General features: G+C 52.3%; 2 protein-coding genes across 2 annotated transcripts in view; one reads left to right on the top strand and one right to left on the bottom strand.

The window, feature by feature from the left end:
* Positions 1-1,728: 1,728 nt before the first annotated feature.
* ADAMTS10 (ADAM metallopeptidase with thrombospondin type 1 motif 10) lies at positions 1,729-98,164 on the bottom strand. Its single transcript, XM_075071357.1, has 25 exons — positions 98,126-98,164; positions 91,919-92,048; positions 79,501-79,865; positions 71,589-71,748; positions 66,586-66,803; positions 64,701-64,784; positions 63,990-64,135; positions 59,613-59,656; positions 57,981-58,086; positions 53,675-53,821; positions 49,577-49,718; positions 43,353-43,460; positions 40,691-40,836; positions 40,461-40,524; positions 38,348-38,450; positions 23,733-23,866; positions 22,057-22,180; positions 21,496-21,576; positions 18,719-18,882; positions 18,136-18,262; positions 17,103-17,232; positions 8,513-8,717; positions 5,204-5,380; positions 3,446-3,602; positions 1,729-2,745 (listed from the first exon to the last, which is right to left on the bottom strand). The coding sequence occupies exons 1-25, from the start codon at positions 98,162-98,164 to the stop codon at positions 2,636-2,638; spliced, it is 3,411 nt and encodes a 1,136-aa protein (XP_074927458.1). The 3' UTR covers positions 1,729-2,635.
* A 21,079-nt stretch (positions 98,165-119,243) lies between these two features.
* Positions 119,244-122,885, top strand: part of ZAP70 (zeta chain of T cell receptor associated protein kinase 70) — a 44,118-nt gene continuing 40,476 nt past the window's right edge. Inside the window, exon 1 of the mRNA XM_032772850.2 lies at positions 119,244-119,397. The gene's annotated coding sequence lies outside the window, so the exon portion shown is untranslated. The remainder of the gene's footprint in view (positions 119,398-122,885) is intronic.

The following is a 122,885-nucleotide window of genomic DNA, read 5'->3' as shown; positions in this document are numbered from 1 at the left end:
AGGGGTCCTGACTGTGCCTGCAAGCTCTGCTGTAACCTGCGTTCCTGTTGTCCAATAAACCTGTTTTACTGGCTGGATAAAAGTCACTGTGGGGTCCCAGGAAGAGGGGTGCAGGGCTGGAACCCCGAGACTCCGTAACACCAGGTAAAACACTCCCTACCTGCCACTCACCGTGGTGTCCTGGCCCATCCTTCAGGGTCGTGGCAGATGTGTATGGTGCAGGGATAGGAGTCGTCTGCTCCAGAGATGGGTGAGAAGCTCCTATGGGCTGAGGCCTTGAGACAATCCTGCGAGGAGCAGCCGGCTGGGGTCCAATGACAAGGCAGGAGGGGAAGGGAAGAATGGGCGAGTCACGTGGCAGAATGAAGGAGGCAAAGCAGGCGTAAATGCAACATGTCCTGCCCACAGTCCCCCCAGGCTTAGCAATCATCCATCCTCCTCTGCACCTCTAGGGATCCAGAGCTTGCCTTGTCCCAGGCCGCTCCAGAGACCACGGGGAGGAATTTTTTCAGTCTACTTCTCTACCGTGACAGTAAACGCTTTTAAATCCTCTCTTGCCTGGGAGTTATGGGGGAACCCCACCAATGCTGGTTGGGTCAGGGAGGACAGGGATGGCAAAGGTGCACAGTCCTATGTCAATCCAAAACACGTCCTGCTCCCCAAGTTTGGAGGGGGATGGGGGTGAGTTTGCAGGGTGGGAGAGGGCGGCCTGGAATGGGCCACTGGGACGCAGCTGAGCGCCCGGCCCAAGGCCCCAGGCCATCCAGGCAGGTGCGGGGCCAGCTGAGCAATGACACTCGGACCAGAAGCTGCCCGGGATGGTAGCTACTCCTTTATTATAGATCATGCCATTATTTTGCGCCTTCTTCTCACAGTTAGTATTTTAAACAATTTTTTGTTATAATGTATTTATATAAAATCGTGAAAACAACCCCCCCACCCTCAGAGTAAGTGTTGAAATGGAACATTCCACCAGGAAGGAAGACAATTAATACCCACGCACCAGCCTATTAGGAGCCACCCAGCACCTGAGACGCTGTGATTGGCTGGTGAGTGGATGACGATGCTGTAGCAGATATATTAATAGAGACACTGGGGCAAGGGAGGAGAGAGATGTTCATCGTTCCTGCATCGTTCCTGCAAATGGAACAGATCCCCTGGGCTTGGGCCTTGTGTTGCTTCATTATGATGCAGAAAAATGTGATTTAAAAAAAAAATCCATGTTCTTTTCACACTGGAAACTCAGGTCCTGTCTAGCCCTGTTTTTCCTGGAAGACTCTATGGAGAGCTGGGGAAAATCATAGGACGATGACACCCCCATTAGCATGGCAGCAGAATCTGACTGAGCGTGATGTGGAGGAATGTCAAGTGTGCTCTTCTTTTGCGGGTGCACCACAGAGGGGTTGGAGAAGTGGATTGGGAGTGCTCGTAGTCCTAACTGAACCTTGACAGGAGAAAGCTCTGCTTCTCGCTGCAAAGGCACCATGCTGCAAGAGGCAGTAGGGTGCAGTAGGCGGGACCTTGGCCTGGGATTCAGGAGATCCAGGTTCAATTCCTGACTCTGTTGGGTGACCTTGGGCAAATCACTTCCTCCTTTTTTTCCACTTCCAACCTTTCTCTGTCTTGTCTATTTAGATTGGAAACTCGTCTGTCTCTTATGTATACATACAGCACCTGGCACCACAAGGCCCTGACTTCAGCTGGAGCTTCTAGGTACACCCCTAAAAGGCTTCAGAAAACAAATGTTTTTAACCCACCTTCCCCTCCCAATTCACCCGGTGTCACTTCCTTGGGGACAATCAGTATCTGACCGGCTCTCCAGTCAGCCACAGAGCCTTCCAGGGGAGACAAGGCTTGAATGAACCAAACAATCCTGCCCCTCCCACCCCAGGAGCCTTGCCTCATCCATCACAAAGAAGCCCAAAGGCACAAGCCAAGGTTTGTCCTTGGCAGGTTGATGCACCACACAGCTAAAATCCTTCTCCTCTTCTTGCTCTCTCTGGGCTCCTGTTGGCGCAGGGCAGGACGGACTGCTCCATTTGCTCAATCCCCATCCCCTGCCTGAGGCCTGCTTCCCAGCGCCATGGGGCATGCTCGGTTTCCCGGAGGCAGACAGCGATGCCCTTCAGGAGACTGGGCATGGAGCAAGACGAGGGCAGGACCAGAGCATGCTGACTGGCTGTCGAGAACCGCCCTGCCCTCCTCAGTGTGGCGGGCAGGGCTGTTGGCACCCTCTGGAGGCTGTTGGCTGGTGCCCGCAGGACCCAGCTGTGCTACTAAATAAATAACAAATGTCAGAATTTCAAGTAATGTCCTTGTTGCCACGCTGTCTCCAGCTCTGCCCTCTCCCGGCACGGTGACCAGCTCTGTTGTGGCCGCAGAGATCTCCCCGCTCCTCCGGTGCATTGTGCTGCCTGTCTCCGGAGTGGCACATGCGTTGGCAGTGATTTAACTGGCGTTCTTGTGGGGTTGGGGTGGAGGGGTGTCGCCGGCTCCCTCCAGAAGCACGACCAGTGTTTGGGTTGAATCCTTTGGAGATTCCCGGGGGTCGGGAGTGGAGGGGAACGGCACGGCTCGGCTGCCCTCCGGCTTTGCTTTCGCCTTCCAGTTTTCCTACAGGGGTCGCCTTGCTCCTTTAATGCCCCTGGCACGTTTTACAGCACATCTGTCGGAAGTAGGTCCGGCTGCAGAACTTGAACTTCAACACCAAGGGGCAGTAGGCGACCTTGTTCACATCCTTGCACTCTGAAGGGAGCCCAGAGGGAAAAGGGTTAGAGACCCCACTACGAACAGAGGGGGAGCCTAGTCTACATAGGTAGGGTAGAGAGCAGTCCCTGCCCCCCCCCCCGAGCTGAACTGCCCCAAACTCCTGGAAAGTTTTGTTGCTCAGGGCCCAGGCTCCAGGGACTGGCTGACAAGTAGCAAGTGGGGTGAACCCCACACAAGGGCAATGAACCGAGCTCGGGATGGTGAATCTTATACGGAGATCAAGGCCTTTCCTCCCAGGGGTCCCCCAGTGTTTGGCAGGCTCAGCCGGACAAAGTGTACATGCAGGAGCCACTTCACCCTCCACCCACTAGGGCGACATGTTCAGCGCCGACCCAGAGGGGCGAGCGCCCCTTACTGAGACCCCACCCCACACCCTGCAGAACAGACAGTGCCCACATGCCCCATCCAGGGGGCCTGGTTCAGCGCCGACCCAGAGAGGCGAGCGCCCGTTACTGAGACCCCACCCCACGCCCTGGAGCACAGACAGCGCCCCCATGCCCCATCCAAAGGGCCTGGTTCAGCGCTGACCCAGAGGGGCGAGCTCCCCTTACTGAGACCCCACTGCACCATGCAGGGATCCTGGGGTCAGCACGGACCCAGAGGGGAGATTTTGACCCCGGCTGTTAGCCATGGACAGGATTTAGATCTGAAGCTCTCTCTCCTGTATCTGCGATACCTTCGGGGCTCTCAGTAGGTCCTGATTTGCACCTAGCTTCACACTGCTGCATGCCCGCAGGCTTCAGGTTCTCCCCGCAGTCGCTGGACGGCTGCCCAGTGTGGGTCAAGCACTGGACGGAGCGCCTCTGCTGCCCAAGACCACACTGCGCGGAGCACTGGGGATGGGGGACAGTGCAGAGTCAGAGCTCCCCTGCAGTTCCTCTTTAACAATGCCCTACTAATGGGGAAGGGGCTGGCCTGGCTTCTCCCAGGGCTGTAGCCTGGCCAGTGTGTTTCACCCAACCCTTGATGGCTGCAGATTGCTGCTTCCAGCTGGCTACAGGGACTCCAGTGCACGGAGCTGACCACTGCAGGCCATCTGCCTGTATAGGCCTGATCCAAGCCCACTAGCCCTCCCCCTGCGCACCCCTAAATAGCTTCTATGTTGGAGAGTCCAACCCTCCACCCCCACCCTGCCCTGCACTACAGAGCCTAGTTCTCGGTACGTTTGCTAATTCAGCCGCCCACCCCCCATCAGTAACTGGGGCACTGCCTAGGCCGTGGAGGCAGAGACAGCCTGCCTGTGCCTGAGTGGAGGGAAGATCCACCAGCCGAGTTCCCCGGCTGGACATCCCTTACTGGTTGCTAGCAGAGGAGTTCGAATGCTGGACTTCTGGGCTCTTGGGGAAGGGGCTGGGATGCTAAGGGGGTGGGCACACCAGCCGTGCCCAGGTAAATAAGGATCCCCTTTGGGAAGGAAAGAGGAGCAGACCTAAGGGTACCTCCCCTTTATCTGCCCGGATCCCACCTGGCTATGGCTTGGGGCCTCCTCATCCCACTTCTCCCCATTGCAGGGAAGAAGCTGGTGCTGAAACTTCAGGGCTGAGTGGGAAGAAGGTGTCCAGCTGACTCCAGGAGGGGGCCTAGTGTCTGGGACACCCAGCCTGAACGTTCCACCAACCCTGGGGAAGGGGGGGCAGAGACAGGGAGCCCCAAAAGTGGCAAAGGAGTAGCTCCGAGCTCGCAAAGGGAGGCATTTCATTTGCCCAGCGGGCTAGACAGCACAGGGACCCCAGTGACCGGGCAAGAGACAAGGCTTGAGCAGCTGTGCAGGGCAGAGAGTGGAGCCCAGCAGAGAGGAGTCCAGGCAGTAAACCCATGGAGCAGGGACTCCAGCCAGGGCTAGGCAAGAGTAGCCCAGCCGGTCAGGAGCCAACATCCACCGCTGCGCTGACGACCACTGGAAGCAGAGCACTGCCCGGCACGCAGCCCGGTGTCTGTCTGTGGACTCTGAGGGCACGTCTACATGGCACAGCTGTGGCTAGCTCGGGTTGTGGGGCTGTTTAATTGCTGTGCAGATGTTGGGCTCGGGCTGCAGCCTGGGCTCTGGGACCCCACGAGGGGGGTGGGTCTCAGCCTGGACGCCTGCATCTCTTCACTGCTATTTCAAGCCCCGCAGCCAGAAGTTATTTATTGCAGTGTAGACGTGTCCTAGGAGCCAGATGGGGCCGTATGGATACAGGGGAGGGCAGACCTTGCTCTAAGGCTGACAGGGGCCTGCGGGCAAAGGGACTGGGGCAGGGCTGTTTGCTGCAGTCAGTCAGTGTCTGGCTGGCGGCTTTGGTACTTCAGCTTTTCCACCCGTGCTGCATTATTCAATTCCCTCTGGTGCAGCACCCCCTGTTGGTCCCACCTGAGAGATCTCCTGGCTTCCCCACCCCAAGGCTATCAAGTGGGCCGGGAATTCCTGGGACTCTGGCAGGAGATCATTCAGTACCTCTCCCCATTCGCCAGTCACCCACCGCGGGGGCGGGCAGCGTCGCAGGTTGCATCTCATGCTGATCGGGGGCTTGGTATTCTCTGGGCACTGCAAGGTCGGCAGGGTCGTGCTGTGGTCGCCGCTTTTGCAAAGCACGATGCGGTGGCGGAAACCAGGCCCACAACTCGGGGTGCACTGCAAGGGGCAGGCTCAGATTTAGGGTGCACAGGGAAGAAAGATACACTGATCTCAGGGCACATGGAGAAGAATCTCCCTGTTCCCTCTCCGCCCAAGGGCGTACAAGGTAAAGGTCTGAGCAACAGCAGGCCCCCCCGCCCGTGTCCTTTGACACCCACGCATTTCAGCCTGCCAATGCCCAAGTGAAAAAGGCTCCATGTCACAAAGATAATACTGAGTCCTGCCACGAGTGCAGGGGACTGGACTAGATGACCTCTCGAGGTCTCTTCCACTTCTAGGATTCTAAGATCCCAACTCGGGAAGGCCAATATGGGTCATGCAGGTAACTTCCAATGGTTGTGGGATCCCCTCCCTTAGCACAGCTGAGTTTGTGAGCTCAAGGTACTCCCACCCTGCTCAGTACGTCCTATCGGGCACAGCCCAGGCTCACGCATGATGTTACACAGAGCAGGTGGGGTCCTCAGCTACTGGAACGCAATGTAGTTCCAACTGACTTCTGTGCAACTCCGACAATCCACAGCTCAAGATCTGACCCCGTCATTCCATTTGGCCCCTCTCCCATGAATAGCAGCCTGCTGTCTCTGATCGCTTCTCCGCAGGAAATTCCACCTTTAATTCCCTCCTGATCTCTCCAGTAACTTCAGAGAAAGCCAATGGAAACTGATGATTACCCTTGGCTAGTTTAAATACTGCAGTCAGATCTCTCCAACCTAAATTATCTCAGTTTGGCCGGAGGTGCTCTGCCCTGAGCACCTCCACTGAGAACGGCAGCAACGTGGCCTAGAGGTTAGAGCAGTGGAGGAGTGGGATCAGGAGACTTGGCCTCTACTCCCCATCTGTCAGATGGGGATAATGATGCCTGGCGAAAGCACTTCGAGATCTCTGCAGAAAGGAGCTGTGTGTAAGGAGCCAGATCCTCAGCTGCTGTGGACGGGTGCAGCGCCACTGAAGTCAATGGAGCTACACCGATTTACACCCATTGAGCATCTGGCCCAGTAACTGTCAAGTATTAGCATCTTGGTGTCCTCTCCAAAGGCAGCAGCCTGACAACAGCTGAGCGGCTGCTGTGCGGAGGCCAATGCCCGTCACGCGGGCTAGTAGAGCCTCACCGTTTCCTTGCGATCCCTCATCCATCTGTGCCCCAGGGGTGTCGCTTGTCTATTCAAAATGGAAGCTCTCTGGGGCAGGGACTGGCCTTTCACTGTTTGTATGGCACCCAGCTCATTGTTGTCCTGGGCTGTGACTGGGGCTACTAGGAGCTCCAGTAAAACAAAAATAAAATAATGAATAATGACGCCTTCTTTAAATTTGGTGCCACACGGGGCCTTGCTTCGAAGGGGGCGAGGAGCTCTTCGAGCGGAGTTTCTAAAGGGATAGCTCAATGCCTTTGGATTCTCCCTTCGAGACAAGCCACTAAGCCAGCGAACTTTCTCCCTCCTCGCTGCTTCAGCACTCAGAGCTGAGACTCCGAACTCATTTCACTTGGGGTCATAACAGGTGAGGGACGTCCTGGCCCTCCGTGCTCTCTTAGCTCTCATATGTCTGTGGTAACATTACCTTGACATGTCAGCTAATGAGCCCCAGGCTTGGCCCTCCCAGCTCGGAGGATGTCATAACTTAGAACTGGAAAAGGTCCCGAGAAGGACAACCCAAATGATTCAGGGGCTGGAACAGCTTCCGTATGAGGAGAGATTAGTAAGACTGGGACTGTTCAGCTTGGAAAAGAGACGACTAAGGGGGGATAGGACCGAGGGCTATAAAATCATGCCTGGGGTGGAGAAAGTGAATAAGGAAGGAGTAACTAACACTTTCTCATAACTAAGGCTGCGAGTTTGTCACGGAGGTCATGGATTCTGTGACCTCCATGACTTCTGCAGCAGCAGCAGCAGCTGGGTGTGTGGGAGGGGCTCAGAGCTAGGGGCAGGGGGTTGGCTGGTGCGGGGAGGGCATTTACCTTCGGGCAAGGGGCTCCCTGGCCCCCACCAGCATGGCCTTGCAGCTCCTCCTTGGCGGAGGGGCCAAGGGCTGCACGAGCTGCCTCCACCCGCAGGTCCCGCTCCTCAGCTCCTATTGATTGTGGTTCCCAGCCAATGGGAGTGGTACAGATGGCACTTTTTTGCGGGAGCAGCGCGCGGAGCCCCCTGGCCCTTCCACTGCCTACAAGCTGCAGGGACATGCGGACTGGGTGAGGAGCCCCTGCCCGCCCCGCCAACCTTCCCCCTCCCAGCATCAGTGGGGGTCCCAGGCTGCGTGCCACTGTGCCCCCCCCAGCACCAGCAGGATCCTGGGCTACCTCCCCCAGCACCCATGGTGCCACCGGACCACTCCCCCAGAGCACCCACAACCTCCACCCAAATTTAAGTTAGGGGTATATAGTAAAAGTCATGGACAAGTCACGGGCTGTGAATTTTTGTTTACTGCCTGCGACCTGTCCATGACTTTTACAAAAAATACCCATGACTAAAACATCGCCTTACTCATAATACAAGAACCAGGGGTCCCCCAATGAAATGAATAGGCAGCAGGTTTAAAACAAACAGAAGGAAATATTTCTTCACACAGCCCACCATCAACCTGTGGAGCTTGTTGCCAGGAATGTTTTGAAGGCCAACATTATTATGGGGTCCAAAAAAGAACAAGGTAAGTCCATCAATGGCTCTTAGCCAAGCTGGTCCGGGAGGTAACCCCATGCTGTGTGTGTCCCAAGCACTGACTGTCAGAAGCTGGGAATGAGTGACAGGGGATGGATCACTTGGTGATTCCGTGTTATGTTCATTCCCTCTGCAGCACCTGGCACTGGCTGCTTATGGAACATAGGATACTGGGCGAGACGGACCATGGATCTGACCCAGTCTGGCCGTTTTGACATGCTTAGGACCTAATGCAGCCCAGGTGCTCAGCGTGGGGCAGACACTGAAATCACCCAGGTTCCCACCAGTGGCAAAGCCTCATTAGGTCCCACCTAGTCCATCACCTTGGTCAGTGCAGGACTGTGCCCTGCATGGGGCAGAACCACTCCCCCAGAGGCCCTGGAGAGTGTTGACCTGCCCTAATGAATGGAGCACAGCAGGGCCCAAGCTGAAAGGACCCAATGGATTTCGAGAGCCTGTGCGAACAAGGGGCCCTTACCTCTGACCAGTCCAGGGCAGTCCATTCTGGGGGGCACATTTGGTTATTGCAGGGCTCGTGCATCTTGGGCCGGGGTTGGGCACAGGAGCCATCGTCCAGGATTTTCTCCTCGGTGGCAGTGACCTTCCTCCGGCAGACGACGCTGCGGGTGCGGACGCCCTCGTTGCAGCTTCGGCTGCATTCGGACCAGTTCCCAATCACCCAGCTGGGGAAAGACAAGCGCTGGCAGCTAGGAGCGAGGCTTGACCGTGGGCAGCCATTGTCTGAGCCCGGCACTAGGAGCCCACAGCCCCGAGCTACATCTGCACAGCCCGTGCAGTGAGCCTCCGAGCCCAGGGTGAGAGACTTGGCTAGCAGGGCTCTGAAAACAGCTGAGTAGCCAGTGCTTTGAGGCTCTGGCTCGGGCTGGAGCTCGGGTCCAGAAGCTACAGAGCTATTTATACAAGTCCTGTAGCCTGAGGCTCTTGGCCCTCCCCGGGCTGAGAGGCTGCCTCCCACAGGCTGTGTGCACATACTCCGCTTCCCCCCAGCCTCACACAGACTGGCTCTGCACCGGTCATTTAATCTCTGCATGTCTCCATTTCCCCACGTAGAGCGGGGACAGTGACACCCACTTTCGAGGCTGCGTCTGTGCATGTTTCTAAAGGAGATGCACAGAGCAATGGTGCTAATATTGCAGGGAGAGGGGCACATTGTGGGGGGAGAGGGGGCACAGTGACTCTAGAGAAATGCTGCTTTACAGATGAACCTTCTGGCCAGCAAAGCTACACACTCGGTGAGCCCATCCCCCGCACTAGTCTGGTGGCTAAGGGCCCCAGATAGGGACTGGGGTTCTAGTCCTGGTTCTGCCACGGATCTTGGACAAGTCACTGCTTGTAGTCGAGCGTGACCGGGGCTCAACTCTCCTTCAGGGAGGGGAGGGGAGCCACGCCGGCTCACCATGCTCCGGCCTTCCGGTTGGGTGAAGCAAGCAAGGCCACACACAGTCTGAGCTCAGGCCCTTTAGCAGGGCTGAGCAGTAGACCAGAGTAATATAGTTGGCGCCAGGCCTTACAGGGCGGGCAACACACAGTCTTGAGCTCAGGCGCGTCAGCAGGGGCTGAGCAGGTAGCAACCCACTGTAGGTGTCTCCTTAGCAAAGAAGGGGGGAGTCTGCACCCTTAAAGGGGTGGGCAAGGAGAACGCAGGCCTCCACTCATTTTTTTTTTTTTGGCTGCGCTCCAGCCCCGGCCTAGGCAGCCGTCAACGCCGCTGAACTGGTCAGTGGGGGATCCTGACCGAAACACACTGACATGGGCTTCAGGCGAGTCTGCAGCCAGACAGGAGTTGGCTGCCGGGCCACTCCAACCCCCCTCCCTGGGACCTGCCCTTCCGCCGGCGTCGCCCGGGGTTCCACACCATGGGGTTCTAGCAGGCTGTGGTGGAAGCCGTCCACTCCTCAGGTACCACGGGGTCGCGGCGTCGGCCAGTCTCCGGGTACGGGGTCCGGCGGTCGTCCGGTCTCAGTCCTCCGGTAGCCGGGTCGGCGGTTCCGGTCCGTCCAGTCCTCATGGGTACCGGGTCGGCGTCCGGTCCGGTCCAGTCCTCAGGGTAACCGGGGTTGGCGTCCGGTCCAGTCTCAAGTATCGGGTTCGGGTGGTCCGGTCCGGTCAGTCCTCAGGTAACCGGGGTACGGGCGGTCCGGTCCAGTCCTCAGAGTACCGGGTTGTCCGGGCGGTCCGGTCCAGTCCTCCGTACCGGGTCGGGCGGTCCGGTCCGACTCCTCCGGGTACCGGTTCGGGCGGTCGTCGGTCCACTCTCCGGGTACGCGGGTTCGGGGGTCCGGTACAGTCCTCAGGGTACCGGTCCGGCGCGGTCCGGTCCGGTCCACTCCTCCGGGTACCGGGGTTAGGCGTCCGGTCTGGTCCACTCCTCTGGTACCGGGTTCGGGCGGTCCGGTCCTATCCTCAGGTACCGTGTCCGGGCGGTCCGGTCCGTCCACTCCTCCGGGTACCTGGGTCGGTGTCCGGTCCGTCCTCAGGGTACCTGTGTCCGGGCGGTCCGTCCGGTCCACTCTCCGGTAGCGGGTTAGGCGGCCGGTCCGGTCCACTCCTCCGGGTACCCCCGGGGTCCGGGCGGTCCGGTCGGTCCAGTCCTCCGGGTACCGGGTCCGGGCGGTCGGTCCGTCCAGTCCGCCGGTACCGGGTCCGGGCGGTCCGTCGTCCTCCGGGTACCCAGGGTCGGGCGGTCCGGTCCACTCCCACAGGCCGAGCGTCAAGAGGGCCGCCGCGGCTGCTCTGGGCCACTGGCCCAGGGAGGTCAGGCCAGTACCCCGACCGGGTAAGCCGGGCCCAGCGGGAGCTCACGCCTCAGCGTCTGCCTTCTCTGGCAGCCTCCTCCTAACTGAGGGCTGGGGCCGGGCTTTTATACTTCCTGTCCTGCCCCTTGACTTCCGGGGGGCGGGGATAGGCGGCCGGGCCTCCGCCTGGGGCTGCAGATTTTCTGGCCTATTCCCTTCAGGAGCGTGGGGGAGGGGGCCCCTCGCTACATTCCCCCCCCCCCCCAAAGCTGACCGCGGTCCATCGGGGTCAAGCCCCTCCATCTCCGCAAGGCGGGACAAGAAGTCAGCGTTAAGATGCTCCTTACTGGCCCGGTGGCGGACGGTAAAGGCATATTGCTGTAACGCTAAATACCACCTCGTGAGCCGCATATTGGTGTTTTTCATCTGGGCCAACCAGCGGAGCGCGGAGTGGTCTGTAACCAAGATGAAGGTTCCCCCCCCAGGAGGTAATATCGGAGGGCATCACAAGCCCACTTCACAGCCAGGGCTTCCTTCTCAATCACGGCGTAGTGCCGTTCCCGTGGAAACAGCTTCCGGCTCAGGTAGACAACGGGGTGCTCTTCGCCCTCCACCTCCTGAGACAGGACGGCGCCTAATCCTACCTCGGAGGCGTCGGTCTGTAGGATGAACCCTCGGTTGAAGTCCGGACTGTATAGGATGGGTTCCCGGCAGAGGCGATCTTTGAGGGTCTGGAAGGCTTGGTCACACGCAGGGGTCCATTCTATCCGTCGTGGGCTGTCTTTAGTGAGGAGGTCCGTTAGGGGGGCTGCAATGGAGGCAAAGCTCGGGATGAACCTCCGGTAATAACCTGCCAACCCAAGGAAGCGGCGTACCTGTCGTTTCGTGGTGGGGGGCGGGCAGGTGGCTAGGGCCTGGACCTTCCCCACGAGCGTCCGCACCCGTCCCCCGCCGATCGTGTAGCCGAGGTAGGTGGTCTCTTGCCAGCCGATCCGGCACTTCTTCGGGTTGGCGGTTAGTCCAGCATCCCGCAGGGTCCGCAGGACCGTGGCCACCCGTTCCAGGTGGTCGTCCCAGGACCTGCTGTAAATAACCACGTCGTCAAGGTACGCGGCAGCGTACTCACGGTGCGGGCGAAGGAGATGGTCCATAAGTCTCTGGAACATCGCCGGGGCCCCATGGAGGCCGAAGGGCATCTGGGTGAAGTGATAGAGGCCTGAGGGTGCAGCAAACGTGGTTTTTTCCCCCGGGAGGCAGGGTCAAGCGGGATTTGCCAATAGCCCTTGCTGAGATCAAGGGTGGTGAGGAAGCGGGCCTCGCCCAGGTGGTCCAGCAGCTCGTCCACCCGCAGCATCGGGTACGCATCAAACTTTGACACGGAGTTGACACGCCGAAAGTTGATGCAAAAGCGCTGGGTACCATCAGGCTTGGGGACCAAAACCACGGGGCTACGCCACTCACTCTGTGATCGCTCGATGACGCCCAGTTCTAACATCGCCCGTACCTCCTCCTCTATGACATGTTGCATCCGATGGGGTAGGGGCCTGGTCGCCTCCTGGATCACCACCCCCGGTTCTGTCTGGATGGTATGATGTTCAAGGGTCGTGCAGCCTGGCTGGGCAGTGAAGGTCTTGCGGAATGCCTGCAGGAGACAGGCCGTTTGCTTCCTCTGCTCCTCGCTTAGGGCCTCCGAGCTGCGGCGCTGTGGGATCGTCAGGCAGACCGGCTCGGGGTCCAGTTCAGGTTCGGGGGGGGGGTCAATCAAGAGCCCCTCTCGCTCCTGCCAAGGTTTCAGGAGGTTAACGTGGTACTTCTGGTTTCTTTTGGCGGTCGGGCTGGTTGACCTCGTAAGTGACCGGGGCGACTTTCCAAATCACCTCATAGGGCCCTTGCCAGCGGGCCAGCAGCTTGGACTCCATAGAGGGCAAGAGCAACAGCACCCGGTCCCCGGGTTGGAACTTGCGGGCCTGCGCCCGCCGGTTATACGTCTGGGCTTGGGCCTTCTGGGCCGCTTTCAAGTTCTCGCGGGCGAGCGCCCCTAGTTTGGCTGAGCTGATCTTGCAGCTGGAACACATACTGCAGAACGCCCTGCGTGGGGAAGGCATCTGTTCCCAGGTTTCCCGCATGAGGTCCAGGAGGCCCCTCGGGCGACGGCCATATAACAGCTCGAAGGGTGAGAACTTGGTGGAGGCCTGGGGCACTTCACAGATGGCCAAGAGCAGGGGTGGAATTAACTGGTCCCAGCGGCGCAGGTCCTCGGGGTTGAATTTGCACATCATATCCTTCAGAGTCCGGTTAAACCGCTCCACAAGGCCATCGGTCTGCGGATGGTAAACCGAGGTACGTAACTGCTTGATCCCGAGTAACGTGCAGACCTGCCGTAGTAGCCGGGAGGTGAAGTTAATCCCCTGGTCAGTGAGTAACTCCCGGGGTAGGCCGACTTGGGCGAAGACCTTGATTAATTCGTCAGCGATGGCCCTGGCGGTAATGCTCCGGAGCGGAATGGCCTCGGGAGGGAAGCGGGTCGCATAGTCCACCATGACCAGAATGTAGCGGAACCTGGCCTGGCTTCTCGGGAGGGGTCCCACTAAGTCCATGGCCACCCGTTCAAATGGAGTTTCCATAATGGGCATTGGGATCAAGGGGGCTGGGGCCGTCCGGGTGGGCGCCGCCCGCTGGCACTCGGGACAGGAGGCGCAGTATTTCCGCACCTCGTGGTGCACCCCGGGCCAGAAGAAGCGAGACAAAATTCGGGCAAGGGTCTTCTCCTGACCTAAATGTCCGGCTGCGGGGACATCGTGAGCCAGCCTCATAACTGCCCTCCGATGGCAATGCGGTACTACCAGTTGTGTCCGGACCTCTCCCGTGCGGGTATCTCGGTCCATGCGGTAGAGACGATCTTGCTGCAACTCAAAGCGGGGCCAGGTCTGCATACAGCCGGGATCGATCGGGGCCCTGTTGACTGCGGCCAGCTGGTCGTACATCTGGTTCAAGGTGGGGGTCCTTCCTTTGATCTCGGCAGAAATCCGTGGTCGCCCTAGGCCTTTCGGTATCCCCGGTTGGTGTTCATCCACTGCATCGGCCTGGCAGTCCGGCTTCGCCCCGTCAGACCCTTCTTGTGGCGTCTTCCACAGCGCGGTCACCCTCGCAGGCGGGAATAATCTCTGGGTCCTTCTGCGAGTGGGACCGCAGAACGTACACGAATTCAGGCCAGTCCCGCCCCAAGATCACTGGGTAGGCGAGCCGCGGGGCCAGGCCGACCACAAGAGTCCGCGTGACCCCAGCTACTGACAGGGAGACTCGAGTGCTGGCATACGGTCGTACGTCCCCATGGATGCACTGCAGGTGGATCGTCCCAAGCCGCGGGCCTTCAGCCACGCCGAAGCTTTGGTGGACCAACGTCTGCCCGCAGCCGGAATCAACCAGGCGCGCGTCTGGCAGTCATTGACGACTACAGGCATGGTGGCCTTGGGCGGCTGCGGGGGTCGGGCCTGATCTTCTCTGGCACAGACCTGCCCGAAGTCGCACTCCATGGCCAGGCAGTCTCGTTGGAGGTGTCCACGTTTGCCGCAGGAGAAGCAGGGACCGATCTCAGGCCGCCCGGGCCGGGCCGATCCATTTCGTTGATTCGCGGGCGGGCTCCGGGATGGACGTTCTGCTTGGGCTTCGGGACGGACAAGGCTTCGATGGGTCGGGCCCTCAGGCCGCCGCAGGTGGAGCTCCTGTCCCCGGGGGCGGTTCGAGCTTCATCGCGGCCGTTCCCCCTCCTTTCCGAGTGGGGCCGCTCGGACCCGGTGGATGGGTTCGTGGCGTTGGCCCGACTGAGGTCTCGGCCGCCAGGAAGTTTTCCATGAGGGTGACAGCGGCCGCCACCATCGGGGACCGGTGCTGGAGGACCCAGGCTCTTCCTCGGGAACGGAGGAGGATGTGGAGAAACTGCTCCAAGACAATCTGCTCCAGGAGTTCCTCCGGGCTTCGTCGTCGTCGGGTTGGAGCCACCGCTTGCACAAGTCCCGCGCCGTAAGTTAGGCCCCTGAACTGCTGGTGGAAGTCTCTGGGTGATGTCTAGCGCCTCCAGAATCGCCGCTTTTACTTTTGGGATAGTCCCTGGCATCCTCGGTGGAGAGGCCTTGGTATGCGGCCTGTGCCGTCCCCGTCAGATACGGGGCGAACAGGGTGGCCCACTGATCCGGGGTCCACCCGCTCGAAGGTCACCAGGAACACTTCCAGGTCGTCATGGGAGCCCATTTTGGTCAGCCGGACCGGCAGAGGAGGTCGCGGGGTCCCATCCAGCCCCCCCGACTGGGGATCGGGGCCGTGGGGAGTGTGCCTTCTAGTTTGCTGTAGACACTGCCGCTGAAACTCCTGAGTCCGGGTTGTCAGGTCCTGCACCAGCTGCTGCTGCTGAGCCCCCAGCTGTTCAAGCAGCTGTTTCTGCTGCAGTAGTCGGGCAGCCTCTTGGCGTTGCTGCTGCTGCAGCTGGGCCGCCTGTTGTCGTTCCTGGATCTCCATCAGGGCCGTGAGGAACTTGGTTAGGTCCATTTCACCAGGGGGAGAGCGGTCCCCCCGCGCCCTTTCTTGCAGGGTTGAGGGCTCGTGCCCACATCCTGGGCAGGGAGTCCCCACTTCTGGTACCACGTGTAGTCGAGCGTGACCGGGGCTCAACCCTCCTTCAGGGAGGGGAGGGGAGCCACGCCGGCTCACCATGCTCCGGCCTTCCGGTTGGGTGAAGCAAGCAAGGCCACACACAGTCTGAGCTCAGGCCCTTTAGCAGGGCTGAGCAGGTAAGGCCACAGTATATAGTTGAGCCCAGGCCCTTAGGCAGGGCGGGGGCAACACACAGTCTGAGCTCAGGCGCTTCAGCAGGGGCTGAGCAGGTAAGGCAACCACTGTAGGTGGTCTCCTTAGGCAAAGGAAGGGGGGAGTCTGCCACCCTTAAAGGGGTGGCAGGGGGAACGCAGGCCCTCCCACTCCACTGCGCTCCAGCCCGGGGCCCTAGCAGCAGTCAACGCCGCTGACGGTCAGTGGGGGATCCTGACCGAAACACACTGACATGGGCTCAGGCGAGTCTGCAGCCAGACGGAGTCGGCTGCCCCCGGGCCACTTCCAACCTCCCCCTCCCTGGGTACCTGCCCTTCGCCGGCGTCGTCCGGGGGTTCCCAAACCATGGGTTCCTCAGCAGGCTCGGCGGTGGGAAGTCCAGTCCACTCCTCCAGGTACCGGGGTCGGGCGTCCGGTCCAGTCCTCCGGGTACCGGGGTCGGGCGGTCCGGTCCGGTCCAGTCCTCAGGGGTACCGGTCCCGGGTGGTCCCGGTCCACTCCTCCGGGGGTACGGGTTCGGGCGGTCCGGTCCAGTCCTCAGTGGTATCGGGGTTCGGGTGTCCGGTCCGGTCCGGTCCAGTCCTCAGGTTACCGGGGTTCGGGTCCTCAGAGTACGGGGTCCGGGCGGTCCGGTCCAGTCCTCCACAGGCCGAGCGTCAGAGGGCTCCGCCAGCTGCTCTGGGTACTGGCCCCAGGGGAGGTCAGGCCAGTACCCATCCGGATACCAGGCGCGGGTAAGCCAGGCCCAGCGGGAGCTCGGGCCTCAGCGTCTGCCTTCTCTGGCAGCCTCCTCCTAACTGAGGGCTGGGGCGGCTTTTATACTTCCTGTCCCGCCCCTTGACTTCCTGGGGGCGGGGACAGGCGGAGGGGGCCTGGAACTTCCAGTACCGCCCCTTGACTTCCGGGGGGCGGGGATAGGCGGCTGGGCCTCCGCCCGGGGCCGCAGATTTTCTGGCCTATTCCCTTCAGGAGCGTGGGGGAGGGGGGCCCCCTCACTACACTGCTGCGTTTGTGCCTCAGTTTCCACCTCTGTAAAATGGGAACAATGCTATTGTCCTCCTTTGTGAAGCACTTTGAGGTGAAAAGCACTGGATCTTCTTGTTAGTGACAGAGCGGAAAGATAACATAATACCACACCCTTGCCATCCTCTGACACCTTTCCTCTGGGGAGCCCAGTGGTGCCTTGCTGAGTATGATGATCACCTCCAGAGGTTGGATGTGACTCCACTCAGGTGCCTGTGGCCATATCTGGAACAGATCAGCCTTTCTCCCAGAGGGAAGAAAGACGGGAACTGACTCAGGGTAAGAAAAGAAGATGAGGGAACCTGCTTTGCTGATTCAGGGAGAGAGCAGGCACCAAATCCATTCTCCACCTCAATCCAGCCCTGCTTCTCCATCTAAGAACCCCACCAGTAGTTCCCCAGCCCAGCCGCCCCATGCCCTGTGACCTCCAACAGCAGACACCCTTCCCAGACCGGTGACTGCACTCACGCGGGCGGACATGGCTCAGTGTTGCATGGCCTCTGCTTCTCAGGTAATTTAGTTTCAGGGCTACAGAAATGGTTGAAGACTGTGGAGCTGTCGGCCTGTTTCTTGCATATGACGGACTGGATTTGGCTGCCTGCGGGGGAGGTGGAGGAAGGGAAAGAGAAGAGAGAAATAGCTCTATCCTGGTGCCAGAGTCTAGAACCGCTCAGCCCGCTCCCCGCTGGCTAGTCAGCAGGCGCAATGCACCGCCCAGCTGCTCACTCGGCATCTACAGGAGGGCACAATCACTAGCCAAGGACGCCCCTAAGTTTCTATTTAAAGCCAAGTTTTCCATCATCTCTGCAATCTACAACACCTGACAGGTTGGGCTGAAAACTGGCTGGTCAGGGCCCAGGGCAAAGTTTGAAGAGAAAATGTGAGGGCATTTGATCAAGGGGTTCCTGCACCCAGAAAAATAAACTGGTTTTGAAAGTTTTGCATCTCTTTTTTTGAGCAGGATTAGGGAAAAGCAGTGGGGAGGAGTGGGGGTGCTGTCCTGCACTCCCCTTGCAGAAGACTGCTGCCCCATGCAAAACCAAGGCCCCTAACAACAGGTTCTGCTGACATCCCACAGAAACCACAGCTTCAGCTCCCACCAGAATGAGCCCAAAGGATTCTGGGAAATCTCTGTCTGAGGAGGACCAGTTCACAGATGCAGAGATTTAAAGGCCAGAGGGGACCATTAGACCAACTTCCTGCCTAACACACGCCATTGAATTTCAGGGGTATAATTTCAACCCAGTGACCTTTATCAGCCACTCTTGGGGTCCAGCCAAAGAACAGCATCCAGGATAGGTGACAAGACCTGTTATCCATGCAGCTTTGTTGACTGACACCGACTTGCAAGCAGTTGAGTGTGAGGTCCTGGTCTGAGAGCCCCATTAGACCAACACGGCTCCCAAAGCAAGTCCCTGTGCTTGGCGTCTTGTGCCTGGAAGTCAAGGGAGTTGCAGACACTACACCACTACCTCTGCCAAAGTACAGTTAAACCTCTTACCTCCGGCACAGATAGCTGAGCATTTGGTCCATGGGGTGTAGTGCCAGGAGTACTGGGTCAAGGAGCCTCGGGTGATGGGTGCGTTGAACTTGTACTGAATCTCCTGCAGCTCTGCCCGCACGAGAACCTGTGGAGAAAGGGGCTGTCAGTGCATTGGGGCCAACGAGCCATCAGAGCCGAGCATGACCATGGGCCCATCTTGTAGTGTGTCTCAGGACCCTCATCAGGCTCTCCAAGCTCTTCAAGGCCTGTTGGGCTTCCCTTGCCTTCCCAGCTCTGAAACCACTGGGAGTCGATAGCCATCAACTCTGGCCCGGCACAGCAGGGCAGCAGAGCAGTGATCAGGAGGGACCACGGAGCCAGAGCAGCCAAAGCCCGATTTCTTTCCAAAGTCTGGCTCTGTGGTGTAATGGTCCCTCTGCTCCGGAGTGGAGATCTGAGAAGAATTTGGCCCTATGGTGTCCCTGTATCCCTGATTAGCACTAACTCTGATGCGTGTGTCCGGAGGGAGGGATAATCGATTGGAAAGGGTTAGCCATGGCCAGGCAGGCAGGCCAGGGGGACAGAAAGGGCTGTTACCAACCATGACAATGAGAGTGGCATTGGTAGGTCCTAAGGCCTCCAGCGATTCGGGGTCATCTTGAGATCTCCTGTAGTGGAACGTCGTCCCGGCGACGTCAAAGTGCCTGGGTGGGTCGATGGAGAGCTTCCCGTTGATGAAATACTCGTCGTTCTCCCCTTTCAGTGCTGGAAGGGCAGGCAAGGAGAGGGTCCTCATTGCGGAGGGGACTGCCGGCTATTTCCCAGTGTGCACTGCCTCCCCCCACCGAGTTAACGGACAAAGCTCGGAGGCTATCGATTCTCTTTGAAAGCAACTCTGTACACGGGCCCCCGGCTCCCTGAGCAGCTCTTCCATGGGAATCATGGGATATGGCTTCTAATACACCCCTCATCATAGTATCTGGGCACTGGGATTTCCTCCACCCCCCCCGTGACACCTTAACGATGCTTAGCCTGCCATCCAGTGCTCTTCAATCACTGTCACAAGGTGGGGAAGTACCATCGTCCCCATTTTACAGATCAAGAAACTGAGGCACATGCAAATTAAGTGACTTGGTCAAGGCCAGGGGCAGAGCTGAGAACAGCCCCCCAGTCTCTGAATTCACAGTCTATGCCTGAGCCATTGGGCCCCACTAAAGATGCCATGGTGGGACAGGGCTTACCAGCCATCCTGGTGGCACTGGGGATGGTAACCAGGGCAATAGCCTAGAACATGCCAGTTCGTACGCACTGCTGGGACTACACTCGAGGTCTCTCAGGCCCGAAATACAGCTTCTAGAGCAGAGGTGGGCAAACTACGGCCTGCGGGACCCTCCTGCCCGGCCCCCGAGGTCCTAGCCTGGAAGGCTCACGCCTGGCCCCTGCCCCACTATTCCCCCTCCCCTGCAGCCTCAGCGCACCCCACTGCTGGCGCAATGCTCTGGGCGGTGGGGCTGCGAGCTCCTGGGGCAGCGAGGTTGCAGAGCCCGCCCTGACCCAGTCTCTGTGCTGCACGGTGTCGGCGTGGCCTGGCTCCCTGCCAGGCAGCACGGTAAAGGAACGGAGCGAGGGGGTTGGATAGAGGGCAGGGGACTTCAGGATGGTGTCACAGAGTGGGGGTGTGGATAGGGGTCCGGGTGGTCGGAGGATGGGGAACGGGGAGTTGAATGGGGGCAGGGGTCCTGGGGGGCAGTCAGGAAGCGAGGTGGCTTGGATTGGGGCAGCAGGGTGGCAGCCAGGGTGGGAGCAGGGGTGGGTGGGTGGGGCAGGCAGTCCTGGGATGGGTCATCAGAGGGCGAGAAGCAGGGAGGGGTAGGGGGCAGGGGCCGGGCCACGCCTGGCTGTTTGAGGAGGCACAGCCTCCCCTAACTGGCCCTTCATACAATTTCCGAAACCTGATGCGTCCCTCAGGCCAAAAAGTTTGCCCGCCCCTGTTCTAGGGCCTGTGCTAAAGGAATGGCAAGTGAGCAGCTGGCTGTTGTAGTCGCAGAGATGGTCACTAGAGGGAGAAACCATCTCTCTCTCTCACACACACACACAGCCTGTGTGTTACACTAAGGCCCACGGTTAAATTTTCCGTGGTTGCACACTCGTTGTTGTTAACATGCTCTTTCCCACGATGCTTTGGGGCAGGGTGGATGGTCCTGCACTGGTGAGAAATGCAGGGGAGACTCGTTCCCCTCCAGGCTAGAAATCTCACGAGCACAGCCCGGACAAGCAGGCAGTACAGGGGACTCTGCGGTCCAGTGCTGGCCGCAGGGGGAGATGCCGGCTGTTACTCCAGGGACAGAGGCAAGTTTGGGTGGTGCCTTTCCACAAGTATGATGGGCTCACAAGTGTCCCAGCCAGGCAGGCCCCATTAGAGGAGGACGTAAAATCCCAGCCTGCCCCTTAGCCAGGATCATTCCCCGGTGACGTGGATGCACCAGCAACTCGTTTCTGATGGACTGGAAAGACAAGGGGAGCCCTGCTCTGTCCGACAGCAGGGCAGGCTTTGATCCAGGATGCTGGTCCCCTGGAAGCAGCACCAGGGAGCTGGCCAGACGGGTCCCTTACCCGGTCTGGCACCAGCGCAGGCCCTGTTAGCAAATGCTGTTCTCCCAGAACTGCAGGGAAACCCCAGCTTAAGGGAGCTCCCTCCCAGGGGACCTCAGTGCAGGCTCTGGAATCTGCCATGGCTCAAGCTCCCATGGCAGAGCTGCAGGTGACCTGCCAGGTGATGTTTACATTCCCCTCCCTTCCTCTCCCCTCGCTGTAATGGCTGCCGATCGTGTGAGAAAAGCAACGAGGCAGTGTCTGGCTGGAAAGCCAAGCGAGACAGTTGATTTTGAACCCCCAGCCGAACATGCTGGCTCTGAGGGAAGTGCCAAGGAGCCAGGGCCAGCGCCGGGGCATGGAGGTTGTGTCGGGTTACGTTGCTGAACAGCGGCGGAGCTGCAGCGAGATGGGGGCATCTACGCCACACCCAAACACCCCACTGGCCCCGAAACAGCTTCCTCATTGTGCCCTGTAAACCTCGCTAGGCACCACGGCTTTGCCCGCCAATGCCACCTCTGGGGAATGGGACAAACTTTTCTCAGTGGTTAGCTACCGAGTGTCGAGAATACTTCCCCCTACTGCCCCTCAGGCTGGCACCTGAAACCCTCCCAGCATCACACCCCAAGGGAAGATCTGCCAGGCAGGTCTTGCCCACCCAGCACCCACAGAGAGAGGCGCCTTGGCACTGAACGGGCATGTAACTGAGATTTCACTGGTGGTCCATTGTGACTCTCCCTGTCCCCCAGCATCACCCCTGGGCTGCAGACCCTGCTGTCTTCTCACCCAGGTAGTTGAGAGAGAAATTCAGCTCCCGGATATCAATGTGCACAGAGCCCTTGGGGATCCAGATCACCTCCTTGTAACCTGGAAGACAAGCCCAGGGCGTGGGGTTAGCAGGGAAACCTAGCCAGGCTGGGATCAGAGAGACTGCAGGGGGCAGCCTGGGGAGGTGGGGGGGAGGTGAGACCACCTGAGCCCAGCGCAACTTGTGGGGAGGAGGAATCCTGAACCCCACCAAGGGAAATCAAGTCAAAGACCCCAGTATAGCCCAGAGGCATATCCAACCCCCAGTGCAGGGAGCCCATGGGCATATCCAACCCCCACCTCAGGGACCCCACAGGTGTATCTGATGATCCCTCCCATCCCGGGGAGCCCATGGGTGTACCCAACATCCCCCACCCTGGGGAGCCCACAGGCGTACCCGACCCCCGCCACCCCACCCAAGGGAGCCCATGGGTGTACCCGACCCCCCCATCTCCTGAGATAAAGGCACCGAACCAGAAGGAAATGAGCGGCAGGTAAATCAAGCCTCGCCGTGTCCCAACTGGGCCGGATGCTCCTTACCCCCCTCGGGCAGGGACTGGTTGAAAATGCCTTCGATGGTCTCGCAGGTACTCCCGTCTCCCCCACACATGCGGCACTTGTCCTCCTTCAAGTCTGAGCCAAGGATGCGGTCACAGCCCACGTGCTGGAGGGAAAGAGCAGGGGGGATTATCTGCTTGCAGGGGACACTGGCCTCCAACTGACCAGACCTCCAGACGGCCATTCTGGTATCACATGTGTGGGGGTTCAAACTTTCCCTTTGCCTCCATTTTACTCCTGCCCCCTACCCCTCACAGCCGTGGGGGCTCAGCACGCCTCCCCTGTCTTTCTGCCACCCCTGGGGGCTGGTAAGAGAAAGGGGTGTGAGCATGGGGCCCAAGGACGAAATCCGCCTTTCCCCATCCGCGCCCAAGCGCCCAGGGTGAAGGGCTGAGTGTGTGTGTGGGGGGATACCCTGATGGAATCCACCTTCCCTCCCGGGGGGAGGATTCAGCGTGTCCTCTCCACAACCTGCGTGAAGGCTCCTGGCACGTGGAGCTTCGGGAGCTCCTTCTCCAGGCCAGGCCATTTGGGAACGAGGGGTGCCCCCCTTCCTCCTACACAGCCCTGCCACAGGCCTCGTGCTGGCCCTCCACGGCTGGCTGGATTCACCATCCCCAAAGGAAATGCCCCAGATCTCTATGGTCCTGCAATGGCTACTGCCAGCCCCAGGCTAGCGATGGGGCTACTCCAAGGCTCAGGTGGAGGAGCCCCTGTCATGTTCCGGTATTGGCCTGGCTATCTGGAGGGCTTGGGTCTGCAACACCTGGCTGGAAATCTCACAAGAAGAGGCTCCATGGTCCTTCCTGCCTCCAGCAAGGCTTGGCCCTTCGCCCTTGCTAGGTCCTGAACCTCCCACTGCGGGCGCAGGGTCAGGTCAGCATGTCTCCGGGCCCTGATGCTGAACCCTCATCGACTGGAGGCAGAACATGCAGCTGCCCCGAGGGAGGATGAGGAAGAGGGAGAAGGCGACGTTTTCAAAGGGAGGAAGGAGGAGATGCCATGTGCTTATAATTAGCAGCCCCTGTGTGATGGGCTGATTCCTGACAGGCTTCCACCGTGCTCTGGGGTCCTTCACAGCACAGGTCCCGGCAGCTGGAAGGGACAGGCTGGGCCTCTCTCCAACTTCCCAGAGATTCCTGCTCACGTAGCAATGCCCCCTCAGATCCGGGAGGGACTCTCAGGCCCCTTCAGGTCCTTCAGACCTTCCCCAGAGCTCTTGAAGGCTTTGCTCGTCTTCTCAGGGCAGTGTGCAGTGCTACTGATGTTGGGGAGGCCTCAGGCTCTGAGTCTCTCCCACGGTAATGCTAAGCACTCATAGTGCCCTCCCGGGTAGGGTACCTCAAGGCTATTGCCCGCACTCTGCAGATGGGGAAACCAAGGCACGAGAGGTGGGCTGACTTGCTCTAGGTCACAAAGAGTCAGCAGAAGAGCTGGGACCTCGACCTCATGCTGAGTCCATGAGACCCCGGGCAAGTGGGAGAATAGCTGGCTGTGCTCTTTCACTGCTCTGCTGTGAGGAGGCAGCTGCTCTCCCCACCCACAGCCAAAGCACATGAGAGGGGTCTGCAGAGTGCAGGAGAGGGGCTGAGTACCTACAGGGGAGCTCTCGCCTAATCCCAGCTCCCCCTCCAGCACCCACTGACCTCGGCACGTACCTTGCACTCCCCATTGACACAGATGTCATTGGAGTCCTGCCGGCAGGGTGTCCCGTCCACCACGGCCGCTGCCCGCTCCGTGTAGAAGTTGAAGCCCTCGGCCAGGCAGTTGAGAGAACAGGATTTCACGCCCCCTGCAAGAGAAAAGGAGGCAGTTCCACCTGCTCCAACACAGCGACAGCCAGAGGAGCGATGGCGAGGGCCCTACCAAATTCATGGTCAGTTTCGGTCAATATCATGGCTGTAGGGTTTTAAAAAATGGTAAATTCATGATTTCAGCTATTTAAATCTGAAAGGTCAGTGTTGTAACTGCAGGGGTCCTGACTCAAAAAGGAGTTGGGGGGGGAGGACTGCAAGGTTATTGTAGGGGGGTTGCGGTACTGCTCCCCTTATTTCTGCACTGCTGCTGGCTGGGTGCCACCTTCAGAGCTGGGCACCCGGCAAACAACCGCCGTTCTCTGGCTGCCCAGCTCTGAAGGCAGCACACAAGTAAGGGTGGCAATACCGCAACCTCCCTAAATAACCTTGTCACTCCCTGCAACTCCCTTTTGGGTCAGGACCCCCAATTTGCGAAGTGCTGGTCTCCCCTGGGAAATCCGTATAGCGTAGGGTAAAAGCACACAGTGGACCAGATTTCATGGTGGGAGACCAGATTTTCACGGTCCGTGACGCGTTTTTCATGGTGGTGAATTTGGTGAGGGCCCTAGTGATGGAGCTTCTCCCCCAGCCATCTTCCTCACGCCCTCCAGTCTGTGCCTGGCCTAGGCTGCTCCGAGGGGTCAGAAGGCCCTACTGCCAGGCAGCAGGTTCAGAGAAGCGTCACAGCTGCTCACTAACTACCCTGTGGGGCTTGAGGACAGAGCCAGCCCCCTGAGGGCACCGTCTCCAGCTCGCCTTCTGGGAACAGCCACTCCGACCCATGCAGCCCTCCGGCCTGACAGGGTCTTCTTCCTCCGGGCTTGTCCCGCACTGAGCCCCAGCTCCCAGGGAGCCAGGGCTCACCCCTCCTCCTTTCAGAGTGCACACCTCTGTGACATACCCACTGGGGAGCTCCAAGAGCACCCCCGCTGCATTGCTGTTTGTGTTACGGAAGTGCCCTGAGACCCCAGATCCCATTGCGCCAGGTGCTGTACAGGTGCTCAGCGAGAGACAGCCTCTGCCCCAAGAAGCCTGTAAGCTAAATAGACCAGTCAAAGGGTGGGAGGTGCAGAGACTTACCCCCCACAGCCAGTCATAGGCAGAGCCAGGAATAGCCCCCAGCTAAACCCCCGGCCACTGGACCAACCTGCCTACTCACAGGTGGGTCTGATGTACACCTCGGGGCTCAGAGGTGCTACCCCCCACCACACCCCACTGTAGGTCAAGCGCCAGAGAAAGGTGCGGGCGGAGGGAGAGGTCCGGGTTCAAGACGCAGCCTTTCAGCCTGCTGAGAGCTTGGTGCGGGAGTAAATTCCTGATTTGCCCACGCCACCTGCAGGCATCTCAGCACAGACTCACCCCGGAGCTGGGTTAGCTCCACCTCTGGCCAGCACAGGCCAGAGCTGAGCTGGAGGGCTGAATTCACATCCTGTGACCCCTGCCTGCCAGATTTCACCTCCCTAGGTTAGGCGGGCCTGAAACCTTCACAGGATGGGAGCCATGGAGCCAGGGGAGAAGATGGAAGGGGAGATGGAGGGGGAGGTCAAAGGCAGAGCAGAGAGAAGGGGTGATGCTAACCATTTTAGTTCTCTAATGCTGACCCCCTGACCTGCTCCCCACCCCTGGAGGAGGCTGCACAGTCATGAGACCACCACCCACTTCCATCCTCTTCAGCTACAGGCGCAGAAGGCAGGGCAAGGATATTGGGCCATTCGCAATGGGGGAAAAGCATCTTGAATGTGTTGCTTAGAAGGGAGGAGAGAGGGAATCCCAGGGGAAGCGAATCCCACACTGCGGGGAGGGGATCCCTTCCTAGCTCACTCCCTTCAGGCCCCAGGGTGGAGGTCTTTAACTGCCCCTGGGGCATGAGCCCAGCCAGCCATGAGTGTGAAGTTCCTGGAGCAGCCCTCGTCTGTAGGACAGGGGGCAGGGAAGGTGGGGGTAGTTAAGAAGAACAAGACGGGGTAGGGGAAAGAGCAAAGCAAAGGGAAACAGTGCAAGGCAGGTAAGCTTGACATTCATCCCCATGGTGAACCATCAGCATTTCTGAGCCCAACCTACCTCTCATGGAAGTCACTGGCAAAACTCCTATGGACCAGCAGAGGGAGCAGGACTGGGCCTGAAACAGATACTATATCGTGTGTCATCTGACAAGATCTCAACCTTCAGGGGTCGGCTGACCATCTGCAGGTGACTGGAAGGTTGTACGCTGTCTCCTACCAACTGGTGCATTATGATTTCTCCTGCACCTTCTTCTGCAGCATTGGGACTAAGCAGGGCCGCGGCAGGAGAGCTGAGAGATTTTCCATGGGATTCAATTTTGGAAGAAATTGTGGCAGAAGAACTTTCATCCAGAGAACAAATTCTGAGCCAAGTGGCAAGGTTAGACCAGATGAACTGGCAGAACTCAGGACTGGCTGGACCAGTGGCCTCACTCCTCTGGTAGGGCACGGAGCCAGGACTACAGGAGTGATCTGAAACAGCTTAGCAGGAAGTGGGAGATCAGTGAGAAGGATGAGCAAGTCCGATCTGTTTTGGAAGAAGGCTGCATATGGGACTAGACTAATGGCAGAAGCAGATTCCTAGTGTTCGGGGACGAAAAGAAGAGGCGCATAATGGCTAGAAAACAATTTTCCTCTCCCCTCCCCCGACTGGACCTATGCTTGAAGCGTTCACTCAGTATTGTAGTATCCTAAGGGAGGTCAGCAACATGGAGGAGACTCGGGCAGAGAGGCATCCCCTGGGGCTGGGACCCTGGCAGCTTCCTCGTGGTACCAGTGATGCTCCTGAGCTGTTTGCTGGAGCTCTGAACCACCCAGCTTAGTGAGAACCTCAGCAACTGAAATCTGCAAGTCGTTATTGAACATCAAAGGGGCAGATGGAGGGAAGAGGCGGCCCAGCTGCGTCTGGGAGCCTGCAAGTTCAGTGAAAGCAGATGGAGGGGGAAGGAAGAGGGAAGTCAGACTGGGGGACGTTAGAGGGGAGTTCAGCTAGCTCCAGGCAAAGCAGTTGAGAATGACGACTGGGCTAGGCACTTGGTGAAGGGGGTTGCATTATCCCTGATTCTCTGAGAGCCAAGGACTATCACCTACCGAAACTCTTTTGCTTTGATCTCCCCTCTACCCTTGAAAGATGTTGAAAAATGCTGGACTGACAGTACAACAGTCAAATCACAGGCCAGGGACAGCATGGGCAGGAGCCATACATGCTTCTCCTTCCTGCTCACCACAATGTGTCTCGACGCTGGCTTGGGGGATCCTTTTGAAAGGAGAGAGACTCCATGGCCCATTGAATCCTCAGCTTCCTGCCTGAACTCACCAAGAGTCACACCGACCCCCATCCACTGGGCACTCCACTGAGGTCACCAACTCATTTCATGGAGGCCACCAAGCAGCCGTCAGCTGGGCAAGGCCTTTAGGTGGCTACACCCCTTGGGTGGATTTAAACTTGTGACTTGAAGGTCAGAAGCTCAATGTCCCACCCTCTAGCCCTTGAGACAGCTGGGCCTCTGCTGCTAGTTTAATTCTCTTGGTCACAACATCCCAAAGCTCCTGTGTCCGAGAGTTCCTTCCCCGAGAGACATCAGTGTCCAAGACAAGTTTGCATCCTGTTACTCGACATATTTTAGTGTCAGCAGGTGGTGGCTTCCCACGAGGACAGGGACTAGTGATTTGGGCTAATTCAAGGGCTCAGTGGCTGCCCAGACCGGACATGGCCTCAGGAGCACCTTTGACTGGCTTTTACTGAATTTATTTGATACCCTTGTTTGTCTTACTCTTCTCACTTCCAAACAAAACCACCCCAACCCTTGCAGATTCTCCTCTGCCGGAACCTCATTCTCCTTCCATTCCCAAAGCCTCCCACCAGTTCTGCCTCGGGACGGCTTCTTTACAATGAGGTGTCCCATGCTGCCTGCCCTATCAAGGGGAGGAGAAGTCACTGATCTGCGGAACGATGTTGTATCTCGAATAATATATCCAGATCCTGGGCTTTTCCGCCTGCCGCTGCTGTGTCTGGAGCTCACCTGTCATTGAACTGCACAGTGATACTGAGGGGCTCTTCTGAATTGTCACCTATCAGTTTGTCCAAGCAGGTTAATTGTCCCTGGAGCTCTCTAGGTTAAATCCTGTCTGCCATCTTGCTTCAGAGCTGGTTATTTTCAGAGGTGTCACTCCTGTCCCCCACAGCATCACCTCCTAGTGACAGACACAAAAGCAACCCTGCCTGTGGATGCTTCAGCCCCAGACAGAGCCACTCGCTTTCCTGTTGTATCCACATCTTGAAGGGAACCTCTCATTTCTTCCATCATTTGAGCATGAGACTGAATATGCAACAAGGTGGGACCGAGAACCAGCCAAAGACTCAGCGGTCTCATTTCAGGACTTGCAAATGTTTCTTTAAACTGCTCCACACACGCAACCCCCTTCCTCCCCTGTGTCAGTCTCCCCTGCAGGAGAAGTGAGACCAAATGTAGAACCCTCCCTCTCCCCCTGTAAAACAGCTAAATCATGACACAGCCTTGCTTCCTCCCCCTTCCCTGTCTCCTTCTCCATTTCAGCAGCTGTGGGATCCTCTCGCTCTTTCCTATAATACTCTCCTATTGCTGCTGTCCTATGTTCAGCCTACGGCAGCAACCGGCCCAAAGCGTAACCATCACAGGCTCACAAAAGCAGCCAACACGGAAAATGGGAGTGAAAAACATTCTATGCTAAAGACGGAAAAAAGGGATCAGGGATTGGTGGCATGATGGCCAAATTCCTTCCTTTGCCCCTGCTTTGTTGCAACACCTACAGGAATGGTGCAGGGTGTAAGAACTCGGGCGAGAGGGAGGGAAAAACTGGCAGGTATGAATCCTGCTCTGGGGGAGGCTCTGGCTTTCCTCCTTGGCTTCTCCATATTACAGCCCAGGAGGATGTTGTTTTTTTTCTTTTGCTTAAATCCCTCAGAATTCAACCTTCTTTCCAAGTGAAATCAGCAAATAGAGAAAGCGAGCGAGCGAGACCTCCAGCTGAGGCCAGAACAGTCTGGCTCCTAGCAGGTCAATCTGGGGTAAAGTCTCTTTAGGCTAACTTGCCGATGGAACACCAACATCCTGTGTCATGTCTTGGCGGTGGCTATGTGCACAGGGATGCCAGCCAGCAGGCAGGCAATCTGGCTGAACAGGCTAGTCCACTCAGGTGACTATGAAATCCCAGGCCTCCCAGCCTTGTGCTAAATGTCCATGGCTTATTTACTTTTTCTGATGAGAAAGTAAAACTGGAAACCATTTGTTTTGATCTACTGTGTCATAACCGGTTAGGCAAATTAACAACCCATTTGCCCAGCTCAATGGGCAAGATGCCCCAGTAGAAGGGAGCAAGCCGACTTGGGACACTGCATGGGAGAGAAGGGGAGATCTGCTCACCGGGGTGAATTCTCCAGGATAAAATGGAACAGAAGATCCTACAGTGGTTGTCTCTGCCCTTTCCCTGGCTGCTTGTACCAGCCACCTCCTATGGTTATACGCAAATACCAAGCAGCTGGTGTCAAGTTGTGCCACATCCCAAGAAGTTTGTCTTGTAGATAAGGACAGCGGACAAGGAGTCAAGACAAGGGCAAGTCACTGCCTATATGTGTCTCCCCTCCTGCCCTTGGCCTGTCCTGTCTGTTTAGATGATGAGCTCCCTGAGGCAGGGGCTGTCTCCCACTCTGTGTCTGGGCAGCTCCTGGCACATGGGGCCCTGATTTCTTTGGAAGCCACTGATACACGCAGAACAACATTTCACCATGGGACCATGATGCCTCCCCATGGCTATGATGCATCCCCTTTTTATGCCTCACGCCCTGGTTCCCTATGGCTTGGGCTCCAGTGTGGAGGGGTCACCACCCTTACAAACCGACAGGCTGGAATGAAGTTGCGTGGTTGGAGGGGGCTGGGAGAGAGGAGCAGAGCTGCTTTGCTGAGAGGAAGCACATCTCGGGTACCTCCCGCAGCCCGCTCCCTGCCAAAGCCCAGGATGGCCCAGGGTCTGAGAAATCTCTCTGTGAGCAGATGATGGTTTATTGGCAACTTCCCCTGGCCAGCTGTTTGGTGGGGGATTTGAGAAAGGCTTGAAGCTGGGAGAGCTTTTCTTTAAAACAAAAAAAAAATGGATTTTAAGTGAAATGGAGAGAGAAACTACCTCCTTCTCCCACATGGTTTTCTGCCTCACTCACTCAGGGCCTCATCCAGAGCCTACTGAGGTCCCTGGGAGTTTTTCCGCTGACTCCAATGGATCAGCCCCTATGCATGCTGCTCAGTGAAGGCTTCCCAAGCTGTATTTGTCCAAGGAAGCTCATGACAAACAGGCTGCGCTCCTGCAAATCAGTGGCAGCACTGGCCAGTAGCCCTGCGCAGCCTCCAAGAGAACTAAACAAACAGGTCATGAAGCAAAGCCACTTGGCTCCTTTCTAAGCCAGAAAACAGGGAGCTCGTTGCAGCCTTCTTGCTATTGGCATTAGCCACGTGCATCCTGATGGTACCCCTTCACACATGGTCCCTCCTAGGCCACTCTGCCCCAGCCTGGGCCATGGAGCACGAAGACTTGTCCCTGCTCTCTCAATGCCCGTTTATAGTATTGCAACTCCGGTTTTGGTTCATGCAGTACAGACACGAGGCAGAAGAGCTAGCCGTGCAGCAGGGCACAAACAAGCCACCGCTAAAAGGGGAATGGCTCTGCAGCTGGGACCCAATTCGGATCTCCCCGGCAGTGGTGTAAACCCTATTGGCGGAGTTACTCTGGATTGATGGATCTGGTTCTGGTGGTGGTTTATGTATTTGGTTCCTCAGTGGATGGAAGATTTAAAGAAAAGAAAACGTACAAGCTGTTGTGCAAATGAACTAGTCCCCGATGGCTAGCTTGTGGGCTGCTGCCAAGCTACACGCTGCTGTGATCATGTAAACAGCGGGGCCAAGCCATGATTGTATTTGGCTGGGAAACGACTGAGCGCAGCAAGAAGAGGTGCCAGTTAGGAAATAGGTGGCAATGGCCCAGCATGGCTCTAGGGGGTGCGGTGCTGCTCTGTAGATACCATCATCCAGATGAGAGGTGAAATGGAAGTTCACAGTATGTGAGGAGCCTTAATCTTGGTGTCCTGGCCAAACTCCAACTTGAGTTATGGCAATGGGCCAAATTTTCCCGTTTCTGACATGCCAGGCCATTCCACTGCAGCGAACTCTGCATTCGCTTACACCAGCTGAACCAGTGACGGGGTCCCTGAGGGCAGAGTTTAGCCTTCAGAGTCCAATGGGATCGCAAGGACAGGCAGTGCTAGGTCTGCCCCATTCCGTTTAACCGATTCCCACCCACTGCCTCCCTGAGCTCCTGTGACACTCCTCACTTCCTGTCTCAATGCTGAAGAGTGCTGGCTCACTCCACCCCCGCCTTTCTGTGGGGGATCAAAGGGTCTCGGTCCATCCCTGACACACCTCACAGGCTCTCTCAGTCTTTGCAAAGGGTTTGGAGATCCTCCGAGGACAATGCAAATGAATGAAATAACAGCGATACTAACAATCAATGGGGCGTAGCCGGGTGGAACAAAGCAGCTGGATTGCATGGGGCCTATTAGCCCTTTGCCATCTCTGTCTTCTGTGTTTTGTCCCGACCTGCCTGACTCTTGCTGGCGGCTGGACCAGGCTTTCACCATTACACTTCAGAGAGGCGGGTTTCCCCACCCTGTGTGTAAAAGCAGGTGCTGTCTGGGGATGTGGGCAGGGGAACCCACGCTGCTGCAACTTGTTGCTGCTGCTCTCCGAGGTTTCCGATGCTGTGGTTTCTCTTTCCCTTGGCACAGGATGCTGTGGAATAGGGGTGTTGGCTTAGCAGGGCTCCCAGGCCATTCAGTAAGGAATGGAGGAGGGAGTTCTGCCCCAGTGTGTGTGCGGGGGGTAGGGGTGTGTGGCCCAGTTCCAGATTCTTAAAGTCCATTTTTTTGGGGGGGCCTTTGTGAACATGCTTAATGGGAGAACAGCCAGGGACCAAATCTGTGACCCCAGAGGCCTCGCTGGCAGCTTGCTGGGAACCTAACTGGCTTGTGAATTTCAGAGAGACATATTTCTAAACAGCAAAATTGAAACCCAGTTCTGAATTCTCCACTTGATTGAGGGGGTTTGGATCTGGCTCGTCTTAACTAAAGGCACTTCACTGTGTTACCTGGGATATTTGCTTGCACTTGCATCTTTCTGGCTAGATCAGTCGAAAAACTTCCTAACGGTCAGAGTGGTTAAGCACTGGAATAAATTGCCAGGGTAGGTTGTAGAATCTCTGTCACTGGGGATTTTTAAGAGCAGGTTAGACAAACACCTGCCAGGGATGGTCTAGATAATAATTAGTCCTGCCTTGAGTGCAGGGCACTGGACTAGACGACCTCTCAAGGTCCCTTCCAGTTCTGTGATTCTAGGAAATGGCTCGTGTGCTGCATTCACCAGCAAGGAAGTTTTGCTGATGATCGGCTTTCTCCTAACTGCAGGGACAGGGGCTGGTCATACTGTAGGATCCCGTGAAGCTCCTTTAAGGATCGGGGCACATTCTGGGCTTCCCCTATGTGGGAGCTGAGGGCCAGATTTTCATAAGCATTCAATGTCTGGCAGCTCCCCTTCTTCTCAATGGAAGGGGGAGGAAGGGGGAATTGTTCTCAGTGGTCAGTGCTGGGTGACGGGCTCTTTTGAAAACCTGGCCCTGGCGCTGACTCCAGCTGTAGTGACCAGGCCCCGAGAAAAGCAGCATTACTATGTCTTGGAGAAGTAACACCACTGCTGAGCGGCACGACCATGTCACATGGCCTGCGCTGGCCTGAGAAGCCACTGACTTCAGGATTCATCGAGAGCCTTGCAAAGTGGTCCTGCTCTGAATGGTGACTCTAGAAAATGGCACAGAGGCATCAGGCTCCATGTTAAGATTGCTCAGTTTATGAGAATGACTGGGGGGGAGGGTCGCCTTTCTGTGCAGTGTGGTTCACCTGCTGGGATCATCTGGGTGTATCTCATCTAATCAGTTCCTTGCCATTTCAAAGGCATTGGGCACGGATGGCACTTTGATCTCTCCTGCTCTCTACCTGTGGCACAGACTCCAGCCACGTGAGGACTGAAATAGTTTAGTGCAGTGGTCCCCAATCTTTTCGCCTGGCGGGAGCCAGACGAAGGACCGTGGTGGCGATGGAGCACCCGCCAAAATGCCACCGAATTTCTGTGGCATTTTGGCGGTGATGCCTCTCGATGATGTCACTTGCCGCCAACAAGTGACGTCATCGAGAGGCGTCGCTGACAAATTTCTGCGGTGTTTCAGCGGTGATGCCTCTTGATGACATCGCTTGTTGGCGGCAAGTGACGTCATCGAGTGGTGTTGCCGCTGAATTTCTGTGGCATTTCAGCGGCGACACCTCTCGATGACATCACTTGCCACCGACAAGTGATGTCATCGAGAGGTGTTGCCACCAGAACGCTGCAGAAATTCGGTGGCATTTTGGCAGATGCTCCACCACGGGCCAGGACGCGGGCGCATTTAGATGCCCCTGCGGGCGCCATGGCGCCCGCGGGCACCACGTTGGGGACTCCTGGTTTAGTGTTTAACTAAGGCCTTTGGGTTTAATATTTGGGTGAAAATTAATGGCTTGTGTTATACAGGAGATCAGATCTCATGGGCCCTTCTGGCCGTCAACTCTATGGATATGGGTTAATTGTTGTTTTGGGTTTTTTTACCTACCAACACTACCAATTCAACCTGGGCTCTGAGATTCAAGTGGGACCTTTCCCTTCTCATGCATCCTGGCTAGAAATAAAGATCCACTAGCTTGAATCTGCCTTCTTTTATTATTCCTATTTATTAATTTAGAGAGAGTGCTAGGCCTTTCCAAACCTAGAGATACAGCTCCTGTGCTAAAGGACACACAAACCTCAAAGCCAAAGATAGATGAAAGAGGCCAGGGGATGCAACATACAAAAAAAGGGCCTGGTTCCGCTCCTTCCTGCAGCAGCGTAAACCAGTAGTAGTTCCACTGAAGTGAACAGGGTTACACAGGTGTAAAAGTGTATAAATGAGAGAAGAATCAGGCCCAACATGATCACGAGGACGGCAGATCTTTTGCTACCCTATTGTCTTCAAATTTGGCCCTCTCTTACTTCATTGTGATTGCATGGGGTTAAGTGAGATCAGAATTTGGCCCCACGTCGCGAATGGAGGTAACCACTTGTGTTGGCCATGCTGAGCCAGGAGAGAATCCAGCTCACTCTTCCCAAGCTGGGTTGGCTCTGCAGGATGAATAGGGCTGAAAGCTTATCTGCGTTGAGCTGTCATGGCTCTGAATACACCCCAGGGGTGGGTTTGCTGGGTAAGAAAGGCCACTTTCCCAACCTCCTTTCTCGGGGCAGAACCATGCTGGTTTGCTGGCTTTCCAGCGAATGTTAGTGCTGTTATTCTGCACCAGCTCATAGGCAGCTGGGAAACCAAAGAGACTGATGGGACACAAGCTCCTGAGCAACAAAGGATCATGGGTAAATAGTGTGAAAATTCCAAATTTTGAAAACTAGGCTGATCCACACAACATTCATCAGAAACACCAAGATGTGTGTTCTTTGGCTTTGTCCAAAGTCAATAAGAAAGAACAGCCATGGGTGCCTGCATTTATCCACAATGCTTTGCTGCAGAGGACGTGTTTTGTTCCCGCTGCTCACCCGTCCCCACTACCTCCCCCAGAAGGAATTAAAGTGCATAATAGCTTATGATGAGCAATCTCTCCTGTTTTCAGCAGACCCTGGTTCCCCACCCCGACCCCATGAGCTGCTCCCCGCTCCCTTGGCTCTGACGTTCGCCAAGAGCAAAATGAATAACTAAGCGAATAAAACAAAATAAACAAACAATTAAAGCCACATTCCAAGAGGTATCTGCTGACTGTTAAACTTGGACAGGCTGAGCTCAGTGCTTCTCGCTGGGTCTGTGTATCCTGCACTCCCAGGGTCTAGGCTCCAGGATCGTTATAAATCACCACAAGGAAAACATGCCGTACCGGCCCCAGGCAAAACCCAACCTCAACTTGCCAGTGACCCGGCAGCTGGCACCAGGCCTTCAGCCGACTGCTCCTATCTTCCCCGGAAACTGGCTCCCTCCCCCAGCTGAGCCATGGGGATGCTCTGTGCCTTTAAACCTTGCTAATAAAGACAGCTCTTGGGCCTGCTGGGTTGGCCCTAGGTGGGATCTTGCCCAGCACAGGGCCTCCCTTCCTGTCCCACACAATGGCAGCCATGCTGGTGAAAAGGTGGCATCCCGGTGCAATAACACGCAGGACATCTTGATGACCCTTGCTGTGGGAGCCAGCCCAGATCTGAGAGATGAAACTGGTTAACTCGGACAGGAGCCTTTCTGAGGGGGCTAGTGAAAGGGGGAATAAGCAGCCAGAGGCACTTGGAGCTGACTTTTCAGGTGCTGGGTACCAGATTTCCCCGCAGGGTGAGGCAGCAGCTGCCAGAGGCTCTGTCCCAAGATGGCACCAGCTGAAGGAGCAGAGAGCACTATGAGAACTCAGGAAAGACTCCAGGACGGACCAGAGTATGTCCCATGGGTGGACTGAAGCCTGGGAGAGAGAAGAAGGGGACTGAATCCCTCTCTGCCCAGCAGCCAGACAGGAGGAGTGGCTGAACCACACTCCAGGCCAGGTGGATGGGAGATAAGGAGAGAAGAACATCATCCCTGATGGATCCTTGGAAGCTCTGAGGGAACTGGTGCCACCTCTGAAGCATTAGCAGATCAAAGGGTTTTGCGGTATGGGGTTTTGCTGCAACATGTGGTTAGGGGAGAAAATATCAGATGCAAATGGGATGGCCTGAGACAACCTCTCCCTCCTCCAAACAGACACGTAGCAGGTTCCCCTCTGGGGTAGTACTATTGTCTTCAGCAGACTTGCTCCCACGCCTCCCAAAGGACACCCAGCAGCACTCGCTCTGAGCTACCCTGATCCTCGGGGATTTGACTGGCAGAGCCACCTCAGACCAGCCACTGATATTCCCGTGCACAAAACAGCTGTGATAGCCTGGCTAGCGCCACTGTCCCCATTGACCTCTGGGGCCTTCATATGGGGCCCAGTTAGCCTTTGCCTCTCAGTCCTCGGTTCCCCTTTCTTGCACTTTGGTGGTCAGGAGTCTCCTCTAAGAATACTGACAACAGTCACCATTCAACATGCTCTCTGCCATTGCAGACTAGACAGCGTTATCACAGTGTGCACAGTACTCCTTAGCTATTCCCGAGGGAGATGGAATACCTGGCTAAAAGCTAGCCAGTAGCTGGGACACTAGGTTAGGATTTGGGGTACCTAGGTCCTATTCCCACTTCTGCTGGTGTGACCAGAGGCAAATCATTTCCCTTCTGCGTGCCTGGCTTTCCCCATCTGTGGAACAGACCCAATGATACTGACTTGTCTTTGCAAAGAGCTTTCAAGTTTGTGCATGAACAGGGTGCATATGAGCTAAGTACTCTTATTAATTATCAAGGCCAAAAGCAAAACCAGGATGTTTTCAAAGAGAGACAACTCTGCAGTGCTTTGCAGACGTTAACTTATGATGTCTCCTGTCCTGCTCAGAGGAAGATGAGTTTTATCATCTTATTTTTCATACAGGGAAACTGAGGCAAGGAGCAGGGAAGCGCCTTACTCAAAGTCATAGAGAAAATCCGGCTCAGAGAGGTGGACTGGAAGGCAGGAGGGGGGACGGACAACTCAGTGGTTTGAGCCTTAGCCTGCTAAACCCAGGGTTGCAAGTTCAAGCCTTGAGGGGGCCATTTAGGGATCCAGGGCAAAAATCTGTCTGGGGGTTGGCCCTGCTTTGAGCAGAGGGTTGGACTAGATAACCTCCTGAGGTCCCTTCTCACCCTGAGAATCTGTGAAGTGCAACCAGCCAATGGTGCCCTGCACCAAGCCCCATAGTCAGACACCAGGCCATGTCTATCTCTCAGCGAGGACTGAGCAAGAGGTCCAGGCAAGTATTTCAACTGCATTTTCCACATGGAATCCCTCAGGGTCATTGTCTGACTTATTGCTTTGCCATTTTATTACATTTTTATTGATCCATCCCCTGCAGCCTCAGCACATCTGTTCCTGGTGCAGGGTCCCCCCGGGGAGGTAAGCTTATTTACACAGCTGCAAAGGAGTTCCCCAGTCAAGTTCATTAAGTACATGAAGGAGACGCACTGTTCTTTCTCATTATGAAAAGATTTCTGCCCCACAGATCTTCCTCTCCCACCTTCCCGTTAGCCATTCACTTCTACAAGACCTGTTAGAACTGCCCAAAGAGAAGAGGGGGCCCTGCTAGCAACTAGCTAGTTCAGAGGATAGACACCGCTCTCTTCCCCAATTGACTGGGCACAGACTAAAATGCCAGGTGCTGAAACGTGAAATCTGTGTGTGGGAGTGAGGCTAGGGACATTATGGGTAGAGCTGAGGAAAAAATTTTCAGCAAATAAACTATTTGCTGAAAATTATAGCTTCAGGTCAACTGAAACTGTTCACGAATTTCGGTCAAATAGTTTAGGCCAGAAAAAAAACAAGGGGTGGGTGGGTGCGTGGAATTCTGATGAAGTCAAAACATTTCAATATTTTTCAAAAGAAAATGGTTCAACTTTTCATTTTGAAACAACATCTCGTTTAGAAATGAAGTGAAATTTATCTTAAAATCTCCCGGGAGAGTAAAACACACCCATAAATGGAATATTTTGTTTTTTCATTCAAGCCAAAACAAAAAATTGTCTGGTTTTACATTCTGACAAAAAACGCTGAAAAACTGTCATTTCGTCTGACTCAGAAATACTCCCCCCCCATAATTTTTTGGTTCGGCCACCAAACAAACAAAAAACAATTATTCATCTAGCCTAATTATGGGAGGATTTCACTTTTCCTCAATGCCATCAAGTGTTGGCCAATGCCAAAGGCTGGGTAGTGAACTAAATTGAGCAGTGGTTTCAGTCACTAAGCAATTCCTGTTTTTGTTTCTGGTCTTCTTGTTTATACCACTCAGAGATTAAAGAACAATCAGATCCAAAGAAATAAACTAAACAGCTCCTCTCCTATTGGATTTTAGACTGCATAGCTAGGAATTTAAAAAGCAGCTGCATAGAGTAATGGTGAACAAGAGCAGGAGAACTGCTGGGTGGCGTCATCACGCCAGCAGTCAGCTGCCGGAGGAGAACAAGACTTCAATCAGTGAAGTGTGTTTCTATTTGTCACGCAAGAGTCCCTCTAAATGTGGATGCAGACAGCTTCTCAAAAGGGACTGGGGTGCCACAGGAATGGGGGACCTATGGAAAGACAGATTTGATGAAATTTGCCAATCTGCAGATTTGACGAATCTGCACATTTGATGAATTTGCTCCTGTTAATAAGACTCTGCTCCAATTCTGGCTGCCAGAGTCACTGAGGCCCAGAGATGCTCTGGTGAAGCAGCGAGAGGAACAGTGCCGGACAAGTCCTGTGCCACTCACCTCCTCGGTACGTCTTCCAGGTGTAGTATTTCCCTCGGAAGGGGATGTTGTCGAACTCGGCGCACTGCAGCTCTCGGAAGTCATGGGAACCTGGAGGGCAGTCCTGCGGGCACAGATTCAAGTGAGATTAGTGGCTTCCCTAGAGCCTAGCAGAGAGCCAGGGTGACCATGCATAAGCCCTACAAGGAGAAACTGCCGTATCAGAGTAGAGCCATGGTCCTTTTACATGGGCATCTTGCTTCCAACAATGGCCAACGATCGGCACGTCAAGGGGAAAGCCAACAACCCCTGCCAGTGATGTCCCTGACCAACTGTAGCATTGGAGGGGCATCTTCTTTCTAAACCTAAGCACAGCATGAAGGCCAATGGCAACTGCCATTGGATCCCAACCTGTGTGTCTGCAGATGAGACTCATGCGTGCAAGCATCCCATTCATTTGTGAATCAAGTCAGGGGCCTGATACATCGCCAACTGAAGGCAATTGGAAGGCTCTCAACGACCAATGCAGGGGTTCTCAAACTGGGGGCCGCGGCCCCTTGGCATTGCAAGGTTATTAGGTATTATGAAGGCAGCGCTGTAGCCAGCAGCAGTGCAGAAGTAAGGGTGGCAGTGGAGCGCTAAGTCTGCTGTGAAAAGTGATATCGGCAAAGTTTCTTCATGTCCCCAGTATTAAACAATAACCATTAAAAAAAAACCCTTTAATGCTTAAAACAATTCAATAAAAATATGTTTTAGTCTTAATTTAAAAGTGGTGAGAAAAGGTTCATTCATTAAAAATAGGGTAATGAACGTAGCATTTAAATAATGTTAAATATGAAAATGTGTTTTTAATTTATAAGGGGGGGTCACACTCAGAGGCTTGCTTTGTGAAAGGGGTCACCAATATAAAAGGTTAGAGAACCACTGGACTAATGCCATTAACGTCACTAGCAGCCTGCAAATGAATATAAAAGTCACAAAGGTTGGAGATACAGGCTGGGAGCTGAGACCTGGCAGCAATGAAATCCCAGAATCATAGATGTTAGGGAGGGTAAAGGCTGTAGCCAGTGGCTCTCAACCTTTCCAGACAGGAGCCTGATTTGTCTTGGGTACCCTCAAGTTTCACCTCACTTTAAAACGACTTGCTCACACAATCACAAGGGTCACAGCACACTATTGCTGAAAAAATGCTGACTTTCTCATCTCTACCCTAGAATTATAAAATAAATCAATTGGAATATAAATATTGTACTTACATTTCAGTGGATAGTATATAGAGTAGTACAAATAAGACATTGTCTGTATGAAATTTTGGTTTGTACTGGCTTCGCTTTTAATGTAGCCTGTTGTAAACTAAGCAAGTATCTAGATGAGTTGATGTACTGCCTGGAAGAGCTCTGCCTACCCCCAGGGGTACCGGTACCCCTCGTTGAAAACCACTGTTCTAGGCCATTCAGCCACTGTCTTTGGGACAGATGCAGGATTGCCCTCTACCAGACGCCTTCTAGTCTAGCTTTAGGTTAACTTTCCATTTGCCTCTTATGAGGATTTCACCCCTTGCCTTGGGACACTGCTTCACTGTTTAATAGAAGCTTTGGGGCACAAACTTTTTGTTAAGTTTGTCTTCAGCCCCTAGAACAGTAGGGCCGTGATCCCTGACCAGGGCTTGCCACTGCTATTGCAACAAAGTCATCAGCATTATCTCAGAGTCAGAGAGTTCTCCTCAAATTCTCCTTTGTTAATTTCACCCCCCCCCCTCCCGGTTCCTTGTTCTTGACTCCAAGGACCCCACAAATAGCTCCTTTCCCATCCTGCAGGTATGTGTAAGCTGGTGCTGTGACATCTCATCAATTAGCCACGTCACTCTTTCAAGCTTCGGTCGCAACTGAATCCCTCTGATCGTTTCGTGGCTCTTTTCTGCACTGGCCCCGGCTTGTCACTGTATTTCTGGTTCTGTGGATGCCAGCCCGGCACCCAGCACTCCCAGAGCCATGCAGAGGGGAATGACCATCTCCCTGCTTTGTGATGGAACCCTTCCCCCGATTGCTTTGGTCTGGGTTGTTGCTGTCTCCCGCTGCAGATCTACATCAACCTCACAGTCCACCATCCCCCTAGGAGGCCTTTTGCTACTTACATCAGTGTTACACGACCGGTAGCGTTTCCGCTCGCCCAGGCAGTACTTCCCTCCAATGGTCGGCCTTCCAACAGAGAACAAAAGGGGAGAGAGAGGGCTAAGTGGGATGGATCACGCTGCTTGGGCACATGGCTGCTACGTTCCCCACCAGTGGTGGCCGGGTGGGGCAGCAAGCCAGGGTACTCCCCGAGGCGAAGGGTTGCATTCGGCGGTGCGAGCAGTTCACCTACCGTGGGCTGTCGCAGTGGCGGATGGATGACGATACGCCTCCCCCGCACGTCCTGCTGCACTCCCCCCAGGAGGACCAGGCTCCCCAGGCGCCGTCCACTCCCTCTGGCCGCGTACCAAAGGGCACGCACTCCCTCTTGTAGCACCACTGGGGAAAAACAGAGTGTTAGCGTCCAAGAGCACACGACCCCCTCACAGGCAGCTCCCTGCCCTGCGTCAGCCCAGGGGATGGCCAGGATGGAGCAAGGCGAGACCCATTTCGAGACACTAAGCACGGGGCCCAGTCCGGCTTGTGGAGGTGCAGGGATGGGTTAGACAGGGAGGTCTCTGAGGTGCATTTTAGGGGGTGGCAGGGTGGGCTCTGGAATTTTGTCAGTTCTTTGGAAAGGGAAGAGAGGCTCTATTTCTGCTATTTACAGAGCATGGAGGTGGGGAGGGCAAAAGTGCAAGTATTGGGGCCCAGACTGACCCTCCTGCCATGATCCACTGCTGTTTGTGAGCCTTTGGATTGGCAGCCCCAGGCTGCATCCAGCCTCTGAGGCAGACAGTGGCCATGTATCTGTTCCCCATGCCCAGGGCTAGCTGACCTGTTCATCTCAGCACTCGCATATTCTGACTAGCAGCAGCGTAGGAAGGAAAGAAACCTGCCCAGCCATAAGAGGGCAAAGACAATATCAGTGCCAACACCCCAGAGTCATGCCCTTCTTTTCTCTGAATCATGTCTCCCACCCTGGCTCTTCCGCGGTCTGCCCATAGAGGTGCCAAGGAGCAGCATGGGTAGCACGGCCTGGACCCTGGGGCCAATCCTGAGCAGCAGCAGCTCTTGGTACCAGACACCCCACAGGAATGGATTCCCAGAGAGTAACTACGACAGTCCATTGGAAAATAACCACAGAGAGTCGAATCTGGATTACCCAGAAATCTCAGGGCTGGTAAATCAAGAGAGTAGGCAGGAGAAGTCTTTATGCACCACTTAGAACACAACCACAGCTCTTTCCCCTTCAGCCTAATCTCTGATAGCCAAAACACCTTTGCTGCTTCCTACACCTTGATCCTTATTCCCCACCAGCCCAAAGGGGAAAAGCCAGTGCAGACCCGAAGGCGCAGATCTAGTAAGGTGTTCAAGGTTGGGGGTTGGCCCAGCAAGCAAACCAGAGAGGGAGATATCCAAACTCTGGATTACCAGGAACTTTAGCTAACAGGGGTTCTGAAAAAGCAACATTCACTTGAAGCTTATCAGCCAAAGACCCTCAAAACACTTCATAAACATTAATACATTAAGCCTCACATTCCATCTTGTGAGGTTGATTGGTACCATCATCCCCATAATACAGATGGAGAAGCTGAGGCATACAGAGGTGAAGTGACTTGCCCAGGGATATATAGTCAGTCCAGGTCAGAGCTGGAAATAGAACCCAGGAGTTCTGGGTGCTCTAACTCCTAGACACATTGCCTCTCTTTAGAAAGCTGCCAATCACTGGTAGAAAAGGGTAAAAAAAAGAAGAAATTAATAGAAAAAAAATCATGGGTAGAAAATTTTCTCATGGTATGTGGCGACCCTGACCAGCATGGATGCACAGCTTCTAGATGCTGTTTAATACATTTCAATCTGATTTACAGCTGAGCTGAGCGGACTGTTCGCAAAGAACAACACGCTTGTCAATTTCTGCCTCTTTTTCTGCCTGAAACTCTCAAACCTATTAATGATTTGAAATAATTCTTGAATTTATTTGCAATAAATTCCCCTGTATTGGAAAAACTCATGTCCATTTCATTGTGAATGTTCAGGGCCTGATTCTCCATCATGTAGAGCGTGTAAAGGGCACATTAGTCATTAACAGCCAGCTTTAGTCACCCACGTCACCCTGGCTGCATGAGGTCCGCAGCAATGGAGAACCAGGCCTTCAGTAGTCAAGCTGTGAAATTCACGCTGGGTTGGCTAGTCACATGGTGTTGAGTCTCTTCCCTGATTGGGTGGCATGTAGCTAACCAACCCAATGTGACTGACGACCGTCAATTTCACAGACTGATGTTAGCACTCAGCGAATAGGCTTAAACGTCTCCTCCCTTGAATATCCGCAGTGGAAATTCTGAGCGAACACGAAGGGGGTGTGGATGCTGCCAAATCACAACTCACTTTCCAAATAAATAGTCATAGCAAAAAACGCAACCAAAACTGTCCACGCTTCAGCTGATCAGAAAAAGTGAAGGGTTAATAACTCCAAGTTTTATCTAGCCCTTTTCATCCATAGATTTCAACGTGATTCACAAGCCATTATCCTTGCTTTACAGAAGGGAAAACTGAGACATAGATAAGTGACTTGCCTGAGGCCACCCAGCAAGCCAGAGGTGGCAACAGAACCAGCGTCTCCTGAGTCTACCCATTACACCACAGGGCCTACCTGCAGCTGGATTTTGGGGCCTCATGGCGGGGGTATAGAGTCTCTCACTTAAGCATAAAATGAATTGAAATTCAGTGATGCTTCTTGGTAGATTCCAGCCTTAATCTCCCGGTCTACTCGCTCCACACTAGGATGCAAGAGGCAGGAGTGGGCACACAGTGCTTTCAAATCACTCACCAATGCAACAGTAATCATGCTAATCATCAGAAAATTGCTTCGACCACACATTGTCAACTCACGCTGGTGTCCTGGGTTTCCTTACCCCCTTTTCAATGGTATTGGTTTGGCATATGGTCCCCTCAGCAGCTGGTATGCTGTTGGTAATGCAGCGGTTGCTTTTGCTTAGACACCATAACTCACTGCAGACTTCCTGGAAAGAGATGTGGTTGGTGATGGGGGAGGGGGGAAGGGAGGAGGAGGAAGAAAAAAGAAACAAACAAAGCCAAGATTAGGAATCACTTGTGCTAGCAGCAGCTAGGATTGCAGTAGCAGCACTTTGGTGTCTTTGAGAAGCTCCAGCTGGTCTGGGACATTCTAGTAATGGAAACATTTTCAGCTGGGAAAATAAAAAAATGGGATCATATCTGGAGAGGCGCTTAGCCCTTGTAATGCATACTGAGTTCAGCCCCTCTTGGGGTCTGGCCCGAGGATGCTTTTGGTTCTTTGGACACCACTCGTCCATTCAGAGACATGGAAGCAGAGTTTTCAAAGATGGACACCTGCGTTGGAAGCACCAAAGTGGCACTAAGGCAACGAACTGTGTCCCCTGCACATCTGAACTCCATTTTTAACAGAGGATGCCTCGCAGAAAAAGTGTCTCCCAGGATTACCCGGTGCGTCCGATTCTAACCCAGTGTGTCCAGCCCTTCCCCTTCTCCCAGCCCTTCCCTTCTGGGGTGATGCTCGCAGGAATGTCTCCTTCTGTGGGTCTCAGTTATGAACACGAGGGAACAGATCCTGGCTCCTCCTGTCAGCCTCTTGGTGCCAGGTGGATGGAGATCTGTGTTTACAGGGCAACTGGGAATCCCCAAGAGGGTCAAGCTGGTTTCAATGGTTTATGCCACTTTTCTCCTGGCTCCCCCAAACACCACAGGAAGTGCATTGGAGGGGGAGGGTCACAGCACTGCCACTGTCCCCAGATGGTGTAACGGTCCTTAAGGGACTGTTCCAGATGGAAGAATTTAGATCTGCCTTTAGGAGGCTCTCAGTTATGCCAGGTGCTGAACTGGAGTCAGGACTGGAGGAGAGGGAGGCTGGCTTAGAGTCTCCTCCTCTCTCATCAGGTCCTGCCCTGAGTGCATCTCGGCCCTAAAATTCCACTCCTCCTTCGAAGCAGCTCTTTATCCAAGTTCCAGATTCTCAAGCCCAGTCCCACCAGGACCCCTCATGGGCTCCAGGCGAGCAAAGCTCCCCTCGGCTGGGTCTTTTCTCCCATCAGTCCATTTAAAACCCACCCAAAAGTCAGTTCCATCACAGAGACTGTGCAAATCCGTCACAGCTGCTCAATTGGAAAACGCAGAAGCCTCGGAACCTGCTCTGGCCCCCAATCTTCTAAATCCAGACTTCAGCACCTGCAAACCACAACGCAGCACCTGAGGAGGGTGGCTGAGTTGATTGCCGGATCTCTGTGGTGGCCACATAGTTATTAGAACAAGCCTATTTGAACTTTTCAGCATTACACAGAAAATGACTCCCTGGGAAGAGGGGGGAGTTAATCTAGGTTTGTGGGTATTAAAAAGAAAATGGTACTGTAGCTTGGTTTTTTATTATAGTAGAAACATGGCCTGAGATGTGAGAACAGGAGCTACCCTCAGCAGGGTAGGGATATCCGATATGCTAATGGCGAATAAAGGCTTTACGGCGTGGATTGCAAGACCTCTTAAAACACTGCCACCTACCAGCTGAGTTCTTTGCTCTAGCCACTACACGGCATGAACAGAGCGGCAGACCCGCTTAGCAGTGTCCCAGAGTACAGGAAGGGGAAGGGGAAAGCAGCACTTGCTGTGGCAGCATAGACTTGCTTTGGTGAGTCTCGCAGTCGCCAAGATAACCAGCTGCTGGAAGGAGGTTGGCAGCAGAGGAGTGAAGGCCACTGGCTGATACAGAGGGAGGATCAAATGGGATTCAGGATTTAGGGAAGGCTGCGGCTGGGGCTCCCCCAGAGATGCAGGGACAATGGGATTCAGAATCTAGTGCCATATGCACCAGAGTCAGGGTCTCTTCGGAGACCCGGGGCTTACAGTATTGAGGACCCAGTGGCACGTACATCACGCTCTCAGGCAGGCCTGGCTGCGATCCGAGCAGGAGAGTGGAGGCCTTAGCTCTATTCAGCCAAAGCAAGCTATAGCTCTTCAGCAGCACAGGCCCAGTGCTTAGGATTGATGAAACTTCCAGGAATGTGTCCGACCAAAGTTGGCAACTCTACAGGTGCTGCTGGTAGAGAACGAGACAAAACCCTCCCAATCTCTGGTCTCCCCCTCATTCCCAAAGCGGCAAGAGCTGACGGTGCCACGCTCACGCAGGCCGCCAGCCTGCAGTCAGGTGACAGGCCATTAATCACGCCTTCCTATCTTATCTGAGCGCTTCAGTAGGAAATCCTTTGGCAGCACTCGGAACAGGAGCCGACACCCCATGATGATAAATGAACTGGTTCAGCAAGTGGGTGCCGAAGGTGGCAGGATGTGAACCCGACATTGTGGTGCTGCTCCCACTGTTACTGGCGTTACCATACAAGGGGACTAAGGATAAAGAAATACCATAGTATCCTGCAGTAATGACCCAACACTCTACACAGGCTGGGCATCTCAAAGGGCTGTAAAGGAGTTTGGCACCCAATTCCTACTGAGGTGCAATGGGATGCAGGCAGGTACCTAACTCCCTTAGGCAAATCCCAGCCAATAACATAACTACTGCCCCTAATTAGAGGAAGGAGAAATCATCTCCACTTATTGATATGTGTCTACCACTCTTCATGCCTGTTCGCCCTGCAGAGCCAATACAGGGATAGGAGAGGGAGTCTGCTTCTTCTTGTGCATCAACCAAATTGCTTGATGAGCTTCTACCAGGCACATCTGGGCATCCCATTGAAGGGCAGAGGCTCCACAGGCATCACTGGATATGTCTACACTGCACCCTAAGCCCAGGTTGACTCCAGTTTGATCCCAAGGCCCCCTTCGGTCCCCACACCAATCAGTCTAACTTGGGTCACCCAGCACTTAAAGACCTAGCTCCTAGGACCCTGCTAGGGAAGTGGATCAGAGCCTGCGTTCCACTGTGACTTGGGTCCAAGCCCTGTCATTTTGCAATGTGGACACAGGCTGAGCCACAAACCTGAGTTAAGTGGTCTATGTGATGCAGCATGGACAGGTTAGCACAGCTGGGACACCCAGGTTTACAATGCAGTGTAGACAGACAACAGAAGGCAGAACTGGAAGACAATCTTTCTGTAAAAAAAACAGAGGAGTCCTTGTGGCACCTTAGAGACTAACAAATTTGTCTGGGCTAGAACCCACTTCATTAGATGCATGAAGTAAAAAATACAGGAGCGGGTATAAATACATGAAAGGATGGGGGTGCTTTACCAAGTGTTAGGTCAGTCAAACGAGATAAATCAATTAACAGCAGGATACCAAGGGAGGAAAAATAACTTTTGAAGCGGCCCATTACAGACAGTTGACAAGAAGGTGATGAAATGGGTTCCAACCCAACCAAAGCTTATGCCCAAATAAATTTGTTAGTCTCTAAGGTGCCAAAGGACTCCTCATTTTTTTTTTGCTGATACAGACTAAGACAGCTACCATTGAAATCTTTCTGTAGCACCTTGCTTTCTACACGATGCCCGTCACTATTGCAACTGAGCTCCCAGTGGGGCTGCAAAGGTGTCATGTGAGGACACGAGTTTCCTTGCTGGTGATGAGGATCCAGAAGGAAAGAACTCAGCTGCTCTCAGATCTCAGGCTTCAGGACTGGCAAGGAGAACAGAAATCTTTTCACACCTGAACGGGGCACATTGGATCTAGACTCACAGAGAGATAAATAAACATGGGTCCGATGGACACAATTTGCTATGCCCAAATAAATTTGTTAGTCGCTAAGGTGCCACAAGGACTTCTCATTTTTTTTTTACCATTTCTACAGGCACTGTTCCAAGCAGAACGCAACCTGAATTCATTAAGGTGAAGAAGAATGTGGAAGTCCTTGGGCATCTGTAGTCTTTGGGTCAATTACTCTAGAATACTGCAGGTGTTTGTTTTTCTTTTTTCACTCAGGAAGCATCGACATAAGCTAAAAAGGAGCTGGGAAATGGGCATGTGAACTTGGAAAGCTTCCATTCCACATTTGCAAGTACAGTAACAATCAGCAAAGCCTCCCTGCTAGTATCAACCCTTGTTCATGGATTCATTTTAAGGTCAGAAGAGGCCGTTAGATTATCTAGTTTGCTCTCCTGTACAACACAGATCATAACATTTCAACCAACCTCAATAATTCATTGAACTCAGTCACTTGTGTTTGACTAAAGCAGAATCTACAGAAAAGCCTCCTGTCTTGCCTTGAAAGCATCAGGATGTGGAGAATCAACCACCTCCCTTGGTAGTTTCTTCCAATGGATAATCACCCTGACTGTTAGCAAGGTGGGCCTTATTTCTAGTTTGAATCTGGCTTTAGGTTCCAGTCATCAGATTTTTGTTCTGCCTTTCTCTGCTAGATTACAGACCCCAGTGAGATCTGATAGATGAGTCCGAGCTGATAGATAATCATCTGTTTTAATCCTGCCAGTCCCACAAAGCCAACACGGCTGCAGGAGGGTGAGCAGGATTCTCCTCTGTCTTGAGCACCAGGTCAAATGACCAGTTAAGTTCTGATTTCAGAATCGTTTCGGTTGCTGATGAGGCTAGAAGCAGAGAGAAACCAGCGTGGCCATCGGATCCCCACAATGAGCTGGTGGTGGCTGCCAATGAAAAAGAATCTGACTTTGCCTTGTAAGCAGAGTGAATTGCCATGGGAGCTGCAGATGGATGCAGAGATGCCATCGTTAGAGAATCGCTCTCTGGGTCATAATTGCAGTAAGTGAAATGCATCCAAGGGGCTCTCTGTGCATTTCTAGAGCAGGTGATAGGCCAGACTCTGATCTTAGTTACACAAGTGTAAATCCAGAGTCACTCCATTGGCTTCTGTGGATTTCCTCTGGATTTACACTGGTGTAACTGAAATCAAGATCTGGTCTTACTCTCTTTTCTTCCCAGCTGTTTTTCTTTTCTACCTCTAGTTTGGCTCCCCCTTCAGACCCACCAGTGGTGAGCAGAGCTGGTAATTTTACTTTAGCCTCTGGAGTTCACTCCTTGTTTCTCCTTGGCCTCCCCAACTCCAACAGATCCATCGTGCGGCGCCCTCTGAGACCTGCAAACCGCTCCTCCATTAATCGGTGCGGAGGCCTGAATCCCAGTCCACACCCCCAGGCTGAAAGGCAACACCAAGCCCATCTTTTCTCCTTCCTCTTGGGATGGTCTGAATCTTTTACTTTTCATGCTGGAAGTGAGTCAGTTTTGAATCCCTCCACCTTCTTCCCCATCTAGGGTGAGGCCTGCTTCCCCCCAACTAGCTCACTGGTGATGGCATTAACAGGAGCAGCTTGCACTTGGCCAGATACATCCCTTCCAGCCTGATAGCAAAGCTACGGAGGCACCTTCTTGCTAGGTTCAGCCTCCTACCCAGGTGGATCCTCTGTGCGCTCTTTGGGAAGCTGGGCCTTTCACATACCACAATGAACTCTTTGGTGCACAGGCCTTCCAGCTGAAGTTCCAGTCAGACATATTACGGGTGGGGAATGGATCAGTTATGTCAGGCAGCACTTCAGGGACAGGCCTAGTGGTTGATACAGTTCACCTCCAGAGAAGTCTGGCTTTCCACAGCAGACATTCCCTGGCTTCAGAATCTTCCCCCTGAGTTGATTGGCTGAGTGTGAAGGAGGTGGAGGGGCATTCTGGGGAAAGGCAATGGCTGGTTTAATGTCCCAAAGTTCTTTCACTGTTGGGATTGTCTCATCTGAGAGAGACTGACCCTCTGTGAAGTGTATCTGTCCGTATCCCCAGGAAAGAATTCCCATGGGAGGGGTTTCTCCTCCTAATTGCGCATGTGTGCGAGGGATTTCTCCAGCCAGCTCCCAAAGACAAAAATTACCAGTGTAAACAAACCCCGGCCATCACCCACCAACTATGGTGCTGCCTAGGCAGCAGATGACTCAGGCGAGTGGTTTGCTTCCGCCAGAGCTGAGCGGATGGAAACTGAGCTCAGCTGAGCTTGCCCTTCGCAGATCTGACCTGGCCCCTTCTGCCCTTTCACAGCAAAGCTAACAAGGAAAGCGCTTTTGTTTCACGCAAGCCAGTAAAGACTTGTGGGAAGTGGAAGAACTGCCCTGATGGCCCAAGCCCTTCGTGGCCCAGCCCTCCACCCCCTCAGAACCGATAGTAAAGCAGGAAGGCTCTCTACCCCGTATTTACACTGGCGAGATTTAACTCCGTACTGGAAGCGGCACTGCTCGTCCGCGTCGTAGGCCTGCCCAGGAGCCACCGTTGGGTAGATGAAGTCTTGTTTGGGAGGAGCGTTGTTCAAGCACAGTCCCATGCCTGAGCTGGAGAAGAAACAGAGAAACACAGATGGAAAACCTGTGCAGACAAATGGGGTTATAACCAGCCAGCTGAGAACGAGTGATGGGCAAACGGCTACCGGCTTGGAGGTGAGCCTGGGTTACCTCTCCAAATAGCTAGAATCTGCACAAATGGGATGGAAACCTCAGTGGGACAGGCTTTGTTGAGGTCTCTCAGCACCTCCACCTCCAGACAGAGCCAGGAAGTGCAGAGGCTGCTGGGAAAATGACATGAAACAGGAGGACAAATGAACCAAACTCTTCTGAACCCCATAAACGGCTCCATCTGAGTTTTCGGCAAGGACCCAAATACTACCGTGATGGCGGCAGTGAAGATACCAGAGACACAAGGATCTAGAGCGTTGGACTGGTTCTCCTGCTACTCAGATTGGACTTGGGATCAACCTGCAAAGTCTGGATCTGAGTTTCAAGTTTTCCTTGAACTCTAGAGCTGTAGGGTGCTGGGGTTTCAGGTCTACCCATTGTGAAGTCTGGACTGACAAACTCTGGGCCCCCAGGCAGCAGGAAGAGGATAAGAGAAGGGAAGGGAGTGGGAAGGTTAGTCCTGTGACCAAAACACAAGGCCAGGGCTCAGGAGAACTGGATTCTGTCCCGAGCGACTTGCTGGCTGACCTTGGAGAAGTCACTTAGGGCAAGGTTTTCAAACATGTTGGCCTAAACTTAGGCAGCTGAATCCATGTTTGGGCCCCTGAGTGTCTGAAGATGCTGAACACACCTGGCGTCTATGGGCTGTGGCCGGGTTTGAGTGTGCTCAGCTCTTCTGGTAGGCCGCTTTCATTTAGGCACCAAAATATGGACTAAGTTTAGGCACTCGAGTTTGCAAGCGTCGGCTTTAATCTCTCTGGAGGGATTTTCAAAGGTATCAAGGGGAGTGAGGCACCCAACTCCCTGTGACTTTCAGTGGGTGCCTAACTCCCATAGGCCCCTTTGAAAAGTCAGCCCTCTACCTGTAGGCTGGAGATAATTATGCTGACCTACCTTACAGGGGCAATTTTGGGACTTACTTAATGTTGATAAAGTGCTCTGAGATCCACCCTCTGTAAGGGGACAGGACTTAGGCTCTGATTCAGCAAAGCACGTATGCATGTCCTTAATTTTCAGCATATAAGTGTGGTTCTGTGGACTGCTGGGTTTGAAGCACTGACTTATGGGCTGTGTGTCTTGTTGCCCACCCCTCTAAGCTACCCACTCAGATAGCTGGCCTCTTGGGTATCAGAGCCGATGGAGAATGCATGGCTGGAAGGAGCAGGTCTGAGCGCAGAGCTTCTGCGCTTCTAGTGCCCAGCATCACGTGCCTGGAGTTAGCTGGAGCTCCTCACGCAGAAGGAGCCGCATGGCACAAAAATGCTACAATTAACAATGGCTGGAACACTCCTGCTTTTCCCAGCTTGCCATGTGTGTGTCAGGCCGTCGTGGGGACGCCCAAGTTTTGCAAGAACTTTGCCTTTCCCTCCCGCACCACGGTTCCTCCTTGCTGCCATGTTCTTTTCTGAAATCAAGTCTCCAGTCATCACTCCCATGGCCTCTGTGGCACAAGAGGACTGTGCAGGTCCATGCATCTGACTGGGGTGGATGGAAGGGATGGCGAAGGGGGCTAAAGTCAACTCTCCATCCCCCGCCAACCAGCTGAGACCCTCCAGGGCTCTGTGCCAACAACAGAAACCTCTTTGGTGAGGCCACACTTCTCCAGCACTATGGAGGGAATGCTCTTTGCAATGTTGTGTGTGCGGAGATCAAGGGTCTAAGAGGGAAGGAGTTCGCTGCAGCCAAAGACGAGCTGCCTGAACTGGAATTTCATGGTAAAGCCTCATGTCCCAGCCAAGGGGAGGAAAACTCACGCCCTCGGGGTCCCATTGGCAAGATCTGTGTTTGTTACAGTCTTTAAAAATTGCAACTGGAGGAGTCTTTTTTTTATGCCTTACTCTAGAGGGCTCTGATGCTTGGACCATTCTAAGACTGGACCAGTGGCTGATGACCCCAGTACACTGTTTGCGCCTATCCAGCTTCAGTTTAAAGTCGGCATCATCTTTCTAGCAGAGACCGGAGTCCACATCACACCAACAACCCCCCATCACAACTGGTGCTAACCAGCACCTCCTTGATAGCAGGGGCGGCTCTAGACACTTTGCCGCCCCAAGCACGGAGGGTCCGCTGGTCCCACGGCTTTGGGGGACCTTCCGCAAGTGTGCCTGTGGGTGGTCCGCTGAAGCCGCGGGACCAGCAGACCCTCCACAGACACGCCTGCAGGAGGACTACCAAAGCCGCAGGACCAGCAGACCCTCCACAGGCAAGCCGCCGAAGGCACCCTGCCTGCCGCCCTAGCGGCGACCGGCAGAGTGCCCTCAGTGGCTTGCCACCCCAGGCATGCGCTTGGAGAGCTGGTGCCAGGAGCTGCCCCTGCTTGATAGGAAAGCTGAGGACTGCATGGCCACAGAAACAGAGCCTTCTTGTCCCTGGGAGTCCTGCTTGAGCAGAACTGCAGTGCATTGCTAGGACGGGGTACGATTTTCAAAAGCACATCAGAGGCATAGGAGCACATGTCCCATCAATATTCAATGGGACTCGGGAGAAAAGTTCAAAATCACTGAAGGAATTTTGGTGCACAAATCTTGGTGACAGTAACTAAGACTTGTGCACCTAAATCCCAAAAGGTGCTTTTGAAAATCTCTCCCTTGGCTCCTAAGTTGCTTAGCTCGGGGAGGGCAAACTACAGCCTGCGGGCCGGATCCAGTCCATCAGGGCTTTCATTCCAGCCTGCGGGATTGCCAACCTCGTGGTGCAGGGGGCTAAGGCAGGCTCCCTGCCTGCCCTGGCCCTGCGCTGCTCCTGGAAGCAGCCGGCACCACGTCCCTGTAGCCCCTAGGGAAGGAGGGAGCAGAGGGATCCGTGCATGGTCCTTACCTGCAGGCACTGTCCCCCGCAGCTCCCATTGGCCGGGAAGGGGGAACCGCAGCCAATGGGAGCTTCAGGAGTGGTACCCACAGGTTAGGGCAGTGCACAGCAGAGCCGCCTGCCCCACATCACCCCCAGGAGCCACTGCCGGACATGCTGACCACTTCCGGGAGCGGCATGGGGCCAGGGCAGGCAGGGAGCCTGCCTTAACCCCACTGCAAGCCACTGCCGCCTTGGAGCCACTTGAGGTAAGTGGTGCTGGGCAGGAACGCATCCCCCTGAACCCTTCCTGCATCCCACACCCCAATCCCCTGCGCTGAGACCCCTCCTGCACCCCAACCCCCTGCCCTGAGCCCCCAATCCCCTTGCCCTGAGCCCCTTCCTGCACCCCACACTCCCTCCCACATCCCAAACCCCTGCCTTGAGCCCCCTCCTGCACCCCACCCCCCTGCACCATCCCTACATTCCTGGCCCTGCATACAATTTCCCCACCCAGCTGTGGCCCTCAGGCCAAAGAGTTTGCCCACCCCTGCCTTAGCTACTTCTGAAAATCCCCATCCACAGCGTATGGGGGAAGCTGGTTGCGCTGTTGCCCATGCTGTGCGGATAAAGAGAGGAGCGGCATCTCCCCGGCACCTTTCCTCAACACACAACCCCTCTCTGCACTTCCCAGCTCAACCAAAATCCTTTGAAAGGTCTCAAAAAGCTGGTGGCTCGTTTAATTCCTGCTAGTTGTGGGGCTCTATGGAAAGGTCTGGATGCTGCAGGGCCAGCTAAGTCAGGAGTGTTAGTGGCATTAGCAGAGGATACTGCAAACCACAGACAAATGTACAGAGAGAAGGGGAAATGCCTTGTTGGCTGGGAAAGGGCTGAATATTGGTAGCCAGGGAATAGAATGCAACTGGGGCAGGGGCATGTGGGGTAATTTATGAGAATGGGCAGGGGAAGCCAAGGGAACTGCTGTCAGAGGCTGGAGAAATCTCTGCGCTTGGGAGAAAAGGGTGGGTGGGGCTGGCCAGGTTTCTTACTCCAGGAAGCTGGTGATATAATCCCGGCTGCAGGTCGACCATACGAAGGGGTTGGTCTTCATGGTGATGTGAGCAGCCATGAGCTTGGCCGTTTCCTGCCCGCGGGAGCCACAGCTGTTGCCGACTCCATCATGGTTCATGCCGAACCTGGAAAAGGTCACAACGACAACGACAAAGACGCGAGCTGCGGTTATGAACGGCTGATGTCCCTCCAGCGTTTCTGGGCACAGAGCCACAGGAAGCCGGATGATGCCGAGGTGGCCAGGCTCCTCGGCTGGGGGAAGCCAGTAAGGGATGCTGGGCCAACGGAAGATGCCCTGGAAGGTGGAGACTTTAGAGTGCAACCGGTCAGCTTTTCCTGCCCCTCCTGGGTATGCCCTCTTCTCTGGGCCTCCCACCACTTCCAGTTTCTGATCCCTCCCTCAGGCGGGGGACTAGGAGTGGGAAAGCATGGAAGAACAGCGAGGATCTGACCACTTGGCTGAGTGGGGAGACGGGGTTGGTGGCAGAGAAGATTTGGGGGGTTGTAGGGAGCTGTGTTCTGGCATTCACTGGGAGGTAGAGGAACATCACTTGGTCAAAGATCAGGGGAGTGGGGATGGAGGTGAGACTCCATCTGGGAGGAGGGAGATGGACCAGGGAGGAGTTTACTCAGCTCTAGTCTCTGAGTTCCATATCCTGTTAACTGTTTCAGGACCGTGTAGACTGTTCTTGTATTGTTTCTTTCCCCTGCTTCACCAGCCTTACTTTCTAACCAGTCTGGCTTATCATTTTTGGCACTGTTTCTTTACTGCTTTGTCAAGGAGGAACAGGAAAATAGATGGGTGGAACACTTCAAAGAAGTGTTAAACCAACAAGAACCAGTTACAAGACTGGAATCTAACAAAGATAAACCATTAGACCTAGATATAGATGTATCTGAGGTAAAAATCGAAGAAGTAAAAAAAGCATTGCTGGAGCTGAAAAACAACAAGGCACCTGGTTTGGATGGCGTTCATCCTGAGATGCTTAAATATGGAGGTGAAGACACAGAACAAGTCATCTGTTCGCTCTGCAGCAAAATATGGACGGAGGAGAAAATGTCGGAAGAATGGACCCTTGCTATCATAATTAAGTTACCAAAGAAAGATGAGGGGAGCAACACTTCTATCTGTCACAGGAAAAGTATTAGCAGTAGTCCTCCTGGACAGAAAGAAAGGAAAGATGGATACCATCCTGTGTGAACAACAATCTGGATTTAGAAAAGGGAGATCATGCATAGGTGCTATTTTAACCCTGAGACGGATTATTGAGAATACACTTGAATTTCAAGGCAGTCATGCCATCGATTCTGTGAACCATCAAAAGGCATTCGATAGTGTAAACAGAGAAACAATGTGGAAAATTGTGGAACAATATGGAATTCCAAAAAAATTAGTTAACACGATGAAGGCATTCTACGCCAAATCAAAGTGCTGCATTAATATGGAAAAGGGATTGGCAGAACAAGTAGCAATGGTCTCAAGTTGCAGAGAGGAAGGTTTAGGTTGGATGTTAGAAAAAACTTTTTCACTAGGAGGGTGGTGAAGCACTGGAATGGGCTACCTAGGGAGGTGGTGGAATCTCCTTCCTTAGAGGTTTTTAAGGTCAGGCTTGACAAAGCCCTGGCTGGGATGATTTAACTGGGGATTGGTCCTGCTTTGAGCAGGGGGGACTGGAGGACCTCCTGAGGTCCCTTCCATCCCTGATATTCTATGATTCTATGATTAAGCCATTCAGCATCAAGACAGGTGTAAGACAGGGGTGCGTCCTGTCTCCTTTTTTGTTTATGTTAGTCATTGACTATGGATTAAAACAATGTGACAGTGATACATATGGCCTAAAATGGAACAATTCAAGGATATTTGATCTAGGCTGTGCTGATGACATCACTCTTATCAGTGAAGATGCCAACGGACTACAAAAATGTACAAATCAAGTAAAAGAAGCCATGGAGAAGATAGGTTTGAGATACAATGTAAAGAAATGTAAAGTCATGTTAATGGGGACTATAGGGACAGAAGTCAAAATTGAAGAAGAGAAACTGGAGAAGGTGGACAATTTTTATGTATCTTGGAAGCACCATCAGCCAAGAGGGTACTAGCTCTGAGGAAATAATAAAGATATGTCTACTACCCACCAGATCGGCGGGCAGCGATCAATCTAGCGAGGGTCTATTTATCGCGTCTAGTCTAGACTCGATAAACCGACCCCCGAGTGCTCTCCCGTCAACTCCTGTACTCCAGTGCCGCGAGAGGCGGGGCAGCTCCAGGCACCAGCATGCCAAGTGCGTGCTTGGGGTGGCAAGCCACTGGGGGCGCTCTGTCAGTCACCCTGAGGGCGGCAGGCAGGCTGCCTTTGGCGGCATGCCTGTGGAGGGTCCTCTGGTCCCGTGGCTTCGGCGGACCTCCTGCAGGCATGCCTGTGGGAGGTCCGCCGACGCCGCGGGACCAGCGGACCCTCTGCAGGCAAGCCACCGAAGGCAGCCTGCCTGCTGTGCTTGGGGTGGCAAAATGCCTAGAGCCGCCCCTGGTGAGAGGCGCAGCCAGAGTCAATGGGGGAGTGGCAGTAGTGGACTCACCGTGGTGAAGACACCACGGTAAGTCAATCTAAGTACGTCGACTTTAGCTAAGTTATTCACGTACATGAAGTTGCGTAACTTAGATCGATTCCCCCCACAAGTGTAGACCAGAGCCAAGAAGAAGAATCAGGAAGGCAAACTCTGCATTTGGAATACTCAAAAACATCTCCCTTGAGACAAAACTGCGTACAAAGCAATTGTTATCACCATCACAACATATAGCAGTGAGACAGGGCAACTTACCAAGAAAGATACGTAAAAACCGGATGCATTTTATCACAAATGTCCGAGAAGAATATTGGGAGTAACATATAGAGATAGGAAGAGAAATGAAGAAGTTAGAAAAATTACTGGACAAGGCACCCTCTCACAAATAATCTACAAAAGAAGACCTCAGTAGCTGGGACATGGAAAAGGAACGCTTACCAAATACCGCCCTTGAATGGAAGCCAGAAAACGCAAGAAGAAAGAGGGGAAGACCGCGAATAACATGGAAACAAACAGTTCTGAACGACATCAAGCTCCTCACCATGAAATGGGAAGATTTGGAGAGAAGGGTAATTGACAGGCAAGGATGGCAAACATGGGTTGCCCAATGTGCAGCAAAGCATGGGCTGGACCAAGATCTAAGGTAAAGTAAGTCTCTGAGTAATGAGTGCTAAAAGCCTGATCCAGCAAGGTCATCTCCTCTTGATGGCAACAGGAGTTGTTTCCACAGCATTCATAGGATTGGGCAGGTAATGACTAATATTCTTCCCTCCCACAAATTAATGAGACTCACTCTGCACTGGACTAGTAACACAGTATTATAGGAATATGGCATTTCCTCTCTTTGACCAGACCATTGGGCTGCCTAGTCCAGTGTCCTGCTTCTAGCTTCAGAGGATAGCGTAATAATCCTGACCACCCACAATGTACCTCAACAACTGTGCATGAAAGCATGTGGGGCAAAAATTCCTTCCTAACCCATGAAGGTGGCAGCTGAAGACATGGAGCATGAGATTTGACTGCTCTTAGTTTAGCCTACATAACTACAGGATGCTATTCTTGTCATTCTTGATATTTGTCATTGCTGAGGCATATAGCTAAGCAAGATTAAAAATGAGGAGGTGTTTATTTGAATAAATATATTAATTATAATTAAATATTTCTACTGAGAAGCAAGTGCATGTGAGGTAAATGGGTCCCACCGTGCAAGGTGCGGTGCACATATATAATAAACAAGAGTCCCTACTCCAAAAGTTTACACAAGAGAAGATAAAGTGTCAAGGGGCTGTTAATGCTTAGACTTCAGGACACCAGTGCATCACTAAGGTCAGGAAGAAATTTCCCTTCCCCATGGTATAGCGTCATACATTGGTCCAGGTGCATTAGGCATCACAAACCTTCCTATGATGCATGGACCATTGGCCACTGCTGGAGACAGGACAATGGCCTGGCCCAGTATGAGCAAGAAGTGAGATCTGCTTTGGTATGCACTACTGGTGTGATCTGCTTTGGCCCGGAGTGGGGACATTAGCCTATCTGATCTGGTATGCGTGTGGGATATTGAACTGGATGGACTGTTGGTCCCACCTCGCATGCTTATTCCAAGGTCTTTATGCTGAAGACGATTCTCCAGTTGGCTACTGGTGAGAGCAGGCAAAAAGGGGAGGTCTTTCCTGTTAAGTGACTCCCTTGGGGAACGCTTCCGGGTGTAACACTCACGTGTGGCCGATCTCATGGGCAATGGTGAAGGCAGTGGCCAGCCCGATGTCCTCGTTGATGCTGCAGCTTCTCTCTCGCTCACACATTCCTCCCACCGGGGCCAGCCCTAGGAAAGGCAGCTGTGGTTGGTACGAGGCCAGTGGGGAGCACTGGTGGTGAGGCCACAAGCCGTGTTTCAGGGTTAAACAGTGGGCTTTGGGCTTAATGTTAATTCGGCGCATTAACCTGGCCTGGAGGGCCTGTCTCTTCTCATTGACTTCAGTGGACTGTGCATCAGGCCCTAGAGCAGGAGGGGTAAGTGGTTTGCTGGGCTCTAGCACCCAGGTCTCCAGCGACTCCCAGTGCTGTCCACGAACTCGCTTTGCTGCAAGATGGCTGGCAACAGCAGGAGGGCTTGGAAACGCCAAGCACCAATAAAACTCCACCAGGCTTCAGATCTGCTCCCCATTTTGTCTACACAGTGAGGAAGTGGAGCTGGTCACACCAGATGAGCCCAGTGGGGACAGAAAGGCCCATCCAAAGCCTGTTTTCAGCAGACTGAATATCCGTCTATAAAGAGCTGAAGCCATGGTCCTGATGCTGCCCATTGGAAAGAGACAAAGCCCAGATCCTGGGCTTTCCGCTCCGGGGGTTTGGTTGGCACACATCAACACTAGAATCAAACCTGCATCCATCTGTGCTGCTCAGCACCCCGGGAATATCTCTGGGTTCCTCAGTCCCTCTGCACAAGAATGCTCCAGGCTCAATGCCGGGCTTCCTTCCACCCTTAGAGTCAGAAGCAAGGCAGTAGGGCAGTGGGGAGGCTTTGGTTATTTGTTAAGAGCATAGATTCCTACCGACAGGTGCCATACTGAGACAAGGGAACCCTCTATTTACCTACAGAGCAGGTGCAAGCTTCCCACCAATCTGTCAGAACAGGACACAATCCCATGATGAGTGAGGAGTTTGTCCTCCATGGCCCATTCGGTTCTTGGCCTGCCAGCTGGACCAGCAAGCCTCTAAGAAGTTTCTTTGAGATCCATCCCATCTATTTTACCTTTGGGGAGTATACTCAGCCCTCCCTTCCATGACCGCTCGGTTTAGACCAAACTTACGGAGGCCCTGTGTATGGGCAGTACAAGAGGGCAGAGCCAGAGAGAACAGCGTGGTCTGTGTCCAGCAGTGGCAATAAAGAATTCCCTTCGTGTACATCACAACAGAGTCCTAGCTCTCTCCTCTGTAGCCAGAGAGAATGGGCTGCTGACCAGCCTTCAGAATGAGAACGGTTCTGAGTCACTGGGCGGAACTGAACAAGGGATAGAACAGTGAAATGGGCCAAAGCCAGTCACCAGACCTTTGGCACTGAGTAGATTTTTTTTTTTTAACACTCATTGAAGTAAGGAGGCAGTGCAGCCTAGATGACCAAGCATTACACAGGGACTCAGGATACCAAGGTTCTGTTCCCAGCTCTATCACAGGCCTGCTGGGTGAGCTTGGGCAAGGTACTTTGCCGCCCTTTGCCTCAGTTTCCCTATCTGTAAAATGGGGCTACTGATCTCCTTTGTCAAACATTTTGTCCTTTACCGATGCAAAGCGCTAGATAAGAGTGAAGAATTAGTTACAACAGAGCCTCTGAGCTGGCCTCTTACCTACCTAAGGTGCCACATGGCTTGTTCTTGTAGATGCATATATCGTATCTGAAAGATAAGAAAGGAAAGAGATGAAATTAAATAAAAAAACAGTGCAGGCTGAAAAGATGGCAGCTTTCATTAGATCTCCACAGTTTCCCCCCAATGGAAAAAAAAGGCATGGTTTTCTGGCTAATTGCCAAAGCATCTTAGCCCCACGGGCTTTTCCCCTAGGAGAAGTGAGCACAGATTCTTTGGATATTTGTCATCTGGCTGCTCTGAGCACCTGTATTATCACATCCTGGGTCTCTGAAGGTTTGTCTACACTGCACTGCATGGCTGCAGTCGGCCTGGGTCAGCTGACTCCAGTTCATGGGGCTCAGACGACACAGCTATAAAACTTCAGTGTAGACACACAGGCTGGAGTCTGGGCTCTGAGACCCACCTCTCTCATGAGATCCCAGACTCCAGCCTGAGCCTAAGGGTTCACACTGCCTCCCGGCCCAAGCCCTGCAAACCCGTCAATTGACCCAGGCTCTGAGACTTGGCGCTGTGGTGTTGTTTATGGTAGTGCAGACATCCCCTGAGATGCCAGGAGATCTTGGGAACGGAGCAGCAGCAGTGGCCCTTCTGCTGGAAAATACCCTCCTTATTTCTTTTGATCAAAAAGAAAACAATGCCAAGATTGAAAGAAGGAAGTGAGTAGCGATTCGGATGGCCAATCACAGCACCTGTTCTACTGACCTCACTCTGGCTAAACCACCTACTACCCATGGGGCCCTGCTCCCAGTGTTTAATTTGTGCCAGGGCAGTTCAGAGCCCCGGCGCCTCTGGGCCCGGCAGTTCGGAGCCCCGGCAGTTTGGAGCCCCAGCGCCTCTAGGCTTGTGAATGAAAAAAAATTGCTTGAGTCCCAGCACCTTTCTAACTACAAATTAAGCACTGCCTGCTCCCCAGTAGCCTTTCCCATAGCTCCTGTCCATTGAGTGTCCAAAAGCCTCACATGCCCCAATGAATGTATCCCCCCTCAGTCTCCCTGTGAGCCTCCTTTCACGGATGGGGACAACGATGCACAGGGAGGTTACGGCAAGGCCTATATTTCCCAAAACAGCTGCTTATTTTGTGTGCCTCGGTTTCCGGAGGAGTCCTTTACCCAGGCTCAGATGGGGGAACCCGAGCAAACTCATGGCCGCTTTGGACAATTTTACAGCCCCTGACCTGGCCAGCCTGATCTCAGCATGGCTGGAGGAGGAGGAATCAGAGGGTTTGGAACGGGGCTTGGCTCTGCAATCCGCTTTCCCCATTAGTCAGCCCCAGCCCAAGTCCATTGAGCTTCAAGGTGAGGAGCATGTCGCATATAGTCTGTCAGGATTCCTTCACCTGGGGCACGGGGCCAGGGGGGTAGGTACGAAGAAAGACCAGAGCTAAGCCCCAGATAGAGATACTCATGGACTTTGGGAACTAACAATGCAGTGACACAGGCCTTTCTTGAACTTTTATACGTGTGTGTGCGTGACAGAGAGAGAAGAGGATGGTGGAAGGTGGGCTGGAATAGCAGGTGTGTTGCTGGTCAGGAGTGAGGTGCAGTGGCTCAAAGGGTGGAGGATGCTTGGAAGGAGGGAAGCTCACGTGCCAGCCAGCATTATAAATCAGCCTCGGTACCGCTGGCTGCCTCACAGACCCTGAAACCGGGGAGAAAACCAGCTTCCAGTAGGCGATGGGTTAAGAGTGACAATTGCTGGTAGATGGCTCCTGGCCCTCTGGCTTCTCCGCTCACTCCACGTGTCCAAACCCCTCGCCCCCGACAGGAAACCAAGCGAGGGGGAAACATTCGCCGCTTTGTTTCGAGCGGATTCCGCTAAAGCCTTCGGAGGTTCTGACTTGACACGTCTCCGGCGGAGGAAAAAAGCTCACAGCTCAGCAAGATGTTATCGGGAGACAGAGAATTTATTACAGACAGCTCCAGATGCGGTAGGCCCTTCCCAGGGCTGGCGCGGGAGCTGGCCCCAGGGACTTGGGCCCAGAGAGTCTCTCAGGGTTAGTTCAAACATCTGGCAGGAGGCCGAGGAATTTGGAGTCAGCGTCCGCGTCCCACACGCAGCAGCCGCTGCGAGCCAGGGAAGGTGAAGTCGGGGCTGACAGGGCTTTGGCTTGCCCCTCCCCCCCATCAAAAATTTCACAAGCTCCCCTGACATGAGCCAGGCTCCGTGCAGCTTCTGCAGCTGAGGGAACTGGAGCGAGTGTGCAGCATGCTGGGGAGGCCAGCAGGAATTGGGTCCTGCTTGGAGACTCCCTGCTCTGCTGCTTTCATTTTATGACCTTCCCGCCTTGCTTCCTGAAGGAAAAAGGAACGTGCAACCCCGCCCCGCCCCACACCATCTGCACGTAGCCCACTGCAGTTGCCCCAAATTTGGGACATCCAACCCGTCTCCAACCTGAGCCCCTGCCATTAAAACTGAGCGTCCAGGTAGGCGAGGGGCAGCCAGTGCTGGCTGCGGGCGAGCATCGAGCAGCTGTGCCGAAGTCTTCCAAACATGCCTGTCAGCACCCACTGACATGCCAGTCTCATGCCTCATAAACAGTCCTGGGCTCTCAGGGACCCCCTGCTTTTGTGTTGCTCAGCCAACGTGTCACAGGTGGCTGGATCCAGTCCACAAAGCAGGTCCAGCATCCCAGTGCCAGAACAGGTTCGCCCTGTTTGGCCAGGCAAGAGGGCGGGACAGCGATAAAGGATCAGAGTGAACCCCAGAAAGGAGAGGGCAGAAACAGCTGCTGGGAACGGAGCCGGCACCAGTGGTAAAGTCCCGATAAAAGGGCAGGAGCTGGACTTCAGGGGAGGGTGCAAGAAGGTCTTTAAACGAGGACTAGAGCCAGGAAAATGAGGAGAATGAAAAGTCAAGCCCAAGCAAGGCAGAAGTTTGGTTTATGTTTATACTTTTAGTTTGGGATTTTGTGGGGAATTCCAGGGGCGAGTCCTGAGACTCCCAGCCCTGCAGGACGGGAGAACCTAGAGAGGCTCGGGGGGAGAAGGCCTGACAAAGGTCGGACAGTAGGAAGAAAAGGCTATGGAAGCAGCACCGAGGAGCTGGACTGAGCAGACCTTGGCTGGGGGTTGTAGGATCCCTGGGCTGGATCCTGGTGCACGGTTCCCGGCCAACCACTAGTACAGCGGCATGAGGGCGGAGATGGGGACAAGGACACCTGAGAGACACCTGGGGCTTGCCTTAGAGCAGAGACTGCATCAGTCAGGACAGGGCCGATGAGAGCTGCCAGAGACCTGAAGGAAGTAGTGGTTGGTTCCTGGGAGAAGGCTGAAGGCAGGAGAGCAGCAAGAGGGGTTTGCTGGCCGACTCCATCTAGCCAGAGGGCCAGAGCTGAAGACAGCTGAAGGCCAGAGAGCAGCAGAGGGCGTTGCCTGCTGACATCTAACCCAGAGAGCTGAAGTTGAGGGCTGGACAAGGCTGAAGGCAGCGGGGCAGTGGAGGAACTTATCTGCTGACATCTCCCCGCTGCAGAGCTGGACCCAGGGAAAGAGTGAGAGGACCGGGGGAGTGAGAGATGCTCCCCTGGTGAGGATGATCTTCCAGAAGAGAGGCAGTGGGGGTCCCCCTCGGAAGGAAATAGGACCAGCTGGAAGAACTTGGGTGGCTGTCCTGGCAGAAGGACAGGAGAGGACCAAGCCAGGTATGGCAGAAGACACTAGAGAGTGGAACGTGGGGCGCCGAGGGCCTAGACGCCCTGGGATTTTAAGGACTCCATGCGCAGGAGCTGACAAATGGACTATGGGTTGGGATTGATGTTTTGGGATTTTTGCACAACGATTTTGTAATAAACTCGATCGGGAGGGGTATTATTGAGGCAGGAGAACCTGGAGTAAAGTTATTGGGTCTCTGAACGAGGGACACTGAGGCAGACGGGCCTGTTGTGCCATGGCGTGCCTCAGGAGAGCGCTCCAAGTGGGGCTAGCCCGTGACACAATGCCCCGGGTTAGTTAAACCCTGCACAGTTCTCATATCTGCACTGTGGTCATACTTTCACAGGCAGAACAGTACTGCCCATAGCACCTGGACATGTGCTTATACCCCATTGATTTCAGCACAACTGCTTCTAGCCAGGCTGGGCGAATTCTGGGAAGGCATCGAAGGACTGTCAGGACTCACGTGGTTTAGCCTGCGTCCTCACTGCAAAGCGGGTGGGTTACTAGCCTGGGCAAAAGCCTCACTTGGGCTTTAGCCTATAGCCCCAGAAGGGCCAGCGAGCCTTGGGGTAAAGCAGCTCCATGTCCAGGAGAGGTGGGTTTGTGTCTGGATGGAAGAGGTTTGGGGGCAACACTTGGGGAAGTGTCTGGGTCACCTCTGCAGCGAGGAGGGACCCAGAGAGCACAGGCCAGCACGAGGGCCTTACCTGGTGATCAGCACGGCGGTGTCATGGTTGGCTATACCGTTCTCAGGGATGGCATTCCCATTGCCATTCCGGTTCACAATGGATTTCTGCCACTTGCAGAAACTGTCCAGGGATTTCCCAGCGTGGTGGTTAATCTCCAGGGTGGGCTGGAACAGAAGCAAGAGGAGAGCGTGTGACATGGAGAAGGTGCTCTTCCCCTCCCTAGATGAGCGGGGGCTAAGTCCAGCACTGCTTCCTTCTCCCATTGCACAGTAGGGCTGTGGGCATGGACTGGTTGGCAGGCAGAGGAGGGGAAAGTACAGCAGAAGATATGGGACCTGCCTGGGAGGAGAACTGCAACTGAATCCCTGCAGCAACCCCTTCTCCACTCTGTCCGAACAGAGAATCAAACCCCCAGTAAATGCTTGGGTCCATTCAAGGGCATGGCAGGTGAGTTCTGATTGAACAAACGTGGTCTGGTCTCTAGCACAGCAGGTGTGCTGCACCTGGGAGAACTTGCTTTGTTGAGCAGCACACCAGGTGCATGCTGCATGGAACCCGGACCATTCAGCAGCAGTTCACAGCTTTACCACACAGTTAAAATACAAGATTTCACAAAGCCAGGGCAGCACTGCCGGGTCAGGGGGTCATGACTACACTGCACAGCTAGGGTGGAGGGGGATGGGGTTGGCAAAGCTCCCCCACTAGCCAGAAGCTCTGCTGCCACCTTACCTGGTCCTCAGTGAGGAGAATCAGACGGGTCACAAGGATATTGACAATATTGCCCAGACTTGAGTCCTGGAAAAGTTTGGCAACCTGACCTCCAAGAAACAAGAAAAGACAAGTCTTAAAAATGAGCTCAGCATGGGGGAGATGGCATCTTACGTGCACGCTGCTGCTTTCTGCTGGAAAGAACTAGGTCTGCTCGAGCATTTATTGGTGTGTAGAGGTCTCGCCCTCCACTGTGGGGAGGCTTGAACTCAAGATACATGATAGCCAGTGACGGGCTTGAGCCATCACATTGGGATCTGGATTTCGGAACCTAACAAAGGCCAAGGGTGTTCAGATCGGGGCTCTGGCTCTGCCCTGAATCTAACAGAAAGTGCCACCTCTCTGGATCTTCTGCAGGAGCTCAGAGGGTGAAGGCCTCTGGCTTTGGGGCTGCACTGTCCCTGGGTCTGAACGTTGCTGAGGACCATGCATAGGTGCAGGGAACAACGTGGGGAATGTTTTACATCACGTGCAACAATTAGAAACTACTCACAGAACAAGCCCCAAGTCTAGCTAAACGGTGTCCTGCAGGGAATGGGGCAAAGAGCCAGCAAAGAGAGGCTTTCACACCTGCTGTCAACAACTTCCCAGCCTGTCTCTTCTCACGGGAACACAGGAGTCAGCACACCCAGGGCATCCCCTTAATCCATCTCGCCTGGTATCCTGCCTCTGAAACAATCCGCACCTGGTCCTATTGGGTTCTGGGGAGGATGCACCGAGCCCGGGAACTCAAATAATTACGGAGGACAACAGAAAATATAACAAGGGCAGCTGTGAAGGTCAAAGGGTCAAAACAAGGGGTTCTCTGTACCTACAAGCTCTGTTTTAGACCGTGTTCCTGTCATCAAATAAACCTCTGTTTTACTGGCTGGCTGAGAGTCACGTCTAACTGCGAAGTGGGGCTGCAGGACCCTGTGGCTTCCCCAGGACCCCGCCTGGGTGGGCTCACAGTGGGAAGTGCACAGAGGGGCAGAGGATGCTGAATGCTCCAAGGAGAGACCCAGGAGGTGAAGCCGTGTGAGCTTCTTGCCCTGAAAAAATCTGCTCCAAGGGAGAGGAGGCTCCCCAGAGTCCTGACTGGCTTTGTGGAGAGCAGTTCCAGAGCATCGCCTAGGGACTCCATGACACCACCCCCCTACAGCACAGCTGTGTGGGGTTAGACTTTGCCACTCCTAGTCACATACATTAGCACCTGACTCCAGAAGTGGTCCCTATGGGCTACATGAAGAACTTTAGGCTCTGCCTGGAGTAAAGGGTGGTGTGTAATTGCTCCACCCCAGCGATAGCCGTGGAGGGCCTTCTGCTCCTGACATCCCTCACCCTGGGGGTGGGGAGTAAGTCACTGCAGCCCTCCAAATGGTCCGCTCATTCCCCACTTCTCTCTAACCTCTCCCTATCCATGTGCTGGAAATGGGAGCACTGGGTCTCCCCCACACGAAACCCGGACCCAAGAGCTAGCTGAGTCGATCTTACCTGCTTGAACAAGAAGCCGGGGGCAGAGCTTTCTCCCACTTACTGTGCCCTGCTTGGCCGAGTGAGATACAGGCACAGTCCGGCCTTTTGTGATCCGTCCTCCCCAGCAAATACAGAAGTTGGGTTTTGGGTCACCGTGTTTTAGGCTGACCAGGCCATGTCTAGACTCAGGTTGTGACCTGCCCCAGGGCTGCCAATGATCCTCCAGGAGACGGGGTGCCCTCTGAGTGCAGCACTCTTCAGTCTACCTCCCACCTGCTCCCTGGCAGCCTCTCCCAGTTATCCAGCAGTGTGGACACACGGCTGTCCCCCTGGCTCCCATCCTGGGGGCCACAGGGACCCTGGGGGGCCGTGATATGGGTATAACACTTACAATATTCATGATGGCCAGGATATACTGCTCTATGTCCCGCCGCCCGTGGTACCCCACCATCATTTTATCGGCCACCACGAGGGTCTCCACGTAGCGCTCGGTGCTGACGGATCTCTTCAGGGGCAGCTGGCCTCGCTGGCTGTTATTGCTCGATGGTTTCAGAGGGGAGGGCTTGAGCGTCCGCAGCCACCAAGGTCTCCCCTTCCAGGGCTTCTCATCTGAGGAGAGAGAGGGGCTTTCTGGCTTTGGTGCACGTGAATGAGATTCATCACAGCCCTGTCCTGCCAGTTCCCCTTGCTGCCCAGCCCTGGGAGCCACCCTCCTCGCCATCTGCCCTTGCACTTCAATGCTGAGGCGAGTGGCACCTTCTGCTATCCCGAGCCAGAGCCCTTTCCCCAGCGCGGCCCGCGCACTGCTCTGTCGTGGGACCACTGCTCCGTCAGCTGTGCAGATTTAGAAACTACAAAGAAATAACCTGAAAACAAGGCAACGGCAAATCATTTTCTTTCCCTTTTATCTGCCGGGACCCGAGTTTGAGATTCGAGAGTCCCCCTGCAGCAAGAGCTGCAACCTCTAAGGGTACGTCTACATTGTAAAAAACTACCCCACAGCAGCGAATCTCAGAGCCTGGCTCAACTGACTGGCGCTGGCAGGCTCATGCTAAAAATAGGGCTAAAAATAGCCGCGTAGACATTCCTGCTTGGGGAAGGGGGCCTGGGCTCTGACACCCAGTGAGGAGAGTGGGTCTCAGAGCCTGGGCTCCATCCCAAGCGGGAACATCTACATGGCTATTTTTATCCTCGCAGCAGGAGCCTGAGTCCACTGATCTGGGCTCTGAGACTCACTGCTGGAGGTTTTATTTTGCCATTTGGACGTACCGCGAAGCAGCAGCAGGACTGTGGTATTTTGCTGCAAGCTCCAAGAGCAGTTGGTGCCACCAGCTGATGCACCGAGCCTTCTGCCCCCCAACTGGCTGCCTCCCAATGGGTTCATCCTCACTGGGGATGCTCCTTCCCCACCGCCAAACATGCATGGTGACTGTCCCTAGGGAGAAGCATCTTGTAAGGAATTCTGGGAGCTGCAGTCTGCTGGAAGGCTGCGGCCAATGCTCCCACTGACCTCACCGACTGGGAAACCAGAGGCGAGGCGAATTCATGTCCTCTCTGTCCTGACATGAGGCTCAATCCATAACGTCCTCCTGGGTGGGAATGCTGCTGCCTCTGGCCATCAGGGAGAGGTGACTCTCAGTCATTGCCTTGCGGCAGCTTGGGCAAGCCCACTGGGACTGATGGGGAGGAGTTCTTTGTTGCACGCAGGCAAGGTTGGTCGGGGTGCAGGGGATGGGAGGGGTGTCGCTGCTGCAGCCAGTTGTGCTGTGGTTGTTCTAAGCTGTATTTGGCCTGTGGCTCTTACTCTGTGGTCTTTGCTTTCCAAGAAACAACTGGAAACAGACTCGCGTTCGTCTGGAAGCCGGGAAATGTGGCAAAGAATCAGCACAAGGGGACTCTGCTGGCTGCCTCACGTAATGCGGGGCCAGAAGAGTCCAGGTCATCTCCTGATGCTCCAGCAGGCACAGGTGGGAGTTCGCCTTAGACCCCTCCTCAGTCACCAGCCCTTAGAACTGCGCTTCCTCAGCAGGTCAGGGAGATGCTGGATTTATGTGCTCTGGGTCAAACACATTCTGCAGTGACATTCAAACTTTCCAAGGGCCTGGGGCAGCTGGGAGTAGCTGCCTCTCTGCATTCTCTGATCCTGACAGAGAACCCTGTAGTGGGGGAGCTTCTTCTTTCATCTTCCTTTAGTGCAATCAGCAGGAGCCTACCCAGGGCAGCCTAGGGTTGGGATTGTCACCTTGCCATACACTACAGATAATCGGGATGAATCTCAGATCCCCCTGCTCCCCAAACAGGGGCCCTGGCCCGAAAGGAGAATCTCCCCTCCCACTGCAGGACCTTCCACACACACTATGTATTTCAGGTACAAATGTAATATCGAAGTGTCTGATAATCTTTAATGTTTTCTCCTCACCACACCCCAGGGAGGCAGGGCCGTGCTGTTCTCCCCCATTCACAGAGGGGGAACTGAGTCACAGAGGCTAAGTGGCTTGCCCCAAGTCACACAGACAGTCTGTGATAGAGCAGGGAACAGGGCGCAGGTGACCCAGGTCACAGGCTAACCACTGTTCTTCATCTCTACACACACGTGTGCATACACCACACAGTTCATTAGAATATGATGCATAATCAGATCATTTAGTCCGTAGGCTCTCTGTGGCAGGGAGCAGTTCTTTGCCAGCTGATCACAGGCCTGTGATTGCACGGCACTGGGGATTGGTATGGCTGGCACGACAGAAATGATTCGTGACAGCAAAGTGGGGCCCATAGGCCGGGGTTCAGTATCGTTCTGCAGAATGGAGATTGGCACAAGTTTTGCAGCTGGAAAGGACACTTTTACGGGCACCATCGGGGCCATCCGTATATGGGGGTTCATCACCTCTAAAGGAGTCCTGTCTTATGCTCTTCTAGGGCACCGATCATAAGAGCACAGATGGTGAGGAGAAGGGAGAGGGTTCTCCCAGTGCAGGGGTAAGAAAGGAAGGTAAATACATAGCTGCCCTCCTTTCCCAATGCTTCCCAGAGCCCATGGCGACTCTCAGAAGCGGCTGTTTCTCTCCTGTGAATGGCTTCGGTGTTCTCACCCTGTTCATGGAGCATCCGACAGCGGAGCAGTGCAAATGTGACTCACACTGACAAACGGAAGTGTAAGGCTCCAGCCCAAACATGGGCCAGGCCTTGGGTTCATCCCACCTGGCAAACGGAGGGCAGACCCCCAACTCGCCACAACCAGGACCAGAGATCCAGGATGAGGGGTGGAGCGGCACCATCCACACGCGGACTGACATTCCTCTACCCAGGGTGTGCCGTGCCCCTAAACACCAGGCACTGATGAACAGAGCACGCCTCCAGCACACAGACACACAGCGCACACACACAAACACAGAGACACAGCACACACATACACACACACACACAGTACAGACACACAGAGACACAGCACACACATACACATAGACACAGCACACACCCAAACATACAGTACCTCACCTCACACCTCCTCACACAGAGACACGACCCCTACCCCCAATACAGAGATACTCACACAATGCACCTCCCTCCCAGATCCGCCCACCCCACAGAACCTCCCTCCTTGCTCCCCGTCCCCAATGGAACCTCTCTCCCCCCCAGATACCCTTCCCCCCACAGGCACCAACACTCATGGTACTATAAAGACACACCCACCGTGTACCTAACCCCACACAAAGAATCACGCAATCTACAGTCCCCCCTCACACCATGCATAGACACCTCAGCTGTGCTCACTCCAATGTAACAACGCTCACCCACCCACCCAGAACGGAGAGGCCCACAAACACTCACCGGCTTACACAGATACCCGCATGCACAGGACATGCTCAAGATGGCACCTAAGATGCAAAGTCTGGATCCAGGTCTATGGTTTGGGGGTATTGGGGTCACACAGACACTCATGCTCACCAGTTCAGAGGCTCATTCTCAGACTGTGATGGGAGAGCATGCGATGAGGAGGGATTCCTTCCTTTAACCCTAACTGTATATATTTTGCTCTCTCTCTCTCTCACACACACATTTTCAGAACACTATTCATCATTATCCCCTTGTGCATGTGCACCCTTTAATTACATGAGCACATGCTAATTTTCCACAGTACCCAGCGCATGGGCTGGATGGTGCTCCATTAACGAGCAACTAGTCCATGTTTTCTTTTCTCCTCATTGTTCAGTGTAGGTCCTTCTAGGCCTTATTCGCTGCATGCTATTCATCCAGTCTCAATCTCTTCTGCACCTACTGGCTCTCAGTCCCAGTCTCCCCCACCCAAACACCCAGCCTTAGTTTCCCTCTCCCCTTAACCCTCCCGCCATCCTCTGGTCTCAGTTTGCCCCCAAACACCTCCAAGCTCCTTGTCCCAATCTAATACCCCAGCCCCCACTCCAGCTCTTGTCCCCCTCTGTATTTGAGCCAGATGGCTTCCTTTTCCCCCATGCCTGGGCTCAGCGAGGTGGGAGGGCATTGAGACCACAGTTGAGGCTGGCTCCCAGCTCTCCATTCTAACGTCTGAACCAAGGCCTGGCCCAGCAATTCCTGTTCAGTGTGGACAGAATCTTCAGGGAATTTAACACCAAAGCTCTAGAAAGTCTCCACCGAGCATGTGCAAACTTGGAATTTTTCAGAGGCTTATAACTTGGCCAAATTTGGGTGGATTTTCATGGGGGCAGCAAAAGCCACATCCCTGACTCAAAGGCCACACGCCTGCCAAACTTCAAGTCCTTGCTACAAAGCATGAGGTTGCTAAAGCTTCTCAAAGAAAAGGATTTTTTAACATTAGCAAAGCAATACATTTTTCACTGCACCCAGTCTCGGAATTGGCTGAACTGTGTGGGCTGAAATGTAAAGTTATAAGCAACTGGAAACTGGGTCTTATAATGGAAAGTGTCAGGGAACCTTAACAACAGCCAGGTGCTGCCAGCTCTGCCTATAACTACCATAGCTGCATGTAATCCCTGCTGACACCAAAGGGATCCTTCATCCCTGTGTGGTGACTATGGCATGTGTACAGGATTAGTCCCTGTACGGGCACTTGGAACAATGTTCCTAGTTGAATCATCTGCCTGGATTGAACTCACGACCTCTGGATCTAAAATCTCTTTGAGCTAAAGAACCAATCCCATTAGTTTACAGGCAGTAGCTGACTTGTAATCTTTTATATGTGGCCTAAGCGTTAGAAGGGGACAGAGGTACAGTGTGATAGCCTCAGCATTCCTGGCCTCTCTGAAACAACCTTGGCAACGCCAGGTTCTCATGGATGGGAGAGAAATCTGGCTCTATCAGTGGGATAATCTAGTACACGTGGAAGTGAATATCACAGCGTTGGGGAGGATTTGAGGGTTTGTCTGTTGACATCGATACCTAAAACGCCACAGGCCGCGTCCATGTGCAAGTGCTGGAGGGACGATCGCTTGTACACAACATGGGGGCTTCCCTCGCCTTCACTCCCTGTGCTCATGTTGGCTCCCAGGTTGAGAGGCTCAATGAAATACTCTTCCTCGTCGGCAACAATCACGCCGTGCTGTAAAAGGAGAGAGGGAGGGGGCAGTGAGGAGGGAAGCAGGGCGCTCTCTCCCATCTGCAAAACTCCACCCCCCAGGGGACAAAGAGGGTCAGAGGCATCAGCTGCTGTGGATGAAATAGGAACAGAACTGAACCTTGACACTTAGCCTTGCTTGCGAGCTTAGTCCAGGGTTGATTGTGGAACTATGACTGTTTTCCTGGAGCATTCATATATTCAGTATTAGCCAAAGTAATACTTAGTTCCTATATGGTCCTTTTCATCCATAGAGCTCACGTACTTCACAGAGGAGGTAAACCCTTAAAGGTATTTCGATGACTAGACCTAGATGTTTCTGAAAATCTCACTAGGCACTTGTTTGCCTCTTCAGGCACCTAAATACCTTTGAAAATCTAGCCTAAAGTCACCCAGCAATCCAGTAGCAGAGATGGGAACAGAACCCACGTCTCAAGAGTCCCAGGCTGGGGGTAGTGTCTACCCACTGGGCCACACAGCTTCCTCATTATGTTTCTTCCTTCACACTAGGTGATTGGCCAGCTAAGGCTTGGTCTACACTGAACATTTAGGTCAATGGAAGAATACCTCCCTTGACCTAGGCACTATTGCTTGGGGAGGTGGTGTCTCTACACCCACTGACAAACCCCTTTGCTTGGCCTAGGCTGTATCTGCACTTCAGGGTTATGCTGGCAAAGCTATGGTGCGATAGCAATGCTAGTAGAGTGCTGCAGTGTAGACATAGCCCAAGTCCGCTGGCATTGCTTCTGGTCCCTGACCAACGTCCACTTCTGATTTTTCTCCTCTCTTGATTGAACATATCTCAGTGGTGGCTGCACAATTTGCTTTCTGCAAACAGGTGTGCAAGCAAAACTCTGCCCTCGAGAAAAGCAGTCAAGTGAGGGTGGGGGACCACTCGAAATGCAATTCAGAACCAGCAGGAGGATGCCTGCGAATACTTTTCCCTAGAGCCTGCCCGACTCATTAGGCCAGACTAATGGTCTAGGTGACCTACAAGGATTTTTGCCAGCCTAAATTCTATGATGAGCTCAGCGCTGCATGGCCTGGGGGAAGCCTCTCTCTCTTAAGTGCTTACATGGTCACCATTATGCCCGTACATGAGCACCTCACAATTGTTAATGTATTTATCCTCGCCCCACCCCAGTAAGGTACGAAGTGCCGCTAACCCCATTTCACAATCGGCGAACGGAGGGAGAAAGAGACTTAGGACTTTGTCTACACAAACCTGGAGCTCCCAGCAAATCGGGGTGTGAATCTGCCCTGCAGTAGCCTGCCGCGGACCAGCTGTCCATATGGACCCCTTGCTGCGCACTAACAGTTCATGAATGCGCTTTGATGAGCCTTTTGGAAACAGGCATAGATCAAAGGGCATTAAGGAACTGCTCAGGTGGGTCAGGACAGTCCATCAGCGGGAGATTCACAGCCCAGCTTGCCTCAGACTAATTGTGCAGGTAGACAAACCCAAGCGACTTCTCCAAAGTCACGCAGGAAATCAGGGGTGGAGCAGTGAAGTGAATCCGAGTCTCCCCAGCTAATCCCCTAACCACTGGGCCATGCTTCCTCTCGGTGCTCATAATTAAAGCACAGACCTGGGAATAGCAACATTTGGGTTCCCTTCCAATCTCTCCCACTGCTTGTTCTCTGGCAAGTCGCTTGACACCAAGCTTCTTGCTCCAGGGGGTGAGACTGGAGATCGATAAAGCCCTCTGAGATCCTTGCATGAAAGGTGCTATGTAAGTAAAAGAATGATTGCTGGGAAAGTTGGGGTGAGCATTCTTTGGGGGGGTCTATGCTGCCTCCTTAATAGGGCTCTCTCTGTCTCCTTCTCCCCCCCTCTCCCCGCTATGAAAGCTGAATCAGGGCAGTGTGCAAGCTGCAAAGTCCCCATCTCCACGGAGTGCTGGGGGATTTCCTTCTGCACCAAGCTCTGTTGCTCTTGGCCCGGCTCCACCTTTTCATACACAAGCGAGGTAGTGTGAGGTTAGCCTGGCGAGGATTCCAACAGAAAGCCGAGCGTCGGCCTGCAAAGCCAGCTGGCTGCTGACTTTGTGGGACAGGGGGAAGGAGGTCACTGCCGGCCTATGGTGAAACAGCGGGAAGTGAGAGCATGGAACTGCCTGGAAATTGTGTGCTGCTAGAAAAGGACCCTACTGATTTGCCCAGGACATCATCTCTGGGACCACTGCAGAGTTTCTAGTGTGCAGGGGATGCCACCGCCTCTCTTGGCCGTGCGTGTGTGAAGCTCTGACCTTTCTGGGGTCCAAAAGCAGCTCTGCAATGGGCCAGGCTGAATGGCTTGGGTTGCTGACATAACATCTGGCTGCTGAAAGGGGGTGGAATGGAGTCCTTCGAGATGTAGCTGCGGTTTGTGGGGGAGATGAGCCGGACATACTGTCTGCGCTTTGCTCAAGTCACCTGCAGAGCAGGGATGGGCTCTGAATAGTCTATCCCATTCGCTGACAGCCAGGCTTGGGAGGGTTTGAGCGCCGAGCCGGCAAACACTTACACGTCATATTGCTAATGACACTTGCCTCCTTTGTGAAGCACTTTGAGATCTGCGGATGCAAAGTGCGATGTAAGAGCTCAGGATTATTATATAAGCTTCATGAATAAAGTTAAGCACACCTGTGTTTGGAGGACTGGGCCTTGATTTGTCTTTCTTACGAGTTTTGACTCGAGAGGGATCCAAGCCACAAAGTTCATGTCTGGATTAGGCTCTGGATCCAAACTTCCCCCCAAAATACATGGAAGTTTGGAGTTGGGGGGCTAAGTTTCTCAGCTGCCACAGCACTAAGGGGTTCAAATACTAGGGGGATGGGCTGCCTCTTAAAAATGAGAAAGACAGACAGGCTCAGTCTAGACATAGGGGCCAGTAATGATAATCAGATAAAGCCAGAGTTGGGGGATATTCACCAGGGCAGAGATCTTGGGTCTAACTCGGATGGATAGCGAATTATGTTGACTTCCAAGGTCATTTTCCTGCCCCCCAGTCTTAATTAAATTAAAAATGTTGCAATCAGGAAATTAACCCCACCTCCAACATCAACATATAAAAAGGGCCAAGTTCTACTCTTACTTCCCTTGGTGTAAAAACCAGAGTTAATTCCAATGAAGTCAGTAGAATGACTCTGATTCACACCAAAGTGAGAGCAGGATTTGATCCCAAGTATTGCTCATTCCAAATGTAAAGGCCTGAACAATTCAAGATTCAGAAGGAAAACCAGACGGATGCACAATAATGAATTCCATAGTCCTTGATGGTCAGATAGAACTGACTGCACAGGAGGGCCCCCATAGGTGGCCTGGGTGTCTGAAGTATTTACACAGCTCCAATCACTAGAGTATTTATTAATCATTATTATTATTTGTATTGAAGTAGTACTTAATAGATCCAGTCATGGAGCAGGACTCCACTATTCTAGGTGCTATGCAAACACCAAACAAAAAGACAGTCCCTGCCCCAAACACCTTAAAATCTACGGTATGTATTTGTCTACAGGGATAGAATGTTGGCTCATAGGGTTTTATCAGTCCCGATTGCTACTGCAAGATTATAAACCATTGGGTTCTTTTTGGCAGAGGCAGCAATGATATTTACCCCGGGTTTGTACAGCCCCTAGCACAATGGGATCCTGATTTGGATGGGAGGCCTGCAGGCCCTACTGCAATACAACTCATAATAGGAATAACTTACCAGTTAAATCAAATTCTTTATCAAACCTGTTAGTAATTAGCATTAAGGAGGAACTGGAATGTTTTTAAACCCTGTCAAAAGCTCAGAATTCCACAGGCTGCGCCTCCCCGTGAATATTAATGTTAATGCCTAGCCTGTTTCCCCCAGAGCACTTCACAAAGGAGGGTAAGAAGCATTAGCCCTTTTTTACAGATAGAGAAACTGAGGCACAGGGAAGCAAAGTGACTTACCCAAGGCCCGCAGCCATTCAACAGCAGAGGAGGGAGTTGAACGCAGACGTACTGATTTGCAAGCCAACTTTCCTAACTACCAGACTGCACTGCTTCTTGTCCCTAGCAGCAGCAGGAGGAATGATGTCTTGTGAACTCAGGTCACGGGAGGTAAAGGAAGGAAAGTGTGATTTCAACTCTTTCCCTCTGAGTTGAGGTTATCTGTGGTGCTCCCATGCACCTGGGTCTCGGGGAACCCAAGCAGCCAGTGGATTGAAATCTTGCTTTGTATAATGCAAGGTTTTCAGTTCCCCTTTAGGGCCCAGGCAGAGAGAGCTGCTGGGCCTACTTTCTGCCGCCTCCAGCTGTTTTTCGTTGCAGGCTTGTTGGCGGCCTTGCCTTGCTGGCAGCTAACAGCCTGTGCATGTTTTGGAATCCTGACCATTCTGCCCTTCGCTTCCGACAACTTAAGCCTCGGTGACTTTTATTCTGTTTAAAATGAAGCGTAGCAAAGAGCACATTGCATGAGGCAACTCTCAGTCCTGGGATGTGTGCACATTTGTGGGTAGCAATGGATATGGGAGATAGATGTGTTCAGATCTGCATGTGTGTTCAGATGATTGTGAGTGCGGTGTAGATGTCTCAGTGGGGGTTTAGCTATCTGGGCAGTGTGTGTGTGTGTACGCACAGGTAGCTAGCAATATGAGTCAATGTGTATCTGTGTAATTATCAGTGGGACATAAGGTGTGAGTTATACATCACTGACTGGGTGTGAGCTGGTGTAACTTACGTGCTGAGGCAGCGGTGCATGCACCAGAGAGGAATAGCAGGAAATTCAGAGAACAAGGGATGGCCTGATTTATGTTACCCCTTCTCAGCCTCTCTCCTCATGTTAGTTGCTTTTCCTGCAACACCCATCCAGCTTCTACCCCCTTCATATACAACTTACACCAACTGGCACCAGCTTAGCAACATCTAACGTACAGGCCACTTTACATCTCCTCTCAACTTTGCTCCGTGTGAATGGGTGCAAGAAGTCAGAGGACATGTACCTGGCATGGGGCGTGTCGGCCATAAGGAACAATCTTGCACTGGCCCCTGGGACAGGGTCTGGATGAACTAATAGGTCTTTTCCATCTGTATTTTACTGGAGACAGAGGTAGCCGGTGAGAGAGAGGAAAACAGAGAGAGAGAGATGGAAGGGGAAGAGGTTTGGGGTTGTGTGGGTGGCTGCTGAGTGAAATGTTGAGGCCTGAGGTGCCCTGGCAATTGGTGGTGGCTGAGGGGCTGCCGGGTGGAATGCTGGGGTCTGGGGGTGCCCTGGCAGTCGGGGGTGCTGGAGTGTGTAGGTGTTGGGGTGGTGATGAGTGACTGGGGGCTGTCGGATGCAATGCTGGGGTCTGAAGGTGCCGGGCAGTTGGGGGTGCTGGGGTGTGAAGGTGTGGGGATGGTGACGGGTGGCTGGGGGGCTGCCAGGTGGAATGCTGGGGTCTGGGGGTGCCCTCGCAGTTGGGGGTGGCTGAGGTCTGAGGCTGTCGGGGTGCTGATGAGTGACTGGGGGGCTGCCGGGTGGAATGCTGGGGTCTGGGGGTGCCCTGGCAGTCGGGGGTGCTGGGGTGTGAAGGTGTGGGGATGGTGACGGGTGGCTGGGGGGCTGCCGGGTGGAATGCTGGGGTCTGGGGGTGCCCTGGCAGTCGGGGGTGCTGGGGCAGTTGGGAGTGACAGTTGGACGGTTCTGTTCAGTGAGGAGAGCAAGTAGAGTGGGAAGGGCGAGACGCTCTTGGCATCTAGGCAGGGCTGGCTCCAGGTTTTCTTCTGCCCCAAGTGGTGGGAAAAAAAAAAGCTAATTGGTGGCACTTCGGCGGCAGCTCAATCATGCTGCTCCATTCTTCAGCGGCGGGTCCTTGACTCCCTCTCTTCCTCTTCGGCGGCAGCTCAAAGAGGAAGAGAGAGACTGAGGGACCTGCCGCTGAATTCCCAGACGTGCCACCCCTTTGTATTGGCCTCCCCAAGCTCCTGTTTCCTTCGCTGCTGCCTGGAGCCGGCCCTGCACCTAGGATCCTCTTTCCTGTCCCAAGCAGCCCTAGCTGCCTGCACTCTGAGGGCCCAGGGAGGAAGCATGATGGCTGAGTGAGGGGGCGATGGGGGGTTTGGTGCCTAATGGGGTCAGCTCCCCAGAAGGCCGCCCTGTGACCTGGCTGGGCGCAGCTTGGATGTGGCCAGACTCCCCCAACCAAAGCAGCTGGACTCCCTTCCCTCATCCCCCACACTGATGTCCATAAGCTCCCCAAGACAGTGGGACTTCGCTTAGGTAATGGGGAGATTTCTGGGCTTGCAGAGGGTTTATTTCTTGCCCTGTTGCACCCTCCCAAGGAGGGGCTGGGTGTTCGTCTGTCATCGGGATCTCTCCATCCCCCCTCCATTCCCCTGGGACTTTCTGGGCTTGGTCAAAGTACTGTCTGGCCATCAGATGTCCTGGGACGTATGGGCCACTGTGGGAAAGGCATTGATACCAGATCCCTTACGAGCCAGCAGTGCCCAATGCACCCAGCAGCTCACCCTCTGAGTCCTAGTAAATCCACGAGGACATCACTGGAGCGCTTACCCTCAGATGCATGGAGAGCCGATTCTGACACAGCAATCTGGGGAGGGGAAATGATCCAGGCTGCAACCCTGGTGCCAGGGGTGGGATGGAAACATAGTAAAAAGATCCTTGACATAACGAGGCAGATTCTCATTACACTGGGGCCTTTTCAATGGCAACGTAAAGCTGCATTAAAGGCAGTGTAAATTCATGCCCATGTTAATGCCCTTACACTGACCGAGGGGCCTTGGCATAAAGGAGGATCTGACCTACCAAATCAATTCCTACATATGTTTACCCCATTGTGGAGTATGTTTGCTCCATCCCTCTCTCTGGGGGCACCAGGGTATCATACTTGGCAAGCTATTCTCTGGAAGCAGCACCAAGCCCCATGTATGGGGAAGCCCCCAAGATACCACACCTGCCATCAAGGGAAAGCAGAAGGTAACGAGGTAGATGCTAATGTGACCAGTGAGGCACTAGGGAAACGGGACAGTCTCACAGCATATGCACAATATACCCTCTCTGTGAATCCGCTCAGATGACACACCGCATCCCTGCCTGGTAAGATTAACATCACAATGTGACAGCACTGCCCCGTCTCTCATGAAGGTATTGTCAGGGCAAAACGATGCAAGGTTTGCAATCCAGCTGTCTGGCATCACTAGGCAATTCTTTTCCCCCCAGCAGTTTAAACACAACTGGGTGGCAATCTCTAAGGACAATTTATTAACTACACAGGTCTGGATCGGCAACTTACTTTCTGAGGGCTTGTCTCAGAGTCTGGCCCCTTCCTGGAATTCACTGCTCACTAGTACATGCAGAACGCAGCGTTTGTTTGTCAGAAAGAGGCAAAGGAGCACAGGGCTGGGGTCTCTGGCAGCTAAAGTAATCAAAGTGGGGTCTATAGGTCTCCCTATCCCAGGCCAATTGACGTCAATGGAAACTGACTGGCTTCCGTGGGCCTTCGACTAGCTTTTGGTCACCCTCAGCTTTATGAGAGAGAGTTACGGCCAGTGGAGATGATGGATCCCAGCATGCAATGTCCCATCTCAGCTCTGCCCGCTTGGCCACGCACATCACAACAGAGCACTGAATGCTGGGACCAGTCACCTTTGTTGGTTGCACCTCTGTAACGAAGATCAGGGAAGCTGCAATCTGTTCCATTTTATTGGCAGCCCTAACTATTGATACCGCCCTTGGCTGGGCAAACCGGGAGGACCTGTCCTACGATCCCTTTGGAAGCTCACCAGTCCATTGCAGTTGCTGATGGCGACTTTGGAGTTCAGGTACTGATCTTGCAAGTGGCCCGCGTAGTGGCAGTCCTCGTGGAAGTCGTGCTGCCAGTCCACCCCGTCCCGCTTCCAGTACTCCACCGTGAAGTGCTCGGCCAGCAGGTTGGAGTGCAGGGTCAGGTTGAGGAGGAACTGGGTGTGGTGGGCGGAGACCTTGTAGAAGACTCGCCGCTCAGCGGCATCATAGGACAGGGAGCCCAGGCTGCGCCGGGAGCGCCGCTTCAGCTGGCTTCTCATGTCAAAGGTGAGGAAGTCCCCGTTTTGGTCCACTTGGATGGGGAAAGCGATTTCATAGTGATCGAGGCTGGAGAGGAACTCCTCTGGAGGGCATAGCAAACACAGTGACAGTCACGTTCTGGAGAGACAGGGAGGTCAGGAGACCTGGGGCAGAGTAAAAGCCAATGCAATTCTCGGCTGCAGGGGCATGTCAAAATCAGAGAGAGGACCATCCTTCTCTATAGAGCTCTGGTAAGATTGCAGCTAAAGCACTACACCCAGCGCTGCACAGATCAATAGCAAGGATGGCCCAGTGAAGGCAGGAAGAATGGTTGAGTGGTTAGGGCACAAGCCTGAGACGCAGAATACCTGGATCCCCTGCTCTGCCACAGACTCCTGTGAGACCTTGGGCAAGTTACTTAGGACTCCTCAACACTAGAATTGCTGCAGCAGCGCAGCTGCACCGATGTAGCTGCTGCCAGTGCAGACGCTGCATGCTGGCGAGTGAGCTCTCTCCTGTCAGCATCATGACTCCACCTCCCTGAGCATCAGTAGCTCTGTCAGCGAGAGAGTGTCTCCTGCCAATGTTGCGCAGTCTACACCAGCGCTTAAGTCGAAGTAACTTATGTCACTCGGGGGAGCGGCTTTTCCACACCCTTGAGTGACTTAAGTTATACTGAAGTCAGCGCTAGCGTGTACAAGTCACTTAGTCTCTCCGTGCCTCAGTTTCTCATCTCTAAAATGGGGACAAATTACAGCTATTTATTTCTGAAATTCTTAGATCAGGGGTTTATTTCCTTGGGCTCTGGGCTTGCAAACAAGTGCCAAGGGATCATGATCGCCCTGCTGCCTTTCCCATATTGTTGTATGGGCCAGGGTTCCCCGCTAGATGGAACAGGGGTCCTGGAATGGGAAAGATGGTCCCAGAACAGTAAACGCTGAGAATTACTGTCCTAGAGGGAAGGTCTCACAGCTGTGCACTAAAGCACAGAAGGTGGACTAACGGTTTAGCAAATGAAATCATAAACCCAGAGCATTATGTTGAGAAGAGGGAAGGAAATGCACTCTTTGACCAAACAATCATTGACCGTCTACAACCTGGTACTGAAGACAAGGGTGGTACTCTGCAATTTCCATGATCAATTTTTAAAGGACGATACGACAATAACTACCTTCTAGTCCAGTGGTTCTCAAACAGGGGTACACATACCCCTGGGGGCAGGCAGAGGATGCACCCCCTGGAAGACAACTCATCCAGATATTTGCCTTATTTTACAACAGGCTACTTAAAAAAGCACTAGCAAATTCAGTACAAACTAAAATTTCATACAGACAATAACTTGCTTATACTGCTCTATCTACTATCCACTGAAATGTAAGTACAATATTTATATTCCAGTTGGTTTATTTTATAATTATATGGTAAAAATGTGAAAGTCAGCAGTTTTGTTCAGTAATAGCGCGCTGTGACATTTACGTATTTTTATGCCTGATTTTGGAAGCAAGTTGTTTGTAAGTGAGCTGTAACTTGGGGGTACACAAGGCAAATCAGACTCCTGAAAGGGGGACAGTAGTTGAGAGCTACTGTGCTAGTCGTTCAGCAGAGCCATCGATTTTGATAAGTGATTGTGCTTTTTCGTTAGTAACTCAGATCAGCAGTCTGAGGTTCCTTCAGAACTTTGGGATGCACCATCTGGTCCTGACGACTCACTGTTATTAATTATCATCATCATCATCATCTATGTGATGAAGCACCAAGAGAGATCAGGACCCTCTTGTGATAGGCATGGTTCAAAACCCTACTCAGAGTCCCTGCCTTGAAAATCTTACAATCAAAATAAGAGAGACAAGGGGGAGGGAAACCGGAGTTCAAGATCACACAACAGGCTAGTGGCACAATCAAGAACAGAACCTACCCCGGCCAGTACCCTCCCCTCCAGGCACTTCTGCCACTTCAGCCACTTGTTGCACTTTAACTTATCAACTTCTTCTATCACCTCCTCCTCCTCCGAGGTGTCAGTCTCTGAAAACAGTTCACCACCACTTAGCATATGTGATCTAACAAAGGCCCAGTCCTAGATGTCTGACTGCACTTGTAGGGGAACACGACACCTTTCTCCATCGAAAAGATTGACAACGTTTAGTGCTGTGGTTCCCAAACTTTTTCATACCATGACCCCCTCTGGGCTCACCTGTGTTAACCAGGCCCCAGGGTCTGAGACAGAGCCCCACAACCCAACCGGGACTCAGTGGGACCAGACTACGCATGCCGGGTTTGGGTTGCGTCTAAGTTAACCACCAGTCCCTTATTTTGAGATTTATTGACATAATTGATCATGACTGATTCCATTCTAAAGAGGAAACTGAAGCATATGATAATTGCATGATGTACTTGAGGGCAGTAGAAATGTGTGTTTGAGTGACAAACCCATGCTGTGCTAAAGGAAATGGGGTTTCCCTAAAACGTCCCTTAAAATGAAACGTTGTCCCGGATTTTCCACATGGTTTCCCCTTATTCCCATCCAATGAATCACCCTAGCTGGGCCAGGTTGTCTTCTGACCCCCTTGGGCTTGGCTTAGATTGGCTCCCCTCCTCCTGCTCAAGGGGTTGGCACAGCGGTGGCTATAAGCCCCATCCCTGCTGGCTGCCGCCACCTTGCAGTGCCAACCCAAACATGGCACAGCCAGACAGTGCCGGACAGTTGGGGCAGGGCAAGCAGCTGCCCCTCGCAATGCAGCACACACATCTCATGACCTCCTGATGCTCTTTCATGTTTCATGATCCTCCCCTCCTCAGTCCCCTCGGCAGTATGACCCACAGTTTGGAAAACACTGCTCTAGAGAAACTTCTCGAATTGCCAGAGTGATTCAGACCTGTGCTATAGCGAGCCCAGTATCCAGTCACGTTGTAATCTACCTATAGGGCATGTCCTCCTAACCCTAGTAGCTAGAGGTTGATTTATGCCCTGAAGCATGAGCTATTTATGGCAAGGACCAGGAGAAGTTCTACCCTATTGGACTCACCTGCCCATTTTGTCCAAGGGCCTTGCTGTACGGTTTGCATCCTTTTTCTTGTTGTTTTCTAAGCAACCGGGGAGAAGTCAGGCTGCCCTGAGGTGGCCGCATTTTGCCTGGCTCCACAATGCCCATCTTCAAAACCATCATAAATCCGGACTCCAAATTACGCTGTCACCACATGCCCAGCTCTGGAACGTTTACTTTCCTTCGAATGCATTTTCCAGTGTGGGATCTTGACAGAGTGATTTCTTGGGCTACCGCTGATGGAACAATCCTTCCCACTGGCTGGGTCTAGGGGTTACGTTCGGACCTTCCAAACCATAAACACCTCTGGCACCTATTCCTTGGCCTGACCAACCAGAAGCGATGGTTTTATTTTCACTCCTTCTGCTTCGGCTTCTGCCATACCAGACCACATCTTGTGCGATGCAGCCGGGCAAACAGGAAAAGCTATTTCCACGTAAGGAATGACTGGCAGCCTGGAGAAATTTGCTGCTACTGGAAACATTTTGTTTTTCTTTCTGTTCTCTCCAGCCTGCCACATGGGCAGAAGAAAGCCTGGCTAGGAGCGGTGAGAGCAGGGGGCTGGGAGCCAGGAGCTGGGCTCTCTGCCACCGACTTGTTGTGTGCCGCTAATCACAGAACAGAAAGCATTGCCCAGTGGCTAAAGCATTAGCTTAGGCTGTGAGAAATCCAGCTTCAAGTCCCTAGTTCGACACAGACTCCCTGTGTGACCATGGGCAAGTCACTTAGCCTCACTGTGCCTCAGTTTCCTATGAATAAAACAGGGATAACAGCATTGCTCTACCTTGCAGCCCCTGCCCCAAACAGCTTACAATCTAGTGTACCGAAGATAGACAGACAGACACAGAGAGGTTCTATCTATCAGCCTGTAAAGTGGGGATAAAAATGACAGCCTGCCTGATAAGGGGCTCTGAGGATTTATTAATGTGTGGGAAGTGCTTTGAGATCCTTGGCTGGAAGAGGGGCAAAGTTACTCTTATACCCCTGAGATGCAAGCAGCGATAGGTAGAACTGGTAGGTTTCAGGAGAGGGATCTCCACCTGCCCCCCCAGTTCCTGGGAGAGAACTGATTTCCTGGGCTGGTCCGACGTGCCGCAAGCTCACCCCTGGCAAGGCAATCCCATCCGAAAGCTCCCCTTGAACGAGGGCGGAGAACGCTGAGGGCCGGGAATCGGCCAGAGCCTCTCTGGTGTAGGCCAACGGTTGAAATCTAGCCCTGCGTAATAGTGAGCGGCTGGCTGGTGGTCGAGCTTAGAGGGGTGTTGTCAATTCACAGGCTGTACTTCTGTGGGAAAATGGTTTAGCAACTCTAGATAATCTGCCCTGGGCCCTGATCCTGTGCTTCTCCCTTTCCTAGAGTATTACAGGCACTCCCCCTACCCTGCTCCATTAAAGCGGCTCCCCTGCTCCCCCTGCCCTGCTCCATTACAGGGGCTCTCCCGCTCCGCCTGCCCCACTCCATTACAGGGGCTCTCCCGCTCCGCCTGCCCCGCTTCATTACAGGGGCTCCCCTGCTCCCCCTGCCCTGCTCCATTACAGGGGCTCCCCTGCTCCCCCTGCAGCGCTCCATTACAGGGGCTCCCCTGCTCCCCCGGCCTGCTTCACTGCTGGGGCTCACTGTCCAGCTCTGCCTTGCTGCATTACAGGGGCTCCTCTGTTCCCTCCTATCCTGGGGGACTACGGAGGCTCCCCCACCCATTGGCATTACAGGGCTCCTCCTGTTCCGTTGCCCAGCATTGCAGGAGAACAAACCTCTCTGGTTCTTAGCCAGCCCCGTCCCTTCCCAAAAATCCAGTCCTGTCTCTCTCCTTGCAGTCACTCATGCTATATTAATAGACCTTGGTGTGACACGTAGTATTGTGCCCATCTGGACCAAAGGGGTTTGCACAGGTGATAAGGCGCCTGCTGTTTCCCACAAGCTCTCCAGCAGCGACTGCATTACTAGAGAGAGACCATACTGAGCCCTAGGGGAACAGAACCTGCTGGGCCGTTCAGGCTGGATGGCAGGAACACGCTCAGACCCCATTTGAGGTCTCCCCTCCGCCCTAGAGAGGGGAAATGCATCTGCAAGGGAGCGTGAGGGGGTGCCAGGAGGGGGACAGAGACAGACAGAGCGGAAGTAGCAGACACAGAGTGGGAGTGTTGGGGAGGAAGGGAGACAGCAAGGAGGAGACGGAAAGAGGTGAAGGGGGACCAGAAAGAGGCAGCCCCAGGAGGGGAAAAGCAAGTGTGACAGGGAAAGGGGGAGGCAGAAAGGAGCTTCCTGCCAAGTGGCGCCCTTCATTCCAGATAGCCCAGGACCTTTTCTCAGTTCCTGCACCTCATACCGCTGCATGGTCACCTGGGATTAAAGGAAGCCAGAGCTTCCCTGGCCTTGTTACCACCGGCAGCAGCCCATTCACACATTTCATAATGGATGGGTGAGAAAAATGCCCTCTGGCTCCCAAAGCTCAGTACTGGGTCAGAGCAATGGTCCATCCAGCCCAGTATCCAGTCTTCTGACAGTGGCCGGTGCCAGGTGCTTCAGAGGGAATGAACAAAACAGTAACTATCAAGTTATCCATCCCCTGTCGTCCAGGCCCAGCATCCGGCAGTCAGAGATTTAGGGCCACCCAGAGCATGGGCCTGCGTTCCTGCCCATCTTGGCTAATAGCCATTGATGGACCGATCCGCCAGGAACTTATCTAGTTCTTTTTTGAACCCAGTTATATTTTTGGCCTTCACAACATCCCCTGCCAAGGAGTTCCCCAGGTTGACTGTGTGCTGTGTGAAGAAATATTTCCTTTTGTTTATTTTAAACCAGATGCCTATTAATTTCATTGGATGACCCCATATTCTTGTGTTATGTGAAGAGGTAAATAACACTTCCTTATTCACTTTCTCCACACCAGTCATGACTTTATAGACCTCTCTCATATCTCCCCTTAGTCTCCTCTTTTCTAAACTGAACTGGCCCAGTCTTTTTAATCTCTCCTCATATGGAAGTGGTTCCATACCCTTAATCATTTTTTTTGCCCTTCTTTGCCTCTTTTCAAATTTTAATAGACGTTTTTTGAGATGGGCCAACCAGAGCTAGACACAATACTCAAGGTGCAGGCATACCATGGATTTATATAGTGGCATTATGATATCTTCTGTCTTATTATCTATCCTTTCCATAATGGTCTCTAACATTCTGTTAGCTTTTTTGACTGCCGCTGCACACCGAGCAGATAGTTTCACAGATCTAGCCACACTCGCTCCAAGATCTCTTTCTTGAGTGATAACAGCTAATTTAGACCCCATCATTTTGCATATGCAGTGGGGATTATATTTTCCAATGCGCATCACTTTGCATTTGTCAACACTGAATTTCATCTGCGAATTTGTTGTCCCATCACCCAGTTTAGTGAGATCCCTTTGTAATTCTTTGCAATCTGCTTTGGACTTAACTGTCTTAAGTAGTTCTGTATCATTGTACATTTTGCCACCTCACTGTTCACCTTCTTTTCCAAATCATTTATGAATATGGTGAAAAGCACTGGTCCCAGTACAGATCCTGGAGGGACAGCACTATTTCTCTCTCTCAGTTGTGAAAACTGACCATTTTTTCCTACCCCTTTCTTTCTTATCTTTTAGCCAGTTATTGATCCACTCCCTCTTATCCCATGACTGGCTACTTTGCTTAAGACGCTTTGGCATGGGACCTTGCCAAAGGCTTTCTGAAAGTCCAAGTACATCATATCCACTGGATCACCCTTGTACACATGCTTGTTGACTCTATCTAAGAATTCTAATAGACTGGTGAGGCATGATTTCCCTTTACAAAAGTTGTGTTGACTCTTGGTGTTCATCTGTGCACGTGATGTCTCTCAACTCATCCCCCACTTCTTTCTATTTTCCTCTGCTCACACCAACACTGCCACTAAATCCTGCCATTTCTGTCTCTAGGGCATCCATTCCTCCACACTCCCACAGAACGGCTTTCACTACCTCATACTCTAACTGCTGCAGTCCCCGATCCTGGCCTCCTTGCCTCTCACCTCACTCCTCTCCAGTCTGTCTATAAATGATCTAATCCTGAATGTGTGTAGCTTCAACTTCTAGCCATCAGATCTTTTTATACCTTTCTCTGCTAGAATGTTCATTGTGTGTAGGTACTCAGAGACTGGGATCAACTTACCCCTTAACCTTCTGCCTGAGAAGCTAAATAGATCGAGTTCCTCGAGTCTATCACGATAAGGCATGTTTTCCAGGCCTTTAATTGTTTTCGTGGCTCTTCTCTGAACCCTTCCCAGTTCATCGACATCCTTTTTGAATCGTGGACACCAGAACTGCACACAGTATTCCAGTAGCAGTCACAGGGGTTACAAACACAGGAGTAAGATAGTGCCTATTCTCCTCATATTCTGGCTCCCTTTGACAGACATTGAGCTACACCTCCACTGATGGGTTGGATTGCATCTGAACAGCTCTGTAGTTTGTAGAAGTGACAGGAACTGTCCGTGGTACCATAAATTGGTGGACGTCTATCCCATGAATTTTCCCTTCCTCACCATATGGGCAGCAGCTTGGATTGCTCTAAACCAGGATCTTATCAGATTACTGCTCTGGCACTATGCCTAGTGCAGCAAAATCATACCAGAATAATGTTCCACAATTGAGTGTGCAGGCTAAATGCTTTTACACGTGGGCCCCACCTATAATGAAAGGCAGTGTGCTGTAGTGACTGGAGCACAGAGATATTATGGATTCCAAGGCCAGAAGGGGCCAATCTGATCATCTAGTCTGACCCGGTGTGTAACGCTGGCCGGAGAACTGCTCAGAAATAATTCCTGCTTAAACTTGAGCACATCTTTTAGGAAAACACACGCCCCTGAGCTAAGAAGTCCTGAGTTCTAATCCTACTCAGATGCTAACTAACCGAGCAGCCTTCGGCACCTCACACAGGCCAAAACCAGTAGGTGCTTCTACAAATGTTGGTTTTTAATTGCTGTGTGCCTCAGTTTCCACATCTGCCAAGTGGGGAGTGTCAGAGGATCCACTCATGGCAGGGGGCGCCTCCGCCTGGCTGCTCTGGGGGTTAGCTATTTCCAGGCCTGAGGCCCCCTTCTGCAGCTTGCTGCCTTCCCTGCTGCCGCTCTCACTCTTGCTGTCTCTCCGGAGCCTCTCTCTCTCTCTGGGTACTGCAGGCTCCTCTTCAGGACTTGACCCTCCAGCCAGGTCACTATCCATGTTTCCTTTTTACAAGGTACCAAAGTCTCTCCTGACAAATGGGCAGATAGATGATGCCATAGTTGCCATTATGGGGGATAATGATATGACAGGAACTATTCGTGGGAGAACAGTGGCAGAGGGAAATGGAATCACCAGAAACATACATAACTTCAAATTTCTGTATGGCTTAGTGTTGTGGCATGACATACTGTTGGAAATAGATGTTGTAAGCAAGAGACTCCAAGGTGTTGACCTTGATATCTGGAGCAATGGGACAACTGGACAAAGTAAAGTCATACCTACAGTCTTACCACTCAGACGAGGGATTTCAAAATGGTCTGAAGAGTGCACAGAAGTTGGCAGAGGAACTTCACATTGAAGCTATTTTCCCACCCATTCAGGAATACAAGAGTCACCGAAGAAGATGACATTTTGATTACGAGGAATGGGATAATCCCACAAGAGATCCCAAAGAGCAATTCAAAGTTGAATTCTTTAACCAGGTGCTAGATTGTGCAATACAGTCAGCTGAAGAACTTTTCATGCAGCTCAAGGAACACAGCAGTATATTTGGGATGTTGTATGATATTCCAAAACTCCTCACAATACCTGAAGAAGACCCACGCCAGCAACGCAAGGCACTAGAGACAGTGTTGACACATGATGACATGCACAATATTGATGCGAGTGATTTAGGTAATGAACTGAAAGCCCTTTCAAGATACATTTCAGCAGGATCAACTCCAAAGGCTGTTCTGGAATATACAGGGCTATTGCAACCATTTAGGTGACGGGAGCTAGGATTTGGGGGGTGCCATTTTCTTCGGCAGCGACCGGCGGCCAGATCTTCAGCCACCCTAGTCGCTGCTGGCATTTAGGCGGAGGGAGCTAGGGCAGGGGAGCGCGGGGAGGGCCGCCTGCAGCAAGTAAGGGGGGGCAGCACTCAGGGGAACTCCCCACCCCAGCTCACCCCTGCCCTGCCTCCTCCCTGAGCACACCACCGCTGCTTCACTTCTCCCGCCTCCCAGGCTTGCGGCGCCAATCAGCTTAAGCGCGGAGCAGAGGTGAGCTGGGGCGGGGGCGTGCCTCAGGGTAGGGGGGGGAGCTGCCACGGGAGGGGTGCCTCAGGGAGGACTGGGGGAGCTGCCACGGGGCGGAGGTGCGGGGAGGGGGAGGGCGCAAGGTGGAAGTTTCGCCTAGGGCATGAAACATCCTAGTACCGGCCCTGGGAATATATGTGCACAAATAAGATGATCACCCTCTTTCCAGACATTTTTGTTGCTCTGCACATACTTCTAATACTTCCTGTAACAGTTGCCAGTGGAGAACGCAGCTTCTTCAAGCTGAAGTTAATAAAAACACATCTACGCTCCACAATGACACAGGAGAGGCTGGTCGGCCTTGCAACCATCTCAACAGAGCATGAGCTGGCCCAGACTATGGACCTTCAGGAAGCAGTTCAAGTCTTTGCAATCAAGAAGGCACGGAAGCACCACTTTGATTATTCAAACAGATAAAAATGCCAGTGTTACATTTGCTGTTCAGGAGTTGAAAGTTAAATGTTACTTAAAATTTTTGAACAAGGCATTTTAAGTTGTTTGTTCTCCTTTATTGGGGTAGGTAGCAGAGCAGTATCATGAGAGAAGTAGAACAGGAAGAAGGCAGAATTGAGACCTTTCAAAGTTTTGGCCCAAGCAAGGAGGCATGGGCGCGTCATTTGAGCTCCCTGCCTCAGGTGCACAAATGTTGTGGGCCAGCCCTGGGTGCACTGAATGAACTACACCGGATCCCAGGACTGGAGCAGCAGGGGGTAATGTAGATTTGGACTGAGATGCATTGACAGAACTGAGTCGGGGGTCAAGGCTTGGCAGCAGGTGTTGTTCCAGGTGAGGACTGAGGTGCTTTGGCAGAACTGTGTGGGGTAGTTAAGTTTTCATTGGAGTTTATTTAGTGCAGCAAATAAGGTAATGCAGCTGGAGCGAGGTGTGAACTCACTGATGCAGGAAGCCCAGAACATTCAGAAGAGAAATTGCCAGAGCCTTTGGATAAAAGCACCTGGAACTGTATTTGTTTCTGATTAATTTTCTTTTCTGCCTTTATAAAACTATGAACTGCACAGCGTTGGTGGTGGTTCTGCTTTCAGTCGCCTCTTGGTTCACCTCTGCGCGGGCTGCAGCTGGAGGAGGCCGTCCCATGGATTTGAAGCAGAGATGTGACACTCAGACTGTACTCAGACCCCAGAATAGTTTCGTGGCTTTGTCCTTTCTTCATTGGAACTCTATGTAACAAGCAGACCACAGCCTGATGGCATTAGGAGTGTGCAAGGGGCCTGAATACAGCATTGAATTTAGCCTGTCTGCAGCTAGCCCCATCACCTGGAGTGCACACAATTCCCTGGGCATAATCCAACACCTGCACATGTTCACCTAAACCCGTGCACGCTGCATACAGACTGACAGACACAACTGGTCTGCATTACCACATGCTGACTCATAGATGCATTCACACATTCACCGCCAGATGACATGCATATGTTCCCAAAAGTACACAGACGGACACCCCGCCCACCCACACGCAAGCACACTCAAGCCCATAAAATCACCCACGCAACTGCAGCCATCTGCACAGACACAGACCTATACATGTCCATTCATATGCTAATACAGACATATACAGACATGCACACACAGAGAAATGCCTCCAAAAACACACGTGTCAATATGCACATACAGATGGATCTCCCTTTTCATAAGGCTCTTCACGATAAAGCTCTTACTCCTACTGGATGCTCCACTCCACTGGAGTGCAATGTGAGCTCCCTCATTCCTCTTGCTAACAGGCAGCTACCTTTGCGCTCCCTACAGGGCCAGCGCTTGCATTTAGGCGGCCTAGGCAATCGCCTAGGGCGCCAGGATTATTGGTGGGTGGCATTTTGCCGGAGGGGGTGGCAGGCGGCTCTGGAGGACCTACCGCAGTCATGCCTGTGGAGGGTCCACTGGTCTGCAGCCCTGGTGGAGCTGCCGCAGTCGTGCCTGCGGGCGGACGGTTGGCTGCTCACGCGGCTCCGGTGGACCTCCTGCAGGTACGACTGCGGCAGCTCCACCAGAGCCACGGAGCAGCCGACCGTCCGCAGACACGACTGCGGCAGCTCCACTGGAGCCGCGGGACCAGTGCACAGGGCGGCGAAATTCCCGTGCGCCTAGGGCGCTAAAACCCCTAACGCCGGTCCTGGCTCCCTAGCTGTCATCCTGGGGCTTGATACAACCCTTATCAGTTTGCCAGCTAAGCACTGCCTAAAATCAAGGGGCATTAAATCCCACAAGAAAAGCATCTCTGTTTCACAGGCAGACAGGGGTCTATAACTAGGCTACAGATGTAACAGAGCCAGTTCTAGGGGTTCCCCTACTTTAGGGGTGGGTCCCTAGCACAGTAGCTCTCAACCTTTCCAGATAACTGTCAGATTTGTATTGTGTACCCCCCAAGTGTCACCTCACTTCAAATCTACTTGCTTACAAAATCGGACCTAAAAATACAAGTGTCACAGTGAGCTATTACTGAGGCATTGCTGACTTGCTCATTTTTACCCGATCATTATAAAGTAAATGGATTGGAATATAAATATTGTCCTTACATTTCATACATAGAGCAGTATAAACAAGTCATTGTCTGGATGGGATTTTAGTCTGTACTGACTTCGCTAGTGCTTTTTAGTAGCCTGTTGTGAAACGAGGCAAATCTCTAGATGATTTGATAGGCCCCCAGGAAGATCTCTGAGTAACCCCAGGGGTTGAGAATCCCTGGACTAGCGCAGCAGGACTAGCTCGCAGGGTTTTCCCACCTTAGAGCCAGCATTAGGGATTCTGTCCCCCTCGGCACACGATTCCAGCCCCTCTTCCCCGCCCCCGTGGGAAATCCCTACCTTGTGAGTGGAATTTGTAGCCGGGAGAGTCGCACACAGCTGTGGTGAAGATGACAGTCCACGTCAGAAGCCTCCAAGCGGTTGCCATGGTTAGCGATGCTCTTCTCAGTGCAGGGAGCTTTGTACCAGCCTAAAGGGCTCTGTCCCAACATGTCTCTCTTTGGGCCACTGCTTATGTAGAGACAGGAGTCCTCGGTCCCTTCCCAGGCATCCTCAGCCGCTCCGTGCACTCTCCAAAGCAGCAAAGCTGATGGCGTCTTTGCAGTGCGCTGTACCTGGGCTGACGTAATGGCTTCAGCTTGTGCTAATTAGAATCAAAGGCTGTCGGTGGCATTGCCCCTGCAGAAGAGAGAGTGAGGCGAGGGAGCAGGAGAAAGCGAAGTGGAGTAAAAGAGAGAGGGAACGAGGGGGGGGAAGGAGAAGGAAAGGAGAGAGAGAAAAAGGCAGGGAAAGCAGAGCGGGCAGGAAGGGAAGAGTGAACATGTCAGAGAAGGAAAGGAAAAGAGGGGCGTGAGCAGGGGGAAGAGTATAAATTAGATCAACCACGTCATTTTATAGCATGTTAGACAAGGGGCCCGCTCTCTGGCCTCCTGCCCCTCTGTGTCATCATTTCCACCAGTGAAGAATGGCTGCCTTTCTAACCAACTGGCACTGTAGCCCTTGGCACCCACTGGCCTGAACGCTCAGCTACACCGAGGTCCCTTCTACTGCCTGGGCCACGTAAAGGGACCTTAAAGTGATGGCAACTGCCATTTGTGCCCACTTTGAGGCCCCTTTGCCCCGCCAACGTGGTATAAATTGTTCTTCGTGTAAACGAGACCCACCCCCTTTTTTCAACTTTGCGCCAGGCAAAGGAGAATCAGGCCCAAGCTCTTCCCGATCTCTTAAAAACAAACAACAAATGCAGGCACAGCGCGGCTGCTCTGGAAGAAACGTTTGAAGGAGGCACAAGGGTTGAGCTTCAGAAGGGGCCGCTCAGAGAACCCCCTCAGCAAAACAGCAAGCTGGCTGGCTCAGCAGCAGAGATCTCAAGAGAGAGAAACAGGACAGAGCAGAAGTGGAAGGCACAAGGTGGAGTAAAGGGTCTGAGTTCAAATCAGTCCTGCTGTAGTATCGTGCAGCATTTGGAATGTCACTGCCATATCTGTGGTGACTGAGTGGGATGCTACAGAACAGACAGAGCATGTGAATGCTCTGGCAAAAGGCTGAGGAAGATGGCTCATATAGAAGAACGAGTGAATTCAAATAGAAAGAGCTTTTCTGCTAACAGGAGGATGGCAGGTGATGGGTAAAGGGAATGGCCTGCGGTTCACAGTAGGGTTGTGCATTCTGCAGGAACGGGAAGAAACCTGAATTGCTCTGTTTTGTACTTATGTTTCTTAGGGTGCGCCTATACTACCCACCGGATCGGCAGGTAGTGTTTAATGTATCGGGGATCGATTTATCCGCTAATCAATCCGCTAATCGACGCCCGTACTCCACCTTGGCAGGAGGAGTAAGCACAGTCAGTGGCGGCGCCGCAGCAGTCGACTCACCGCCGTGAGGACCTCCAGGTAAATCGAACTAAGATACTTTGACTTCATCTACGCAAATAGCGTAGCTGAAGTTGCGTATCTTAGTTTGAACCCCCCCAGTGTAGACCAGTCCTAGGTTAGGGGAGTTAATTTTGCTTTAGAAAGATAAAATAAACCAAAGATACAGCTTCCTTGGGGTATTTCCACCATCCAAGAATTTAAATACCATCGTCTTGTGTTTAGTCCCATGAGTGGCTCCTGGAGGCATTACGAAAGTTAATATTTTGTTACGTCAAATACTAATTGGACAGAGATGGAATGATGTACTACCTATCTGTGAACACTAGAGGGAGTCTGGGGAAAACAGAAGATGGTGCAGAGCCTGCTGTAATTTGGGAGTTTCTTTGACACCCTCCTTCCCCATGATGTGCATCACTGCAGCTTGGCTAGCTAACCCTGACCTCTCAGGTTACTCTGTCCACTACCAACTGAGAAAGACAAGCCTGGGGCAGGGTGGTTGTGTCATTCCCATCCCACCTCCATGCAAGAGACGTTCCCTTGAGAGACAACGTCTCCCGAGTCCATTCACGTGGCCTCTGAATTCAGCAACGTCTGGGATCTCCAAAAAGCAACAATTTCATGGCAGAACTGAGAGAAATATTCTCCAGGCATGATGCTGAGTCCACAAGGCTTCCTGATTTCAGTGCATGCCCGAGCAGCTCCTCTGAGAAACTGGCATGGAGCTTCATCTCAACCTTCTCCTCCCAGAACTTTTCCCAGGGAGTCTCCAAGTCTAACTATTTGACCAGTCACACTCTAGACCTTATCTTTAAGCCTGGATTTGGACACTGGGATTCCTTGTCAGACAGTCAACTCACCAAGGCTAGCATCAGCTCTTTCTCCCTACCGAGAATAGTCTGACCATACAGACTCACGAAGCCAGCCAACTTTCAGAACATCCTAAAAGAAACTGGCCACCAAATAAGTGGCCACAGCATGAAGATGTGGTCAGACATTTGGAACACATACTTTCCACTGTCATTGATACCTAAGTACCAAAAGTCTCCTTCCTCTCACTCCACAGGCACCCATGGTGCTCAGATGACCTGCTAAAAGGAAGGAAGCACGAAGGATCAATAACAAAGACTGTGAACAGCCGGGGACAGAGGCATAAGAAATTTGTTGCAAAGAATGTTCATCTCAGATCAGGTCACACTAATCCAAGAGGACTCCTCAGATATACTGATGGACACATACAGAACCCGGGATTCCATTTCCGTCCCCATGGATTTGGACTCTTCATATCAGATGAAGTCCTGGAAGCACTGCAAGATCTCAGAGGCACCGCATGCAACTTTGTCCCATGCCCTTTTTGGCTTATTAAGGACTCTTGGGCTCCTTGGTTAATTTATGTCTCCTTGGATGAACGTAGATATCTTCCCCCTCAAAGCCTGGCAAACTCCAGCTAGTAATTAAACGATCACTTGACACACACTTGGCCAACTATCCAGTATGTCTGTAGGCTGGTGTCTAACCTCCCATTTCTAAATAAGGTGGATGAGAAGCTACGATTCCAACCACACCTGACTGCCATCAACATTCTGTATCCCTTTAAATGGCAGGCCGGGTATGGATCAGAGATGACCTTGGTTGTGTTATTAAACGATCGCTTCTTTGCTATGGACAGCGGGAAAGTGCATTCCTGGCACCAGGCTCTCCTCTCAGTTCAAACCCACCGAGTTGTAATGGGTATCTTTAGTTCTGTCTCTTGGGTTCTCACTGGAGGAGTCCTATAAGGTTTTATCTTCTCACACATGTCGAGAAGACTATTAGAAACCCTGGGTTCAAATGCCAAGTGTATGCAGATAGAACACAATTGTCCATGCCCTTCGCATCCTACGCAGAAACCATCATCTCCCAATTATGCCATAGCCTCAGTGAAGTAAGTACATGGCTGAAGAATAGCTGGCCAAAGCTTGACCTTGGGTTACTCTGGTCACCAGGAACAGAGAAATCTAGGGGGGTGGTAGGCAGGACTATCCCTGATCCCACCTCTCAATGATGTAAGGCCGATGTGGCCCATGCTGTGGGGTCACGAGGCAGTGACGTAGCGGGGTCCAACCTAGTGACATCGCCATATCGCAACATCGTAACACGACCTCCAGCTGTACGGTGAACGGAGAGTAAATTTGAGAGAGCAGCAACTGTAATCATGCAGCCAAACTGATGCAAAACCTCAGAGCTTGTCCATTGTGAGTCCCCTTAAAACTGCGTGATTGAAACTGCACAAGCGAGAAGGGAAGCAAAAGCCCAGCGTGCTCTGCCTCTCCTAAGTCAGCATTTTTAGACTCTATTAAGCTTTGAGATTCCAGCTCTTAAACTTTGTCCTACTTCCAGGATTTCTGGACAGAAAGCCTCTCGGCTGAAGTATATTTCCTCTGGGCTTTACACTCCTAATCTGTCTTGTTTTTCCGTTGTTGAACCAGCTTCCTCAAAGCGGCTATTATTTCCTGTTGCTCTTCCACATCTCCAGGACCCTGAGCTGCAGCGGTCATGACTTCTGACCTCCCTCCTATCCCCCTCATCTTTCCCTCTCTCTCTGTCTCATTTATGTTAGCAGCGCCCTCATCCCCAAAGGAATCAAAGCCTGGGAGAGGCCACAGAGGAGGGAGAGCCCATCAACCCTTGACCTCACAGGGAGGAAAGTCTGTTTTTAGCACCACAGGTTGGGAATTAGAGCTGTAAAATTCCCCTAAATGGCAGGAGCGGGGGGAAGGGCCCAAGCGTTGATTCCCTGCATCCCCGTTTCCACAGCACTCCATCTCTGAGACCCCCAATGACCCTTTATCATGGGAGGGAAAGACCCAAAAGAAGCAGCAGAGGAGGAGGAAAGCTGGAAGATCAGCGGGCTCCTCAGTTTCTTTAATATGTATAAAGTTTTCCATAACGTTTGTGTCAAGCTTTAGCTTTCAGGATGTCAATAATACACAGGCATAAACAGGCAGGAAGACCCTGGATCTGTGCACGGGTCGGGGGGGGAGGGCGCAGCAGTCTCTTCGGGTCTTGTGAGGCGGGGCCATGTCCAGCAGTGAAGAAGTCCAGGGTACAGCGTGACCTCTCTGGGTCTCGTGCCTGCCTCACTTGGGTCGGTTCCGATTTGCTCCTTTCCTAGGAATTCATTGTACTTGGCAGGCGCTGTCTGAGAGCGAACACTCCCAGCTGCGGGTGCCAAGGTGGATTTCTCTGCGTGAACTCTTGGGTTGTGGCATGAGTACAAGGCGGCTGTTTGGATCCCTGGCTCGACAGAAAGAAAGACAGACAGACAGAAAGACAGAAAGGACAACTGTTGCTAATTTCAACACCGGGTCTGCAGACAGAATTCCCTGAAAGCCTGGCTTTTTGGCTTCAGCGGCAGCTGCATGGGAAGGTAATAGAAAGCAGATGGGCTCTGATTTGGCCCAAGAGGAAGGTTCAAGGTGCCTCCTAGTGCAGAGGAGAGGAACTTAAATGCTTTTAAAGACGCAGGGGCTTGCTGGTTCCAGGTTCTCATCGAGTGTTTGCAATTTATGAGCTCAGGTGTCCCTTTGCCTTTTTGAGAAATAAAGACAAAGGCAGATTTCTGCTTCCAGCACGCCCCAGTGGGAGGAAATACTTGTGAGCCCCTCTTGCCAGCCCCTCCCCATCCCCCTTCCACCAACACACCTTCCCTGATGTGCAGCGTCAGCTGCTGAAAACAAGGCGAACATAAAGCTCCAGAATCAGAACTTCCAGACAGTGTTGTTCTCTTAGCTAAATAATGAATGAACGGATCTTAGCTGGCCTTTCTCTATGCTGTCGCAATGTAGTAACAGTTCATGCAGGCTGGATACTCTCTCAGAACCAGAGGAACTCAACCACAGAGCACTCAGTTAATGCCCCGAGTCTGCTGCCCAGTTCCAATGCGGGTGGTTGATATAATCAGATTGGGAGCACACAGCCCAAGGGAGGAGGATGTTCCAGGGATTTAAGGTGCTAGATTGGAACTTGTGGGACCTGGCTCCAATTCCCTGTTCTGTCACACACTTCCTGGGTCACCTTGGGCAAATCACCCAAGCGATGTTGTAAACGAGGGTGTCGCTGGGGCTCGACCCTCTCTGGTGAGGAGGGGAGCCACACCGGCCTCAACCTGTCGTCTGAGGGCCTCGGTCCTCAGAACTGCAGTCCACCGTCCGGGCAGCTCGGTCCCTGTGGATAGGACCGAGCAATGGCACAGTCAAAGGGGGCCCAGCCCTCGGTTCGGGCGGGGCACCAGACACACAGTTATCTCAGCTCCGGCCCTCCTGATTCAAGGGGGGAGCTGGAAATAGTTCAGGTAGCTCGGGCCCTTTGGGGCAGGACCGAGCAGTGGCACAGTCAAAGGGGGCCCAGCTCTTGGTTCGGGCGGGGCACCAAACACACAGTTATCTCAGCTCCGTTTAAATGGCCTCCTTAGGCCGGGGAGAGGGGGATTCTGCCACCCGGGGCCAGGTGGCAGGGGGAACGCAGGCCCACCCACTCCACTGCGTTCCAGCCCGGGGGCCTGGTAGCGGTGGTCACCGCTCAGGTGGTCAGTGGGGATCCTGACCGCAACACACTACCATGGGTACCGGAAAATCTGCAGCCTGACTGGGGTCGCTGCCCCCGGGCTACTGCCACTATCCCCCTCTGTGCCTACCTGGTCCATGGGGTCAGCTTCAGGGAAGTCCAGCACCATCGGTTCCTCGCAGCCAGGGCTGGGCGGCAGGTCCAGCAGCTCCTCCGGGAAGTCCAGCCAGGCCTGCTCCGGGGTTTCCTCAGGGTAGCAGCAGGGACGGGAAAGCTCGGGCAGCTCCTCGCCGTAGTGGGTGTGGGGAAGCTCCGGCAGCTCCTCGTCGTAGCGGGTGCGGGGAAGCTCCGGCAGCTCCTCGTCGTAGCGGGCGCAGGGAAGCTCCGGCAGCTCTCGTCGTAGCGGGTGCGGGGGAAGCTCCGGCAGCTCCTCGTCGTCGGGCGCGGAAGCTCCGGCAGCTCCTCGTCGTGCGAGCGCGGGGAAGCTCCGGCAGGTCCTCGTCGTAGTGGCTGCGGGGAGCTCTGGCAGCTCCTCGTCGTAGCGGGCGCGGGGAAGCTCTGGCAGCTCCTCGTCGTAGCGAGCGCGGGGAAGCTCCGGCAGCTCCTCGTCGTAGTGGCTGCGGGGAAGCTCGGGCAGCTCCTCGTCGTAGCGAGCGCGGGGAAGCTCCGGCAGTTCCTCGTTGTAGCGGGTGCAGGGAAGCTCTAGCCAGTCCAGGCAGCGGCCCCCGGCCTCAGCAGCTTCCCAGTCAGGAGCACCTGCTGGCAGGTCTGCTCCTGTCGGCGGCTGGGCTCCAACTGAGGGCTGAGGGCTGGCTTTTATCCTTCTGGGTCGCCGCCTGACCTTCTGAGGGGCAGGACTTCTGCTCAGAGGCCCAGCCCCTATGGGTGATTGATGGGGCTCGACCCTCCCTGGGGAGGAGGGGAGCCACACCGCCTCGTTACAGATGTCTACAGTCTGGACCTCACAGCAGCACAGCTGTAACTCTGCAAGGTCTCCGGTGTAGCCGCTCTGTGCCAACGGAGAGTGCTCTTCTGCCAGTGTAATTAAACCACCCCCAACGAGCAGGGTAGCTGTGTCGGTGGGAGAGCCTCTCCTGCCGGCATAATGCCGTTCACACCAGCACTTTTGTCAGTGAAACTTATGTGAGTGTGTTTTTCACACCCCTGACCAACAAAAGTGTGAATGTAGACATAGTCTTAGTCTCTCTATGCCTCAGTAAAATAGCACTTCCCCAAAACACAGGGGTGCTGGAAGGATCAATGCCTGAAAGATTGAGGTGCTCAGGGCCATAAGTACCACAGGTAGACACCATTCAGCCGGATAGTTTCCTTACTCCAAGATTTCTCATCATAAACAATCACCGTAAACCAAACTGCCCCATCAATCTGCTCCACTCCTATCACTACTACTATTGACCAAGACCAGAAAGATGCTACTGTAGGTGAACAAGGACCTGAACCGAGGAAGGACCCAGGACTTCTGCAGAGCAAAGACCTTGCAGCAGGGCAGGTTAATAGTTCACCCAAATAGACATAGAGTCATCCAGAGATTATGATAATCTCTTCTCTCTGAAAACCAGCCTTTCATTACCTGCTCTTTCATTACCAACTCTGGTTTGGAGCCTTTGCTGAAATAAGGCTCCCAGACATGGATCAATCCAGTCAAAAGGTCAAGGAAGATAGTTCTGTGTCATCCCAAACTGTGGTCGCAAACCTAGTCTGGGTTACTCTGCTCAGGGTTATATAGTAACCAAGGCCAATATCACAGATTATTGCATAATTGTTCATTATCAGCTGTGAAGACTCGAGTTGTGTCCACTGATGGAAATAAGCTACTGAGCTGGGCCATTGGTCTGATTTCTGTGTTCCTATGAAAGGAAAAAACCTGCAGGGATCACTCAGATAAAATGTGAAAGCTGAGAAATTTGTGATCAAGAGAACTCCAAATTGCTTAACGGGGGATTGGCATTTCTTGAAAGCCAAAAGCCAGAGCCACTGTTAGCTTTGCCAGGCAGTAGCTGAAGGGAGGTCATGGCTGGATCTCCAGAGACAGCCCTTAATTCATTCCTCATGACCCACCTGCACAGCACTCCTAAGTTACCAGTGAACCCACCACAGAGAGGACACCATCCTCAAGGGCTGCACCCCCTTGTCAAGCCTCTTTTTATTAGGATGATTATTATTTTAAACATAAATTTTCCAGACATGTGACAAACTCATTCCTATCAACCAACTGTGCATCTTTGTTCTCTGCTCTTTGAAAGGAGAAACAGGCTGTCCTGCTGGGCTTGGTAGCATGGTGAAATACCTCCAAGTCACTGACTCCAACTGGCCATTTGGCACCACGCGACTGAATCCGACTGGCCGTTTGGCTCCATGCAACTGAATCTGATTGGCCGTTCGGCTCCATGTGACTGAATCCAATTGGCCGTTCGGCAGGATGAGACGCATAGCCAGACCGGTCTGTATTGAAGTGAAAAATTCATAAGCCATGGGAATTTTAAAACTGAATTTTGTTTTAGTTATTTTGTTGAGGGAAATGAGCCCTTTTCTGAGTTTTTAACCAAATCCAAACCCCATCAAGCAGCTTTGCTTCTCATTGTGAAGGTCTCACATGCCTCAAATGTAGCAAGTGGTTGGCTCCAGCTTGGAAGAACAAGGCAACCAGCCTGCTGCTCACACATCAGGGAAATGAAAGTATCAGCCCCAGAAATGAATGGCATGCACGTCTGCCTGGAGTCTCCTACACCCCTGGGTGGCGGTGTCGCCTTGCAGGTGGCTGTCTAGCTGGGGGGTTCTGCTGCTGACGCCGATCATGGCAGAATCTGAGCGCCTGGACTGGCTGCAACAGCCCGGTTGGTTGCGCTGGGATCTGTTTCTCTGTGGGTGCAGGAGGGCTGTAAGGGGCTGAAACAGAAGGAGAATTGCAGGAGACACCAGCAGGCTCAGAGCCGGAGAGTCTCCTGCCTGCCAAAGGTGAGGGCATAAAGACTTGAAGGGAATAGCTGGGTTAGAAAAAGCCTCTCAAGACCAACCTGGCTTCTTGCCTTTGAAATGGAGCCCTCAGAGCGGATCCCATTTCTCATGGCTCCTGCTCCACTGTCTCCCTGTATCTTGCACGCTCCTGGCTCTCTAGGAAGATACTGAAGGCATTGGTGAGTCCAGCTGGGCAATGCTGGACAAGCTCAGCTCTCCGGGGCTGCCCTGGCTGCCGGCCAGCAAGGGGAGTTTAACGTGTTTGGGCTCATTCTCCTAAGCTCTCTGCAGGCCCGTTCGGGCTCCACAGGAGAGAATGCAGTTACCCTTCGCTTCCCTCCCTCCCCACACAGCCTCAAGCAAGGAGCCAACGCAGAAGTCATTAAGAACTCAGCCCTCACTCAGCGCCGCTCTTGCTGGGGACAGAACGCCAGCCAGGAGACCACGGCTTTGATTTCCCCAGGCCTGGAGCAGAAGGCACCGCATTTTAGTGGGAGGCAGCTGAGTCCAGGACAGGGGGCAAGGGAGTCCTGGGATCTCTTCCCTGCTCTGCCACTGACCTGCTCTGTGACCTTGGAGGCATCGCTTGACCTGTGCCTCGCTTTCCTCATCTGTCCCACGGGGATCATGTTACTTGTCCAGCTCCCTTGTACAGTGCCTTGAGAGCCTGATCTGGGAGGTGCTGTAGCCGTGGGGGCAGTGCCTCCTGTCCTGCCTCACATGGCAGCATCCGCACCCGGTCTGAATCCTAGTCCTTGGTCCACCCAGGTTAACCATCTAGGCCAGAGATAAGACAGCTGTGGACTAAGTGACGCAGGAAGCTCCTGCCCTCGAAGGAGACACCGGCTCCGGGACGTCTTTTTCTTTAAGGAGATGAAGCTAAGCGTTCCCAGGCAGGTCCCCTCTCAGACAGGAGTTATGCAATGGCTTGGAGCTGTTCCATGTGACCCAGACTAGCTGGCCCCCAGCCACCACACTCCTCACTGGCTTCAGCCGTTACAAAACGGCAGTGAAAAAAAAGAAAAGAACAGGCAGTCACTGAGCGAACGTATCTGCCATCGGCGTGTGCGCATGTCATTGAAGCGTGAGTACACACACGCCACCTTTGTACAAGTGTGCGGGCCATCAGCACATTGGCTTGTGTGTGTGTAGGTGCCACCAACACTTCTATGTCTGTGCGCCATCCAAATATGTGCATGCCTCTATGCACACGTGTGCCATCTATGCATAAGTGTGTACATCCGTGTGTGCCATCTACACATACACGGATACGTGCCATCTCTGCATGTGTGTCATCCATGCATAAGTATGTGTGCCATCTACATTCTTGAGCACCGTCTTTGCATGTGTGCCACTTAAACACATGTATGTCTGTGTGTGTGTGTACCAACTACATGTGTTTGTCCGTGTATATGCCACTCCAATGCCTGCATGACTAGGTATGTATTCCATCTACACAGATAAATCTCTCTACACGTGTCCATGTCTGCCACCTGTGCTGGGTGTGCTACACAATTATAAGGGCTGAGCACTTGAAAATCTGACCCTGAGTTCTTTTGAAAAGCTAGCCCTGCCCATCTGACGTGTATATGTGATACTTGGTCCTGCTAGGAGTGCAGGGCTGGACTAGCTGATCTCTCGAGGTCCCTTCCAGTCCTACGATTCGGTGATTCCATGTATGTGTGTGGGTCAGAACACGGGACAGATGGAATGTGTGTGTGTGTGTGTGTGTGTGTGGAGAGAGAGAGAGAGAGACAGAACATGGGACAGATGGAACATGTCTGTGTGTGAGAACATGGGACAGATGGAACGTGTGTGTGAGAACATGGGACAGATGGAACACGTCTGTGTGTGAGAATATGGGACAGATGGAATGTGCGTGTGTGTGTGTATGTGTGCACGCATGTGTTTATTACAGTCTCACCTGACAAAGAGAGCTTCAGGATACAACCATAATAAAAAAAAAAAAAAAAAATCAGCAAACCCTATTTCCACCGGATCCAGAGCCACAAACACCTGCTCGAGTCGTTACCGTTCAACTGTGCAGACTGATCGTTTGGCACTCAGGGCCTCCACACCAGCTCTGTGGCCCCTGCACCCACTCCCATAAACTGGAGCGTTGACTGCTTAATAGTTCGCAGTTCAGTGGGCTCGCCGGCTCTGGCATCCCGTCCTCAGACATAAGCTGCACTGTGCGCGCAACTGTGAATGGCCCCACTATGCTCCTTACAGTTTATGGGGTTCGGTGTGGGCAGGAAATATGGACTCACCACCTTCTTGGGTGTCAGTGAAGGCAGCTTCCCTCCCACTCCTCTCACTGCCCCCATCCCCCGTTCTTGGCTACCGGCAGTGTCCGCGAAACCCAGCAGTGTCACCGGCTCTCCTTTGCTCGCAATAACTGTGTCAAGGCTCGGAAAAGGATGGAGCATTCATGGTTTCACATAGGCAGCAAAACATCCCCCCCACCCCTCCTACAAACAAAACCTCATGGCCTGATTCTCCAGTGCCTAGAGCCTTGTGCAGCCATCGGCACCTGTGCAAGACAGACGACCACGGTAGCCTTATACACCCGCTGTGCCCGAGTGTTAATACCTGCACTGGGTGCAGGGCCGTGGAGATTCAAGCCCACAGGCTCGCTGGGTGGCACAATGACTGCCCCACCGCAGCGCCAGTCTTGATCTCTTCTTTCAAGCACAAGTCTCACTGATTTACTTCAGACGAAGAACTTCAGTGCCGAGCCTGACGCAGGGATGCAGGACAAGAGCTAGGGCAGTGCCTTGCAACCCCACCATGCCTGTCACCCCAAAAGGTCCCCGCGTATTTTAACCGCCATGTACAGCGATCACTTCGCCCCCTCTGGAGTGGAGCGCAGCAGCTGTTTCATGCTGGACAGTGACGCTCCAAGGCAGCAAGTGGAGCTGGATTAAAGTGGGTGCACGGCTGTACTGAAAACCTGGGAGTGTGCTGGAATGCAGCGACTCTGACCTCTGGGGAATCATGGAGGATAATTAGCCGAACAGCAGCTCCCAGGGCTGGGGCCAAAAGAGCTAATGCCACCCTTGGATACATACACAGGGCACTCTCGAGTAGGAAGGCTATTATTCCTCTTGGCACTGGTTTGACCGCTGCTGAAATACCGTGTCCAGTTTGGTGGCCATAACTAAAGAAGGATGTTGATAAATCGGAGAGGGTTCAGGGAAGAGCCACGGGAATCATCGAAGGATGAGAAAACCGACCTTCTAGTGAGAGACTCTGGGAGCTCAATCTATTTAGCTTAACCAAGGGAAGGTTAAGGGGTGACTTGATCACAGTCCATAAGTACCTGCTTGGTGAACAGAACTTAAAATAATAGAATCATAGAATATTAGAGTCAGAAGAGACCTCAGGAGGTCATCTAGTCAACTTTGATCCTGGGCCCCACAATCTAGCAGACAAAGATACAACAAGATCCAATGGCTGGAAGCAGAAAGTCTAGAAATAAGGTACGAGTTTTTAACAGGAGGGTAAGTAACCACTGGAACAATTTACCAGGGCTACTGGTAAATTCTCCACCATTGGCAATTTTTGGATCAAGGCTGTACTGTAGGCTCTGCTCAGAAATTAATTTCACGGACATCCTATAGGCCGTGTTATGCAGGAGGTCAGACTGATCACAACCATCCCTTTTGCCCTTAGAATCTCTGACTATTCTGGGATGTGCTAGCTGCCTAAAGTAACACTAGGGAGGGGGCAAGGGGCGGGGTCAGGGGGTTTGGAGTGAGTATCACTGCTCTAGGACCTATGGGATGAAATTAAGCAAAGGAAAATCTACACTAAATAGCAGGAAAAACTTCTTACTGCTGAGATCTGCGAGGCTGACAGGAGGGAACTGGTCACTGCTTTCTTTGTTTACATCACTTAAAAATGGCCTGGTCAATACACTGCAAGGAACCGGTCCCCCACTAGTTGAGGGTGGGCTTGCTTGACTGAGGGCTTCCTTCTCCACGGCCCTGCAACTCTCACTATTATTGTTCTGGCTTGGCCCTGTGCAAATATGTGTTGTCACTGCCCCGAGGTGTACACCATCCACATCAGATGCAGACGGATGGTGGCTGAAAGTCCCACGCAGCATGAGGGGAGCGTGTCTTACGGAGGAAGCTGAAGGTAGAGAGGAATGTGAGGGAAGGAACATCCACGCTCTTCAACTCCCAATAGATTGGTGACTGGAAATCAAGGCTGGAGTTAATACTGGCCCAAGCAACTTCTGGAGGGCAGGGGAAAGGTACCTTAGAGCAGCAGGAGAGTCAGCACCAGTACGGCCTTGAGGAGGAGTGCTGCCCTGGAAGAATGCAGAGAGAGTGGTGAGTCACACTGCTGGGTCCTGGCTTCTATATGGATCTCATGGAGTCATGGGGTTTGCAGGTCATGTCTCTTGCCTCCTGCTCTGAGCTCCAAATCTCTCTCCTGATGGGAGCATGAGCGGTCAGCTCCAATGGCTCTCACCTGCCAAGATTTTAGGGTCCCTTTCTCCTCCGTCTGAGGGCTTTCTTCTGGAGGATGCATGTCGGCCAGATGATTTAGATTTGATGAGACACGGCAGAGAACGCTTTGACTTGCCAAAACATGTAGGTTTCTAATGAGGTAGCTGCAACTCAAAGGCTATCTATGCCCAGTCAACAACAAGACACCACTGTTCATCACTTTGGAATATGGGGCTGATAGCTGGACAGGGGATTGAACTATTTCTTTTGTTTTGGTTTCAACTGAAGGGTGAAATCCTGGTGCCATTGCGTGGAAAAACTCCGGGTATTGCGTGCACTAAGATCAACTCATGTTAGGACCAATATCTATGTAGGTGTTGCATTCAGTAGGGTTTTGCAAACCTAAAAGGAGCAGAATCCTGTTAGTGATTTGTTTTTTCTTTAAAAATTAACTGAAAATGGAACAGAAGAACGGTCATCCTGGGTCAGACCAAAGGCCCATCTAGCCCAGTATCCTGTCTTTCGACAGTGGCCAATGCCAGATGCCCTAGAGGGAATGAACAGAACAGGTGATCACCACGTCAGCATCTGGCAAGGAGTTCCATAGGTTGACTGTGCATTGTGTGAAGAGTGTTGGAAACCCAAAAGCGACAGCACTGGCCTAGGACAATCAACAGAAAGTGAAAGCAACTAGAAATAGTGCCGCTGAATAGTCTGTTTTCATTGCCCATGCTGAGCGAAACCAAAAAACAACCAACCAGCATCACTGGAGAACAGTCAGATCCTCAGCTGGTGTCAACTGATGTAGCAGCTCCACTAACTCAATGAAGTTATGCTGATAGTAAAGGAATACCATCAAGCTAAGTATTTCTCATCTCAGTTACTATTAACACCTTGGATTAGGTCTGAAGACAGTTTCAATGTGATTCGGCTCTGAAAATGGCCCTGTGAGTTCCCATGTTTCTCATGATTCCACATCAGATCTGATAGGCTTACAAACCAGAAGATGGTTTTCCTAACTTGCCGCCCTGCAAACCTTGGCCGGAATCTGAGAGTCAAGCTGTGTTCTTTCTGGTTCCTGCATCACCCAGACATCTGAGCCTAAACTTTGCCATAAAAATCCAAATCTGCCTTGAACCTTTCTGAAAGCTGAGGAACTTTGGTTCGCTTTCTGGCAGTTTTAATCTGATTGGCACGGCCCCTGTGCTTCCGGGAAACAGTGGTTTGGGAAGTGACAAATGGTTGAGAGGCACTTCCCGTGGAATTTCTGACTTGGAATGAACTCAGAGTTGGTCTATGGAGGTTTTCAGAGTTAAGGCGGGGCCTGGATAAGCTTTAGATACAGACGGAACCATCTCACTAAGTGATGTTCTCTGCTCACTAGGCCCCAGTACAATTCCTCCTGAAGTCAAAAGACTCCCCACTGATTGAGGCTGCCTCGAAGCTGTACAGTCCTCACCATCTCCTTCACTGGTAGGCAGCCAGGACTGACCGCGTCAATAAATGCTCCCCTCCCCCTCTGGATCACCCCACTCCTCCTGAGCGGCAGAGCATTTTATCCCTCCATTGTCAGGGGCTCGGTGACCCATCTTAGGGCTAACGGGCCCTGGGTTCTTTGCCCTTGGTGTTGCCCTCTAGTGGCCAGCTGCCTAAATTAACACACAACACCTGTGACCTCTACACTTTACGTACAGGAAATCAAGCATTGCTGGTTATTCCATGCGGCTGCTTAAAGCACGTTTATATTCCTTGTATGGGAGGGGGAATCTGTATACCTCGGGGCAGCTAATAGCCCTCCCTGAATCTAACAGCTCTCTTTATCGTGGGTTTTGTTTGGGGCATTCCATGCCCAAATGGCAAGTGTTCTGCCTTCAGTGCCTTGTCCTTGTGAACTGGGCAAAGGGGTTGGTTCATCCAGAAGATTACAAGCACAAAATGTGTGTGATTTTGACCATATGGTGAAGAGCGAGTAGGGCCGGAGAACCAAATATAAGTGTCTGGAAGGTTTAAACACCAGGGAGGGGTAAGGAATGTACAGGGAGGCCCAGTGGGCTATAACTGAGAATAATTGGATGAAATGGAGAAAGGAAACACTTGGTATGTTTAATATAAGGAACTCTTCCTGACAGCGAGATCTATAATCGGGATCATTTCAGAAAAATTCTGGGGCTGGACAAAGCTGTGGCAGCAAATAGAACATTTATGTGATATTATGTCACGCAAGTCATGGTGGGCGTGGAAGACATAATCAAGCATATAGACCTATAAAAGTCACAGAGGGGCAAACCAAGGTTTAGGGGATCAACTGCCCCCTTGCCCCATAGCAAATGATGCCCGTCTATAATTCTGTGGAAACACGGGACCGGCTGAGATCACCACAGATACAACAACAACACTGCAAACCATCATTCAGCAGAACAGTCTCCCAAGAGAAGTGGAGAGAGTGTCACTGAAGGAGACATTTAAAACTAGCCTGAGAAAAGCCCTGGCGAACAGACAGTCAGGAGGAATCTTGCACCAGCTGGGGAAATTGACTAGATGACCCAATAAGTCCTTTCCTTCCCCACAGCTTCCAAGCTTCTATGATGGATCCAAACCAAAAGACCAACAGAAATCACAGACCCCAGGAACCCTCGTGACCCTCTGCACAGCTGACACCAGATCCTGAGCTGTCAAAGTCTAAACCCTACTGACGAAAATGGATAAAACTGGGATAAAAATCCCGTCTGGCTGGTGTGTCTGAGGATGATAGCGAGTCTTCTCCCATGGAAATCGGTATTGACTGCCATTAGAGAAACTCAAGGCTTACAGCCACTGTGATATTGGACCAAATCGCTGCTGAGAACAGCTCTGGCCCCAATTTGAAAATTTAAATCTTGCCGCACACCCCTAGCTGGCGCCAAAGTCAGAGGGTAGCAGTCCTTCCGCAGTGCTCACGCCAGTCCAGCATTCAGTGCCTCTCTTGATTTCATTTTGCTAGAAGTGATCGCCAAGGCTATTTTATAAACGCCTTCCTATTTATAGCACAGCTCCACCAACCCTAATGAGATAATCTGCTGGCATTTCACCATCGCTAACATTTACCTTGATGTTTAAAATAACATGGTTCGGGGGATTAAATTAGAAAAAAAAAACCTTTAAAAATATAATCAAGATCACTCCAAACTGCCAAATGCCTGATGCTGGCTCACAAAATTAGCGGCACTGTAGCTTTTTGGGGGCAGACAGTTTATAAGCCACATATTACAGGAGAGAAAGCAAGCCTTGGCAGCTCATGAAGTCAGAGAGAGAGAGAGAGAGAGAAAGCAATGTGTGCTTATTCTCAGGAACCAGGGCAGCTAAGAACATATAATTCTGCAGCCCGATTACAGCTTTGGGGCTTGGTAATTAAGAGTTTCACCCCATAGCTGCTTTGCAACAGGGACTCAGCTTTTAGAACAAACAAGTGTGCAATCAGGGAGCTTAGCCCAGTCCAAGCAGTTGACTGGTGTGTTTGGGAGAGCCAGGGGAGCAAGCGAGAGCAAATGCCTGACTCCTGCTGTTCGCAGCCGCTCTGAAACACAACCCAGAGGTTTTATGGAAACTCTGAATGTTGGAGACGGGTGAACATGGTTTTCATTCTCATAAATGTTTTTCCAGCATGCAGTATTCCTCAGTCTCATTCCTTCAACCGGAGACCATTTGGATTTCAAAGAACATCTGCATAACCCCCCTCCAGTAACCCCCACGAGCCCAACCTCTGAGAATTTGCTCTGCAAAGATTTCTTTATTAAGAAAGCGAATTACCTTGGCTATCTTTTCCCTCTCTTTCTTCTGTTCCCCCCTTCTAGTCTGTCCGTGTCTCTTCTTCTTCCCAGCCGCAGCCAAAAGCGTCTCTCTCCTTCCTGCGTGTCAGAAACTTTCCAGGCTGCGGGTGTGTGTGTGTTGTCCTTCCTCAAGTCACAGCAGAATAGCCTTCTTCTGTCAGAGGTCGGCAGCTCTCGAGTGAGAGGCTTTGCTGAAAAGTCTCCTTTCAGGAAGTGAGCGGTAATCAGAGAGCAGCTTGCAGGCAGCATGGATAGAGGCTGTTAAAAAAAAAAAAAAATCACCGCTCACTCAGGAATTTTGCCAGGGATACACACAGACACACACACAAAAGTCAAAACCCCACAAGGCCATAAAAGCCCTGCCCAGACTGATGAAATCACGAAAGAAGGCAGGCCTTTTCTGCTACAAAATAAAACTACTCAGTTTCCCTGTTCTAAAAGGAAACAATCCATCCCTGACTTGAAATAATGGGACCAACTTTTTGCGCCGTGTTTGTACCAGGCCTATCACGGTGGGGTTCTGCTCCATGACGGGAGCTTCTAAGGGCGACCGTAATTACATTTGGTAAATAATTATACTACTTAATGATCAGGAAACTAGAGCAGCAGTTCTCAACCAGGGGTATGTGTACCCCTGGGAATATGCATAGATCTTCCAGGTGGTTTGTCAACTCATCCAGATATTTGTGTTGTTTTACAACAGGCTACATAAAAAGCACTAGAAAAGTCAGTATAGACTAAAATTTCATACAATGACTTGTTTATACAACTCTATAACACTGAAATGTAAGTACAATATTTATATTCCAATTGATTTATTTTATAATTATATGGCAAAAATGAGAAAGTCGGCCATTTTTCAGTAGTAGGGTTCTGTGACACTTCTGTATGTTTATATCTGATTTTTGTAAGCAAGCAGTTTAAGTGAGGTAAAACGTGGGAGTACGCAAGACAAATCAGACTCTTGAAAGGGGGACGGTCATCTGGAAAGGTTGAAAGCGTCTGAATTAGAGGAATGGATCTGAAGGGTTTGTGCAATAGATGTTTTAGAAATTGGGCTGCTTTCCTTTTCCACAATGAATAAAGAAAAGGTCCTCCCCTCCCAAATGCCTATGTTTCTTTTTCACTGAAAATTTAACCATAGAAATATCAGATCATCAAATCTGGTCGTCCCTGGACCATTCCGAGGAATTGTATCGTGAGCTCTCACCCCTTTACGAAAAGGGTTGGTGGGAGAGGTTGGTTCTTTAGCAAAAACATCCTTTCTCCAACTCATTACTAGAGTTCAATACCCAAACACTGAGTTTGATGGTCCGTCATTCGGGGGACTGCCACCCTTTCAACTCAGCTTTGTCCACAGTTCAAGTCTCCCCCGCCAGCTTGCTGGAAAAGTTCAGGGCCCAGCTGACCCAGCACAAATGTCTGCTTTGCTGCTAGTGACAGTGCTACTTAAATCGCTTGCTAGCCTGGCAAGGTTAGCTCTGAATATCCTTCTGTTTCCCTGTTGCCTCAGGGAGCTCACAGAGGGGTCACTTTGGCCACATAGAATCACAGAATATCAAGGTTGGAAGAGACCTCAGGAGGTATCTAGTCCAACCCCCTGCTCAGAGCAGGACCAACCCCCAACTAAATCATCCCAGCCAGGGCTTTGTCAAGCCTGACCTTAGAAACCTCTAAGGAAGGAGATTCCACCACCTCCCTAGGGAACCCATTCCAGTGCTTTGCCACCCTCCTAGTGAAATAGTGTTTCCTAATATCCAACCTAAACCTCCCCCACTGCAACTTGAGACCATTGCTTCTTGTTCTGTCATCAGGTACCACATGGCCTATCCTGATCAGTGTGGAAACGCAGGCTGCAGGGTTTTGTGACTTCTGGGGACCATCAGGATCAGACAGAGAGGGTGAACTGGGGAATGAAGGACTGCAGCCCTTTACCCTGCAGCAAAGGGTGCCTGCCTCCCAAAATCCCACAGCCCTCCACACTCCTAGCTCAAACCAGGGCATGCTGGAGAAAAGAGCCATCCGGTGCAGTGACTTAGTGTGCATACAGGCTGCACTAGCCTGTAGACTAACGGTTCTCAACCAGAGGTACACATACCCCTGGACATATGCAGAGTGCTTCCAGAAGGTACATCAACTCATCTAGGTATTTGCTTAGTTTTAGAACAGGCTACATAAAAAGCACTAGCGAAGTCAGTACAGACTAAAATTTTCATACAGACAATGACTTGTTTATACTGATCTGTATGCTGTACACTGAAACATAAGTACCATATTTATATTCCAGTTGATTTATTTTAGAAAGATATGGTAAAAATGAGAACGAAAGCAGTCTCTCAGTAGCAGTGCGCTCTGATGCTTTTGTATTTTCATGTCTGATTTTGTAAGCAAGGTGTTTTTAAACGAGGTGAAACTTGGGGTACGCAAGACAAATCAGACTCCTGAAAGGGGGGCGGTCATCTGGAAAGGCTGAAAGCCGCTGTGATACAAGATAAAAGCCATACTCTGGGGACTGGAAGACATCCTTTAACTCAAGTGGCAGTGGCTTGGCTGGTTCTGCCTATGCACGCTTCAGCCAAGGACCCTGATGTCTGTATAGAACCCAGCCAGGATTTCATTCTGAAAGCCCCAGCAAGAGGCTGATGTTCTGGCAGGGGGGTAACACACACGGCTACTTTGGAAGCATAGACAGCAGAGGTCGGAGCCGCCGGCGCCTCTGTACGAGGCGACACTGGAGCACAAAAAACATCAGGCAAGAAAACGCCTTTTCATTTACGGACATTAAAAACCCAAAGGAATTGACCACGTATTGAATAAAAGCAATTCAAAGAGGAGGTGATTGCTGGGTTACAGTCTTGGCCAGCTCCCTTGGTGGGTGGGAAGAGTGGCTTCCTTCCTTCCTTTCCATACAGTTCACGCTGCCTTGGCCATTGTATGAGCCCCCAAAGTACATGCATGAAAGAGCAGCTAAACAAAGTATTTGGGGGCTTAATTGTTGAATGGAACTGCTACTGGCCAGGGGAAAACTCACTAATTGCACTGAACATGGCCTGAAGCCAGGCAAAGGACTTTCGAATGACTTCTCTCTGCTAAAGCTTCTCATCATGCACACTTCATGTATCATTTGCAAGGAAAGGAGGTTTCAGACATACACCTTTCCTGTCCAGGAATTTGCTGCCCTGCTTTCTCTCCCCCCGATACTTGTTTTTCCCCCTTTGGGGGAAGAGATTCTCCTTGTATTGGAGGTTGGATTTTGTGACTTCTCAACTGATCTGCAGAGATGCCACTAGAGACCATATCGTAACATACAAGGGGGGCAGGGTTAATGTACCATCATCCGCCTTATGCTCAAAGCCTCCTAACCCTGCATCTGAGCACAGAGCCATTCTGGGGGACTCTGTGTTCTGCCCACGCAGTCTCCCTCTCCTTGTAGGGCACCTGGCTGGGACTGGCTGCCACTCACAGCCCAATGGAGGAGTGGATTTCCCGGCTGCCATGAACCAGAGACCTTCTCGCCCCTGTAATAGCGCCTCCAACCCTAAGAACTGGCCAGGCCTAAGGTGACTCATGCTGGAGCCCCCCAGGAGCTTCCTGATTGTGACTATCCTGCAAATCCGCAGCAGCAGAGATAGAATTCAGTTCCAGCTCCTTCCAAAGCACAGGCCTCTGCCGCTAAAGCAAATGGAGAACCTCCCTCAAGCTGATTGCAGTGCTTGGTGGCAGACACACAGTCGTACAGTTCAGATTCTCTCCAGTAGAGGGCAGCGGTGACGAAATGAAGATGTCTGGGAGGACTGGCACGCAAACCCTGCCGTTCGACTAACTATGCGCACCGTTGTTTCGGGAGCCTCTCCCTCTCACAATGAAGAATTTGGGGCCCGTTTCCAGGAGACACTCAAAATCCCACTCCGCTGGCTTTGCTGCAACCTCACTAGTTTGGACCCTGGCAATTTGGAGCCAGAGAATCAGCAAGGGCCTAAAAAGCAGTTTACACTGCGCCCTCGTGTGGCCACAACTGGCAATAGTCACATCAGGATTCCGGTTATTTCAAATGCACTCAGTACTTCTCACATTTTCCCCACATGACATTGCATTTGGCCTGAACAGAAACTTTTGCTCTAAAGGTCCGGACTGCTTAGTTGTCACCCGTAATGAAATGCGGACATCCCGCAGAGCAGCTGTACGGAGTCCGATCCCGTCCCTCTAGAAAGGTTGTAAACACGATCACATACAGCCTGATGCACACGGCAGTCATCATCACTGGCTACTGTTGTCAGATTCCCCCCAAATCTGTGGGGTGCTCCTGAGTTTTCAGGGGGCTGCCCCAAAGCTCTGGCTCGTAGGGTAATTAAAGAGCCCCTAATAGTATCTGAGGTCTTGCGATGTTGCTCTGCAACACCGTGTCACGACATTGTGCCTTTTGTTGGAATGTGGCATCCCGACAAGATGACACAAAGAAGGGTGTGACACAGAGGCCTGGTGCTGTGTTGTGATTGTTTTATAGCACAGCAAAATAAAATCAGGAACCAGGTCTTTCTGCGCAGAGATCATGATCTCTACCACCTTCAATTATCCCCGTCTACCCAGCTATCCCCTCAGCCAAAAAGCCTTAGACCTAACGTATGCACCAAACAACATCCCGATCACCTGATTGTATTTCCCCCAACTTCATGTGCCATCTAAATTGTCAGCATCTCAGGTCATGGATTTTTTTTATGTTTGTACAGCACCCAGCACAATGAGGACATGCTTGGGACCTTTAGGTGCTATCATAATAAACAGCAGCAGCAGCGAGTAACTCGCACTCCCAGCACCTTTTGCCACCCAAAAGTTGCAGGGCTGAGCCCTTGCAAGTGAAACTGACTACCAAAAAAAAGTGAAACTGATGTCCTTGATTTTCATAGCCTGAGCTGAGACAAATGCAAAAAGGAAGCAAGCTAACAGCACCAATAGGGAGAAATAGATCCCATTTAAAAAAAAAATGCGATCAGTTTCATTAATCTCAGGTATTCCTTGTCATGGAGGTGATTAAATGTGTTTGGTGCAGGTCACTTGACATCACCCTAACTACACCTCCAAAGCTGTATTCTGTCACTAGGGAGAACAAAGGCCCAGTCTGGAACTGTTATCGAACGACCGATGGGTTTGACAGCGTGGCCGGAAGGGGACATGGCTTATTGCCCAGGCCTAATACAGGCTTTGAACAAGGACAAATGTGCAGGCGAATGCAGTGGAGAGAAGGGGCCCTTGGCTGCGGCTAAACAGGCATTGAATGGCTCAGGCTGACAGTAAGGTTGGTATGTTTAATCACACTCCGGACCCTGTACTGTGCAGCATCCTGCACGTAATAACATACAGAGATGGCGGTCGTCCCTTGTGCACATTTAAATTCAGCTTGATTGTTGACTTCCCTCTCATGTTCAAATACCTCCATTTTTCCTCTTATACAAAGCTGACTTCCTTCTTCCGTGTCCTTTGATCGGTTCCCAGGAAAGGATTTCAGCAGCACCGGGACCCTTTAAGAACACCCCTTACCGCAGCACCCTTTGGGATAATCAGACCAAAGCCTGACTCTGATCTCCCAGTGTATATCGGAGGCGGCTCCGTTTCCACCAGTGTGTGCAATCAGAGTGAGTTGACAGGCCCTGAGGCCTGGCACTTATGGCATACTATCTTACTTATACAGTCTGTTATCAGAATTTCTGCACACCTCACAATTGTTAATGGATTTATCCTCAACACCCAGCAGGTAGGACATCCCCATTTCATAGACGGAGAACTGAGGCCCAAAGAAACAATGTGATTTTCCACCCAAGCCTCCTAAACCCCTGGCTAGTTCCTCAACCACTAGGCTTTCCTTCCTCACCTCCTCAGCCTGTTGATTTTGAATCCAGATGACCCAGTTCCCCTGGTATTTTTTGTGCATTACTTTTTTTTGCCATGAGGCCCTGATTCATGGATATCATCTTGTCTTCCTCAGCTGGCCAAAGCACAGATATCGATGCATGTGGACAGTCTCCTGGGGCAACTTGAGAGGACGCTGGGTTGTTAAAAATCCGAGAATCTGCAGGAGGCCAGACCCAAAGCCCACGAGATCCAATGGACAGGCTCTGGCTGAGACCCTTGGACACAGCAGCTAATCCAGCCATGTGCATCCTTAATCATAGTTCTGGCCTGAAGCGCAGTGAATTAAGGAAAGCGTCTCAGCTCTCAATGGTGGCCGAGAGAACTGTTTTAAGGCAACAGAATGGGAGGTAGCAAGGCTGATTTACACAGCGGCGCTGGAGACAGTGATTTATAAAGCACAGGACAGAGGAGGGTGATGGGCAAACATATGAGAATCATTTATGGATTATATTGATGGGTCTGGGATTAATGTATGAAAATATGTCACCCTGCTATATTTTGTTGGAAGGCTTGCAGAACTGTGAACATTTCTTGCTAAAGTATGCATTCTGCTGCCAAGTTATGGATGTATGCTTCTGTCATCTTGTTGCAGGGGCTGTAGGACTGACTGGTTGTGATGTGTTGTGTAATTAGGGCTTCGTCAATCACTGGGCTATGAACGTGTTTGCAGAGACATGAGCAGTGTGTGTGTGTGTGTTTGCGTGCATACACACCTCTGCCCTCTCCTGGAGGAATCAGAATTGCCCAGCTGTGTGTCAGAGGTACACATACCCCCAGAGGGTACACAGAGGTCTTTCCAGGGGGGCCATCAACTCATCTAGATATTTCCCTGTTTTACAACAGGCTACACAAAAAGCACTAACGAAGTCAGCACAAATGAAAATTTCATACAGACGACATGTTGATGCTGCTCTATATACAGTACATGGAAACATAAGTACAATATTTATATTCCAACTGATTTTTTTCATAATTATATGGAAAAATGAAATCAGCAATTGTTCAGTAATGATGTGCTGTGAACTTCTGTATTTTTATGTCTGATTTTGTAAGCAAGTAGTTTTTAAGTGAAGTGAAACTTGGGGAGTACACAAGAGAAATCAGACTTAAGGGGTACAATAGTCTGGAAAGGTTGAGAGTCACTGTCGTATACTACCGAGAGATATCTCTGGCTTCCCTTTAGCTCAAATGCACTGCTTCCTTGAAGCAGGAAGATCTGGGTCCTATCCCTACTGAAGCTATGAAGTTTTGAGTGGGGATGGTATGCAGCGTAACAGTCCTGTGTTTAGTATTAAACCTTTTTAATATAGTCTGGTGGTCAGAATCTCATGCTGCTGCAGAATTAAATGTGAGTAAAGAAATCCCAGATTGAAACCTGGCAATAAAACCCCGTGGGGTCGGGGTAGGAGGGGGAGATGGAGAGAAGAGAAACATTCATGGGTAGCTAGTCTGTCATATGCTTTCCCTCCTAGGACCTTGTTTGGACTCGTCCGAGGACCTTAAAACACTTTGGAAACATCAGTGGATTAAACCTCAAACTACTGGACCAGTGTATCTCAACATTTTCCATACCTGCACCCTCTCCTCTCTTCCATACCAGGACTCCCCCCGGAATCACCCTCCAAATCTAGCTGGAATATAGCTCGGACCACTCTGAGAAGGGCAGGGTGGTTGTGACCCGCCTAGGTTCAGAACCCCTCCACTAAACATCTCAGCGCCCTTCCTTAAACAGACTGAAACCAAACCCAGGAGTTATTCGACCATGCGGGAGGCCCAGGCTGGTTTTCATATGGTGGAAGGGACTATGGGACCACTGCCCTCTAGTGGATTGAATCAGATCTGTTCAGAAGCTTGTGCTGCCCGCCCTGGAAGGAGGCCTATGAGGAGGACCAAATCCAAAATCCAAATACAACTAAAACCCAATGCAGCTTCTCCTACATCCTCAAAGGCTTTAATTCTGGAGGCAAAAGGTGCTAAGCTCTGTTCCCCACACCGTGACTGTGGTGTAGAGAGGACCTTTGCTGCACGCCTTTCAGAGAGGGCTCAACAAAGCCATCTGAAGGAGGAACGGGATAGGCCAAAATGCATCCACAGGACCAAGATTTCCAAGGCAAGGAGCCGTTGCCTCTTTCAGCACCTGTAGGGCTCTGGGGGAACCAGGATGTGAAATACCTACAGCATGCTCAGTGAAACGGCAGAAAGGGGATTTGTGAGCCAAAGAACTGGGACCATTATCATGGGTCTTTTCTATGCAGCAGCAGAGAAGATGGACAAAGCCAAAGCTTGGTCACTGTTCTGAGACCACGGAGAAAGAGGCAATGAGGAGAATGAGATCCTCCCGACGTGCCTTCTGGGTGCTCGCAATGAGCTACTGTTATTACTGCCACTGCCCTGTAAAGCTACATAGAGCTTTTCTCAGAAGGAGGCGAGGTCTGCCTGCTGACAAATAGAGTTGAGATGGCTGGATGGGTAATGGGAGGTGGATCCTTTCACCTCTCAGACAGGGATTTACAGCCAGTGCAGGGGTAACCCTAAGTCTTTCCCATCTGAGGCTGTTCAGCGTGAAATGGATTTGGTGGATCTCAGATCAGCTCTTAGTGGACAGATGTGACGTTATTGACATGAACTGTAACCATATGGATCATTGTGGCAACCAAGTTCCTGTAGTGGCACCAAATCTTGTATAAAGGGGGTCAAATAAGATGTCTAAGACAAGGTTATGGTTTGCTGGTTATGATTATGCTATCTGTGTGCATGTGTCATTTTTGTATTTAAAGTTATAAGTATTGGTTCTATACTGTCTGTATTTCAAACTTATGCTATGCTTCTGGGTTACACCCCAGACAAGTTGGTGTCAGCTCTGCCTAGCCTGCTTGATGGTCCATTAAGGACCATCAGCCACACAACTGACCCACTGAGAGACAGCAGATATACCTTGTGACTCAGCAAGACATGCAGGGACATGCCTATAGGCAGGACTCTGAGGTTTTTCCATGCCGTCTGATGGACAGCTCGTCCTTGGGACAAAAAAAGCAGAGACCACATGGCAAGAGACTATAAAAAGCTGCTGCGTCTTCTCCATCTTGTCTTCAATCCTGCTTCTTACCTCGGGAGGGACTTTGCTACAAACATAAGCTCTACACAAAGGACTGAATGACCCATCCCAGCTGGGGATGTTCCAGAGACTTGATTTGAACCTGCAGTTTATTCCATCACTGCTACAAGCCTGAACCAAGAACTTTGCCATCACTGTATGTAATTGCTTCCATTTAACCAATTCTAGCTCTCATCTATCTCTTTTTCCTTTTATGAATAAACCGTTAGATTGTAAAGGATTGGCAACAGCGTGATTTGTGGGTAAGATCTGATTTATATATTGACCTGGGTCTGGGGCTTGGTCCTTTGGGATCAAGAGAACCTTTTCTCTTTTACTGGGGCATTGGTTTTCGTAACCATTCATCCCCATAATGAGTGGCACTGGTGGTGATACTAGCAAACTGGAGTGTGTAAGGGAATTGCTTGTGTGACTTGTGGTTAGCCAGTGGGGTGAAACCAAAGTCCTCTCTGTCTGGTTGGTTTGGTTTGCCTTAGAGGTGGAAAAACCCCAGCCTTGGGCTGTAACTACCCTGCTTGAAGAAATTTGTTCTGAATTGGCGCTCTCAGTTGGGTCCCACCAGAACCAGCATTGTTACAATGGGTGTCATATCCCAAAAAGCCAGTAATGGGGCAATACAAATGGCCCTTTCTTGGCGGTCTCAGTGGAGCAGCCAGGCGCAGAATCCCTGCGCTCCAGCCCCCAGTGATTTCCAGTGAAGGGTTGTGGCATGTTAGCAAGGTGCATTTGTGCCAAAGGGCTCATTTCCCAGATGGCATCTGCTCCGTGGATGAACTTTGCTCTCCAGCAGAACGCATCAGTTTCTTCATTTGATTTTGTTTTCCTCCGTACCAGGCAGTTATTGCAACCATGTCGGGCTGGTTCTCAGAACTCTGTACCCTTTCAGAGCTGCGGAGCTTTTTTCTCTTCTTTCCTTTCCTGTCTTTGCGACAAGGAAATAGGTCACATTTCAAAGAAACCTATAGGCGGGGGTTTGTGAATGTTAGTCAGCAGAGGGGATGGGATGTGGCCTGTTTCCCTCTTGCTCTCTTCTGAAGCCATCACGTTGCTTTTACACCCAGGAATATCGTTTGCTTTCTTTCTGCGTATTTGATGTAAAGAAATCCAGCCGAGACCCTCGCCCCATCTGCAAAGTCAGGTAAGCTACAGTGCGTGGTCCCTTCTCTTATATCTTTCTCTATGTCCTCAGAGCACTGAGGGCCTGTTAAGTATCACTGCAAATGCACTGAGCCTGATTCACCGCTGCATGGCTCCAGTTTCACCCTTGGGTTGCTCTGTTGATTTCAGGAGTGGTGCAACCGAACAAAACTGGAGGAAGGTTAGAGTGTTTCAGGCCCCCTGAGTTTTCTTTTAAAACAGAGGGGGGTTAGACAGCTTAGGGTAGGGATTAAAATGGCCTGACATCCTTTTACCCAGTGGCTCTCAAACTTTTCCATACCAGGACTCACCTCCAGAGTCTTTTCTCCCATCTAACTGGGATCTAGCCAGAAGTCCTGGTCCCAGTTAGCAATACGGGAAGGAGAGCATGGCTGAGATTCCCTGACACCTGTTCACGAACACTTTAAAGAGAGGGCCTTTGTAGGCTCTCCATCTACAAATATCGACAAACTATACTCCACAAGACAGGCTGTTGGCAAATTTTCATCTATTTCCCTAATTTTTTTTGTCATCTCATCTTGCTCTGCACTTGTCTAGTGAAGACAGGTAACATTGCAAAATCCCATCAATTCGAGCTTGGTTATGGAAAAAAATGGAATGAAGGAAATTTGAGGTTAAGTTTCCGGAAACCTTTCTTAATGGTCAGATTTGTTAGACCGTGGAATAAGCTCCCAAGGGAAGCAGTGGAAACTCCATCAACTTGGGTCAGTTATAAGTAGATCAGGACAAAGAACTGGAGAAAAGATCACAGGGAAGGCTCCTATCTTGGCAGGGGGGTGGAATTAGGTGATCTAAGAAGATTTTTGTCAACTGTGCCTGATTTCTATATTTTTTCCATTCATTATCTTTTCTCCACTGGCGTGGAGGAGTGGCAAAGCTTCCTGTATGCCATGCTGATATTCCTGTAAAATACCTTGGCACCACAGTTGAGGAAGACACAATTTCATAAACAAATAGGCATGAAGCCACAACTGCATTAAGTGTTAACTTGTAAAGTGGATGGAGGGTTTTATAAAGGTTCTTTTCCACCAAGACAATAATTAGGAGACAAAACATGACAAGGTCACTCCTGTCCTTGGGCACCTGTCTTTTAACCAACCAATGACCCGGGCACATTTATCCTTTAATTGGCCAATGCCTGGGAAATGAAGGAACGGGCAGAGGGTTTTCTTGGTTACCTATCTCTGCTGCAGCCTCTGTGCAGCAGTAAAATGGGGCTGGGACCTGTTATGAGCAGATGTCCCACTGGGAAGTTAGCCTGTAAACATGACGTGCATGGGCCACGGGTTGAGGGCCACGTCACGTTTTGCACTGTGTGCTGGGTACGTCAGGCAGCACCGAAGTGGCAAAGGCTTGGGAAGATTGACTTGGCTCAAGAATGGCAATAAATATCTTAGCAAGGCTGAGTCTTGACTAACACAAACCTTGGCCGCATGGGGCTAGCAGCACAGGAAGCAAAGAGGTCGGGGACTGGCCAGGCCATTGAGACTGAACCATTTTTCACCCCTAATGATGGCCTTGTAGGTCAGGGTTGAACCATTTTACTGAGGGTGGGAGGGAAGAGAGAGAAGCTTGTGTCTGCTGATATCCATCTAGGTGAAGACCTATGTAAGTGTGTTGCAGAACACTGGTCTTGGGGCCACTGGGATGTGGCTTTCTAGACAGAATGTGGGGAATCAATATGAAATAACTTGAAATTCCACATGTTGTAGAGCACCTGCTTTTCTTTGAACCATTGTTAATCCCAGCTACCATAACGAAGTATTAAACAGACTGCAACATACGGACTGTCAGCATTATGACTTCTGCTGCATGCTGTATCATTTGTCTGTCTGGGATCATTCCCTCTGCCTCCCAGGGGTTGATCTGTATTTTTAAATTTAGTTCATCCTGACTAATTATCATCAATGATTTTGTTTCTATTGCAATACTGCCCCCAAGCCCTGATCGAGGGCCCATTTGCAAGGCACCCTACATCCTTGGAAGGAAACGTTGGTCCCTGACCCAGAGAGATTACGGTCTGAGTATTAGACTAGAAACAAGTACAGCAGAACCTCAGAGTTATGAACACATCGAGAATGGAGGCTGTTCAGAACTCTGAATTGTTCATAACTGAATAAAAACGTACGGTTGCTCTTCAAAAAGTTTACAATTGAACCCTGACTTAATTCAGCTTTGAAACATTACTATGCAAATGAAAAATGCTGCTCTCTCTTTATTTTGTTAGGAGTTTACATTTACCCAGTACTGTACTGTATTTGCTTTTTTTTTGGATCTCCGCTGCTGTCTGACTGTGCACTTCCGGTTCCAAATGAGGGGTGTGGTTGACCGGTCAGTTTGTAACTCTGGTGTTCATAACTCTGAGGTTCTACTGTAGATACAAGCAGCCAGTATGGGGGAGGGGAGAACGAGGTTCATGTCACTTATTCATTAGCTGCAACGGGAGAAAAGAAGGAATGCTAGACTCTCTCCTGGAAAGGACAGATCCTAAAGAAGGCAGATGGACCAGTGGTTAGAACATCAGCCTAGGTCTTGGGAAACCAGGGTCCAATTCTCTGCTCTACTCCAAACTTCCTCTGTGACCTTACATCAGACACTTGGTGGCTCAGTTCTCCTCTGAAAAAGGTGGTGAACAGCCCTGCTTTACCTCAGAGGGGGGCTGTGAAAATAAACATATTAAAGATCGTGGGGGGCTTGGATACTGCAGTGATGGAGGTCAGCTAAGTCTCTAAGATAAATCTGCATTGTCTAGTGAAACTGATCTTTCAGTGCTTTTTATCTCACACACTGTACTGGGATTGCTTCAGCTACCAATGAAATGCAGCCTGCTCTCGGGTGAAACAGCAACCGTTCTTAACAGAGAACAAAACTCAGCAAGTGAATGATGCCACGTGAAACTGCAGGGAGAGGCCGAAAAAATGTTCTTATCCAAGTGGATATTTTGCCATGTACACGGTGGTTAAACACCTCTGTTTATGTAAGAATCACCATGGATCTTTGATGACCACACATGATGGCCCAGGCTATGCGCCTTTTCTGAAAGTCTCCACCCCTAGCATCCCTACCACCTTGGAGGAGCATGGCTTCGCTGCTGATTCAAAGGGAACAGGGACTCCTAGTGAACTGGAAATGCCAGTTCATGAGCCTAACGTCCCTTAAAAATCTCCCAGTCCAGTACTGACCCAACCCAGGGGGATGCAGCTTTAAGGTCTGACCACCATCACAGCACATGCCCTTACTCTGTGCATGGGCCAACGAGATGTAACAGAAGCACCCTCAATGTTAGGTCCTCCAAGGTCCCTGCCATTTTTAATGTGTTGCCTCCAGTTAGCTGCTGGCGTGGAGCTGGGTTGTAATCGGCTGTCATCTCTGGGCAATACGACAACTCAGACAGGCTGGTTATTTGTCTGTCAGACCATCAGCTATCGCAAAGCATTTTACTATTTCAAAGTAGCCCCGAGATCAACT

Source organism: Chelonoidis abingdonii, chromosome 11 (genome assembly GCF_003597395.2).
Source record: "Chelonoidis abingdonii isolate Lonesome George chromosome 11, CheloAbing_2.0, whole genome shotgun sequence".
NCBI lineage: Eukaryota > Metazoa > Chordata > Testudines > Testudinidae > Chelonoidis > Chelonoidis abingdonii.
Note: the sequence above shows the minus strand (reverse complement) of the source record. Positions and strands in the feature narration are given on the sequence as shown.

Coding starts and splice junctions, on each gene's coding strand:
- ADAMTS10 (XM_075071357.1), bottom strand. CDS start 98,164: ATGGTGCTGGACTTCCCTGAAGCTGACCCCATGGACCAG. Junction 92,049..98,125: donor AAGCTGACCCCATGGACCAG/GTAGGCACAGAG, acceptor AGAGCCCTTTAG/GCTGGTACAAAGCTCCCTGC. Junction 18,263..18,718: donor ATGCCACTCTCATTGTCATG/GTTGGTAACAGC, acceptor CTTTCTCCACAG/GTTCTCGTGCGGGCAGAGCT.